Source organism: Lepidothrix coronata, unplaced genomic scaffold (genome assembly GCF_001604755.1).
Source record: "Lepidothrix coronata isolate B3197 unplaced genomic scaffold, Lepidothrix_coronata-1.0 Scaffold61, whole genome shotgun sequence".
Lineage (NCBI taxonomy): Eukaryota > Metazoa > Chordata > Aves > Passeriformes > Pipridae > Lepidothrix > Lepidothrix coronata.
Genome location: NW_016690241.1, coordinates 1,554,728 through 1,685,656, shown reverse-complemented (window position 1 = coordinate 1,685,656; position 130,929 = coordinate 1,554,728). Strand labels below are relative to the sequence as shown.

General features: G+C 42.2%; 6 protein-coding genes across 12 annotated transcripts; 4 read left to right on the top strand and 2 right to left on the bottom strand.

The window, feature by feature from the left end:
- Nucleotides 1-17,713: 17,713 nt before the first annotated feature.
- TRIM67 (tripartite motif containing 67) lies at nt 17,714-64,207 on the top strand. 5 transcript variants are annotated; one of them, XR_001875254.1, is made up of 11 exons: nt 17,714-18,652; nt 26,749-26,844; nt 32,102-32,224; nt 33,472-33,582; nt 35,775-35,934; nt 43,656-43,801; nt 46,722-46,860; nt 47,910-48,213; nt 56,492-56,654; nt 58,125-63,258; nt 63,311-64,207. XR_001875254.1 is itself a non-coding variant. In XM_017817608.1 (11 exons), the coding sequence occupies exons 1-11, from the start codon at nt 17,732-17,734 to the stop codon at nt 58,188-58,190; spliced, it is 2,157 nt and encodes a 718-aa protein (XP_017673097.1). In that variant the 5' UTR covers nt 17,714-17,731; the 3' UTR covers nt 58,191-64,206. The 5 variants fall into 5 exon arrangements, 4 of the variants coding, with proteins under 4 accessions (XP_017673097.1, XP_017673098.1, XP_017673096.1 ...); XM_017817608.1 differs by having other exon boundaries at nt 17,714-17,852; nt 17,925-18,652; nt 58,125-64,206; XM_017817609.1 differs by having other exon boundaries at nt 17,714-17,882; nt 17,979-18,652; nt 35,775-35,928; nt 43,644-43,801; nt 58,125-64,206.
- Nucleotides 64,208-67,125: 2,918 nt separating this feature from the next.
- On the bottom strand, nt 67,126-73,784 carry CUNH1orf131 (chromosome unknown C1orf131 homolog). The gene is made up of 7 exons (XM_017817559.1): nt 73,724-73,784; nt 73,290-73,576; nt 70,995-71,051; nt 69,876-69,971; nt 69,124-69,210; nt 68,099-68,148; nt 67,126-67,456 (listed from the first exon to the last, which is right to left on the bottom strand). Exons 1-7 carry the CDS (start codon nt 73,782-73,784, stop codon nt 67,327-67,329), a joined length of 768 nt encoding a protein of 255 aa, XP_017673048.1. The 3' UTR covers nt 67,126-67,326.
- A 61-nt stretch (nt 73,785-73,845) lies between these two features.
- GNPAT (glyceronephosphate O-acyltransferase) lies at nt 73,846-95,193 on the top strand. 2 transcript variants are annotated; one of them, XM_017817557.1, is made up of 16 exons: nt 73,846-74,079; nt 77,508-77,699; nt 80,103-80,279; nt 81,067-81,196; nt 83,373-83,500; nt 83,929-84,004; nt 84,597-84,748; nt 84,839-84,969; nt 85,654-85,877; nt 88,292-88,537; nt 89,216-89,295; nt 91,649-91,789; nt 92,693-92,792; nt 92,886-92,979; nt 94,148-94,209; nt 94,511-95,193. In XM_017817557.1, the coding sequence occupies exons 1-16, from the start codon at nt 73,846-73,848 to the stop codon at nt 94,552-94,554; spliced, it is 2,211 nt and encodes a 736-aa protein (XP_017673046.1). In that variant the 3' UTR covers nt 94,555-95,193. The 2 variants fall into 2 exon arrangements, with proteins under 2 accessions (XP_017673046.1, XP_017673047.1); XM_017817558.1 differs by having other exon boundaries at nt 74,009-74,079; nt 77,511-77,699.
- A 197-nt stretch (nt 95,194-95,390) lies between these two features.
- On the top strand, nt 95,391-100,215 carry PDCD2 (programmed cell death 2). Its single transcript, XM_017817538.1, has 6 exons — nt 95,391-95,699; nt 95,794-96,045; nt 96,593-96,778; nt 97,645-97,760; nt 98,997-99,113; nt 99,793-100,215. Exons 1-6 carry the CDS (start codon nt 95,399-95,401, stop codon nt 99,961-99,963), a joined length of 1,143 nt encoding a protein of 380 aa, XP_017673027.1. The 5' UTR covers nt 95,391-95,398; the 3' UTR covers nt 99,964-100,215.
- Nucleotides 100,216-101,584: 1,369 nt separating this feature from the next.
- Nucleotides 101,585-111,741, bottom strand: TBP (TATA-box binding protein). Of its 2 annotated transcripts, none has more exons than XM_017817539.1 (8): nt 111,686-111,741; nt 109,815-110,057; nt 108,848-109,179; nt 107,699-107,786; nt 105,797-105,888; nt 104,452-104,619; nt 104,080-104,174; nt 101,585-102,774 (listed from the first exon to the last, which is right to left on the bottom strand). In XM_017817539.1, exons 2-8 carry the CDS (start codon nt 109,866-109,868, stop codon nt 102,695-102,697), a joined length of 909 nt encoding a protein of 302 aa, XP_017673028.1. In that variant the 5' UTR covers nt 109,869-110,057; nt 111,686-111,741; the 3' UTR covers nt 101,585-102,694. The 2 variants fall into 2 exon arrangements, with proteins under 2 accessions (XP_017673028.1, XP_017673029.1); XM_017817540.1 differs by lacking the exon at nt 111,686-111,741 and adding an exon at nt 110,972-111,282.
- Nucleotides 111,742-113,731: 1,990 nt separating this feature from the next.
- PSMB1 (proteasome subunit beta 1) lies at nt 113,732-120,610 on the top strand. The gene is made up of 6 exons (XM_017817536.1): nt 113,732-113,897; nt 115,107-115,214; nt 116,621-116,702; nt 117,143-117,272; nt 118,810-118,916; nt 120,334-120,610. Exons 1-6 carry the CDS (start codon nt 113,794-113,796, stop codon nt 120,517-120,519), a joined length of 717 nt encoding a protein of 238 aa, XP_017673025.1. The 5' UTR covers nt 113,732-113,793; the 3' UTR covers nt 120,520-120,610.
- The last annotated feature ends 10,319 nt before the right edge of the window (nt 120,611-130,929 follow it).

The following is a 130,929-nucleotide window of genomic DNA, read 5'->3' as shown; positions in this document are numbered from 1 at the left end:
CATTCCTAAAATAAGCTACATGAAGCTTGATCCAAATCTCATGGAATTCGGTGTCGTTCTGTCCACTGACTTCAACTGTAAAGAGGATTGGGTTAGGTCTTAGGGCTGAAATAACAGAAGGCCTATGTATGTCATGCTAATTGGTACTCAACCTCAAGGACAACCTTATATCAGTTTTTAGTGGAGGCAGCAAACTGGTTGTCAAACTCATCCTGGGAGCAGCAATGACTTACAGCTGTTTGTGTTACAGGAACACACCACAGTGTAGAGCCAAATCAGTGCATATAGGTGATTTTTGGAGCCAGCACCACCAGATGCAACTCTTTTGTCAAGGGACATATGGCCTCTTTAGCTTTTCATACTGTCCACACCTTCCTGAACTACAGCTTGGGCTGTTGTTGGGGAAAATGGGCTTTTGGGGACTAGTGCAAACCTGTGACATAACAGCCTGACATATGATTGTAATCAGTACAGTGGTGATGTTTGAGGTTTCTTGTTTCACCTCTGGAAGATAAAAGGGCAGATTGAGCTGGAAACAGTTGGTCACACAGATCATTGTGACCAACTTTTTCTTTCTGCTCATAAAAAGCAGTTGGATGTCTGTGGTGTCTGAATGTTGGATGCTTCAGAGAAGAACTGGCGAACGAACTTGCTGTCAAGCTTTTTCTAGGGGATCTAGGTTCTCAGAGAAACACTGATTTACCAAATAGACCTGGGAGGTGCATAATAATCACATAAACAAGGATCAAGAAAAATGGTATCATTTGTAATACTGGCCTGTGTAAAGGATAAGTGGAAATGTAGGGAATTTGAAGAAGGATTTCATTAAGCAGTATTAATAGGAATGTTCTATCACATTTCACAAATAGACATTAAATGTATTGTTTTTTCTTACCTGAGGGCAAGCACTTAACGTGTGATTTACAAGTGCTACTTCTGATACTGACAGTGATACCAGACGATCTGAAGAACTGCAGGTGATCCTGGCCTGGATTGTAGGTGTATGATAACATCTCTGTTTCACTGCCAAACGCCCAGGCTGTGCAGATAATGTATTTTTACTCTTGTCCTTGTTGGTTTCACACTATTGCTCCATCTGGCTGATACAATTGAGTGTAGTTCAGCCTTACTCAGTTTTAATCTTCACCTTTCCTCAGGCATTTGTTATAGTTTGTTTTGGTTTTTTGTTTTGTGGGGGTTTCTTGCTTGGGTTTTGTTTATTTCTTTTAATAGCCATATAGCAATACCTTTACCATTGCAGACTGAAAGGCCTGGTTTGCTATAATCACTCCTTTTCCTCAAAACCTCTCCTAAAAGTGCACTGCCACATCCATTTGAACCTCAGCACAGCAGGACTACAGCAGAGCAGTTAGGTTGCATAATGCACTTCTCTAAAACAACTTGAGCAGATGGGAAGGAAAATAGCTTGAACTAGTACAGCACAAGTCCCCTTGGGCGCTTTTCAGATGGCAGTGAAAGTGCAGCCTGGCAATGCCCTACTGTCTTTTATTTTGTCCTTTTGAATGACAGAGGCAGCCTAGTCTGAACGAAGGATTATTCACCCTGGCTCTTCCTCTCCTCCCAGTTTACACTGGGAGCACTGTACAACTACATACTTTTGAACATTCTTGTATGGTAATTTTTCTCATTGCACATTGCTTCATTTCTACTGGTATTTAGGAAAAAAAAGAAGAAAAATAATAAGTTAAATACGCAAGTGAGATATAAACAACAACAGCATGGATTAAAAGGTAACTAAAAATAGAGGTATTAGTAAGTCTTTTTTTATGCTTATCAGGTAGGGAGCTCATGGCCTGTATGAAGAAACTAGACCTTGTCAGTTTATTAAAACTCTATGATCACAACTGGTTATTTATCAAAAACAGAAGGAAGGGAACACTACCAAGTGAGGCTAAAAACATCGCTTAATTCAACTTCACTGTAGTCACCAAAGTCATAAATTTGTGTTTGGCTGGCATCATCTGTTCTCTGGTGTAGTAGCAAATGGTTATATAAAAACAGCAAAGAAATCAAGTTAAAGCTGACTGTTGTAATGGATCTTTAGGGAAAACAAACTACATGGTAAAACAGTTGAAGCAGAATCCATTGGTTTTGAGCAAAAGCCTCACCCGAAAAATTTGTTACTGTGAAGTTAATTACACAGACGAATGTCAGTGGTGGTGTCACAGGCTATTAAGTCCTGGGTCAGCTAGTTGGTGAAGGAGGGACACATCCATGATCTGGCTGGAGGTGCTGCTTGTCCATGCTGACTTATGCTAAAAGGTCTGTTTAGTACTCTTGCCCCAGAGTGAGCCATGGCCGTACCTCAGAACCTGACCAAAGGGCCATGAGAAGATCAGACTTTTCTCCTGTCCTTGTTCTAATAAGACAGCAGAAGAGCCTGTCCTCTTTTTCTTCTTGTACTTCATCCAAAGATTCAGTTCATTTCCAACCCTGTTTCCTCATATAATTTATTAATGTCAGTGGCTGGGAAATTGCTAACTTCTTTAAGCTTTTACAATTTTCAAAAAGACTACAGCCTTGTATGCAAGGATATTCCCTTATGTATGTCCTCTGCAACTTAAATTGTTCTAGACCTAGTTTAGGATGACAGCAATATGGGCCAAAGAACTGATAAAGCTACAGAGGGTTTAGGTTGTGAAATACTTTATAGTCCAGGGACAAACACTGAATACTAGAGAACCTGGAGCAGCAAGGTGCTGAGACAGATTTAAGCCTTTCTAAGCCAACTTGCTCCTGATTTTCCATATATGCAACAGTTGAGTTAACTTAACTTTGAGTTTGAACAGGCTCTAATTCCTCCCGATCTCCTTCTTTTTCCTGTAAATCTCAAGTTTTATACCACTCTGCTCAGTATCAACCTCTCATCTTAACCCAGCGCTATCTATTTCTTTCACATTTCTGAAACTCTTTTAAATGAGTAATTCTCTAACATTTTTGCTGCACTTCCTTGTCTTGCAAAGGTTGAATGTATTTTTTCCTACATTTTTGAAGCTTCAGTGTAATGTAAAGCATCAGGGGAGCCCTTCTGGGTTTTATTTGCTCTGCAGGAATCTGTGCTTAGTTTACTGTCTTTGCAGGATACCAAGTGAACAGCAGAGTTCATAACTGACATTAGAAGCTTGAACAGGCTACCACTATCAGCACAGGTAGAGCCGATGCATATTTCATCACTTTGGCAGGGGTTTCTGTGGGCCTTGTGATCAATGCAGGGATTCTTATGGGAAATTCAATGAGGAGAGTCTCGAGAGATGTTGCAAGACAAGAAACATAGAGGCAGCTTTGAGGGGGTTGTGTTGGTGGTAGAAAAGAGAGATAACGACATTGAAAAAGAAGCAGTGAAATAAGAAAAAGGTAAAGAGAGAAGAAAAGCCTCTTTTGAGGTTAAGACCTCAGCAGGGAAGAAGGAGCTGAGTTCAAAGATCACTGGGGCTTTGGCTAGAGCAAAGATAATGGGGAGGAATTCACAAATTTGAAGTGTGTGTTTGGGGGATACTGCACCAGTGGTATGGTGAGGTGTGTAACAAGTGAGAAAATAAAGAAAGAAAAAAAAAGAAAGATGTGGCAAAAGGAAATAAAACTTTGCTGGAAACAGTGATTAGAAAAGTAGTACCCTGAAAACAGTTACTAAAATTGTCAGCAAGGTGGAAAGGGGAAGCCAAAAGAAGGGGGAGGAGAGAAAAACAAGAACATCTATGCTGAAGTGCATTCAGGGGAGAGGGGATTCTGATTCCCCTGTTTTTTCTTAAACTTCTATTAATACACATAGTGAAGAGCTCTTATTTTTCCATTCACATATTTCTTTGCACCTTTCCACATAGCTTTTCTATGTTCACAGATATATATGTGACTTATAGGTAGGGTGACCCCCATTTTGCATCAGCTCTGAGGGTTTCCAGAGAAGTTACAGCCTCAGCAGAACACAGCTGTCAAACCATCTCATGGTTTGCAGTGTGAGCAATCTGATGGGCAGTAGGTAATGGACATTTCCAACATTGATTCTCAGCTGTTGGAGGGTTTTCTTGTTTTCTTGAGAATATACTTCAGCATTATATTTTTGACTGCTACAGAGTCAAATCTGTCATTAAGAGCTGTTGGGGATTTACAAACCATGGCCTAGGTCTAATATGCTATGGCTATGCAACATTTCCAGTGAAAACCTCTGCTGTGCCATGTCCTAGTTGGGCAAGGACTGTTAGTAGCTTTCAGGGAAAGGTTACAATTTCATCTCTTTCCCTGGATCCTTTTTTTGCAGGAACATGGAAGGATTGGTTAGATGGGTAACATGTTTATTCAGGGACATACTGTCTCTTCTGTCTCTGAGAGGGAATGCATTTGGCGATGCATTATTTTCAAACTATATACATGCAGTCTGATGAGAGTCTTGTACACAGTGTACTGTATCTCTCTGTAAGAGGAATAAATGGGTACATACTGGTATAAAGCCAAGACCTGTAGCAAGAACTCAGCTCTTCATTGACAAGGAAAGTGCAAGTGACATTTGCACAGGACTTCGCAGCAGCTTCTCACAAAATATTACAAAGACTGAGAAAAAAACAGCCCCTGAAGAAACAGATGAAGTTGCATTCCTCAGGGATTACTGTCTGATGAGACTTCAAGAGCAGCGTGCAGCACTGATAGCCAGTGTCCCAAGAGCAATAATAGTTCTCTTGCCCAAGGCATTGCCATCATAAATGGGTAGCTCTGCCTGTGAAAAACTGGGGGGAGGGAGACAGTTAAAGGCAAACCTTGACATTTGGAAATTAGTCAGCCACCCTGTTTCAATCCTGCTTGCCTGCCTGTTTGGCAGTGGAGCAGGCTGGTGAAAATGTTTCTCTCATCACAGCTTGGAAGCAAGCTGGCAGATCTACAGCTGGAGCATGTGTCAGTGTTACCTTCAATCAAAATGTTTCACAAAGGATTCAGTTTAGTAGCATAAAAAATAAAGGCTTGGCTTAACATTTTGTCTCTCTTGTCTTTGTCTTGCTTCTTCCCCTAGATGAACCTCATGCAAATCCCCATGAAAGGAAGGTAGTTTCAAACAAGCTTCTCACATAAGAGCCACACTCCCACCCCAGGAATTGTACCTGCCTCCCTCAGTTCAGTCCCATCCTACATCCCATTCTCCAAGGAATCCAACTAATGTTCAGGATAAATCAATTCCAATCTCAAAATCTGGTCTATGCTCTTATATAGCCAAAATATGAACTTGAGGCTTGCTTTTCTCCAAGTTGTTGCCCACCTCTATGTCAAATGCTGCCTTTGCAGAAATTCTTACCCTAGTTAATCACCTTTCCCTTCTTCCTCTCTGTCTCACTGTTATCTCTCTGCCATGCCGCATGTGGCTCAGGCTGTTATCATTTCAGCCTCCTTCCCTGCAGAGATCACAAATCCTCAGGGTGGAGAAAGGTGCCACTGAGAGATGAGGAAGAGCTGAGAAGCAGTAAACCCCTTGCAAATGTGAGCTGGAGAGGGCTCTTCTCAGCTTTCTGCTCACTCTCAGACATGCTTCCTGTCAGTCTCACAGCTCTTAGAAGAAAGTGGCAGAAGAGCTCATTTTGTTTCAATTTGGCAGACAACAAGACAGTCAGGTAGGGCAGAGGGGTGCATAGCTGCAGATTAAGAAACAAATATCCGAAGTCACTGGAATAAAGTTGCACAAAGCCAGAGAGAGATTGTGAGAGACAGAGACTTCAGACAGCTTTGCTCTATGATAACTTGAATCATGTTGAAAAATAGTTTTTTTGCTATTGTTGTAATGGAAGTGTTGCGTTTTGACAAATGTCTTTCAAGTTCTTGTTTCTTCTTCCTCTGACAGAGCTCTTTTCAATAATTCAGATAAATTCTCCTTGGGAGCTGCGTTTCTGTACTGGAATAATTAAGGTATGAGATTATTCCCCTAAAGTGCTAGACAGTGTGGCATCAATCATATCTGCCAGCAAGACTTTCCTCTGCTGTAGCAGCAGGAGTATTGACTCAGCAGTGGTCTGTGGACAGAAGAGAAGCAGCGTTGGTAGGGAGATGGAACAGCTTTTATTAGATCAAATGCAGACCTGAAGAAAGGCCTTTTTATGAAAAGTTGCCTATTTTCTCCAATGGTGTGTGCTGGTCTAATGAAAGACAGGATTTCTTCCTGCTAGCCTTGTGTGCTTACGTTACCTGTGCTTTGATCAGGGCCTGCAGTTCTCTTCAAACATTTCCCTAGGACATTTATTTGTTTTAATCACCACTGGCTGTTTCTTTTGCTATCAAACAAGCTCCTTTTGCTAGCCTTTGATATGAGGAGTACATCACCCTGTAATCAAAGTGGTGTTTAACTCATCCCTGAACATCTGGAGAGAAACCTTGAACAGAAGTTACTAGCTAAATGTAAAATACATATGTATTGAAAGCTGGGCAGGCTCAAGGGTGTGTGTGTGTATATGTGTCTAGTTTGTCATGCTGTATTGCTGACATGTGAAGGCAGCTGCTTTTTTAAATTACAGATTCAAGGCATACTATCTTTACTTTTTAAACAGAGATCTAAAAGAAAAAATAATGCACAGGAAAAATATTTTCAATTTCTTATTACGTAATACCATTCAACTGAGTGTCTTAGAACATCACAAAACCATAGTTACATACTTACAGTGATCTTGTGATTATCATTGTAAATATTAGTAGTGGACTGACAAATGGCTTAGCAAAAATGTTTGCATTTTTAAATATTAAAAAGAAAGAGTCAGGCAGAGGGCAAGTGCCTTTCTAGTCTCACTGGGGTCACCTCAGAAGCCTCTTCCAGAATTCCTGCAGATTTCATTCACCCCTAGTTCCTGTATACCTCTTCTGGGTTGTGATGGAACTACAGAAAAGCAGGCTGAAATTACTTATAGTTGATCAACAGGTATGTCTTATGTATATATAGCCATAGAACAAGTTTACATGCATGAAAAAAATTCTACTGCTAGTTTGCAACCTCTGTTGTCTCAAATAATGACTTCATTGATGATGTCACTACACATAGGTAGTAATACAGGCCAATCTCTATATCACCCAAGGTTTAGTTTAGAATGTCCCATCTTTTGCCTAACCAGAGGCTTTTTGCCAGTGGCAGTTGCACCTTAGATTAGAATACTGTAATTACGGCTTCCGCTGAAGAAATGATTGAACACACTCCCCGCTCTCCAAGAAGCCACAAAGTGAGCCATGTGGTATTAGTAACAGTTCCTGAGAAGATAAGGAAGACCAGGGGAATGTTCTTTAGCATGCAGGAGGTAATAGTGAGGTCCAGTGCCCTCAATGGGGCCAGGGCTGGACCATCTCCAGGTGCTGGAGGAGGGCTGGACAGCCATGTGGCTGCTTCTGGCTGTGTGGCTGGGGCAGGCGACATGGAGAACCTACAGTCTCCTTGAACCCCTAGGCAAGACGGTGACAGGAGAGATGGCAGGCTCTCCAGACAAGGATGCATGGCCTGTTTCAGTGTATTTATAGCATAGTTTCCTTTTGTTCTGATCTGTGTCCTTGAGTTATGAGTCAATTAAGTCTGAATGTCAGAGCTAACATTGCTACCCACAGTCACTGTATGAACAGGAATGTCTGTCAGCAAGGCCAGAAATAACTTGTCACCCAAAAATGGACAGGGCAGTGGGTAGAGTGGGCATCTCTTGTACAACCTGGCCTTTTGCCAAAAGAGTGATGCCCTTGTCTCCTCCAGTGTTACCTCCCTCAGTACCTGTCCAGTCCCTTACTGTGGGTGCCGCAGTCACTTTAGCAGGCAAAGTTGCCAGAGACAGCATTTCCTGCACCCAGATTGACTCACCTGAAGAGTGGGTGTCAGGTGTAACCTTGCTGTCTGCCTGGAGTGGCACAGGCAGGGAGGTGGGCAGCTGGTCCCCAAAGCCAAAGACACCCATCCTGCAGAGGGATGAGCCACACCCTCCAGGTGGAATAAATCCCACCCTCCATCTCTTACTTGTGGACCTGTGCTGTGCGCAGATCACAAATGGAGGCTCAGTTTTACCAAATCAGAAAAACATAAACCCAACCCAGCAGTGTTCAAACTGGAGATATTCCAAATATTAGGAACAAATAGAAATCACTGCGCTCTTCTTGTGCAAAACATTTCTGGTATTGCTAAATGAGCCACTGCAAACGATGTAACAGTCCACTGATTTTTTGTAACTCAGCAGCTACTGTGGTGGTTGAGCAGTGAATAGGCTAAATTTCCTAGCAGAAAAATAATGAAAGAAAGTGGAAAGCTCAAGAGGTAGAAAGGGACTGATGAGACTGATGGTACAGAGGAAGGGAAATGAGGAGCAAATGGAAGTTTGGCACTCTGGAAAGGTTAGGTTTCAAACAGAGCTCCTAGAAAGGGATCAGGGGGTCATCATCCTATTAGGAGATCAAGGGATGGCAAGTAGTGAAGCCAAATGGAATAATTTAAAGAAGTGAGAAAGAGAGATGAGGACATCACAGCATACTACTAGGACAGAGATCTTCCTGGTTTGGGACAAAGGAATTTGGTAGGACTATTATAATCTTAATTTTCCCATTAACTGAACAATTACAGAAGATACCAACACATAGTTTGATGATACACAATTTGAACTTGCAGTTAAAACTGGTTGAATCTTAGAGACAACATCTCAAGTTAAAAGGAAAAGCAAATTAAAAATGAATGGCTTGCCAAATCCCTGCTGCTCTGCCTGTGTGTGCAGGCAGGAAAGCTGATCTCCATCACTGCCATCAGGTAAGGGAGCACTCATGCACAACCCAGAGCGCTGCCCCATCTGAGCACTGATCCTGCTTGGAGCTACCTCTCTAGAAATCCATGGGTGCTCATCCATGAGAGTAAAGCCTCACACAAATATACAGCTGTCTACAAAACTAAGGGAATTATTTTAGCTCCTCCACCTACCTTAATCTCTTTTTCATCTTCCTCAAATTCTCCTTAGCATCTTTTTCCTCATCTGCTTTGTTGCACTCCTATTTTGTAGTCTTCCCTCTGTATCCATTACTGACAGCTGTCAAATATAAGATAGACCAGATGTGGTATGGCCTTTTTTAATGTTCTTCCTCGAGTACTGGCTTGCTAAAAATTAAATCATTTAGTAAAAGGACAAATTAAATAATCAGCTAGGGTTCTTTTTTCTTCGGGTAACATAAGAGCATGTATGTTACATTTCATTTGAATTAAGGATATAATCATATCCACATTGCTGAAAGTGTTATGTTTCATAAAGTGGTCTTATTATTTTCTGCATATTTTCCTTTGTGTGTGAAGTTTTTTCTTTCTATTAAATTGCGTATCCATGGAGGATTTGGGGGCACTCAGCCAGTCAATCCAATTTGGAGTTGGATGGTGGTTGTAGTGGGCTAAGTCCCTTATCTGTCCCCTTCAGCTGTTTAACTCCTCTGCTATTGATGGAAATATAAAATTAAAAGTGAAATCAACTCAGAGGAGGCAAGAGCCCAGCAAGAGACTTAGGAGGGAAAAGTTGAGGAGGGAGATTCTGACTAATGTCTTTGCAGCTGGGGTAATGTGCTGACAGATTTGGCTTTAAATGTGCATGCAGTAGATTGGGTGCTTCACAAATATTGTCATTTTGTTTGTTTGTGTGGGTATCACAGCAAGCATAAGAAAAAAACTGAAATCAGACTGGTAATGGTTGGGGGTTTTTTTTGAGAAGTGGAATTTATGGAATTCTGGTTTCCCATGTGGTGTGTACTGGGAAATGACAAAGCTCAAGGAATGAACAAGAGGCCTGAAAGTGGATTAGCCATTCCTACAGGATGATAGCAGAAGCATAAAGAGGAACTAGCCAGAGTATATACTTGATTCTATGCATGCATCCTGTTACGTACAGGCTATGGTGAAAAACCAGCTGAAGCAATTGAAATCAGTGGTACAACGGTGCAAAATCTGGCACAGGTAAGAATTAGACTGTCTGGTGTGTCGTGTGGGATTCTCTTTGTACCTTCTGATTTTGGATCAGAGAGGGCCTTGCGTTTCTTCTACATTAGTATTTCTCAGTAGGCTAAATGGTGACAGCTTCCTACGTCCCGCAATGACCCAGAGTCACACTGGAGATACACAGGAGTCAAGCAATGTTGCTTTATGCAAACCTCTCTTCTGTGCTTCTGTTTTGGGCTGGCATTTGGCAATACACACTGCTGAATAACATCTTATGTAAGGGGTTCTCCCCAGGGAGGATCCTCTGCCTGTTGTATCCCAGTGACGTGAAAAAGAAAACATCATGGTCAGCATGGTACCCCATTGGCAGGCCAGTCCTTCTGCAGTGAGGGCAGGAAAAGGACAGTCCTTTGTGTCTGAGGGACAGACAGGAAAATCTTCCTTCTCTTGAATGAGGGTTTCTTGCCATAGCCAGTACAGAGGACTGATGGGATAAATCCCACCTCTTTGGTAGGATTCATGTTCTCCAGACCGCTTCCCTCTTGTCCATGTGGGAGACAAAGGTACACCTAGGGCTGGACTCAGTGTGAGGTGGGAAACAGAGTATTGGAAGGCAGAGGCCTCTATCTCTGAGAGAAGCTGGGGGAGAAGGGCAGAAAGGCTGTGATGAGTGTCAGGAGGAGAGGGTGAAGGAGAAAGGGAGTTTCTCTGCATCAAGGAGAGAGTGAAGAATAGTGAGGGGAAGCAACATAAGGAAGAAGGAAGCAGAATCTCACTACTTATGTAAGAATGTTAAGTGATGCTGTCATAGATGAAAAGAGAATGTAGCAAAGGGAAAGAGAGGACAAAAGCAGAACTAAGTTGTTTTTCAGATCAGAAAATGTAATGCTAAATGAAGCAATAGGATACATTGCTGGTGCGAGTGCGATTGATTTTGCTGACGTCTATTTTCTCCCTCCTACTGGGCAGCTCAACAAGCTGCTGAAGAGAAGGACACATAAATCTCGGGTAGGTAAGATGTGTTGATGAAAAAAGGTATATAAACTTGGCCTCTGGTGGACTTGCCTCCCCATTTGACTGATGCTGATGTCTCAGGCCACAGACATCACTTTTTGGGTCTTGTACAAATTCTCAGTGGTTCTACAAGGGACCATTCCTTCAAGCTTCTGTCCTTGTGTAGACATGGATACTTCTGAATCAAGACACTGATGCTGAAAGCTAATTGTCCTGGGCTGGATTCATGCCCGTAGCTGTGTGAAAGCTACTGTAAGTACAGAAGAGGCTATGAGAATGGGCAGCTGGGGGTGGTGTCAGAAAGAACCTTCTTTACAGGGGTGACACAGATTTATGCTGGATTACAGTGCTCATCTCATCACCAGTTGGCAGGACACAAGTCCCCATGCACATAAGAGGCCTCTCCTGTCTTGATTATCTGGTGCATATCAATGTGGGAGTTCTTGTTTACTTATCAGAAACCAATTTGAAAAGAGAAAGGGAAGCTCAAGGCAGCCTCTGTTTCTGCAACCTGTCAATCTGGCCCCACTCACAGTTATCATCTCCCACATTTCTCTTGGCTCCTACCCCTCATTTCTCCGTACGGCTTCCAAGTTTCTTTATTTTCAATGCTCCTGCGTGACATTCCAATACATAGAGGAGGCTTTGGTCAAACCCCCTAGAACTCTATGTAAATTTTGTCCCAGTACAGTCAAGGCAGGTTTCACAGGTCTCCTGGTCTTTCAAATACATACTCAGGGCATCATTTCTGGATGTGAGAGGTTCTGATCTTGAGATATTTGCAGAATAGAAAAGTAAAGTCCATCTGTTATGGTATTTATAGATCCTTCATGGCTCAGGGAAATTTCCTCTTGCTAAACAATAGCACTTCATGTCTTTTCTTATGTATAGTTAAGCTGTAGAAAAGCTACTTGGGCCTCCCTTCTTGATAAGAGGACTTTCTTAGTCACACATGGATCAGCTCTCTAGCCCTGTTCACAGAATACTGCCCACCCTTTCAGGGACAAAAATTCACTACCCCCTTTATGTAAGGATTTTCTTTACATGTGAAGAGATTGCCACATGGTGGCAAATTACCTCCACTTTACAGCTGTACATACAAGTGGCTAACCCAGTCTAGATTCTCTTCCAAATATGTTTTCTTTCAGCCCTTCCTGTGCTCTTAGGAAACACTGGCACTTCAATGTTAAGATTACATATTTCTTGTTTGGTTTTGTCGGGATGTTTGCCCCTCTTCTCTATTCCCTCCCACTTCACAATGCTTAGGATGCCATTACTTTTTCCTACTTCCTTCCAGCCTTCCTACCAAAAGAGAATATTTAGACCAGTATAATCCCTGACTAGTTTCTTAAAAAGCCATATAAACTTTTCTTTACAGGCATGAATGGTATGACCGTAGGGATAGCTGAGGGAGGAGGGAACCATGTCAGGACAAGTTCAGAGGGTTGAGACAGACTCTAAGTCCATGCTCTGAACAGCTTCCTACGACCCTCTCTCCTCAAGAGAGGGAACACAGGAGACAATTGAGGATCTGTAACCCACTCTCTGCCATAATGCCATTGAAACCAAATAATCTCTGTGAGAAGTTTACACGCTTACTTTAAAAAAAGGCAGCAAATGCGACACGAGCTCTCTATAACAATCATATGTGAAGATTTTAACTGTGTGGTGCTCTGAAATGGGTCCAAAATAGGGCACAATTTCCTACTGTCTCTCACATGCAGCTGCTCAGGGTCCAGTGCTCTTGTCCTCTCTCAAAAGAGCAAGCACCCTTTAGGATGCTGCTTGCAAGCTGAATTGTAGCATTGAAGGAAAAGTATCTCACTCCACTGCACAGAAACAACAAGAAAGAGAGGACTCCAGGCACAGCAGGAAAGCCAAGATGTCCCTGAAGTAATTCCAAAGGCTTGCAGGCTGAGGTATTTTTACAACACCACAGAAATATGAGATCTTATTTTTTGAGAGTCCAGATTGTAGGCTAGTGCCTTTTGTGCTTTCTTTTCAATACAAATTTGTTAAGAAGTGTTGAAACTGACCTCTTACTGAAATTTGTCTGTGCCAACATACCACTGTTTAAAGCAGTATTTTCCTTTGTAGCTAATTTCATTCTTAGATGGCTGAAATAGATTTAGAAGTGTGAGTATTTGTTAAGCAATGTTTAGGATCAAGCAGCATTTTTTGACGTTTAACCAAGCATATACCCAGCAGACATTCTGAATAAAATTCCATTGTATGGGATTGTCTTCTGTTTTGACTTATATTTTTATGGCAGATTTACTCCTCTGACAGAGAAAATTCATTATGTAGCTGCATTTCTATTACAGATAGAGTCTTCTGCTAGCCAACAGATAAGCTTTTTATCAGCAGCCATGCTTCTGTGGCAGACTTCTGGGCTGTTGCCAAGCTTTGCCGTCCCTCCTTTCATGAACAGATCAATGTGCAAACATTTCAAAACCCTAAATAATATAATAGCTACGTGAATGCATGCTCAAAAAAACCCAAACCAAACAAAAAAAAGCCCAAAACCAAAAAACCAACCAAACAAAAAAAAAACCAAAAACCAACCAAACAAAAAACCTCCCAAAACAAAACAAAACAAAAAAACCCAAAAAAACCCCAAACCAAACCCACAAAAATATTACACCTACATAATATACCTAATGCAAATCTACAAAACCAAGCAGATAAGGGAAAGAGGTAGCAGGTAGCTACCATTTCCAAAGCTTCCCTGATCCATGGACCATATACATCAACTTTTCCTCTAAGCCACAGTGGAAGCCTACCCTCCTATGCCTCTTTAACTCATCACCTCTCAAACAGAACATCCAATGACAGCATCAACCAGAGCTTCTAATGTTGAGAAGAGCCTGGGTAAAGAACATGACGAAGAATAAGTAGACAGGAGAGATTACAGTGAGCTGGGTTGTTTATTATTCATAAGAGCAATGACAAGGTATGTGGGGTGTGTGTACTACCACTGGTTAGTACTCCAGCCTAAAACTCAGAGATGACTACTAAGTGCAGCTGTGTTGTCCACAGTGGTTACTGAGGGCATCCTCTGCTGATAATTGAGCACCATGCACTTATAACAAGGCAGCAAGACTTTCCAGCTCATACTGCCACACAGGCTGCTGGCATTAGCACACATGCATTTTATCTTCTCTGCTCTCATGAACTATCTCTCTGTTCTCCTTTTTGCATTGGAATAAGAACCTGGAGATAAAATCCCTTTTTTTCCTCTTTTACTCTTCAAATGAGAGGATGTGTGCTTGGAGTGATGCCTGCTAGCGGAAGGGATGCTGGAATACTGGAATCAAAAGATTCCCCATGGATAAACAGCAGTGGTAAAAGAAGAAAACTGAACACAGTGAAGTGACCTTGGTGGACAATTTTGAAGGAAAAAAATGAGAAAAGAAAGAGGGAAAACTAACAGGAAAGGGGTTAATGTGTGAGGGCAACATAAAATATAAAACAAATATAAGTAAAGGAATGGGAAAACAACTGGAAAAGTAACAACAAGCAGAATGAGAAGGCATAAGCAATAAAGCAAGAGAGGCAAAAAGATAAATCAAATCTCTCCTTACTCAGGGGTTGTACCACAACCTGCCTTATCTTTCTTTTAAAATCCAAATTTACAAATAAAGCTCATTATTTTTTTTTCCCCATTGGGGGGATATAAAAGATGCTAATAAGTTCTTACAAAGGGCAAATAGTTTAAGGGGATGATACTAGTGATGCTGAAGTATAAAAATAAAGTTCAAAGCCAGGACTGCCAATATAGGGTTTCTAGGTTATCCATACACTGCTACAGCACTAACAGATTAAAGTCTCATTTTAATATAAAAAGATAAAAAATTATAGGGATTTTATAATGTAGCCATTATAAAAATGCCTTGATTACAAAACATAGTAAAGGCCCTATTCTATCAGGCTCAGAGTGAACAGTGCTTTATGAATAGTTCCATTAATATTAGTGGAATCAACTTAGTGGGATCTGCTCCTTGGCAAGAGTAAGGGTGTCCAAGGTCAATCTGCTCAACCTCAGTGACATTTTTCAACTCTTAGACCAATTTCCATTCTGGCCTCTGGAGTAGTAAGGATGACAGTGATGACTGTTCAATTCCATCAGCAGAGGCACTTAGGTTTACATAGATAAATATTTGTCATAAGGAGAAGGATCTGTACTCTGCAACCTAAACCTATCAGAGCATTGAATGTTACAGTTAGGTGCTAGTTCCAGCAGCAGTCTCCGATGCCATGGGGATGAAGGTTTCTGTGCTGAAACTCTGCAAATCCTTGGAAACAAGAGCTGTTCTGGGATCGGTAGGACAGGTAAACAGGGGTACCACACCATGCAGCTCTCCCTGCTCTCAAAGCCTCAGCTGTCCTGGGCATAAACTCACTCAATAGGTGAAAAAAGACCCTAACTGAAGTCAATGTCATACCACAGGACAGACAAGACCAGATCAGTTTTTTATTTCCATTTCAAATGTCATCTATTATAGAGACATGCTCTCAGGCCAAATCAAGTTTGTGGAGAGGAGAAGAAAACTTGAGTTTGAAAGAGAGTGGTTGCACTTCTGAAAAGGTCTCTTTCTTGCCATTTCCCATGTCAATTCCCAACAATTCTAGGATTTTACATGAGCTCTAGTGTAGCATTCAAAATGGAAATATTAAAAATTTAGTGTATTAGAACTCTGGAAGTTGCAAGCCCCAGCTAAAAAGCAGCTGTAAATTGGAGTTGGTTGAGTTGGTGTTCATACCTTTACATTTCCACAACTTACCTGTCTGATATGTCCACTTTTGCTCAGATGTCTCAAGCCTGATGCTACCATTGCACACTATGATCACTGTCTCCTTAACACACAGGACAGGTAAAGAAAGAAGGAAAAAGTCCATGAAAAAGCTATCATGCCTTCCTAATAAACTTTAGCATTATTGCTTCCAACATAAACTTGAAATTTGTGACTTGAATTCTCCTATAGGTCTGCAAGAAATCTTCAGAATGCATCTGCTTTCACTGCTGACAGATGGTAGAGCAGAGAACAGCAACTATGAAGACAACAGCATTTCACCCACGTATTTTTCTTACTATGTAGTAGCATAAGGTAGCTGTGAAATCAATGGTGTTTCAGAACATTTCTTGCACTGCTGACGTTTCTGGCTGGAGTTAGCCCAAACACACAGTCAGTCTATAAACTCTCAATCTCAGCACAGAGGTCACATAAAAGAAAAAGAAGCCAGAAGACAGGCAGGTTTATGTGGGTCAGGACTGTTTCTTTTATGTGCCAGAGGCCAAACCTGCTGCTTTTCACCTCAGAATGGGGAACTACAAAGCTTTAAACCCCTCAGACTCTTTGCCCCCTCAGCTTGTCATAAGAGCAGCAAGGCAAGATACAAAAAGGAACTGCAGAAAGGAAAGAAAGAAAAAAAATTGAAGCTTTAATATATTCCTACTCTTTGACCCCATTCCTCATTTTCTGTGCATCAACAGTTTTAATAATCTGGTGAAAGCAAAATCTGAAACTAGAATATCTTTTCCTAACCAGTGTCACAAAAAACCTTGTCATTTACTAAGAAACATTATGATGAGATTCAATGGCTTTAATAGGTTTTCTCTTTTCCTCTTTTTTTTTTCTTTTCATTTGACAGCAGTTAGTTCTGGATTTTTTTAAATAGCTGCTCTGTAATGACCAGTTTGCATTTTAAAACAAATGAAAAATTAGGATCTATTTATTGAACTGAAGTTAATACAATAGTGGCTTTTAAATAAGCTAGATGAATAACAACAATAATAGTAGTAAAGCAGTGAAATTATTCTTACATATAATCTCTTCACTATGAAAATAAACCACTGCTACATCCACGCTAAGCGTATCTAGAGTAAACAAAACAGATGGGGGATTTCCCACTGCTGGTTTCTTTCTTCTAAGGATGGTTATTTTCAGTTCATAAACTCTCAGCTGTCATCCCTGATTTATCTTCGCAGCAGATTCCTGTTGGGGTCACAGGGCTGGGCGCTGGGGCGATGCGGCACGTCCCCCGCTCGCTGCTCTCTGCCGCCCCAGCCAGCCACGGCGTTCGTACCCGGGGTTCGCGCTTCCCTTTTAACCCCTTTCTCATCCCTCCCTCTGTCAGTGCCTGACATTTTGTGCATCTTGGTTGTGCTCCAGCATGGTAAGTGCTCTACGAAGGAGAGGCACGCGTTTAGTTTGTTGGCGAGCGTCCTCCTTTTTCGGGGAGGAGAGAAAAGGCTACTAGGGACAACGAAACCCCGCCTGCGTTCAATCCGCTACCCAAACAATAGCTTTATTTAAAGATATGAAGACATCACTGTGTAGAGATCCTTTAAAAAATGTTTTCGCCGTCCCCAGCCGCAGAGAGCGCGACCACTTTATTTGCTGGAAAGGGCTCTTCCCGCCCCTTCCTACTCCTGCCCTCCCTCCACCCCCCGCCTCCCTTCCCCATATATTATTACTCTATGCCACCAACGTTAAAACAGTCCCACCGCGCTCCCTGCCCGAGCTACGGCCGGCGGGGAGGCTTTCCCTGGCCCCGAGCAGCCTCCGGCCGCCGGGCGGCTCCCCCGGCCCCATTCCCGCTCCCGGCTGGGCGGTGCGGAGCTGTCTCTGCCCGGAGGGTGCTGAACCGCGCGGCGCGGGAGCGGCGGCCGGAGCCCTCCCGGCCTCGCCCAGCGCCTGGAGTGGAGGTAGGAGGTGAAGGGGGCGCCGGGGGATGGGGGGAACCGGCGGCGACCCCGCGCCGCCCGCCTGAGGAGCCCGCGCACAAAGCCGCGCCGCGGCCATGGAAGAGGAGCTGAAGTGCCCGGTGTGCGGCTCGCTGTTCCGGGAGCCCATCATCCTGCCCTGCTCGCACAATGTCTGCCTGCCCTGCGCCCGCACCATCGCCGTGCAGACCCCGGAGAGCGAGCAGCACTTGCCGCCCCTGCTCCACCCGCGGGGCCCCGCGCCGCCGGCTGCCGCCGCCGCGCCGGGAGCGGGAGCGGGGCCGGGGGCGGCCGCGGGCTCCGCCGCCTGCCTGGACTCGGAGTGCGCGGCGGGCGGCGGCGGGGACCATGCGGACAAGCTGAGCTTGCACAGCGAGACCGACAGTGGCTACGGGTCCTACACCCCCAGCCTGAAGTCCCCCAACGGTGTGCGGGTGCTGCCGCTGGTGCCCGCGCCCCCGGGGGCCGCGGCGGCTCCGCGGGGCGCCGGCCCCGCCAGCTCCTCCCTCACCTGCCCACAGTGCCACCGGAGCGCATCCTTGGACCAGCGCGGGCTCCGCGGCTTCCAGCGCAACCGGCTGCTGGAGGCCATCGTGCAGCGCTACCAGCAGGGCCGCGCCGCTGCCGCCGCCGCCGCCAAGTGCCAGCTGTGCGACCGCAGCCCGCCCGAGCCGGCCGCCGTGCTGTGCGAGCAATGCGAGGTGCTGTACTGTGCAGCCTGCCAGCTCCGCTGCCACCCGGCCCGCGGGCCCTTCGCCAAGCACCGCCTGGCCCCGCCGCCCGCACACCCCGGCGCCCCCGGCGGCGGAGGGGACGGCGGCGGCGGGAAGGGAGCGGGCGGCGGCCGCAAGCTGCCGACGTGCGCCGAGCACGACCTGGAGAACTACAGCATGTACTGCGTGAGCTGCCGCAGCCCTGTCTGCTACCAGTGCCTGGAGGAGGGCAAGCACAGCAAGCACGACGTGAAGGCCCTGGGAGCCATGTGGAAGCAGCACAAGGTGAGTCCCCCCGGAGGGCCGGGAGGACCTGAGTGATGCCCAGAGCTGGGGTTTGCTCAGCACTGGGGTTTGTTCATCCCAGTGCCCCAACAACACACTGGGGTTTGTAGGACATGAGGTACTTCATGTCCATCATCCTCCCAGACTTTTCTCCCTTTGGCCTGGTGCTCTTAGGTCTCTGGTCCTTCCCGACTTCCCAGTGACCCTGCAGCCCCTGCTCAGATTTAGAAAACCCAGAGATTCCTTGCCCTGTTGGCCTCACCTTAGCCAGAAAATCTTAGGCTCAACCAGGCCTGGAATTAGCAAGGCCATCTCACTAACTTGTTTGCCTTCTGCAGGGTTCTTGGCCATCCTGTCCTCAGCCTTCCCATCCTCTCACAGCGGCAGCAGCTGCTTATGAGGAGATGGGATAGTTGTTCCTTCCTTTCACCACCCTCCTTTCACCCAGAACTCAGTGCAAGCTGCCACAACCACATGTCAATGAGGGAGAGTAGCCCAGAGCCACCCAAATATTTTAGACAAGAAAGTATGATACAGCGAATCATGGACATCATGTTTCCCCTGGGTCTCAAAGAGATCTCCTCCCACTCAGTTCCCAAAGAAGCCAGGAGTAATGGCTGGAGAGACTTTCATGACAAAAAGATGAATATGGAATTGTAGAATGGATGAAGATTGTGGACAAGTAAAACTTTCTCTAATTCCCTGCTCCTTACCCTTCCCTGGATCCCTCTGGGGAGGTGTCAGAGCTGTCCGCTTTTCCACACATGGCGTTGACTGAGGTCTGGTAGAGCTGCTGGGTCACTTGACCATGCTCTCCTTGCTAAAAATAAGACTTTTCAACCATTTGAATGAAGACCAAGACATGACTTTAGAAGTTGAAAGTGTGAAGTTAGCTCTTTCTTTCTAAGAACAGTGGACCCTGGAAAAATGATTACTTAATACATCTGAATGTACAGAGTGGACTTAAATACCTGAGAACTGGGAGCAGTCCTTTGAAACTTCCCTCTGTGCTGGGGGTAAGGCACTTCTACTACAGGTGTCCAAAGAGCTCCGATGGCTATAGGATTCCCTTCTTCTCACTCTCTGTTTGCAGTAAGCAGTAAAGGAAGCACAGAGACCCTTTCAGGCACTGTAGGAGAGGTCAAAATCATGACTGGTCTCATCATTCCTCAGCCATGGAGTGGTTGAGCACAAGCTAGACTAAGATATTTGCAAAGCAAAAAATTGACTTTCAATTTTAAGATTCAAAAAAGATGCCACTTGGGGTGATCTGCATTGTTTGTCCATCCAAGAAGACAAACTTCTGTAGTTGTTTCAGTTTGAATGCTCTGCCAAGGTCTCAGCCATCTGCTCCCTAACATGATGAGTACTTGTGCAGAGAAGTTATCTTGGCTCAGAAGGAGCAGATTAAAAATTCACAGTTGCTATTCATATGCCAATGGCAGAATCCACTTCTGAGCAGAATTGTTTTAATGAGTGAGGTCTGAGTTCGCTGTTCAAATGTGGCTGATGTTTTGGAGAGTGTGAGAGATCAGCTTGTGCTGTGTTATTTTCTACCTTGAGTTAAAACTGTTTGATGTCTTTTTGAACAGTGTGATAAACTCTTGTGTAATCAAAGTTCAGAATCAGTAATTTTCTTTCTTTCCTACTGCCAAATATTGTCTAAAGAATGAACAACAGCCTTGTGGCTTGTGTTTTTACTGCATTTTTTCTGCGACTAAGGTATCACAAATTATGATTTTTTTTCTTGATTTACAGACTCAATCAATGTCAAAATCCTAGCAAAAAAACCCCCACAAAACACCCCCCAAAAAACACCCCTAAAATTAATTATTCTGGGGACTCTAAAACTGTGCTCTTATGAGTATTATTTTTCCCAGAACAATGTGCTTGGCAGAAAATAAGTATAATGGAACCATATAGCTAGACAGCTTAAATCATCAGCTCACAATCATTCAGATAAATTGCTTTGGAATTAGATATTTCTGCTTAGAAAGAGTTCTCTGATACAGCAATTTCTACAAGTTTATTACCTTCAGTTACTTTGGCCAAACCATGAATTACTTACATTGAGTGGTACGCCAAATGTAATTTAAGTTTTATGTGTTCTCTCTAGATGCTCCAGGCATAGCTGTTAGAGGTAGCTGGAAGGCTTGTTGTTAGCCAAATAAGCTTTTCATGTATTATTAGCTCTTTGCTCAAACTGTTTGACTCCTCCTTTGTCTTGGCCTTATATAGCAATCTAGTGGCAAATTACAGAGTGTATAACCTTGTCCACAATGTGCTGTGGACTATGCAATGAAATGTGCATTTATCTTCAGCTGTACTGCTGACACAAAAGCTATACTAGACTGATTGGCCCCTGTTATTGGTGCAGGTTCCACGCTACAGTGCTGTATATAACTTCTCCTACAGAGAAAGTAAAATGGATGTAAAATAACAACAGGGCTCCAATGGCATAAATCTATGAAAATTCCCTGACTTAGCTGGACTTTATTATATTCACTTGCACAAAAAGTGCATCTGAACCAGCAGTTCAAGGTTATTAAGTAAAACTCTAAGTCTTCTGCTGCAGTTAAATCCTTTTATGTCTTTATAGCAAGAACAGTGACACCATTATAACATTTAGGTAGGACTTTTGGCCTATCAATATGAGGAACTATGAGGGACACATTTTAGCTCTGCCCATTCTAAATGGTTAAATATATGTATATACTGAAATGCTGAAACAGCCACAGCTGGGTAGCAGGGTAGCAGGCAGGTGTTGGAGTCCAAATGCTTGCTTTTATTTCCTGGCCTAAAGAGTTGTGTTCCCAAAATCATGTAAGCTTTATGAGAATTCAGCATCAGGACAAGCTTATCTAATCAATAGTTAATCTGCTGCTAAAGAGAGATGGAGGGAAAGCAAGTTAAATGAGCATGAACTGTTTGGTTGAAAAAGGACGTGGGCATTATCTGGTTTGTTTTTTGACATCAAAGGAAGCATCGGTCTTCTGCGCTCGTCTGGGTTTAATTACTTACCCTTGTGATCTCTGTGTTCCTGTAATTAACGGAAATAGAAACTTGATATCCGTCCCCAGCCCCCACACGATTGGTTGCAAGACCAGGTATTAAAGTAAAGATAACTCCAGGTAGAGTACCATTTGTCAGGAGTTATTAATTGTCACAGTCAATGGAGTTTGTAACATCTCAGTTTGGTTTCCAATAAATATTCCTGCAGTACGAAAGATTGCTCTGGCTGTACAGGGCATTTTTTATCACTTGGTTGGTTTACTGAGGGCTTAGTCATGTAGCTCCATTTGATTTTAATGGGAAGGCATGACTAAATTCCACTGCTTTGTAAGGTATCTTTTATAAATGCTTGGAAAAACAAGGCTATTATCTCTAAGTGGGTTTCACAAATGGAAATCTGGTCTTCTCGGCTTCATGCGGCAGTTGCGTTAATGCAACAACAGTTTTTAATGAACAGATCAATTCGCTTTTGAGCCCTTTGAACAATGACACGGCTCAGTTTCTGTTGCAGCTCTTTGCAATGGGAGTGTGCCTGGAGCCAGGAGTGCTTGTGCTAATTATCATGGGTACATATGCTGGTTACAATTGGTCTGTGGTGGTTTTCTATGGCTGCTGTGATGCCCACACACAGCTTTTAGCTCTTCTTGTCTGGTGAAATGGACTTTGAGATGATTTGAGAGCTAGGGCAGATGTTGGAAAAGTAGAAATTTTACTTTTGTCAGGACCAACCATTGGTTTTGATGTGAAAGAAAGGAGCCTTTGCCTTCCTGGGACAATTTGGTCAGGACAGTGATGCCTTAAGGTCCTTTTATTTTTTTGATTTTTCTAATTTTTATATGTAGTTATACAGCAGAAGTAGATTTTAGAAGCTGCAGCATTTATTCCTTTACCCTTACCCTTAGCATAGTAACTACACACATATCCCAGCCCTTTTACCCTGTTCCATATTCCCCATATCAATTACCCCTGAATTCCATTAGAATATTTAGACTTCTCTTTAAGATAGGCCTCTTCTGTTTGAGAACACTTGTACCCTAGCCTGAACCGCAGAGTACATTCAAGAACTGGGTAACCATGTACCCTTTGTGCTCTGAGGAAGACCAAATGATGAAGTAGGTGGTCTTGAAAAGACCCCAGCCCCAGTTCCTCAGGGGTGGATCGGGGGTGGGCCAGGGAAAAAGTCAGAGGGTGGAAAAACCTGGGATTGGTTAGACAGTATTATAAAATTGTAACATCCAAGGCAGAAGGGGTGCACGCATTCTGTAACCTATGTGCCTTGGAGGCAAGATTAAATCCTTTTCTTATCTCACCTCTAATTAAATTGCTGTGGAGTTTTTTTCCTCAGCTCCTTTAGGCATCAACAGTCCACGGCATAGCATAACATGCTTTTACCACCTATTTCTTTCTTGCTTCTACCCCAGCCACTTGGTCATATGCTGTTTTCACCTGGTTCTGTCTCAGGTTGACAAACCAAAGATTCAATGTGCCTTGTGGGTGAAGCAGAATGGGTGACGAAAAAGGCTAGGCTTCAAAGGCTGGGCAAACATGATCAGCCCATGGAGAGCTGACCTGAAGTCCTGATTGTCTGATCTAGCAGAAAATAGGGTCTCTTTCAAGGACCTGAAATTTGCTCCTTTGACCTCAAGTAGTGCCAATGTCAAACATTGTCATTTTAAATTTTTGTGCATTGACAAGAGTTTGTGCAGGAAAATAGTAAATATTCAAATATGGAGAAACATACACAGTAATATGTCTTCTCTTTACATTGTTACAAATTAATTCTATAAAGCATATTTTAGTTTAAAATTTATCACTAATGGAACACCTGCAACTGGGCTAAAAGGAAAAAGTTGTGTCAATATGAGGAAAAAAATCTCTAGGATGCCTTCTTTCTCTATAGCTCAGTCATAGCTCCCAATCAGGGTTTGTATCCACTTCCTGCAGAGGTGTATGGAGTTAGGCAGAGCTTCTGCCTGCTGAAGGCTGCCTGCCTTGGGGCTGGGCTGTGGAGTGCCCACAAGGAGTTGCCAGGTCTGCTCTTTGCTGTCCTGTGTGAATAAGCAAGCACAGGGAGAGAATGAGTAGGAGACATTCAGGTGACATTCAGGTGGGAGCTACACTCAAAATTTTGGCAGCCTGAAGAAGTGTGCTGTGCCCTTTTCAGGGATAGAGGAATTTACGTCCCTCCAAGAGCAAGAAGGAAGCAGAGAATGAGTGGTGACTTACTGACTTTCAACCAGGTTCAGCTTCTTGGAGGCTCATAACCTTTGTACTATCCTACATACAAGGCTCTGTCTCAAGGCACACTCTGGTTCCAAGAAACAAGAGATACCAACTTTCTGAAAGCCTCATGTTAGCAAGGATACTTTCCCTTCCATTTCCTGATGTTGGTTACCATATACATTTGGTAAGGATAATTAACTGGATGTTGGCAATCTGGTAGTTGCCAAGTCTGCCTGAAGGGTAAACCCACAGAGAGAGTGTCTAACCTACAGGACACTCATGATGGGATTTATTCAGTCCTGCATTGTAGAATCATAGAATATCCTGAGTTGGAAGGGACCCACAAGGATCATCAAGTCCAACTCCTGGCTCTGCACAGGACCATACCCAAGAGTCACACCATGTGCCCGAGAGCATTGTCTAAATGCTCCCTGAACTCTGTCAGGCTTGGTGCTTTGACCACTTCCCTTGGTAACCTGTTCCAGTGCCCAACCACCCTCTGCGTGAAGAACCTTTTTCTAGTATCTAACCTAAACCTCTTCTGACACAACTTTAGACCATTCCTTTTAGTCCTGTCACTGGTCACCACAGAGAAGAGATCAGAGTCTGCCCCTCCTCTTCCCCTTGTGAGGAGGTTGTAGACTGCAATGAGGTCTCCCCTCAGTCTCCTCTTTTTCAAGCTGAAACAAAACAAGTGACCACAACTGCTCCTCGTATGGCTTCCCCTCTAGATACTTCATCACCTTTGTAGTCTCCTTTAGATGCTGCTTTAGAAGCTTTATATCCTTCTCATATTGTGGCACCCAAAACTGCACACAGGACCCGATGTGAGGCCACACCAGCACAGAGAAGAGTGGGATAATCCCCTCCCTCGACCAGCTGGTGATGCTTTGCCTGGTGCCCCCCAGGACATGGTTGGCCCTCCTGGCTGCCAGGGCACTGCTGATTCAAGTTCATGTTGCCACCAACCAGGACCCCCAGGTCCCTTTCTGTGGGCCTGCTCTCCAGACTCTAGTTCCCCAGTCTTATGTACACCCAGGGTTGTCCCATCCCAGGTGCAGATCCAGCACTTGCCCCTGTTAAACTTCATGTTGTTGGTGTTTGCCCAGCCCTATAATTTGTCTAGGTCTCTGTTCAGCGCCTCTCTGCCTTCAAGGAAGTCAACAGCTCCTCCTAATTTAGTGTTGTTAGCAGACATAATTATAACTTATAATGATAAGTATAACTTTGAGTCCTGCATCCAGGTCATTTTTGAAGATATTGAAGAGCATTGGTCCTAGAATGGATAATCCCTTTTACCTTTGTGCCTGACCTGTGAGCCATTTGCTCACTCATCACATGACATGTTTATCTACCTGTTGCTGGACTGTTTATCCAGAAGGATCCTGTGAGAGGCAGTATTGAAAGCTTTACTGAAATCCAAAAAGATTACATCAACTAGCTTCCCCTGATCAGCTAGGTAGGTAACTTTGTCATAAAAAGAAATCAAGCTTGACAAGCAGAACTTTCCCCTTGTGAAGCCATGCTGCCTGTGACCAATGGCTGCCTTGTCCTTCAGGTGTTTTTCAATAACTCCTAGAATAATCTCTGGAATTTTACTAGGCACTGAAGTGAGACTGACAGGCCTGTAGTTTCCAGGTTCATCCTTCTTGCCCTTCTTGAAAACTGGGACAATGTTTGCCAGTTTTCAGTCAACTGGGACCTCTCCTGATTCCCAAGACTGTTCAAAAATAATTGAGAGGTCTCTCAATGACATCAGCCAGCTCTGAGTACACTTGGATGATCCTATCAGGCCTCATAGACTTACTGGGATCCAGCTGTTGCAGCAAATCCTGCACAAGCTTGGTGTTGACTGGGAGTTTATAATTTTCACGGTCATGGTCCTCCAACTTGGGTGACTGAGACCCCAGAACCCATCATCAGTGTTGAAGACAAAAGCAAAGAAAAATTAAACACCTCTGCCTTGTCTATGTCACTGTTTGTGAGGTGACCATCCTAATCAAGTAATGGGCCTATCTGCATGGAGAAGTAATGTTGGAGCACAAGCAGAGCAATATAGTTTCTGTAATACCATCCAGGCTTCCAGTGAAGCTGCTCCTGGGTCCAGTCAGACCATGTCGATTCTGTGTCTGCTGGGAGCAGAACTGTTGTTTCCTTCTCGTCCTCAAAGTCCATCAACAAGCCTCTGGTTCAGCTTAGAGATCTCAGGTGTCAACTGAGGAAAGGGAAGATTAGATCTTCAGTATGGACTTACAAAAGACATGTTTCGTGTATCTCACCAGTCAAAAGTTAGAGGAAGGGTTTTTTCCAACTTTTCCAGAAACATTTACTCATTTGTTGAGTTGGAGCATGGAAAACAGGAACCCCAAAGAGACTTTACTGCGAAGTCTGAGACAGCAGATTTGTCTTTGAAATCCTAGTGTATCTCAGGTTTGGCAAGGTCTACCACATTTGTAAAGATTGCAGACTTTGATGGAAAAAAAAGTGCCATTTTGGGAAGCACTCGGGGATTTTTCAGCATGACAGATGCTACTCTGTAAGTGTAAGACTATTATCTGCTTATACATGTGGGGAGCTGTTTTATAAAAAGGTATTTTGACTTACCTAGTCACTGCAATAAAGTGGAATGTGCAGACACAATACTTGACTGCCCCCACATGCATATTTCACCATTATTAAATCTTATTACAATAAAAATTTTAACTGTTCTTTCCTAGCACAAACACTTTGTGCATGAAGAATACATGCAACAACAAGTAAGACTTTTAGCACGTTATTAATCATCAAATCCAAGGATTACTAAGAAACACATTTGCATTTTACTGCTTTTTCTTCTTTCCCCTCCTTTTTTTTCTTTGCAGGCACAGCTCTCTCAGGCTTTAAATGGTGTTTCAGATAAAGCAAAGGAAGCTAAAGAATTTTTGGTTCAGCTGAAAAATTTATTGCAGCAGATCCAGGTAACTGTAGAATATTATCTGTTTTGATAATACAGTAATCAATAGAACTGAGTGAATAATTTATTTGATGACTTTGTCTCCTGTGCTATTCTTATCTTTCCTGGAATCATCTAACCTTTCTTGAATGGATTTGCTAGGCACAATTATTCATCAAATAATGCCTGCAAGCCCCTCTTAGCTTCTAGATTGTTGGCTGTTTATTGCAAGAAACTGATACTCAATACTGGACATCTGAGCTGTTGATTAGTATTTGAATCGATTGGTCATGCTTCTGGGCTCCTTCCTGACTGCAGTTGCTTGAATTAGGCATTTAGAATAAGTTTTCATTTTAACGCATTCAAAATTTACTACTAGATTTTCATCTTACATTTTCTAAAAATGTCCTCATTTCTGGAAAAAATCCAGTCAACTTGTTTATTAGAGTATTTGTAGAAATTCCCTATACACACTCAGAAATAGAGGAATATTCTACTCCAAAAAAAAAAAAAAAGAAAATGCTGCTCTAAATCAATGGGGTCATTTATTGAAGCATAAGACATTTTAACGCATTCAAAATTTACTACTAGATTTTCATCTTACATTTTCTAAAAATGTCCTCATTTCTGGAAAAAATCCAGTCAACTTGTTTATTNCCTATCTGCATGGAGAAGTAATGTTGGAGCACAAGCAGAGCAATATAGTTTTTGTAATACCATCCAGGCTTCCAGTGAAGCTGCTCCTGGGTCCAGTCAGACCATGTCGATTCTGTGTCTGCTGGGAGCAGAACTGTTGTTTCCTTCTCGTCCTCAAAGTCCATCAACAAGCCTCTGGTTCAGCTTAGAGATCTCAGGTGTCAGCTGAGGAACGGGAAGATTAGATCTTCAGTATGGACTTACAAAAGACATGTTTCGTGTATCTCACCAGTCAAAAGTTAGAGGAAGGGTTTTTTCCAACTTTTCCAGAAACATTTACTCATTTGTTGAGTTGGAGCATGGAAAACAGGAACCCCAAAGAGACTTTACTGCGAAGTCTGAGACAGCAGATTTGTCTTTGAAATCCTAGTGTATCTCAGGTTTGGCAAGGTCTACCACATTTGTAAAGATTGCAGACTTTGATGGAAAAAAAAGTGCCATTTTGGGAAGCACTCGGGGATTTTTCAGCATGACAGATGCTACTCTGTAAGTGTAAGACTATTATCTGCTTATACATGTGGGGAGCTGTTTTATAAAAAGGTATTTTGACTTACCTAGTCACTGCAATAAAGTGGAATGTGCAGACACAATACTTGACTGCCCCCACATGCATATTTCACCATTATTAAATCTTATTACAATAAAAATTTTAACTGTTCTTTCCTAGCACAAACACTTTGTGCATGAAGAATACATGCAACAACAAGTAAGACTTTTAGCACGTTATTAATCATCAAATCCAAGGATTACTAAGAAACACATTTGCATTTTACTGCTTTTTCTTCTTTCCCCTCCTTTTTTTTCTTTGCAGGCACAGCTCTCTCAGGCTTTAAATGGTGTTTCAGATAAAGCAAAGGAAGCTAAAGAATTTTTGGTTCAGCTGAAAAATTTATTGCAGCAGATCCAGGTAACTGTAGAATATTATCTGTTTTGATAATACAGTAATCAATAGAACTGAGTGAATAATTTATTTGATGACTTTGTCTCCTGTGCTATTCTTATCTTTCCTGGAATCATCTAACCTTTCTTGAATGGATTTGCTAGGCACAATTATTCATCAAATAATGCCTGCAAGCCCCTCTTAGCTTCTAGATTGTTGGCTGTTTATTGCAAGAAACTGATACTCAATACTGGACATCTGAGCTGTTGATTAGTATTTGAATCGATTGGTCATGCTTCTGGGCTCCTTCCTGACTGCAGTTGCTTGAATTAGGCATTTAGAATAAGTTTTCATTTTAACGCATTCAAAATTTACTACTAGATTTTCATCTTACATTTTCTAAAAATGTCCTCATTTCTGGAAAAAATCCAGTCAACTTGTTTATTAGAGTATTTGTAGAAATTCCCTATACACACTCAGAAATAGAGGAATATTCTACTCCAAAAAAAAAAAAAAAAAAGAAACTGCTGCTAAATCAATGGGGTCATTTATTGAAGCATAAGATATTTTCATGCCTGTAATGGTCCAAATTTAATAGTCAGAAAAGGGCTCATGGTGAGTGCAGTAATTGAGGTTACAAACCCAAAATGAAACAAGTGCCTACTTCAACCAAATTTAGACTCATCAGTGCTGGAGGTCAGGTGATCCTTAAGGTCTTTCTCACTCTGCAGACTCTGCCTGAAAATGTGCCACAGTAATTTGAGGACACACACAGCACCCAGGAGGGGATAATTGTTTTTTGCTGCAGCAGTGCTGTACAGTGATGGTATATATGTCATTTGCTCTTTGATAGCCCACTCTGCTGCTTGCTCATCTTTCATCAACAAGTCCTGTGCTTGTTAGCAGCAGAAAACCATAAAAGCAGTAGTTCAAAAATCTGTATTTCATTTATAATTTAATTATAAAAATATTTTACTTAAAACTCTAGATGATGACTTTGTACCACAAATGCTGTCTAAGCTCTCTGGTTGCCTCAGGGCAGCATAACTACCCACCCTCATAGTCTTCCATGCCCTCGTGGGGCAGGGAACAAACCAAGACTGAGAAACTGGCAAAAAATAAGGACAACTAACTGAAAGAAACCAGTGCAAAGCCACTGAGTGGCACATGTAACATTCTATGTTTTGGCTACAGTGCGAGGTTTCTCTCAGCTGACTTACCTATTTAAAGGTTAGGTAGGTCAGCTAGTCTAATTATTTAGATTTCTGTCACTGTCCAAGAAGAAAGACAGGCACCTCTAGAGAGCAGTTCTTCCTATAGATATGAACAGCCATTTTAGGATGGCACAACTCATCCAAAACAGTAGTCTCTAGAAATCTTTTCTTGAGTCACCTAGCTCCATTAAAAATGTATTTTTCCCCTCTTGAAACCTAAAAGTGGCCTATTATGACTATTTACAACTATGCTGTAAAATCCTTTAATGTGTTTCAATAAAATCACTGCCAAATTGCTCTGCATAAGGGAGCTGCTACAATGGGATCAAAAAGCAAGCCATTTATTTGATGCTGCTCATTGCTTAAAATGCTAGAGGAGAGCTCAGAAGAGGAAATTGTATCCAGCAGTCACCCTGTCAAGTCTGGGCACAAAGCCGAATCTGACCCTCACATGCTGAGCCAATCTCCATCCTGAGTCTGAGTGAGGACATCAAATTTCGGCAAACCAAAACAGCAAGACTAATCAGCTGCATATGTATTCCTAAGTAAAACAAGGCCAGGGCACAGGTCCAAGATGATCACCCAGACACTTTAACCCTGAAGGAGGTCCCTGAAACGGTTTTCTCCCGTGACAAATTGCACTTTTCTCATGCGATGTTCAAGCATCATTCGAGGATAGCACATACTAGGGAATGTTCCTGGTAGGCAGGTTTGGTACAGACACACTCTTTGAGGGGAAAGGGCTTAGAGTATGTCATGAGCTGATCTGTGCCTTTTGATTTGGACCAAAAAAACAGATTATTTGGGGGGCAAGAGATGTAGCATTTGTGCATAGATTTATATTCAGAATCATGTATTCTAGTAGAAGGCTTATAATGATTGCCACACACACATACAGACATTTACCCCTCAGCAAAATGTCTTTAAAAAGTATGTTTACACAAAGGAGCAAGCAATATGTACATTTTATTATCCTGTCTCAATGCACAGCAGGCCAGACAGCCATCCACACACTTTATCTCCTCTCTGAGTTTGCCAGAGCTACCGGGAGCTGTGCTTTTATTATTGCTATATTACTTGGGGCAGTTCGCAAATTCATAATCTCCTTTTCTTTCCCCTGCTTTGCAAATCTGTTGTTTTCCCCTCTTTTTTTCTTCATTTCTCTTTTCTGAGGTCATTTTTATATCTCTTGGTCTCTTCTTGTCAGATACTGCCTGATCCTCATTGCTCCCGTTGCTTCCTTGCTCCTCCTTGCTGCTGTCATGATCTGATTTTCTCATTTTCCCATCTGCTATAACAATTTCATACTTTCTCACTTGAAGGAGGCATATCGCCAAACACCCCCTTTGATGCGTGAACTGAAAACGAGGAAAGAAATGATGCACTACAGCCACTGACTGATTCAGGCTCTGTACACAAAACAGCACTTCAAGAGTAGCTGGATGGAAATGGGCTTAAGGGGGAGTCTGGTGTGATATAAGCCGAGGAGGGAGAGAGGCAAACAGGAAGAGTCTGAGACAAACCTGTGAGCAATCACTGAGCCGTCTGGTGTCTCTCCACCAACATGCCCCATCTTGCTGGCAGTCTTAGACCTGCAGAAAAGAGAAATGAGTTAGGGGAGTATGATGATTTACCAAAGAGGTGCCTCTCCTTCAGGACACTTAAAATCTTCTCACATTTAGTGATGCTTTTTTCTTTTTTAATTTGTGTATTTGGGAGGGAAGCTAATAGTACAGCTAAACATCTCCTCGGAAGAGGAGCTTGAAAGCTTTCTCCTTCTAGTCTCGTGAACAGAGGACATGAGGGAGAGCCTTCTTTTGAATGGGTACTACAGCAGTTCCAGGGATTTATGTAAAACTAAGTTGTACCCAGCCCCTACTAAAAGCTCAGTGCTGGCTACCTCACATGCTGGCCTCTGCCTAGCGAAGTATTTTACCACAATGTGAATAAAAACCTGTCTTTATTATTTTTTTTTTTTAAAATCAAATACAGGGCTCCACTGCTGAGTCCTAGCTATTTTTAAAAACAGTGCATGAGGCAATATACGAACCTCAGGGCTTTGTATCTCGTTAACTTCCTTGTCATAAGCCAGATTCTGGTCCGTAATTCTGTTCTAATTGGTGTGGTGTAGAGCCAGTGATTTCAAAGTTGCTACAGTGGGATAATTAAAACAAAATGGAGCAGAATCCTCTTATGCATATGTATGCACTGTGTATGTTACATTTAGCTCTTACATTATGTTGTACTACATCTGTTGTCCAGAAAGTGCCAGCAAATCAAGGTTATAAATAAGCCCATTTGTGGCATAGTATCTTACTGTTTCATTTTAGAGCATGCAGCTATTACTGGTACAGCTGTAATGAAATCAGAAAGGCAACAAAAATTCTGATCGTCTTGAAAGGAAATATTTTCTGAATTGAAAAACAGGTAAGAATGAGCAATAGCTTAAGCTTATGCTTTCTTTGATAAGTATGACTTTCACCTTCTTCTAGGAAAACGGGTTGGATTACGAAGCCTGTCTTGTTGCTCAGTGTGATGCCTTGGTTGATGCATTAACACGACAAAAGGCAAAATTGCTCACTAAGGTGACCAAAGAACGTGAGCACAAGCTGAAGGTGAGCACTCCTCTCATCAGCTCAGCACAGCTGATGACACCTGGTGCAATTTGTCAAGTCCCCAACTCTTTACGTCATGAAATTTCCTAGTGACCAAATCCTAAAGTCTTTAAACAGGTTGCAGTTCAGCAGTTTAGTAGAACTGTGCTTACATGTTTAAAACAAAGCATATACTTCTGCAGTTTATTGAATCAGGCCATCAGTCTTTATTTATCTGATGGTTTTGGGTTATCTTTTGAGAGGTGCTTATCAGTGAGGTGCTTATCAGTGAAACTTGTGTGTTGTTTGGATTCTGGGACTTTCTGCCCAAGTAAAATGTGATTTTGATGGCTCTTCAAATCTTTAAATTCAGGCAAACCTCCTCCAGAAATCCATGAACCATTCAAAAGATATTAAAAAATATAGTAAAGGGACGTGGGGAAAAGAAATCTAAAATGGTTGAACAAAATGGCAGTCAAGAAATATTTAAATAGACTTGAAATGTTGAACTGTGTATGTGATTTTGAGGTACTGTAGTGCCAGTCACATTAAAAGTATCTAAGACAAAAGGAAAAATTGAAGTGAAATATCTAACATAGCAACTACTAAAATCTACTGAGATCAGCATTTAAGTTGCTTGACAAGAACCAACACTTAGGACATGCTACTGACAGCACAGCAAATCCTGCAGTTTATTGCCGTCACAAGTTGTCCAACAGAACACAGTGCTATTAGGCCTAGTCTACAGCCATGTGGCAGCAGAATCAAGTCCAGAATCTGGAAAAATTAAATGCAGCTTTTTTTATTTCTTAATTCCAGGAAGGCATTCTTAAGCAGAGCAGGAACAAAGGTGAATTGTGAAGAGAATAGTAGAGTATAATCTGCAAGAAACCACTCACGAAGTTCGCCTTTTAAGTGAAAGATTTTTTAAAAGCTTAGATTTTATTGAAAGTGTGATTGGAAATGTGAACACTGAAGATGCAGAAACATGTTCTGTGCTCTTTCTGCCCTGAGCAAGGCTGATCTTTGAGCAATTAATCTGCTCTGAAAATTGAGATTCCCCATGCACAACATTTTGCCAAGCTAATTATCGGTATTTACCATACAGAGCGAGTGAAGCTGATGAAGATAAGGCAATGGCCATATGGCAGCTAAATTAAGCATAGCTTTAACACACTCTTCCATTCGTTGTCTATTCTGAAATAATTTTATACAATTCACTGCAAGCTGAGGCACTCATCAGAACTGTACTGATGTTTGTTTTCCAGGTTGTTTGGGACCAGATAAATCACTGTACACTGAAGCTACGCCAGTCAACAGGGCTTATGGAGTACTGCCTAGAAGTTATCAAAGAAAATGATCCCTCTGGGTTTTTACAGGTATTTTTCTTTCCAATGTCCCGAGGAAAAAAAAAGAAAAGGAAAATACATTAAAACTAAATCTAAAAATGTGTGGCTTTGCTTATTAGCCTCTTCCACCTCCAAGGCAGGTTCACCTTAACTCCTGATAGTACTGTTTAAATGCTCAGGGATCTTGGTGACTGCATGAATGTCCCAGCAAAGAGATGGCTTTAACAGCTGCACTCTGACCGAGGCAGGGAGTCAGCAGTCACAGCACTTCCCTGACTGCTGATGTCTTTCCTCTTGCCAGTCCTTCCTTCTGGGCTGCAATAAAGGTACTACGTAGTCAATGATAGCTTTCTGCAGAATATTATTTTATTCTCATGCAAGAAATGCAACACAGAGCTCCCTGATCAATTCAGAGAGGTCTATGACTCAGCAGAGTAGTATTTGCCCTTTGTGCTTCTCCCTTTTACCTTCCCATGTGAGAGTCCTTTCAACACCTCCTGTGTGAGGAAATCCAGCCTGAAGGGTTTGCATGTAGCTGTGCTTTACTGGGATTGTTGTACCTTGCAGGGCTGCAAGGCCTCTCTTGAAGCTGGAGGATCCAGGTAAACCCTTCTTTGCAAAATATGGCCTAGTGAAAATTGCCTTAGCTTACAGGATATTGTTTCTTAGGTGCAAGCAGTGAAAGTGCCTGTTGATGCGGCAAAACATAACAGTTTTATTATCCATAAATTATTTTTCTTATTAATTCTATTATTTTTCATTACTTATTTTATTTTGCTATATTAGTTTTGTTGCCTTATTAGTTGGCTACAAAGAAAGGCACATCAAACAAAATGACCTGTGCATGGCTGTCAGCTGAACAAGACACCCTGTAAATGTGAATGCATGACTGTCAGGGGACTGTCAGAGCATTCCTAAAAAACAGGATGAGAATAAGCCAACTTAAACCTATTAGCACTCCAGATTGATTGTTACTGTCATGTCTGGTCTCAAGCAAGAGAGGGGAATGTGTGGTGTATATTAATCTCAAGGTTACACAGATTTTAGCAGGCTGCTGGTTGGATACTACAGGACAAATGAAACCTTTAGGTTTTACCTATGTGCTGGCTAGATACATGCTTCGTTTTCATTTCAGCTTACTTTTTCTGTAACCTTTGTGGCTTCATTCTTTGCAGTCCCCTTTTATAAAATACTTTTGGTTTTACCTTTTCCTGGTTTATCTAATGATGTTTTCAAGACAACCAGCAAACACAGATGGGCTGCATTACTTTGAACAACTGCTCCTGCAGTCAGGACATTGAGATAGCCAAGGGATTCAGCATCCCAGTGACTCCAAGGTTCTAGGAAGGCTATGGGATGCTCCTCCACTTACTGCACAGACTGATTAGGAGTTGTGGATGCAGAGGCTCAGACAGGAGCGTCTTCCAATAAGAGTAATGAGAAAAAGTGTCTGAACTCCTGCAATAAAGAAAAACTCTCTCTGACAAATCCAAAGGAAAATTCTACACCCTGTAACTTACAGGAAGCTCACTGGTGGGGTCTCCAGATATCCAAATGGCAGCTTCAATGAACTCAAGGACAGTTGAATTCATTGATTTCCACAGAGCCAGGATTTCACTTCCAGAAGAATTTGTTGTGATAATTTTAGTCTGACTTTTGGCCTAATTGTCTGTGGGCTGGGCTAGAGCAAAGCTTTAAAAATGAAGTTTGCTTTTGATGTAATGGCAGAAAATCCATACTATTCTTCAAAACCCCATCTGACAATTTAGAACTCCCACTGCGAGTAATATACACAGTTCTTACCATTTGATTTTTTTATTCCTTTAGGTTTCCTCCACTGAATCATCTGTGCTGAATGGAGAAACTCTAACATTTAAGTCTCTCTTTGTGCAAATTCTTTTTAAACAGGAGAGCATAAGTAGACTGCAGATCAGAGAAAAGAGTGAAGAAGTATATGTGGCATTCAAAGGCATGGCACACAACGTAATCTTTCCAGGCTTTATAAATACAGTTTTTAGTTTCCTACCCTAAGATGAGATTTGTTTTGAAAAGACAAGATGAAAGGATGCAATATAAATGGACCTCACCCCAAAACAATCAGATCCCATCTCATCTGTTGTGCTGTCTCCTTCCTGTGTCCTTTGTGCTGTATCTCACAGGCATTCTGTCACTTTTAATGTGTGCATCTGCCATTTCACTATAAACGTGATACTTTCTTTCAGATTTCGGATGCTTTAATCAAGCGTGTTCAGGTATCTCAGGAACAGTGGGTCAAAGGAGCCTTGGAGCCAAAAGTGTCTGCTGAGTTTGACTTGACTCTGGATAGCGAACCTTTACTGCAGTCAATTCACCAGCTGGATTTTATTCAGATGAAATGTAGGGGTGAGCTTTTATGATTTTCCTTTTTCTGTTTTTCATGCATGTGTTGAAACAGTGCTGGGAGGGGTGAGGACACTGAGGGAGGAAAAAGAACTTGAAATTGCTGGATAGTTTTAAAAGGCATTGAAGCAAATTCAGATTGCTGGGTGTTTCCTTGTAAGGTGTGCTCCACGCACATATAGTGAGCTGAACAAGCTCAGATAGAGATACGAGATGCAATTAAAGATTTGAAAAGATACATTCTTCAGATAAAGCCTTTGAAGATTATTAACACAGGAGCTGCATAAACTTTATGCAATTTTGTAGCATTCCTAAGTTTAACATGGTTAACTCAAAATACCAATTGCCCCTATCTTGTCAGGAACAGCCGAAGTAGTAAATAAATATTACTGACACACACACATGTGCTTGAAAAGGGGAAAAAAAAAACCCAACCAGCCTTTGACTTTTGACTTATATCTGAACTGTGCTGTGAATAGTGCCCAGCTTAATAAAAAAAAAAAAAATCACAAGGAAAAGATTCACAAAGGGAAAGTAGCTCCATGGCTGTATTTTACCATGGTTTCAGGTGTCTGAATAATACTGAGGAACATGCTAAAAGGAAATGAGGTTTAAAAAAGTATTTAAAAGGACAAGCTAATGAACAATAGATACCATTGCCAAAAAAAAAAAAAAAAAGAAAATAACATCATGAGCTTGTAATGAGGTTTGTTTATATGGAGCAGGATGAGAACTGCATCAGAATTAGATAGATCCATAGAATGGCTGAATTTGAAAGCCACTGTGGTCCCTGGGAATGATGCCATTAGCTTCCCTCATTGGTGATTCAAGTCTTAATTATAGATGTGGATGACAGGATAAAGGCTGCCAGAAATCAGTGACTGAGTTAAGGACATTCACGTTGTGATGTCTGATGTGCTTTTTTTTTTAATCTGAGCAAGCATAAAGATTTCTGTTCAGTTTATGTGGGCCTAATTCTGCATCTGAGAGACCCAAGATGAAGTAATTAGGATGGATACTTTGACAGCTAAATATGTGGAGAAACAATGGACAAACAGTTAAAGGCCTGAGTTTGCTCACCAAGAATGTTTTGCATCTTGATATAAGTGAGCTGTGTTAAAGTTACTCAAAAAACATCTGAGAACTGCTCCCTTGAAATGTTGTCAGATAGGCAAGTGGAGTCAAGAGAGAAAGAATAGTACTGATAAAACTCCTCTGAATACTGTCTGCACTTTTAAAATCAGTTGATATTTAATGCTGGCCATATTTATTTTAAAATGTATTTAATATTAATCTTCCACCACTCTCCTTTACAAACACACGTAATATTTAGTTAAACTAGTCACATAGATTGCTAATTAACCACAGGTCATCTGAGGTGAGGGCAACTTCAGTGTTTGGCTTTTGGACGTTCATCTGGCTTTAAGCTTGAAGACTTATAAGACTTTAACTGAGCCAAATTCACTAGGGCTTTTCAAAAGATAGTGTTGTCTGCTGTGCTCTCATTTATCATACAAATCACTGTGAAGCTCTAGTATCGAGCTAGACACAGTTTGAGGATCAGAGAAGAGGACAAGACTGCTTCTGCCCAAACCTGTGCAGAGCTTCCCAACACCCTTGGGCTTTGCTCCCCAGAGGCATCTCAGGAAGGGATTTTGCTTGAGCTGTCTTGGCCTTGATCAGGGACTACCTGTTGCATGTCCCATCAGGTTGGTCAGCACAACCAGTATGACCTGTACACACCATGCAAAAATTGTGAAAAGGGTGCTAACCTGGCCACCACTCCTGAAAGTGCATGAGGGATGGCGTTACTTCCCCTCATGCCCCCGCCTGCCCAAGCAGAATAAACCAGTGACTGGTTCCAACCTAACATTCATAGATATTGAGGATTTTTTAGTATATAGAAGTGTATTTATATTTCTCCATTTATGACAGGAAGTCTGTTTCCATTTGAATTGCTCAGTCTGACACTTTGGCCTTTTGTTTTCCTGAAATTTTACCTCTGTGACTTCTCAACCAGCTCTGCATTATCTTAGAATCAGATTGGTTTGGGTTGGAATGGGACATTGAAGATCACTTAGTTCCAGCCCTTCTGCCATGGGTAGGGATACTTTCCACCAGGCTGCTCAAAGCCCTATCCAGCCTGGTCTTGAACAATGCCAGGGATGGGGCATCCGGAACTTCTCTGGGCAGCCTGTTCCAGTGCCTCACCACCTCACAGTAAAGACTTTCTTCCTAATATCTAATCTAAACCTACTCTCTTTCAGTTTAAAGCCATTCTCCCTTGTCCTATCACTAGATGCCCCTGTAAAATGTCCCTTTCCAGCTCTCTTGTAGGTCCCCTTTAGGTACTGGAAGACCACAGTAAGGTCTCCCTGGAGCCTTCTCCTCTCCAGGCAGAGCAACCCCAACTCTCTCAACCTGTCTTCATAGGAGGGGTGGTCCAGCCCTCTGATCATCTTCATGTCCCTCTTCTGGACCTACTCTAACAATTCTACTTCTTTCTTGTGCTGGGGCCCCAAAGCTGTATGCAGTATTCCAGGTGGTGTCCCAGGAGAGCAGAGTAGAGGGGCAGAATCACCTCCATCACACCTCTTTTGGGCTTCAGTCCAGGATATGTTTGGCCTTCTGGACTGCAAATGCACCTTGATGGATCATGTCCAACATCTCACCCACCAACACTCCCAAGTCCCTCTCCCCAGGGTCGCTCTTGCTCCATTCTCTGCCCAGCCTATATTTGTACCTGGGGTTGCCCCAATGCAGGTGCAGGACCTTTCACTTGGCGTTGTTGAACTTCATGAGCTTCGCACAAGCCCACCTCTCAAGCCTGTCCAGGTTCCTCTGAATAGCATCCCTTCCCTCCAGCGTGTCAACCACCCAACATAGCTTGGCACTGACAAGGATGTTAAACAGTGCCAGTACCAGTTCTGACCCCTGAGGAACACCAATTGTCATTGGTCTCCACTTGGACATTGAGCCATTGACTGCAACTCTTTGAGTGTGACCATCCAGCCAATTCCTTATCTACAGAGAGGTCTATCCATCAAATCCATGTCTCTCCAGTTGAGAGACAAGGATGTTGTGCGGAATAGTGTCAAATGCTTTGGGACAACTTCAAGTAGGTATCATCAGTCACTCTTCCTTCATCCACCACTGCTGTAACCCTGTCATAGAAGGCTACCAAGTTTTCCAGGCATGATTTGTCCTTCTTCAGATGCATGATTTGCATCTTCTCACATGTAGTAGTCTTGCATTTTAGGAGTGAACATCCAGACTTACTTGGAATATCACTTCTCCGACTGTGAGGAGAACCTAGGATAGCAGGGTGATATTTTGCTATTTATCACCATGAGAACTTGCGTATTTCTGAAAACTGCAGTTTCACAAAGAAAAAATGTATGTGTTTCTTCACATCGGCTTCTCTTTCTTCAATCCTACCTGCCCCAGCACACCAACAAGTCATTAATATTTGCCAAATGTTGGTGTTGGAGTGAATTTTAATAAGTCACTGATCTGAGAAGAGCAGATGCACTAAAGACATCAGAGATAATCTGTAAAGGAAGTTTTGGGGAGATCTAGGGGAATAGGGCCAGTGTGACTTTTCCAAGTGAAAATTGCTTTGTTCCAAAAGCTTTGCAATATAAGGTCTGTACTATTGTTGTCAATGCTTAGTGCATGACTGAATTTCTATATTTTTTTTCAAACTCTGGCCTCATTCAACCTCAGTGAGCTTGCATGGGTCATTTAGAGTGAAAGCATGCTTGTAAGTAAACATTGATTCACTGTGGTAGACAAAGAAGAATGAAAATGAGAACAAATCACATTACATTTGCTTTGATGACATGTTCATGTACCTTACCGATGGACTCTCTGTAAGCACATATCTAAAGCTCATCTCAAAAGATAAAAATCAGAAAGAAAAAGCAATTTGGTAACAAATTAGATGTGCAGAGATGTGATAGGTGCAGAAGTAATGCTTAAGCAATCATGTTGACCAAAGGGTCTCACCGATAACCCTCTGACAAGAGTCCCACTCTTCCCAGGCCAGCTGGCCTGCTGAGACACACACACAGCTCTAGTAATTGCTGGCCTTTTGAGCTTTTCCAGATCCTTTTCTCTGCCCATGTTTTCTTCTCTCTATTGCTTTTACTGAGTGCCTTGGCACAAATTTCCTGTCCTCTGATGACTGGCTTAATGCATACATCACATTTCCTAAATTAAAGCTATGGGAACAGGCAAATACATATTCCAGGTTTGTTTTGTTCACATAGCTGAACTGTCATGCAGTCATGGTTTGTGGTAAAACAGAGACTAGGTACAAAATAGAATACTTTTCTGTACCGCCTCTGAATATTCATTCATATGCCCCTTCTCCTTCTCAGGAGTGATTCCTTCCCTCTTCTGTAGACCAGTCCACGAAGACTGCCCAGACACATCACATGCCACAAAGCTCTGCTTCTCCAGCCATGAGCTGTACAGCTCTGACAACTAAAGGGCAGCTGTTTCATTGTAGGCTTTGCCCTTGATTCTTTCTGCTCTGTGTCATGGACTCAGGTCTCTTTGACCGTCGTCTTTCCTTCTCTCTTGGTAACACTGTTTGTAGGGCACTTGCTACATCAGTGACTCAGGCTGTTCCAGGGCTGTACTGCAGTTTTGGAGAAGATCCAAGTTTTCATGTTTCTGAGGGTCCTGTTCTTTCACTGCACTTAGTACTTTAAAAATTAATCTGGGAAGGTAGAGGGCATCACTGCACCACTTGCTTGTCAAGAAGACAACAGACAACACCTTAGAGCAGCCGTATTGTTCCCTGTGAGAGGACTACCCTCATCAGCTGTGAGATACATTGAGCAATGTGTTTTGGGGACTGCTGAGTTGACATGAGACATCAGTATCACATTTTTTATCTAAGAGTAACCTGCATGAAGCACTTTAAAAATAGAAGGACATCATTCAGACTCATTAACAGGCCTTGCTGTGCCAATGCGGTATCATTTTTCCCTTTATATTTTTAATCTTTTCCTTCAAAAAGTCTCTAGAGGACTTTAAATTGAACAAGAAGTGGGACAGCACTGTAATTTAACATCTGAGTCTTTTTTTCCTGGCACTTAGCCTATATTTTTCTTTTCTTGGTCCTATCCCATTGCTCTTCCCTGTATATAACTGTGTCCCAATTATGCAACTCACTTTGTGCTTTCCTATGACTTTTACAAGTGTTCATCTTTTCTCTTCCCAAAGGTAATCTGAGACCAAGGCAAATCTCTGCCCATCTGCATCCAGTGGAGCAGGCAGGAGGACAGGCACAGAAAGCATCATCCAGCAAAGCTCCACAGCTCCTTGGCATGAACATCTTACCTCTCCTTTAGGAGAGTTGTGCAGTTCAGGCCACTGGCTGGCTCAAAAAGAGTAGGAGGCTGATATGAATTACACACAAAAACTTGAATGTCCAGCAACATGGTAAAGGAGACGAGGAACTTCCCCACAGTATGTGTAACTATTGCACACAGTGTCAAATTCATGCTTCCACTGGGAAATGGGAACAAGAGCACTTTGCTGGATGAAAGCATATTCTGTTCCTAAATGATGTTCCTGATTCTCTAATTAAAAAGGACTCATAAAACAGTTCCTCTCTTCCAAAAATTCTGCTCTTTCCGCCCCCCCCCCCCCGGCATTGTGCATTACATGAAGAGTCCCTGGAAGCCTCACATCAGTGTTCCTAGGAGTTTTTTTCCAGGGCTGGAAAGGTTAGTGGTTTATTTAGAGGTGAGGCAGCATTGTCTATTTGGCATCTTAAAGACTTCAGGAATTAGGTTTTCATCCAGTCTTGCCAGGAGGAGTCTTAGAAATGGGGAGGACCTGGGGAATGCCTCCTGAGAGGCATTTGCTAGCAAAAATGGCAGGAGTGTGGATGGCTGACACAGCCCTAGCTTCTCCCAGGCTCATCAGTCACTAGGAATGCATGGGCTAACAATCACAGAAAAACTCTAAAGTTGAAATGGTTCACTTAAAAAATCCCATTATCTCTGAATTGCTCATTTTCAGGTTTTTGCCTCTTGTAATGTCATGTTTCCGTTACTTCTCCAGACATAGTGTCTCTTAGAGAAGAGTCTGAACTTCCCATGTGAGAAAACAACCAGGTTTTTATTTATGACACCCTCTGAATCACCCTTAAATATCAAGGAATAGGAACAAGGCTTTCTTTTCACAGAAAAACCTTCAAGAGCTAATTTATAAAGCTCTTTTGTTTCATTCTTCTAGGCTACCAACCATCTACATTCACTGTGGTGATGGATAATGCCAGCAGAAAGCCATGGTATCTTCTGCACTGTTTATCACAAGTCCGATGTCGACTTCCGTGTCACTTCCAAAGTGGGGGTGAAGCCTTAGCCCTGTCACACAGTATCGTCCTTTTTCCCACAGTCTGCTTGGTACACAAAATGTGAGCAGACCTGTTTGATCCAGAGATACAAAATAGGGTGAAAGGAACAGCACAAGGGCTTATGTCTCATGCAGACAGAATGGGAAAAAACAAACTAGAGCGTCAAAGCAGACTAGATGAAAGAAGAGCAAACTGATATTGCTAAGAACTAAGTCAATGAATGCTCATACCACTCAGTTCTTTGTAAGATATGATTGAGCTCTGCAGAAATGATACTGAATGGTGAAATACAGTCTTGGGCAGAAGACCAGACAGGGTCTGTGCATCCCTTGCATCCTACTTAACCTGTATGGTCTCAGCAGTGCAAAAGATACATGCCTGGTCTATCCAGAAGACTAAATTTTCACTTTATAATTTTCAGCAAAGAGTGAACAGTGAGAGTTTAATTGTGTTTAGGAGAGATGGGATAGGGGCCTCTTTCCCACAGAAGCACAGCTGAATCTTTTACTCTGTTTCTTTTTGTTTTTAAGATGCTGCTCTTGATGTTTCTCCGAGCAAGTCACTAAAAAGGCACATTGGTAGATAACTTCACACTTGTCATTTCCAAGAGGAGTCTCCTGTGGTGCAGGAGTCCATTTTTCTCACCAAACCAAGGGATTTAGCTAAAGTTTGCAATTGGAACAGTTTTCTTCAACAGTTTCTTTTAAGTATGGCTTCCATAAAGATAACATATCTGAGGTGGTTTTAATGAAAAGTTGGGGGGAATGGGAGTGGTCCATTAGATTAGATTTTAAAAATTAGATTAGGTTTTTTCAAAAAAACCCACAATTAAAGTGATGAATTATCTTCCTACTGTTGTTAAAGTTCAGGTTCTGTCTTGCTGCCGTGCTGGGAGGAAGGACTTGTCTGCTGATTCATAAACCAATTCTTTGGTAATGCACTGAACTTCCTGGCAGCACTGCATCTTCCATGCTACCTGAGACACTCCCTGCCCCTCCTCTTGGGGACAGCAGGTGCTCTAGTGTGAGCAAAAACTCTTCCAGACAGTGACTCCTTGGAAGGAAACCAAACATGAGGTCCCCACACTGTAGTTCTTATGAAGCACCAGAAGCAAGTCCAGATATGTTTCTGTTTACGTATTTCAGCCAAATTATTTGTCTAACTGGCTAACAACAGCTTGTTATATCATTTTTACTGCCTTTTGTTTCAAGAAGGGAATGGACCCTCTTCCTAACAAATACTGGCTCCCCTGTGAGGGGAGGGAAATGAGCCATTGCCATACTACTCATGGCACAGACTAATGGGGTAGGGCAGAGTTACACTAATCTGTACCCAGTTCCTGTTTCAGTGCCACCCGTCCCGTTACTGCAGCTGGAGAAGTGTTGCACCAGAAACAACAGTGTGACATTGGCCTGGAGGATGCCACCTTTGAGCCACAACCCAGTGGAGGGTTATATCTTGGAACTTGATGATGGAGATGGTGGCCAATTCCGAGTGAGAATTTCATTCAGCATTTATTTGTGTTTCTTCGTATGTGAGTTTCCTCTGGATATGGATTTGTTTCTGTCTGAGGGTGGGGAGAGGGGTTAGGTAAGACACAAGCTGTCAAAACATCCCTGCTTTTCCATTGTGTTGATGTAGAAAGCAGTGCAGATGCTGCTTATTAGAAGGACCACTGGCTTAGGTAGAAACTTGGCTAAGGTTATTCTTAAGCCTCTCGCAAAGCCGGCCTTGAGGCATCCCTGAAGTGTACCAAAGCAGAAAATCCCATACTGGCCTGCAGGAGCTGGAAGCGGTTCATGCACACAACATCAATTTCTTTGAAGCCCTTATTCTCATCTGTCTGTAGCACCCCACTTCAACAGCTGACATTCTTGCTCCAGAAATGCAACTCAGTTTTTCTTGATTTTCTGAGTGAAAATGAAATCCTGCATAAAAATACAGGATTTGTAACTTTTCCCTGGGAGTGGATGAGACCAGGCTGGTGGAAGCTTTCCACAGACAAGCTGTGATGGAGTTGGTAAGTATGGAAAGGCATCCCGAGTGCTGTACTTCAAGAACCTCAGGGTGAATGTCACAACTAATTGTTCCTGGTTGCTGGTGCAAGGTACTTATAGGCTCCCATCCTTTTCTGACATATCCTAAAAAACAAACTACAGAAGTAATGCAATCAGCTTTCTGCCAGCCATGTCTTGCTAGAAGCTGTGGCTCTTCCTTGGCAGGCAGGCTTCAGGCTCCTGTTGCTCCAGGACCAGGCTGGCCCAGTGCTTTCCCTAGGAGCTAGTGCCTTGAAAGCATTTGGAGATCATTTTGGGGTACAACTGCTCTCTTCACAAATGGGAAATTTTGCTAAAACCATGCAATGGCATTCCTTTGGGAGCTGCAAACTGGCTTCTCACTGGAACCTTAAAGATTTCTCAAGCTGAAAATATCCTGGCATGGATCCACCTAAGGAACTGCCTCCCTGTGCCAAACCACTACACTCACAGCCAGTAAAGGTACCTGATTTGGACACCCCTCATTAGAAGAGGAAGCAATATTGGCAGGACATTTTGAAGTGCGCTGTGGTTTTGTAAGGTCTCCTCAGCTCCTTGGTCCAAGTAACATTTTACAGGGATTTAGTCTCCATTACTGAGAGTGTAAAAAGATACTTTTGTGAATGGCTGCTGGGAGCTGCCAATAGAGTTAATATTACTAGACAAGAGTGTTGTCAGTGTGCAATGAATGAAGAGTTAGGGACGAGGTGTTAGAATTCCAATGTCTTTGATAGATGTTTTCAAATAGTATGCACATCTAAATAAATACTTGTGAATAACAAGACTTCAGGCTAGTATGCACCCAAGCTCATTTGTGCGGATGGGTTTTGTAACTGCCAACAGTTTTAGGACTGTTGGCATTGCCATGTCAAGATTTTGGATCGAAAAGGTTACAGAACCATCTCAATCCTTAAAAATATAGAGTGACAAGTTCTGAGGGGAATGCTCTGCTTGCTGTAGTAGAAACATCCTCAGCTTCACCCATTAAAAGATAAAAGGCAGGTTTCTCAGCAGTGCCATTTCCACAAGGGTTTGCTAACTCTTTTAATGAAGAATTATATATCTGAAAGCAACTACATTGACCAATGTTTATCAGTATTTGGTGGGTGGATTTAAAGAACAGTTTTTGTCTCTCATTGGAGCAGAATCTGAATAAACAGAAACAGTGAACAGCGGTAAAAATGAAGCAGATTAGAATATGTGAGAGTTTTCCTACAAATACAACTTTTTTGCACAGACAATTGCACGGACATGGAGACAAATTAAGTTATTCTAAGAAAACTCTTCTTTGTCTCCATGAAAGATCACCAGCTAACTCAGGACCCAAGAGATTTTGTTGTTTGTAGCAGCCACCATGGTAGCAAAGCGGCCAAACACATGGCCTGCTGTAAACTTAAGTAATCCCTTTCCTATTCATCACATACTTAATTCACTATAGGTACACAGCAAAGAGCCCTAATCATCAGAACTACTCCTAGGTATGTACTTAAGTGTCTTAACTGAACTGGGGCCTGAGTGGTCTGCTTAGTGACAGGCTTAAGCACTTCAGGGCCTTTGCTACCATAAACCTATGGACTTCACAGAGTCAGAGAAATCAGAGGGGGAAAGGAATTGTGTCTTTCAACCTGCTGCCAAGACAGCATTTGTTTCCTTTTCTGTCAATTTCTATTCAGATTTCAAAAAACCATAAGTTTCTAGGCTTCATTCAGTTCATAATAACCTTTATAATCTGACTGGTCCTCTTCATTGGTCTGCCTAGATGTTCCTCTTCCTGAAATATTTCACATTACACAAGTGCTTGCTGTTTTATAAATCTTTGCAGACTTTTTTGATGTCTCTGTTGTCTAGTTACTGTTTAGTCATGTGATGTGTGTGATCCTAATTCTTAGGAGATCGTTTTCTTCTGTCTCTGTGTTTTAAAGTTTCAAAATTATATTTTAATTCAGGCATGAGGTAACCTTTCCAACAGAATAAAAGTGCACTTACTTGGCTTTTTTATTTTTATATGTTCCCCTCTTTCTGTCTTACATAAATATAATAATGGCCACAATGTGTCAGACACTGGGACTACTATCCAAAATAGTGGTTTGGAGTAGATATTTAGGAAAAGGGGATAAAAATCAATATTTGTCCGTTGCCCTATATTGCTTTACCCTTCCAGTTTTGTCTTCACTTTAGTGTCTCCACTGCTAACAATCCTTGATGTCTCCACTGCTGTGGCTGCTTGTGATATAACAGTATAATTGCCACATCCTGGGAAAAAATGAGAAGCTGTTCACTTTTGGCTTGTATTTATGGAAGTCCTAACATGTGACCATGAGGCACAGAGAAACAGTTACACTATGTCCCTCTTTCTCCCTTTTTTTTTTTTTTTTTAGGAAGTATATGTTGGCAAGGAGACCCTCTGCACCATTGATGGCCTTCATTTCAACAGCACTTATAATGCAAGAGTCAAAGCTTTCAACTCCTCAGGAGTTGGTCCTTACAGCAAGACAGTTATTTTACAGACGTCGGATGGTGAGTTGGGTTTTTGCCAGTTTTTAAGTGAAAACCTGCAGGTCTAAGTGGCACGACACTTGCATACCTTTACACCCACTAATGTGTTTGACACTTAGGGCATGGAGATTTTGGATCATCTGAGAGAAGAGGTGAGGAACTGAGTGTGCACAGGGACTGAACTCTCTTCCTACCACTTTTGGTGATTTTCCATTATCAGTAACACACTTCAGGTTTCAAATCTTGTGATTTTTAGTTGACTGTAAACGTCTAGGATTTAACTAAGATGCTTGCTTTAGCATACAGAAGTAGTTATGCAACTCATGTGGTACTTTTTGTTCCACTCTGTCTCCCCTTCTCCATATATCTTTGGGATTTGCCTTTTTCTTCACTACTGCTTCAATTTCCCAGCAAAGTTTGATAATACAGAGATGGGAATTCATGCTTGTTCCTCCGTAATTATACTTGACATCCATAACGACATTACAGGAAGTTCATCTTCATTAATGATATTGTAATGAATCAAGAAGTGCATGCTGTTACCACTTCCACTTCTATGCTGTGTTGCCAAAATAGACCAGTATAAAATATTTATACTTTAAGAGCTTTTTCATTTTTTTTTAACTTTTTTTAAAAGAACTTCACTTTGATAAAATAGTGAAGTCAGTCCTAACCAGCACCGGCACAGTGGATCTCTATTTCCATTAAAAGTGAGGTTGAACCAATTCACCTGTGTGAGCAGTTTCCACATCATGAAGAAGTTTTTGTCTCCTCAGTGACTCTCTTGTTACTGTGTGTGAACAGAAAGTCACTGTCCTTAGTAACTTAACTTCAGGGGAACAATCATAGATAATAAAAGGCATTTCTGAGGTGAAGAACAGCTGTGTACCAGCTCAGATCAATCTTGTGTAGCTGCCTACACTACCAAGGAAAGATTGCCTTTATTATCTTGAAGTGCGGTGGGGTTTTTAGGAAAGCAGAATCCCATCCTTCTTATTGAAGTAAAGGAGTCACCACTTGGACACAGCCCCTCCTAATATAATCCTGCCTTTCCTTTTTCCCTTCCACAGTGGCGTGGTTCACCTTTGACCCCTCCTCAGCTCACAGAGACATAGTGCTGTCGAATGACAACCAGACTGCCACCTGCAACAGCTACGATGACCGGGTTGTTCTTGGCACAGCAGCCTTCTCCAAGGGTGTGCATTACTGGGAACTGCATGTGGACCGGTATGACAACCATCCAGATCCAGCCTTTGGCATTGCCAGGATTAACGTTGTCAAAGATATGATGCTGGGCAAGGATGACAAGGCATGGGCCATGTACGTTGACAACAACCGCAGCTGGTTCATGCACTGCAATTCTCACACCAATCGGTAAGTGCTGCTTGCAAGCTTTTCTCATTACTGAATTTTTCATTTTTCTGCTGTACATCAGAGGCAAGTGCCTCAGAGAGCCATCTAGTCTAACTACTGGCTAAATGTAGTTATTTTATTACTTCTTAAAATCACTAGTGACAGTGATTGCACCTTAACAATCTGTGTTGGTGTTTGTTATCCTCACTGTTAGCAGTTTTTATCTCAGGTCTAGCCTAAATCCCCCCTGCTGTGATTTAATCCCATTACTGTGTGTCCCATCCACATCAGCAGATGGGAGCACAGCACAATGGTATGTAGGGTTTGTCTCTCATTGCTGGAGGAGCATAGGGAGAAAGGTGGTTGATTCTCTTTCGTAGGAGGAATCTTGGCTGTGGGTTTGCACAACAATTAGGCAAAGCACTGGTGATCACCTATTCCAAATGCAAGTGTTTATTTCTAGTCCTGAAAGCTGATTAAAGGTAATGCTATAGGTCACACCTAGGCAAATCTGGACACAAGGGATTCTCTGACAGTGAGGGCTAAGTGACAGCTTTCGTTCAACTGAGCCATTGAACCGAAGAGCTTTGAGAAGCGTCTCAACTAGAACAAGCAACTTAGACAAAGGAGGATTTCAGAAAGCCCCCAAACCACTCTTAACTCTTTCTCTCATCTCTCAGAGGCTCTGTGTTCTCTATGCAACAGAGCAGTGGGGAGACATGTTCTAGCTGAAGCTATGTCCAGGGACGGATCAGGTAGAGAAAATGACTGTCAGCACAGATCCTGTGTTGTGCCGACATGGCTGCATGACTTTCAGTGCTCAGGATAGTTCCTTCTGCCTAGTGCTGGCTTTGTTTCATTGAAGTGATGCCAGACTGTGTAGGGGAGACATGGCCAACTTTGCGTGAAGCTCCTGAGGTATCACCAGAGCAGAACTGCACTGCTCTCTCTCTGTGTCCCATGAGAGGGGAGGCCTCAGCCAAAGGTCATATGAGTACTACAGTAACTGAGATCCTTGAGAAGATCTTCTCTGAAGAGAAAAAGAAAAATGGTGTATTTGTATACCTATTCTGTCACAATGATTGATGTAGGAATAAAGTGACTGATCAAGGATGTGTAGCAGGTCTGTGGCAGAGCAGGAATCAATTTTGGTTTAGTTTTCTACTGACTGTCCCAGTAGGTCTTCCACACTCATTATCTCAGGTGTTGTTTCTGTTACACCAAATGATTAAAAGAAAGTTTTGCAGTGATTTTTAAAACATTCAAATGCAGGTATCTTCTTAAAGGGATAAGTTCATGTCAACATCACTGTATCCTAAGGCTGGTTGTAATGTCTCCTGTTGAAGTTATTTATACTCTGCAGCTTATCTGTATTTTAAGCAAATATATTGCAATTGCTGGGAATTTTTGTTTGAAATATGGTTTGACTTTGCAGTTCATTACAGACAGGTGGAAGAATCTTTTAGCTAGATCAAAAGCCATCTGAAAGTCAACTGGGTTGTTTTCCACGACTCTAAAGACCTTAGATCATGTCCTACGACAAAATAGAGTAAAATAACCTCAGTAAGACAAAACAGAATAAAATAACATCAGTATAATAAATATATCAAAAAGTTCTCTGTCCCTTTAACATCTTGATTCGATTTAGGGCGGAAGTAATGTTAAGCTGTATTAATTTTAATGCTCTGTAGAACAGCTTATGTTTTCTGGAAAAAGGCTGCCAACCATTCTGTGTACTACTGTCCCAGAAACCTATTTTATGGATTTGGTCCTCAGCATGCTCCTCCCGGCAAGCCACACGCAACCTAAGCAAAAGCTTTTTTTCTGGGAAGCACAAACAATGGAAACACTTAGGATTTCCAATCATCCTTCTTAATCACGAGAAAAAAGTGCTTTCTGTTAATGATAATTTCCCAGTTTTTACCTGAAAAAAGACAAAGGCACATCCAAAGCATAGATAGACCCATGGAATATCTGTTCAAGTGAAGTACACTTGCAAAGGGCATGTAGTCTTATGAAATCATATGCGCTTCAATGAAATTAGGTCTAGGCATTATATTTTTAACTGTGACAGTCAACTAGGTCAGTTTTTTAACTCATTAGCTGTAATAGTCTTGTGGAAAGAGTTATTGCTGCCTAGTTGTTTTTCCCCACTGGATGCAAGTGCATGACAGCACTGTGTCACGGTCCAAAGGATATTCATTGTCGACTTCTAGCCTCTTGGATGTTAGTGTGATGAAAGTTACACCTTAGTAATAATTTCATGCTTCCTAAGCTTCATGAGAATAAATTAGGGCAATAAATAAATGACCATCCTCAAGAGTAACCTGAGGTAGAGCTTGAAAGACTGATTCATGCAACATGTCACATTTAGAGGACTTTTCTGTTCCTTTCACTCACAGCATGCAAAATTGGATCTCTTTACATTCTTAAAAACTAGCATGGCTTCTGTAAAGCTGGAAGAGGCATGAACAGAAGACTCTAATGCTAACAAAAAGCATTACTATAGGTCTACTATAAACCTCCTAGCCAGGATAATGACACTGATTAATTATTCTTTGAGGAACTAAGGGACTTAGTTCCCAGTCAACTGCCCTTGTCCTTATGGGGGACTTCAACTTGCCAGAAATTAACTGGGAGCATCATGCAGCTGCTACAATCTGAGCCAGAAGATTCCTAAAAAACTTGGATGACAACTTTAAGGAACAGGTCCTAGGGGAGCCAGCTTGGAAAGATGATCTCCTTGGTCTGCTGCTTGTCAACAGAGGGGATCTTGTGAGTGAAGTGGAGGTTGGTGGCTGTCTTGGCCACAGCAACCACAAAGTGGTCAAGTTTAGAATCTCTGTTGACAGGAGGAAAAGTACCAGGAAAACCTCAGCTCTGGGCATGAGGAGAGCAGACTTCAGGCTGCTTAGGAATTAGTAATTAAGGTCCCCTGGGAAAACGTTTTTTGCAGGTGGTGGGGTCCATCAGTGCTGGTCACTTCTTAAACATCATCTCCTAAGGGCACAGGAGGAGGTAATTCCCAAATGCTGGAAGTCAAGCAGGCAAAGCAGAAGGCTGAGCAGGGATCTTCTCTTGGAAATAAGGCAAAAAAGTAAGGTGTATGCACAGTGGAAGCAAGGTCAAGTGACACGGGAAGGATACAGAGAGGCCGTTTGCTGTTGTAGGGAGAAAATTTGTGCAGCCAAAGCTCAGCTGGAGTTGAAGCTGCCAGAAATCTGGATGACAACAAAAAGAGATTTTTCAAATATATTAATGACAATAGGCAGTATAGAAATGTCATTGTCCTGTTACAGGATGAGGATGGTCACCTCACAAACAGGGACAGAGACAAGGTAGGAGTGTTTAACGCTTTCTTTGCCTTTGTCTTCAACACAGATGACAGACCAAGGGGGTCTTAGTGCCCTGGGCTAGAGCACCATGGCTGTGAGAATTATCAACTCCCAGTCAATCCCGAAATTGTTCAGGATGTGCTGCTCAAACTGGATCCTTATAAATCTATGGGGCCTGATGGGATTCATCCCAGAATCCTCAAAGAGATGACTCATGTCATCGTAAAACCTCTCTCAATGATTTTTGACCAGTCTTGGGAATCCAGAGAGGTTCCAGATGACTGGAAGCTGGTGAACATTGTCCCGATTTTCAAGAAGGGCAAAAAGGAGGACCTTGGAAACTACAGGCCTGTAAGTCTCACTTCAGTGCCTGGTAAAGTTATGGAGAAGATTATTCTGGAAGGTATCGAAGAACACCTGAAAGACAATGCAGTCATTGGTCACAGCCAGCACAGCTCCACGAGATGAAAGTCCTGCTTATCAAACCTGGTTTCCTTTTATGACCAGGTAACGTACCTATCTGATCAAGAGGAACCAGCTGATGCAACCTCTTTGGATTTTGGTAAACTTTTGATACTGTTTCTCACAGGATCCTTCTGGATAAACAGTCCAGCACACAGCTGGATAAACATACCTTGTGGTGGGTGAGCAATTGGTTCATGGGTCGAGCACAGAGGGTAATAGTGAATGGGGTGACATCAGACTGGCAACCTGTCACTAGTGGGGTTCTACAGGGCTCCATCTTGGGCCTTATGCTCTTCAGCATCTTCATAAATGTCTTGAATGCAGGACTGGAAGGGATACTAAGCAAGTTTGCAGATGATACAGAACTGGGAGGAGCTGTTGACTCCCTGGAAGGCAGAGAAATCCTGCAGAGAGATTTCGACAAATTGAAAGACTGGGCAATCACCAACTAGAGGAAGTTCAACAAGGAAAAGTGCTGGATTCTGCACCTGGAATGGGGTAACCCTGGATGTTTGTACAGGATGGGGAGTGAGATGCTGGAAAGCAGTGCCATGGAAAGGGACCTGGGGGTCCTGGTTGATGGCAACATGAACATGAGTCAGCAGTGCCCTGGCAGCCAGGAGGGCCAACCATGTCCTGGGGGGCATCAGGCACAGCATCGCCAGCTGGTCGAGGGAGGGGATTGTCCCGCTCTGCTCTGCCCTGGTGTGGCCTCATCTTGAATATTGTGTGCAGTTTTGGTTTGAGAAGTGGGAACCCTACGGGAACCTCGTGAGTTTCAACAAAGCCAAGTGCAGAATCCTACATCTGAGTCACAACAGTATGGAGGATGAAGGGATTGAGAGCAGCCCTGCCAAGAAGGACTTGAAGGTGCTGGTGGATGAGAGGCTGGACATGACCTGTCAGTGTGCAGTTGAAACCCAGAAGGCTAGCTGTATCCTGGGCTGCATCAAAAACTGGCTAGAAGGTTAAGGGAGGTGATTCTCCCCTTCTAGTCTGCTCTTGTGAGACCTTACCTGGAGAACTGCATCCAGCTTTGTGGTCTTCAGCACAGGAAAAACATGGATCTCTTGGAACGGGTCCACAAAAATTTTCAGACAGATGAACACCTCTTCTCTGAAGAAATATGGGGTAGGTGCCTCATTCCTGAAAACATTCAAGGTCAGATTGGATGAGGCTCAGAGCAGCCTGATCTAGTTGAAGATGTCCCTGTTCAGTGCAGGGGGGTTGGACTAGATGACCTTTATAGGTCCCTTCCAAAACAAACTATTCGATGAGAGGTGATGTATGCCTGCTAACAAGAGGCACTGGCATGCATTGCAATAGATCCATTCCTTGGCAAAGTTCCCAAGAGCAGGAATACCAGGTGCTACATGTGATACTCCAGCTACTACGTGTTTATGTAAAGAAAGATGTGGAATTCATACTGAAATGTTTTACACTGAAAGACAACAGGAAGCCAAAATCTAGAGTATTTGTATTTTAGTGTTAAAGCCCCCTGCAATCAGGAGAGTCTCCTCACTGATTTCAGAGATCTAAATACAAGTTTTTTTCATCACACAAAAATGTTGCAATCGACTGAAAAATACTGTCATTGACAATAGACAAGGTAAAATTGTTAAGTTGCTGTAAAGCTAGAGATTAAAGTATTGTTAATGGAGAGTTAAACTAATTATTCAGTTTATTAAAGTGTTCATAAATTGTCAAAACTTATTTTTCAATAATAGTGAAACTACCCTTCCTAATTCCTCAAGCCAATTCATGCAGTCCTATTCAGCACATTGTCCAAGCTGTTACTGAACGCATCTTGGAGTAACAGGCTTCACTGCCACAAGCAATGGCATTTTTCATGGTAGCCAAATTCCCTTTTCTGCACTCCAGCCTTCCAGACTTCTGCACTCAGGACGTATTGTTGCACACAGAAATCAAAATGCGCAGGACAAGCGGGATTTACTTGAAATAATGGAAGAGTGGGGCATATTTCCAGAATGGGATTATCATTTAATGATTGCTAAGTATTTATTGAGGAAGTGTTGTAACAAAAAAGTTGTATTTTCCTTTTCATGGCCTGCAGATTACTGGGGGTCTATGGTCTAACTGTCATTAAGTGTCTTAAAAATGCATTACAGTAAAGCAGCAGCTTTTATACATGCTGCCACGGAAGTGTACCAGGAGAGAGCAACATCAGTTTGTCTCTTGAGCTAGCTGGCTTCTTTTATCACAACAAAGGCATTTTTAGAAAAATTATCCATAATCCTGTCTAAATGGTGTACAGAAGTGAGGAAATGCCTTGCATAATTTTACTCGTGAACCTTGACTCTCCCTCCTCTCCCCCTAAAGAAAGTGACCACGAAAGTAGTCCAAAAAGCACTGGAGTCCTCAAAGCCCTCTTCCCAAGGAAAGCGTGGGGTGCTCAGTAAGAGCAGCTGTTCAGCCTCAGAAAAGATCTATCCTCCCTCACAGCAGCACGGTGAGGAGTTCCTGCTTGCCTCTGTCCCTGCTTAGTCCTGCCAGAGTCAGACTCACTGTGGGGAGATGGTAGCCAAGGAAAGAGGCAATTTACCTGCTGAATTCCTGAAAGATTTGGAGCAGCAAGGAAGGGAGAAGGTCCCCATCCCTCTGCTCTGCCCTTGCCCCTGTGGCTCCTGGAGGGGCTTCAGCTGGGTACTGCCCTTTCCTAGGCTGGAATCTGCAGGCAGCATCTATCTTCTCTTCAGTGGGGCTGTCCCCAGGGGCTGCAGAGGAGTCACTCAATGTCATTGTGCAGCATGCAGCTAATTAGCTCACAAGAAACAAATTAGCCTATCATATAGGAAAGAACATAATATCAAAAAGGCAAGTTTGCTGTTTCTGTTTCCCTAAGAGAATCAATGTCATTTAAAAGGATGTCATAAAATCTATATCAAGTAGGATATAAAATGTGGGGTCCTACAATCAAAGCGGATCCTAAACAGAGAAAAAAATAATGTAATCTATTTGTAAATAGCTCCAGATCATAGTATTTTTGCTTCCCACAGTCTTGTAATGAGGTTTATAATTGAGTTCTTTTAATAAAAACAGTCTAGATACTGAGATACTGAGGAGAGGTAAGCATCTTAACTTTTGATGGAAAATTTACTTAGTGGTTTTGGAGAAGAGCTTAAAGAGAAATCTACTAATGCTCATAGGAACAAAAAGCAAATCAAAAGAACCTCAAAATGGTGAAGTTTGAAATCCAACACATCTCAAAGCCAATCGACGATTCATAGCTATATTATTACTGTTTGAAGAGCTTTAAATGGAGAAATCAGAATAGTATTACCTTCAGAGGAAATGCCACGTGCCACATTTAGTCTAAGGGAATACAGTTTATGACACCTAGTGGACAAGAGGAAAATTTCTTACCCTGCACTATATTCTTCCTAATCACATTCTGATCCCTACCCCCACTATTTTTTTAATGTTTTGCCTACCTATTGTGATAAATTTTATGTTAAAATCACATTAATCTTGTGAACGTTGCGTGCCTGAGGCAAGTGCATGGGACAAAAGACAGCTGCTTCCTTTCCCCCTGCAAATTACTTGAAATCTGATTTACCCTGAACAAATTGTGTCAGGCTGTAAATCCATTGCAGAGCCACATGATATTAGCAGAGTAGCAGTGCCTGTGGCCAATCTGCATATCTAGTAGATATTTTTGCTCTGTGTTCTTTAAAGTAATACTGGGTTTGACTAACCCCCAAGTCAAAGTGCATTAATGTCAAATCACTCAAGCATGTAATGGCTGGCTGAGTCTGTCCTGGCAAGCTCTGATACTACAGTAGATCTCAGCAGCTGCTCCTGACACAACCAATTATCACTGGCATTAATAACCATGCCTGCACACTTGAAACAGCTCTCAACTTTCCCACTTGAAACAGTCTGATAGCTGAGCACCTTGTCTCTCTGGGAACTACACTTATTTGTAACCATCCCCACCTTCCCTTCCTCCACAAAACCACTGTCTGTTACAACTGTGCTGGCTCCCTGGACTCTGAAAATCTGGATCCCCTGGGAGCACGCCAAGGTGAGTAGTTGAAGTCTGGGTCTTGAGCTGTTAGCAGGCATAAAGATTAGAAATTAACACCTAGGAAACCAGCTTCCTACTTTTCATTTCCTGCTGTGCATCACTCCACTATAGTAGGGATATCTCTGACGTGCTGTCTCCAGGACTACTGTCCCCACTTCCCCATATCTCAGCTGAGTGGACCAGTTAGCTCTAGACCTCATTTTCAGCTCTTAAATTGCAGTTGCAGGAGAGATGGATCTAATTTCTCTTTAGGATCCACCCATTAAGCTCCCATGAATGTGGTGCATATGTTTCAGGTGAAGGTATGGATCAGTCATTGCCAAATGCCATAGGGATAATCATTTCACTGTGCTGGCCCACTCTCCCTTTGCTTAGTAAGACTTGTCCTAGGGAGAGCAACAGCAATGGGGACCTCTGCCTTCACCAACAGTGTGGTCCCTTTGTACCTTAGGACTGAAGGAGGAGTTTCTAAAGGTGCCACTGTTGGTGTTCTCCTGGATCTGAACAAGCACAACCTAACCTTTTACATAAATGGGCAGCAGCAAGGACCTCCAGCATTTGAAAACATCGAGGGCGTCTTCATGCCTGCATTGAGCCTCAATCGAAATGTCCAGGTAAGTCCTCTGCAGTCCAGTCCCACTTACCCTTTTCACCTAAAGAAGAATGTATGCTGCCAGCATATCAGCTGCTGGAGCTGACAACAGCATTTGTAGGTAGTCAGTATGGATAGGGGCTCTTTCCTTCTCAGTCTTACACCTAGGCTACTACTACTTTTTGGACTGCATTTGACCTTCTGCCTTGCCTGACCAATGCGAGGAGTAGTGCTATAAAACCAAGTAAAAGTATCTGCACATCACCCCACTAATTCCTGCTCTTATTTTCCTGCAACACTCTGCTTGGAAAGTAGCATCACTAACATTTCCTCTGCCAGTTTGACTAAAAAACATGTGTATCCCAATTCCTCTTAGATCTTATCTCTAGAGATAATTAACGTTGGCAAAGGACTGAAACAGGAGCAGCAGAGCAGTAAGGAGAGCAAAGGCAACATAGATCAGAGAATTAGTGCAGAGAAGAACCAGTCTGCCATCATTCCTGCTCTCTGTTCACAGGAGGTTTTCCTCTTAGAGGAACTATCTTTAAATATAATGCATTTTTACTTCAAGACCACTGCATATGGCTAGAAACGGGGTGTGGTATAAGGAAGAACCTATGGAAACATCCAGGAGCCTGAAGACTGAAGGAGATCAGCTTAGGTCAGGCAGGACCAATGCAGCCAGGGTGGAACACTCATCATTTAAAGCACTCAAACTGAAATCAGAAACCTCACATGACCTTATTAGTACATGAACTTCCAGCATTTTTTATTGGTGGCATCCAAATCTTTCAAGAAACTTTCTCGGCTTTATTTAATTTGATGCACCAACGTGGATGACAGGGGTACTTCCCTAGGCACCTCACCTCACAGAGTTTTACTCATAGCCTATCTTCAGTTTTAGCTACTACATCCTTTAAGTACCTGGCTTACATTTCTTACCACAACTGAATTAAGGCAGAGCATGGCTGACGAGGGGGCAGGGGAAAACTCTGAAACTAAGCTTGTGTTTGCTGTTGAATGGTGCTCTGGTCCATCTGTGTGGAAACTCTGACCTTGTAGATATGTCGAGTAATAGAAGGAGCACTAAAATGTCCTGTGCTCCGTTCTGCCAGGACAGAAAAGATAAAAAGATTTTCTTATATTTAGTACATGAGCTCCACTGTGTGATATCTGTCCTGAAGTACTTGAGGTCCCTTTCACACCCTGTGTCTAGCAAGCAGCACTGCTGGAGACCTACAACAGGTGGCTAGATTTGGGAAAAGACAGACACCTGGCTTCTAGGTCCCAAAGTGTTTAGGAGGGAAGGGTGAAGGAGATTTGTTTATTTCAGGGGCTGGATATCATCTGCATTAATATTCTTGACTTAAACTTGGCCCTGAAGTCCCACAGCCTTTCCCCTGTCATTTGTCTGCACTTTGCCTTCATGAATGCTCTCTGCTGAGGATGTCCCACTTTGAATCTACATTCTTCTTATTTCTTCTTTGTGCAGGTGACTCTGCACACAGGATTGGAGGTGCCACAATGTGTAAAACAGACCAAGCTGCCCAACAACTAATGAAGCCCCTGCCTGACACTGTGTTGGACTCTCTAAGCTTTCTCAGTGTGTTTTGGCACTTCTCAGTAAGTCAGCAAAAAAGCATTCTTTTCCTTGACTTAAAACACTGTGCGGCATGTTGCTCACCAAATAATCAGCTGGTTACAACTAGACCACTCCCTTTTTTAATTTAACAGCCATAGCAAGCACATCCGCTGAACTGGCACTCAACTGAAGATGTGTACCTGAACATATCTCCAATGCATTGCACACATATGTATACTCGTGCACACACACGCAAACACACTTACGAAAAAAAGTTAAATGACTGTATTTTCCCTCTCATGGCTGGATTTATGCTTAAATATTAGTGATGCTGGAAAAAATGGGTAAGACTGAGGGGCAATGGATGTTGGAGCAATTTACCAGTAGGTGAACTGGATTCCCTTGCCACCTGAAGTCCTTAAACCAAGAAAGCATATATTTTGACAGCTGAAGTGGAGGCTGTATGCTCAAGAATTCCTGGTTGTCAATTATATTCAGGGGCTCAAACGACCATTAATTATTCCTTCTGGCTCTAGACTGCAGTAAGCTATGGGATAATGTCCCTCTAGAAGTCTGTGGCAGAACTTACCTCATTATCTGTGACAAGAATAGGATTGGTTTCCAAACAAATAGTTGTGCTCATTTTAGCTAACACCATGATACACGCAGAAATCAGACACAAAAAGTAGAGAGAAAAACATCCTTGATAACATTTTAGTGTTGGTTATTTAGGCGTGACTGTGGAGACTATCATATCCAGCAGATTTGATTGTGGTTATCAGCACAACTCATGAAAAACAATGCAGGGGAGATTCCTTTCAACTGAATTGATAAGAAATTTATTTAAATATGGCACACGCAAAGTCTCCCATGTTGAAAAATGCTGCTTTCCAGCCTTGATCCTGATAAGCCCTAGGCAGCTGTAGTTCCAATGTAGCTTTGAGATCAGAAGCCTTAATTTTCTATTAGATTACTGTGAGCTATTTAATGTCTTGATCCTAATAAAGCACTTGAGAGAGATTCCTAGCATTAATGCAAAACCTGTCCCTAAGAATTTTTCTGGATTGGGACATAAATCTTTTGCAAGACTTACCTGTGCCTGGCATCTCCCATGAAAACAAGCAGTCATTTCAGGTGCTGCCCATGACAACTGGAGTCTGTGACAACTAGAGATAGTGAACTTTTCCCACAGCCATGGCACTGTCACCTGCCTGCAGTTGTCAGAAAATACACTGACTTGCCTGTGTGCTTTTTCTGAACCCAGTTAACTTATGCAAGTGTGTGTGTGTATAATGGCAATGCGTGAGGACAAGATGCAGCAGACTGGGTGAGCTCATGATATCTTGGACTCTGTCATTGTATCCTATGTTAAGTGTGGTGCTATCAAACGAGAGAAACATAAACTCTTAAATCCCGTCAATGTTCTATTTCAGTTTTTTAAATCCTGCTGCTTATACAAATTTTCCTCTTGAAGCATACATGTACGCACACACACGTTATCAGGCATGTAATTATCAAACCTGAAAACAAATATTCTAACCAAAATCCAGCTTACTGCCTTGCATTAAAGCACAGCCACAGGACAAATGGCCCAGGCCTGCCCTCGGGCAGCCTGCCAGCCCCCAGGCATCCTGCTGCAGGTCCCTGTATGGAGCACATCACTCAGGTAGTGCTGAGCGATGGCAACGCTTCCCTGTGGCAGAGCACTTCAAAGCCATTGTGGGAAGGGAAAGGTAGCCCAGAACAGAACAGTCCTGGGCTATTGCACAGACAAAAAACAGTCTGCCATCCTGTTGCCTGTAACCAAGCACCCTGTAGCCCACCTCTCCTGCAGAACAGCAGGGCACCTTCAGCAACGTCAAGACTGAAATAGTAAAACCAACTATGGAAAAGAATAACATATGCTTTTAAGTGAGAAAGCAACAGTACTTTCTTCAAAGTCTGGAATGGATTGTATTAGTAAACTTGTAGAGAATAGAATAACTGTGCTATGCTGGTCTTGGTTTTGTAAAGAATATCAGAGACCAACTGTGTTATAATCTTCGGTTTCATTCAATACCATACGAACTCACGCAAGATTTTCTAATTAGCAGGTCTGTTTTAACCTACCTCAGCTAGAACACTACCAGACCCCAAATTTCCTCTTGAGTGTGCTCTTCTATGAACGTAACAGTTGTAATCATAGTGTTGGCTTTGAGTATTGCCAGTCAGAGTAGTGTATGGGAATATTGTACATAAATTGCACATAGTTTTTTATATTGGGAAACATCCTGTGATAATCTGAATATGGAAGGCACTCTACCTTCACATGTATTAAAAGCAAGAAGGCATTGTTTGTTTTGGGACTGAACCTTTGTCTTTACTCCCAACTTCTGTAAAGGAAACTCACATGAATTTACATCTTTCCAATCTTCAACCACTGCTAGATATATAAAATTAATTCTGAATGGGTTTTAGAAGTGTTTGCAGTACTCGGTTTTGGTTTTCATAGTTGCTTTGATATCAGTTCCTGGTGTATTATACCTCGGGGAGAACACACTGAGTGACACGTTATTAATTTCTAATTAAAATACGAACAAAAGGTAGGATGTGCTTCAGAGCAGTAGAGAAGCTTTTTTTTAACCTCTATGCATTCGAACATCGTAAAAGTAGGGAACAGATTAGCTACCATTATAGTCTCCTTTTAACCTAGCAGAAATGCAAATAAAATAAAAGGAATACAGTTACAGTAGGCTACCTGCATTAGTAAGACTAATTTACCCTAGGCCAAAAAGTAAACAACGTGTTTGTGCGTGTTGGTTGTGTACACATTCAAGGACTTACCTTTGGCATGGCCCGTAGCAATAAACCAATTACCCTCATAGAGCGTACGTTTGTGACTTCAGCTGCATAAATTTTCATAGTTTAACAGAAATAATGCTTAAGTAATTAAAATTACTGCAGGAAACTAATTATTCCACACATGAATATTTACGCAGAGTATCTGAACGGCAGTGGTCATTTGATAATAGGTAGAACAGAATTTTCCCTTTGCAGAACAGCATCAGTTGGGGAGAATGGGACAGTCCTATTGCTCTGCTCAGGCTAGTTGGTTTCTTTCTTTGCAGGTAACTTCCCCAAAGTCCATCTCATTATAAACCCAGCAAGTTTGCATGTTCCTCATCTACAGTATCTCTTATACCAGTTTTTGTTTCCTCCAAATCCTTTCTTTAGGAGGGAGTCAGCTTTTAGTCCTTGCAGAAACTGTGTTGCTGACTGTCCAGGGAGAACCCAGAGGGCTGAAGGTCAGCATAGATTTCCAAGGGGACCAATTGGGATGCTCTTGCTTCCTTTTCATTCCTCAGAGTATTTCTGCATCTCTCTGGGACTCCAAGCTCTTCTGGCACCTAGATATACACAAAGCTGCCTCTCATGGGACTCTTTGGCTCCCAGAGGCCAGGCGGCTGCTCCTTACAAGCAGGAGAGCAAAGTCTTTTGCACTGGGATGAATCCCATCCACTACAGTACAGAGCCTGCACAGGGTAGCTGTAAACTGACTTAATGTTTTAAAAAACCCACCAAAACACAAACAAGCCCTCCCCTAATAAATATAACAAAGCTTGTCTTCTGCATACACAAATTTGGAAGCTCTGAACAGCTACAAAATAAATAGAGCAGGTAAACTTTCTGTTCTGCAGAGCAACAAAGGACTCAGTTTTCACCTGTCCCTGTGAACCCCAACCTTAGCCTTTGTGAGCTTGCTTCCTGGCTCTTTCCTCTGCAAATTTCCATCAACTTCAGTGGGAACAAACAGAAGTAGTGTGCCAGCACTCTCAGACTTCCCAAGGCATGCAATGCTACAAAATTTCCACTCCCTTCTTTTCCCTCATCAACTCAAAAAGAGCTCACAAGAAGTTCTCTTACTAAGACTTAATGTCAATATAAGCACAGATGTAGCTGACAATCCCTTGTTCCTTCTGCTGTGGAAAGGTATGTGCTATAAATAAATTTGTATGTCAGTGAGGACAGTAGCATACTGTGATGTATCATGAATTTGGAAAGCAATTTGGCTTCTAAAAACGCAAAAAGATAGGCAGATAGCACTGTCACCTCCTATGTTGCCTATGCACTTCAGATACATAGAAGAAAATATATTGGACTGAACAAAATAAATAAAATAAGCATGAGCTTACATATATCAGAGTTTAAGAGGAAAAGTATTAAATGTAATTTATTATATGCATAATGTTCCATCGTGTTGTAAATATTGCCATAATAGTGTATTGCTGTAGTTTGTTCTTGGCTGGTGATAGAGTTCTGTGGTAGTGCTGTGCAAGTTGGGTTTTGGGTTTTTTTTTCTCAAAGTATAGTTAGCAAAGGTAGCAGAGAGCACCTAATACTCTGGCTTCTGAGTTGTTCTGGAGCAAGATGCAGCTTTTTTTTCTTTCTTTCTTACATGATAATATTTTTTAAACAAGGTAAGAGAGATGAGATCAAGGCTAAGCTGCCACTACCACTGTATGAAAAATACCATGTTTGCAACTGCCAACAAGAGGTAGTGCATTTTTGGACCATAATTCGGATTACCTGAAGGGATGAGAAGGGATGCAAAATTCCACAACCTGGTGACAGCAGCTTTCTAGTGCCATCTAGTATGTCCTTTGCTCACAAACAGAAAGATGAGTTAGGAGAGTTGTTATACCTTATCTCAGGCCTTACCAGCTTCACAGCATCCTGCTTAAATAGCAAAATCAAGAATTCAACTTTGAACCATGGAAGACAATACGAAAACATCAAGCATCTTGGCTAGATCAACTTTGTAAGGGAGATTACAGTATCAGATCAACCATGTAGCAAATGTAAAGGGCACATGTCACTGAAAATTACCAGGCAAAGATGGAGTCTTTTTTTTTTGTTGTTTTTTAATAAAAAAGTGAGATGCTTCTAGTTTTTACTGACAACATTTCTGGTGATTCCTCTGCCCAGCTCTACTGAATGCTGCACACACACAGCCAGGTGGAGCAGCAGCCTGAAGCACAAATTTGCCATAAATCAGATGCACTTGGTCTTCTGAGGTGCAGGAGCCCATATACAAACCTCAGAGACTGAATGTGTAGGGCTCCTGCATCTTTGCACAATACAGGAGATAAGACTTGTGTTCCACTGACAGAGACACTCAGCAGCATCTTCCCTTTCTGTTAAATGACCTTTTTGTTACATTTGTTATTGCAAACAGTTCCAAGCAGAATTAATTACAAAATTATTTTTTATGCTAATTGGAGGGCTTCTAACATATTCTTATGAAGCAGTAGGTAGAAATATTCCCAGATCCTGATTGCATTCCATCATCCTCCACCTCCCTTAAATGTTGTCAATAAAAACACTAACCTTTCCAGGTAGCATGGTGAGAAGACATTATGTGATGAATATTAAAAATAAATGCATGAGGTAAACCTGCTGTTATTTCTGATTGTCATATGAAGCATGAATAACACTAATTTAAATGTTGGCAACCAAAAAAGTGCAAAGGAATAAGATAATGGTGTTCACTTCTGGTTAAATGAAAGACAAGAAGTTGTTTCTGTGTTTTCTTCTTAACTACAACACTTTTTTTTGTTACTGTCATTTCCCATAGCTTATCTTAATTTGGAGCTGGTGAAATATACATCTCTGCTATATGTGTCTATCGCCAGATCAAAAGGAAAATACAAACTTTTTATAATTTTGTACCTGTAGCAAATGTTTGTATTTTTTGAATTAGAAACAAACTGCTTTTTGTCTTTTGGTCCAACTAAAACTTTGTGTATTATTATTATTCCCCTTTTGGAAAACCTGATGTATAAGTTTATGCTGTTTTACAGTTTCTAAATAAATTCTTATAACATTGCCAACAAATTCAGCATTAGTACTGTATTTATTATTCCTGATTATTATAAAAAAATATTATGCCATAATGTAAATGAGGCACTCATGCAGAATGCATGCCTAACTCTAACTGTCCGTACCTGCTTTGTTACCACAATCAAGAATAATCCAGTAGCTGGAGAAACCCAAGAGTCCTCCCTCAGAGCAACCACCTGTGCCTTAACTTCAGACATACCCTGGATTCAGTGGCATGAAACACCTCTCTTTCCCAGTACCACTCCATTAGCTCTGGCTCACATTGGTTATAGGGGATCTATTATTTAGTTGCATCCCACCTAAGACACTTTGGGTGATTTCCCAGACTCCAGAAATTTCTGACACTGGAGTAAGCAGAGCCTGAAAGAACTGTGACACCACTAGGATCTGACTGGAAAGCCCTTTGGGTAAAAGTCAAAATGGGCAGAAAGCTTGTCAGAGCAGGGGAGACAAAAACTTTGTGAGATGGTTTAAAATGACCTGTCATCTTGGAGCTGCACACCTCTATCAAGCTGACAGCTCGTGAGAGACTGAGCAATGCTACAGAGGCAGCACACAGTCCCTGCAAAAAAACAGTCATTGAGGCCACACAACCTTTACAGATGTCTGCTAAAAAAGCAGAATAAAGCATGGTGATAACAGTGACAGCAGCACCAGGGTAAGAAACAGGAACCCAGTCAAAACAATCAGGAGCAACTACAGATGACAGTGTGAAGACACCATCTATCACACCTTTTCTTTTTTTCTCCCGCAAGAGACAACCACCTGGCATCAACACCTTTATGGAAAGGGGTTTGACTGGGAGAAAAGATAATCACAATGGCTTTAGCATATAGGGAAACAGGGAATAAGGATAACGGTTGTAGGAAAAGGCATGCAAGAGAAAGCAGATAAGGAAAAATCCTTCTGTTCTTCCTTTGTACTTCATTCCTGTATGCAACTCCAAGTAGAGGGCAAAATAAGATGGGCCCTGCTCCCCCGTTCCCATAATCAGTTATTCAGTCAACATTGGCATTTGTGTATAAGCATGTGCTTAGAAACCAACAGAGCTTACTGCCTGAACATAAACTTACATACTCTGCTAACTACCAGCACATGCCAGCCCAGGAAAATGCTGGTGCATAACAGGCTCTAAACAGTTTTATTTGCCAGATGTGATTGATGCATCTAGTAACAAAACAGGACTAGAAGTACCATGCTTACCTGACAACAGCATCCTACAAGAATGTAGCATGGCCAGCTCAAATCACCTTGGAGACTTGATATAAATAAGCAACCTATCGCCATGTAACAAAGCTTTCATAATGCATACACACCAACACCATAAACGAGTGTGAAGATGCAACACTTTGAATAAACTTTTTGTTTTCTTCCCTCGAAAACCTTAATGTTCCGCTATCTACTCAGCATTTCAGTTTTCAGCCTTTTAAGAACTGATTTTTTTTATCTCTTTTTTACAGAGCTTACAAGCTTGAGAGCAGGACTGCAAAATTAGACACCCCATTCTGACCAAGTTTCACTCCCAAACAGCTTTTGGGAGCTGTAGAGGTGGAAAGTAAACCCTTTAACTTACCTAAGCTGACTGAGAACATAAAGTCCCACAACACATTATACGCAAACAGCTGAACAAAACTTCATCAAGAAGTGAGCAGTGAAAACTAAGCTCAAGGATTAAAAAGGAATTAAAAAATACAGGTTATCCCACAACATCGAAGGCCCATCTGTTGCCTCAACAAGTCTTGATGCTCTGTACTCAATTCTTCTTAGTGACTACACCTTCACACGCCATGGTGATTTGACATTTCTATAATGTGAAATAAGACATTAAGTCTGTAACCAGATATGATTGTTAATTCCAGTTTGAATCTGCAAGCAATACTGAATAACAAGAAATCAAATTGTGCAATTATGAAATGTGATAACAGCATTTAGCAACCCAACTCTGCACAACCCTCCTCTTCCCACACGGCTTCAGAAACACTCCCTTCCACTTTTTACCTGCCTCTTGATCCTTACAGGCTCTCCTCTCCCTCCTTTTAGTCCTCTCTGTGGTGGCAGAGCACTTTTCCAGGACCTTCAGTAAGGTGGAAGATGTGAGGGAAGGAGCATGCCAGAAAGCATCCCTTTCTGTGGTGTGGCCCTCCCTACCCCAGAACACTTTCCCATCCTGTGACAGGGACAGCCTCTGATGCTGCTGTTCTATTTGCTGGCTGCAAGCTGACACAGACCTCACTGCTCACTCAGGGTTAGAGATCACCTAGCTCAGGCTCCCAGCCCACAGGGGTACTGGTACACCCAGAAGTTTCTTTCAGTTTGGAAGGTCACTAACCATTGCCAGTTCTAAAGGATACACCACCTTAAAAACAAAAATACCCTAAAAAATATTTAGCTACAGAAGACAAAAACTGTTCTTCCAGAAACACCAAACTGCTGAAATCCAAATAGCATCAAAACTTCAGTTTCGACAAAGATTTCATAGAAAAGCCTTAGAGGCACAGGGACACTCAACAAAACAAACACGAGTTACTAGGAACAACCAGCAGCTATAAAGTGTCTATGCCTCTTTTGGCTTAGTCTTACATGGTTTTGTTTTTAAAAACAAACCATCCAAGCCACCAAAACACTATTTGAAACTGCTTATTTGGAGATCTCTGCAGATGTTGAGTGTGTAACTCCTACTGTGACAAAACTTCAGAAAAATATTATTTTCATTCCAAAGCAGGTAATTTTGAAATCTTGAGGTTTTGCTGGACAAGAAAACTCTTGTGCAGTTCCACTAGCCCCTAACAATCCATAAAAATATAGAAACAAATTTATGTTCGATAAATGTTTGGAGACCACCTACTTCAGGTTCAGAGTGAGTAAGGTATTGCTTTTTCCATATTCCTTCCATATGAAAGAGATATATATTTTAATCCATTAGTTAATGGATTAAATGAATATTTTACTTACAGCCAATAAGCTGATTCTAGAAAGTGAAATGTTTTGTTTTGACATGTATTGACTAATAAAAATAGGCTGTGTGACCTTCTTAATAAAAACTCTCATTTTTATTTATAAAATGGTAAATTCTCATATTCTTCCCAAGGCAGAATGGAACATAGAAAATGCTGCAACAACAAAATTTAAAAAATTAGGGCATGGTGGGAAGGTGAGAGGCTCTGTAAGTCTGTGTTGGTAGCAACATGAATTCTACCTTATGCATATTGTCCATTTCACTCTATCATTAAGTTCATTTCCTAACTTTGGATGATTTGATTTTCCTTATATCATGGCTTTGCAGAATCAAGGTCCCATCTCTGAATTTTCCAACTTGTCCTGCAGGCCAAATGCTAGGCACTGATTTCTTCCTTTTGGCCTTCCTGAAATAGGAAGAGGAAAAACAATAATAAAGAGAAAAGCAGAAACACATGAAAATGCTTAATGTGGTGAAAAATGTCACCTATTTATGCAGTCAGTGTTTGGTATTAAGGAGTATCAGATCATAGCAAGTAATGATCCCAGAACATTTTACCTTCGTAGACATTCAAAATTTGCAGCACATTACAGCATGATTTACATTTCTAAATGTTTAGAAATACAAAGATTTTTGGATAGAGAAGGAACATTAAGAGCACAGAGTGAACCTGCTACACTACGATTAAGAATGTCAGCTCACTTTCAAACCCCTGTATACTGTAGCTTGTGTTTTGCAGAAATTATTTCTTAGGGCAAATGCTCCGAGTAAGTGTTGCATTGGCACACAGGGATTTTCATCCATCTCACCTCCAGCTGCAGTCTTAGACATGTTGGGACAGAACTGACATATTTTCAGTTAAGCTGTGTAACTAAAGCCTCTGAAACTGCTAGACAAAGAGCAATGTCACCATTTTTTGAGGAGTTCTGCATTTGGAGAAGTTCATTCCACTATGATGTGCATGACTTCTGGCACAGTTACATAGGGGATATGCACTGGGGAGACTATACAAAAGCAAGTTAATTTCATCTCCTTAAAAACAGCTCACCTCTCCTTCTGTTCTTTCTTCTTCTTCTTAAGAGAATCACCCTTATGTTCCTGTTTTTAAAGATACATATTTTAATGAACAAATAACAAACAGAACATGTTCATTAAACAAACACCTGCACATAAAACACGCTGTAGCCTTTGCTTCACAGAGCAGCAGGCACTTAAAGCCAGCTGGGAGACCTGACAGAACAAGTGATGCAACGCATTGTGGAGTCACTGCTAGGAGTGCCGAGAGCCTTTCCTGTCACCTTACAGCCCACTCATGCCCAACAAGCTGTCCTTGCCATGTGCAGAAGAAGAGGCTTGCTCCTTGGGCATATGACAGATCCTAGGGTCAAAAGATGGACTTGCCACCAGGCAGGTGTGCCCTGTCCCCCAGCTGAGTGTATCTGTCAAATAACAGGGTTCAACATGCCTGGTCATGCAGTGGATGTGCTTCGAGCCACATGACAGAGGAGGAGAAGTAGGTCCCTGGAAAAGAGGGTGGCAGGAAACAGGATGCCAGAGCAATTACCCATGCCACAGCCTGCTCCCACCTACATGAGAAGGCTGGGAGTAGGCTCAGAGCCAGATGGGCTGTGCTAGAGGATGGATGCAACAGAAACCTCACCCTTGCTTTAAATAATGAGCAAGATCCTAGATGGAATTGTGCTGATATAAAAGCAGTTGAAGATCCGGCTCTCTGTGGTTAGACAACATGCAACAAACTTTAATTGAGGGCCATTTTTTTTATCTTAAAAAGATAAAAAAACCCAAACGCTGCTGATGTTGTGTCATCAGTCTATAAGCTTCAAAGGATGAGGCAATGAAACCCACCATAACACAAGATTAACTCTGTGCCCTTCATACTGCACACAACTAGCTTTCACCAATAAGGTTAGTACTGTGGGAGCCAGGAACCCAATCCATGGGGAGCAGCAGGTGTCAATCTCAGGCACTCCTCCTGTGCCTGAGGCATTATATGTCAGACTCTTGGGCTAGCTCTTACATGCTGCCTTTTTATACACAAGATTTCACACAAACCTTTTCCTTATCAGCATCTTTCACTGCTTTTTTCTCTTTCATTTTCTCTTGGTAAGTCCTGTAGTTCACATGTTCCTTTTTGGGGGGCTGCAACAAAGATTGGGAGGGATACCACTGATTAAGTTTTAAAATAGTTTCAAAAATTATTGACACATTTGCATGGACAGTATTTTTCAGGTGGTAAAGGTGAAACATTAGAAATGCTTATTTCCTTTTGGGTGAGAGAAAGGGACTTAGAGGATGTAAGGTAGACACCTAGAAACCCCATTTTTCTTGGTGAAGACAGTAGAGAAAAATGATAATGCTCTGTATCAGTCCTACAAACTTTCCACGTACATACCTCTCCCCACTCCATAAAAAATATCTAAAACATAGTTTTTCTTTTACACTAGTGATGATAAAATGAAAAGTCCTCTCCATCTTTAACTCACTGAGAGAGTGAAGCTTTAAAAAGCAAGCCTCTCTCTCCAACAATTTAGTTTTGAATGGCTTGATTAAAAATTAGTACATGTTATTTTTCAGCCTAACCAGTCACTACTTCTCTGATAACACAACTATACTAGTTTTCCATTCATCTTCAGAAAATAAACAAGACAGAATAGAAGATGTAAAAGTAAGGATGAAGTGGGAGAAGGGCCAGGGCAGGGGACCTTGTGTTTTAAAAAAGTAGTACCAAAGCCCCCCATGTTCTTTACCACATTCACACACTGTAATAGTGGGTGACCTCTCAGCACAAACCAAGTGACAATTACCTTGGCTCCCAGCATGATAGCACGCTCCTGTTCCCATATGCGTTGTTCATGCTTCTTGTAGCCAGTGATTCCAAACTTGTGCACTTCCAGACGAGCCTAGCACAGAAAATTGCAAGCGTTTCATAATTTGTCCAACCTGTCGTACAGTAATGCTTGGCAGACCACAACAAAGTCATACTCCCAAAGAAATCCTGGCTAATGCTGGAAATCAGCACGCTATAAAATAAACTAGCTGAGTTTGGAGCTATACCGCAGAACAGTTAACCACTGTCCAACTAATCTCTAGACAGTGAGGACTGCCAGGGGGACAATTTTCAATTCTCCTCATTTCACATAAAACAACACACAGAATGGATCTCCTCCATATAAAAAAAAAGAGAACCAGTGAGAAACATGAATGGGCAGATGGTGAAGCGGTTTGACTACACACATACATATGTGTGTATACAAGAATACTCCGGCAAAACCAGTGCTGAATTCATAATCTTTTTAACATCAGTGATTAAATCCTCACTCTTCTTAGCAGTACAGAGCTCCATGCAGAATCTCCAGTGAGATATTTCACAGGATCATAGCACATCCCCAAGCAAAGATTAGGCACATGAACAACTTGCACACATCTGTAAATGAATTAGTATCTAAGGTGGCCAATGCTAGTTATGCTCATATAAGAACAGAAGAGAATAAAAAGACAAATGGAAAAAAGCCATCTATTGTTTCAATAGATGCCAATACACCTTTTTTTCCCCTCCCACATGAGATCAGAAATCCAACATTTAACATCATGGGCCTGAAAGAGTTATGCTAAACATTATGGGTACTCCAGTAGCTTTACACAGGTAACATACAGTGTTCCTCCTCAAATTTGCATTGAAAGACCAGAAGAAAGGCTACAGAATTGTAATAAGCCTCTCTTCACACAGAGCAGTTGATTACAGTCAGCATGTTTCTCCTTTGGCATGGCATGCAGACAGAATTACCTATTAGGAAAGCCTCACCGATAAGAGATACCCATTTCTGGAAGTGCTTCCCATTGGTCCCACCATAGCCTTTCCAAGGATATAAATACACACATCTGCACACTAAAACAAAGAGATTGGACAGGTGCTGCAGACTTACTTTTTCAAAGTTAAATTCTTGTTTGTTCACATTTGTCTCTTCATTCACTATTTGGGTCTATAAATAAAATAAAACATTTCAAATTAATATAACAAATAAAACCAATCTAAATGTTGATCGTAATAGTTTTTTTGAAAAGCAGTGAAATGTAAACTGAGTTGTAGGTACAGCTTTCCAGCAGTACCTTTTCCTAGCTTTATTACCTTGATCTATTAAAAGAGAGAGTCTCAATGGCATTTTTAATGTGTAGATATTATAGTGTCTTACTGGAATGATCTTGCACATTTTATAGGGTACCATTACAGCACAGTGCATATAGCTTTGTCCTGCACTTCCTTGCCTAGATCATCTATCTGCTAACATTTACAAAGAGTTTCATAATTCAGAAACTTATTAATAGATGCAATTAATTTATACACTTTCAATAATAATTACATCTTATAAGAGAAAAGTCATTTTGTTTGAGACAGGCAGCGCAGTGGTAATAGGTACCGACCGCTGGGGCAACATGCAGAACAAGCTTAATTCCCAAATGCATGTATATATATTAGTGCCCATATCCAGCTCCACTAATGCAAGACAAACTGCTCCAAAGGGTGCACTGTCAGCAAATGGCAGAACCCACTTAGTGGTGTTTAAAGAAAGTACTCGCTCAAAAGGAGCTCAATGAAAACCACATCTTTTCTAGTCCACGATTTACACAGAGACCTTCCATCAGCAGTTCTCAGTTTGGAGGGGAACTCTCCAGGGGGAACAGGCTGTATCCTAGGAAGAAAAAGAAGCGTAAAATCCCAAGGAAAAGAGCTCCATGCTTGCTTGTTACAGGAGTGTCCCACACAGGACACTCTGGAGCACTAACAAATCTCCCAAGGTTATTTTAGACTGTGTCTGCTTCCTGATTTAAGGGAGGATATGCCGAACCACCTCTCTGAGTGGAAGCTCTGACCGCTCCCAGGCCCAATGATGTGGGCAGGCAGCACGAGCAAGGAAACTGCCATCTGCTCATCTTTCCGCATTTGCTCTCAAGGCTACTATCCCCCCTAAGGATGCATAACACATAAGTATTTAATACATAATTTAATACATAAGTATTAAAGCTTTTCCTTTGCACTCTCCAGGACCTTAAGCCACACTGAGTCATGGGTTCAGGCCTGAGGGTTACACCCGGGCTTCCCTCTGCATCCACTGCAGCCAAACTTCTCTCAGCTCTGCAAAAGTTTCTATATAAAAATGTCCCTCTCAACCACAAATAAAGCCGGTTATCTTCAGAGCATTTTGCTAACAAGCCTAACAGCAGTCTTCTCAGGTATAAAAATTTAAGCTGTAAAAAGCATAAGAAAATAAATACTTAGGGCAATTTTTAGAGGAAAACATGCAGGAAGAAGCACAAAAGTTTATGGATTCAGCCAACTGCTTGGTCAGTCTCTTGAACTTCCCAGTTCCAAGCAGTTCAACCCTAGATATCAGTAAGTCTCCCTGAATTCAAGACAGCCATACGTTGGCCCATCAGAGTTTATTTTAGAGTTGGGCTTCTGATGTTATGGTCATAAAGGCAACTCAAGGAAAACAACCAGAGAAGCAATAAAATCTGGAGACCAATGAATCAGCAAGGGATCCCTCTGCTCAGCTTCCAGCCAAGCCTATCCAGGCCTTCCCACTGAAGCAACTCAGTTATAGTTTTTGGTAGTGTGAGGTAATTTAGCACCAACAAACCAAACCAGAAGACTGAGATCTAATGCTGTCATGCCTTCCCCCATCAACTACCCAATACTGATCCTCGAAGACACATGTTTCTTGTCAACAGCCCAGTGTTGCTGTGATGCCAGAGAAGAGAAGAAAGATTTGGCACCTCACATCCACACCTATTGACAGGAACAGAGCAGCAAACAAAACACTCGGGCACTGAAGTAACCAAGAGGCTTTGCTTTCCATTTCATTCCCTTCTTGACGTATCCTCAGTCCTGTCTGCAGATCAATTTATTTTGCTGGAATACGCCTATTTCAAATATAGGATACTTAACCAGAGATCTTCTGAAACCGGAAAAAAGTAGTTTTCAAGTCCTAACCCCACCCCTGCTTCATCCAGTAGTCCTGCAGGATGAAGCAGGACTGGATGCCATCGAGCTGAGCACGCGGATCGCCAAAAGATCCCGGATTTCCAGGCAGCTGTATCAGCAAGCGGGACAAACACAAGCACGGGAGGGGGCCGGTGCCGTGCCCAGGGAGCGCACCTCGTCCCACGGCTCCCGCCCTGTGGGAGGGCGGAGTGGAGTACCCCTACCCTCCCGGCCCTACCTGGGCTCCGCCGGCCGGCGCTGCCGCGGGGCTGTGCCGCTCCTTCCTCTTCCTCCCGTGGAACACCACGACCTCCACGGCCGGCGGCGCGGCCGGGGCCGGCGGGGCGGCGGCGGCGGCGGCGCTCAGCTCGGCCCGCAGCTCCCCGAAGAAATCGCGGGCCCCGCGCCGCCCACCCGCCGCCGGCTGCAGCCCCCGGCTCTCCTCCTCCTCTCCTTCCTCCGCCGCCGCCCCTGCGCTCCTCTCGCCGTCCTGCGCAGCGCCGAGGGCGCCGCCGGGCTCCTCACCTGCGAGCCGAGCACATGCCGCGGGTCAGCCCCGCGCGGCCGCCGTCGCCCCGCTCAGGAGCGAACACGCCCGGCCCCCTCCCGTCCCCGGCCCCCAGGCAGGACCGCGGTGCCGGCGCAGCGCCCGGCCCGGCCCCGCGCACCCACCCAGGTCGTAGAGGGCTGCGAGCACCGCCTCCAGCCGGCGGCGGGGCTCCCGCGGCCCCATGGCTGCCGCGGCCAGCGGGCGCTCCGGCGTGTGATCCCCGGCGGCTCCCGTCGGCCCCGAGATGGCACCGCCCATGGCGCGGTGCCCCCGCCCTCCGCCGCCGCACCGCGCTTGGCAGCCGGGTCGGGGCGGCTCGGGGCCATGGGCGCCGCGGGAGGCTGCGGCGGGCGGGAGGGCACCGCGGCGGGGTAGGGCAGGCGATCGGGGCGCGGGGCGGCGCGGTGGAGCTCGCAGGACCATGGCGACAGCGGCGGCGGCGCCCGGGCGGGCGCGGCGAGGGGCGCCCATGTACTCGGTAGGCAGCGCCGGCGGCGGGAGCGGTGCCGGGGGGAAGGGGCTGCCAGCCTCAGCCACTGTGAGGTGCCGGTCACTCCGAAGCAGAATGGTGCAATCCCCCTCCGCTCTTCTGCCCCGAGTTGGGTCCTGAGGAAGCGGGGGCCGCGCTCCGGCGGGAGGGGCGAGGCCTCTCCCGGGCTCAGCGGGGTCGGGTGGCGGCCGAGCGGCAGCCGGACTTCTCCCCTCACCAGTTCACCTTCCTGGGCCCGCTTCTTTGCCCCAGCTGCACCTCCCGGACCTGTCGTGTCAGTCGCGACAGCCGGGGCTCCCCATTCCGAGCGCCGCGTCTCCCCTCAGAGCGGCTGTGCAAGGCCAGCCGGTTTGGGTAAGATGGGACGTGGCTCTTCCCTGGCGGGGGCTGTGTCCCGGAGGAGCTGTCTGGGGCGGCAGGTGTCCGGGCGCTCCGCAGGGTTTCAGCCCCGCAGAAAACTGACGTGCCAGCGGCGGTGAATGCAGCGCTGGGAGATTGTCATGAGCATGGAGTGGCAGAAACGGGTTTTCCCGTGTTACATGGTCGAAATTACTTTATTGACCTTGTTTGTTCCCTACAGTTCCTTTGCCAGCTTCAGACAAGGAGGTTTGAGTGTGGGGTGCTAAAGCCCCCCACCGCCGCCCAAGCATTTGGAGGAGGGGACTAGGGATAGAGGGAAATCGCTCCTTGTTTCGGCAGAGATTCCCAAACTTCTCTGTCGTCTGGTATACCAAATGCAACGCAAGCACCATCGTTACATTGCATATCCTAGTTACATGGAAGTGGAGAAGCTCCAGGCTCCCGCTCTTTTGATTCTGTACTTTGTCACTGTCACAGTAACTGTGCCTGTCACTGAATTTTCTCATGTCCAAGTTTCCAACAGTGTTTTTTAAGTGTGCTCTCTACCAGTTGGCAATTGAAGCTGAACAGCGGCTCGGCTGTAACATGTAAAAGCAATGTTATAAATCTTAAGTCGTTGGCAAAGTATGTGGTTTGGCTCCCTCAGTGCTCTTTCAGAACAGGGTGTAAAAACAACTATTGCCATGGAGAGAAATTAGTTGCATATCAAGTCTGAAAACATGAATGAGGAGCAGAGGCAGAGAGGTGATTTTTCACTGGGCTGTGGCCTTTGCAAAGCTCTGCTCACCAGAGCAGTGTTGGGGAATGGCTGTAGCAGTGCAGCGACTGCTGATGTGGCTGATGATGCCCTCGCTGAGTGCTGCTTTTCTTTGTCTGGGTTTCCTGTAGTTGCAAATTGCAGGATTTAAACTTTTGTAATTGACATAAATGTTGCTTATATTTTCTGAGAACTGACTCGTCACACACTGGTCTAAGAAGGTGTATACTTAGAGCCAAATAATATTTCTGCTGCTATTCTGAGCTATCCTTTTTTTTTTGCCATTACAGAGCATAAGGGATTTATTTCTGATTTATTTTTAATCAAGAGGGTTGATATAAGGTGTCAACAGCAACAGATGGCTAATACAAACTCTTTCCAGTCATCTTAACAGTTCTTAGCTTACTTAGCTCTTGCAAAATACCAACCAGTTTAAAGCTGTGGAAGAAGAAAGGTTGAAAACTGTAATGCTATAAACTGTACAGGGGGAAAAAAAGCCCAAAAAGTTTTACATGAATATGGGCCTGGATTAAATACCCTCTATAGGATTGTTTTGAAAGTCTTTGGAGAGTTTGTTACTGTGAGGCAATTCTTTAAAATGCAGTAGTGGAAAGAAAAGTTATACAATCTACTAAATGCGATTATAGTAGGATTGTCTCATTGGAGGACTCAAATCCCACTATAATGTTTGACCTTCTCATGTTCTTTTCTCCACACAGTATAGGCAGATTTGGAGACCATCCTTTTGCCTATACTGTGTGGTGAAAAGAACATGAGAAGGTCAAACATTATAGTAGGATTTGTGTCCTCCAGTAAAATGAAATTGGCTTTTGATGCAGTTAAAGCTTTGAAGGAATTTTTGTCATTCTTCAGTGGAGATATTCCTGATTTGAGTTTTTTTGTTTTGTTTTGCCAAATTATTTTGTGTTGATAAATGGACAGTGATTAAAGGTTTGCTTTCTACTTTAAATGTCAACTACTCTGTTAGTGTTGCTGATGTGGCCTGTGGGCAGCTGGCAGTGGAACCTGACTCCTTCTCCCAGGGTTGAAAACCCAGCTGCCACTGCAGGGCATTTTGCTTATCTGTTCCTGGTGTTCTCCTGCATGTTTGCTGGCCAGACTTTCTGCTCAGCACCAGAAAAGGTCACTGTAAGAGCCCATGAAGCAAAGTGGTTTATTTCCTCATTATCAGATTGGTTCTGCACTGGTCGTATATAGGAAGAAGAAGTGGAATGAATGAAAAGGATGCCTCTGCTACCCTTCAAGTGGTACTGTGGAGGAAGACATAAGCATTTTTATTTTTAGCATCTTCTTCTAATAGATATACTTGATCATAAGTGATACTTTTATATTTGCGTTTCACAGAGACTTACTCCAGTAGTCTTACTTCTCTGGTGGCTAGTGCTGCTGTTTTTAAGTTTAGAGAAGTACAATTTCAGTCTTGGAAAGACCAAGGGGTCATTCATACAAACTGTGGTGTTATAGGACATAATAGGAGACATCTCTCTCCAGCACAGAGGTCTACTGACTCAAGGGGAAGAATTTTTTCTCTGAGATTTTTGCAGTAGGATGGATATACAATTAGTTCTTGATGTGCCATTTGTTTTCCTGCTTAGCAATGGTATTGGTAACTCAGAGGCTGTGCTCTCTGAGTTACTGTGCTGTGTGCACCATACAGCATTTTGATCTTCATATGGCTGACGGCGTTGGGTTTTTTGTTTGTTCCTGCTTGGCTATGTTTCATGTACCTTATGTCCAAGCTTTGTGAAAACTACCACGAGTCACCAAGGTCTCAGATGCAGCTTTAAGTAGCAGGGATCATTTTTTGTCTGTTGATGATTGTGTTTTTATAATGTCAGTCATGGCATTGTCTTCATCAAGCTGTGAGAGTTGGAATCAAAGGTGTTTTAGTTAATACCTATTAATCATGGAGAGCCTGGAGGCAAGGGACTTTAGCTTTAATAGCCCAGCTGTTCTCTCAGCTTCTTCCTGTTGGGCGGAATTAAGTAACGTGGCATAGGGTGATTTGGGGATCTTTGCAGTTGAAAAGGGTTTGGGTGGGGTTTTGGGGGGTTTTGTTTGGTTGGTTGGTTTTTTGTTTGTTTTTCTTTTTAATTTCTTTCTGAATCACTGTTTCAAGCAGGTAATATTAGTTCCTGCACTCAGAGAGTGTGGAATACAGATGTTATTGAAAGCTAAAAAGAAACCCCAAAATGTTGCAGACATATTGCAACATGTAGCCAAGCAGATCACCAAATGGTTCAAGACAGTGTCTCATTCTTCATTTGTATGTTCCTAGCAGAAAGAGCTCACATCAAAGAAAAGAGATGAGTTTGAAGATATCTTGGAGGAAAGACGGTTGTCCAGTGACTTGAGATATGCAATGAAATGTTATACTCCTGTGATCTACAAGGGACTTTCACCTTGCAAGCCAAACGCTATTAAAAGTGCTGTTCTCCAGTCAGAGCAAGTTCAATATGTTATCAAGCAGGTGAGTCTGGACACTGAACTGTAAGATGAGGTAGGGTGGACACAGCCAAGCTTTGTGTGGCAGCAGGGAAAAAGAGCTTGTCAAAATGGTAGCTGTAGTTTGGAAGATAGCTCAGTAAATGAGTAACTTAAGAGCTATACTCTTTTGGCAGGAAAAACAAATACTGATTTATCATAGAGCTACCACGTCAGATAGCTCATTCATGAAACAGTGTCTTGATTTTGCATATACAACACTTTACCATTAACTTATCCAATGTGCCTGACTTTTTTTTTTTTAAATTTCTACTCCTACTCCACTGTCCTTGCCACAAAGCAGCATTGTGAAAGACAGAAGCACTCTCCTTCTTTGTAGACATTTTTGTGCTTTGGGGATGTCTTATTGTAATTTTACAGGCTAGTGATGTATTTATGAGCCAGTCCTAAATGCTACTTTCATTCAAATGAGAGTTACATTTCAGAGATAATTCTTTGAAGCACTGTCTAACATGTAACCATATTTTTGTTTTAAGATGAAGGGCAGCTGCTATTTTGTAATTAATAAAGTATTTTATGGTCAGACTGGCTGATATTTTATATTGTATTGAAATGCCTGAAATAAGAGTGTGTGCTAGTTAGCAGAGTAACTATTTTCAGTATTCATAAAAAATACTTCCAAGTGAATAGAAGTATATAAGATGTTTTGGTTAGTCCTGAGTGGTCAGTGGCTGCTGTAAAATTTTTCTGTTTGTTTATTTTAATGGTCAGTGTTACAAATGATGTATCAGTGTCTGTTATGATGTGACAAAGTAAACAATGTCCTGCAAAGTAGTCCTGTTGCACATCATGGATTGCTAAGTAGTATGAAATCCAAAAAAGTCTTTCAACTTCAGAGACACTAAAAGATTTACTGAAAGAAAATACTTTACAGAGGACTTGACAGAAAGACATTTGTATGATGTTTTCTTCTGAAGTGCTGCATTTTTGATGGAAAATTATTTTGATGGATATTTTCTGGGCTAGCATCACATGGTTGAAGGGGGTTAGCAGACCTCCCATTGCAGCCTAGTTACCAGCCTTGCACAGAGATTACTGAAACTATCTGAGACTGTCTTGGGCAATGAGCCCAACAGTCTACGATTAGTGACCCTCCTTCCTGAGCAAGGTTTACATGGCTTTACACAGGCATACTAGAATTTGTCCTCATGACAAATTGTTGAGGTTACTAAAGTTCAGTATTCAAAATGAAGGTCATTTGTTTGTTTTAGCTTACTATATGTCACTGATCTGGTTTTTTGATTCCTGATTTTGGGGAATAAGTGCTTAGTTCTATAGTGGATGTTCACTTAAATCACACAGGATGATCTGTGTGGTAATCCTTTTGCTGGTGAGTAAGAACAGTATCTCTCCCAAAAAGAAGAATTTTTTGGCTTCCTAAGAGAAATTGATTTTCTTAGGCTGAAGTGAAAGCAGCTTTTGACTTCTTTGAGCATTTAAAGTAATCAGTTAAAACTGCATGTGGAAATACTTAGGATGAAGGATAACGCATTTAAGAAAACACAACTGAAACAGTAGATATGATGGAGGAGATGGATTTTCACATATGTCGCAAAACAGAAATAATAGATAAACAGTGCTGGCTTCTAAACAGAGCTGTGCTTTTTTTGGTGGCTTTTTCTTCTTCCATTCCTTCTGTTTCCTCCTCCCTGTTCAGTAGAAGTCATATTCCCTATTCCATAATAGTAAAAGGCTTAACTTTTCAATTAAATATTTCCAGATTCAAAGTATCAAATAGGAGGGATGACCATTATTTAAATCTGTTTTAAGAAACTTCAAAAGGGAATGTGCATGGCAACAGAAAAAAAGTCATTAATATGCACAGTTGGTAGAGACAGTGCTTTGTATGCAATTCAGCTATCCATTGCCAAAGTAATACATTATTAAGAAATTGAAGTGTGACAGGGCTGAGGTTCTCTATAAACTCTAGCCCAAATGCACTTAAAATATTTCCGTTGTGATTATCTCTGCAAATGTAGGTTAAATTTTACTAGTCAAAGAAAAATGCACACAGCCTTCTTTAGACGGATAATATAGGAAATATTCTTTGAACTTAAATCTCCTCTGCACATGCTACAAGTTAAAACATTCAGATGGTGTGTTTGGTGTGGGGGGGAAATCATTGCACACCCTTCCCCCTACCATTGACATCTAAGCCCATTCTTGATTTTTGGACAGCTTTCACTTGGCTTTCTCGTGTTGACAGACACCAAACAGATTCTGTCTAATTAGATGAATACCTATCATATAAAATAAAGTCTTGTGGACTATTGCAGTAGTTCTGCCATAGTAGTTGTGGCACATTGGAATGGTGTGCATGCGCAAGGGGAAGGGAACAACTTCTCACCGCTATTTTGTTTCTCTTTAGTTAGCCAAAGAGATGGGAGAATCACCTGATATTATTCAAGAAGAAGCCACGGAAATCCTGGATGAGATGGGCCACCGTATGCAGTTAGGAGCTGTCAGATTTTTTGCCTTTACTCTGAGCAAAATATTTAAACAGCTTTTCCAGAGAGTTTGTGTGAATGAAGAAGGAATGCAGAGAGTGAGTACCGGTGGGGGAGAAAAAGTTATAATATTTTCATACCAGTCACTTAGACAAGAACTCTAATCTTTTAAGTAAAAAATATGAAAAATACCCTTTGGTATTTTTTAACAAATGTGGGAGGAAAGAGACATGATATGTAAGTATTTTAGAGGCAAACAGCAATTAGGACTTTTTGTACATTTTCCAAATACTTTCTATGGTAAGGAATACCATGTGCCCATGATTCTGTTAGATCAGCCACTGAAAGAGTCTTTTCTATATCATACTATAAAATAATAACACTTTTAGCTGAATTGGTTGTGAAAACAATGTTACGTGGCTGAGTGGACTGGCTGTTCTGCAAAACCTTCATACGACTAATGGTAGTGAAACACAGCACCTCTGAGGCAGAAGATGCTTTAGGTTTGCTTCAGTTTCCTGGGAGCCATTGTCTCCCTCTTTCATTTCAGGATGCTGCTGTTTTGGAGGGTGTACTGTATTCCCTGGAAGTCAGCAATGCCAGTCCTGATAGCCCCTATTTGGTTTTTCATCCCCATTAAGAGGGATTTTAATTAGACTATCACATAATGAGATGGCCCTAGTTTTTGAGTCCTGTGATACCTGTGAACCACAGGTTGCTAGTCTGGAAACAATGGCTCCAAATTTCCTATGGATTCCGTGCTGAGAAACCACCCAAACAAATCAGTTTCTGTTTGTCTTAAGCCCAGTGGAAGTTTACATTTGCAAATTTCAACAGTCAGTTGGTAAATACTGGAACAATATTGTTTGCACTGTTCTTTTTTAGTTGCAACACGCCATTCAGGAGCATCCAGTTGTACTGCTGCCCAGTCACCGAAGCTATGTAGACTTTTTGATGCTGTCTTATTTGCTATATACGTATGACTTGGCTTTGCCTGTCATTGCTGCAGGAATAGGCAAGTATGTTCTTTTAACAATGTTTTCAGGATTTGGAGAATCGGTAGCAAGGGGTATGGTAGCTGCACAAGTATTTGTGTTTAACATCTGTTCCAAATACGTCTTGTTAAAGCCTCCTTGGGGGAGAGGCTTACAATGTCTGAAAGCTTCTCACTGGTGCTGAGTTTTTTTTCGTAGCAAGTTCACCCAGGAGTACCCCATCTGCCCAAGGCTGGGGCAAATATAAGAGTTGCAAAGGCAACTTCTCTATTGCTTTTATGGCCTGGGAACAGGCAAAAACTTGCCCAAGAGCTACTGTGGATGCAGAACTTCTTTATACTTCATTATACAGTTTTAAGTGCAATCATAGTAGCCAGATATGAAGTGCCAACCACCTTGTGCTTGTTGCCACTGTGACTGATTCCCTTGAAGCATTGGCATAACTCTGTTATGTGAAATGCTGAGAGCAGAGCTGGCTGGGAAGCAAAATTTCATGTCAGAGGTCAGGATTTTGGACATACTTAGTTCTAAAGCAGACAAATCCAGTATATTTGTGGGAAACAATTCTTGAAGACTTGAACAGTAAATGTGTTCTGAGTTAATATGTGTTTTGAAAACCTGGACTCTGTAAGCACTTAACTGGGAAGCCTGATCTTGGAAGTCTCGGGTATCAACCAGATCTAAGCAGGCAGAAAACCACCTTAAGGTCTGGTGCAGCACTGTAATATGTACAGGTAAGCTAGCAAAGATCTGGGAACCTACTGCTTTACTGTAGTCTACTTTTCCAGTCAAGAGGTTGGAAAGACTTAATTCCCAGCAGAAGCTGGGAGAATGTGCTTGCTGTGGAAGATGAGATTCCCGTGTTCTTTGAGTTTGTATCTGGGTGATGCAGGTTAGATTCTGGTGAATTCAGAAGTCAATGTCTCATAGCTGCCTTGATCAAGGTGTTACATTATTATGTTAAAAATCTGCTCACATGCTCTCATAGGTATTGGTGTAATCCTTTGCTGACTTGGATTAGAGTCTTTTTGAGTTTTGGACCTCAAAATGGTATCTTATGATACTATTAGTTTAGCTTACAGGGATTTTTTAACGATTAACATTTTTTTAAGTGTTTTGGGTGCTTCAGGGTCAAAGTTCTCCTAAAGAATTAGGGGCTTGCAGCTTGATGTTGCATGTGTGTATTATTTTAAATTCCTCTGGAGCAAATACAGTTCTCTGTGGTTGTAGTTGTATTTACTGCATGTCGTGTTAGAGGTTCACAAGATGTGGTTTACAAACTCACTCTCAAAGTGATACTTGTGCTGAGTGGAAAGACACTCTCCTGATATAGATGGTAAGTGCCTTTGCTTTGTTAATTATCTCTTGGCTTCAAGTAGCATATAGATAGATCTGTGGGGATTAGCTAAGAGAAGGTAAACAGTTGTCAGTAACACTGGTAAATCCTCATGCAATACATTAGCAGGAATCTAACTGGTGCTAGGATCACGTTTCTGGCATCTATGATGTCTTCAAGGCAGTAATTGTCAGCAATGCAGCTAGAAATGTGAATTTATCTTAGTGAATAACTTCTCAAGTATTTCATGGATTGAAGTGGCAAGGAGGTTGAAGTGGCACATGGCCAGCTGCTGTTTAGACTTGTTTTAAATGCTTCCTTAAGAAATTTTTTAAAGTTAAGTGTTTCCTGGTTTTGACAAGTTAAGCATTGACCATCGTTCCTTAAAACTAAAAAATTTACAGAAAATTTTAGCTGGTTTGATGTACATCCCTCAAAGTGATGATTCAGGATCATAAATGATCTAATGTAGTTTAACTAGCCAGGTAATTTCTGTGTCTTCTAGGATACATTCAATAGTAACTGCTTTTTTCTACAAAAGAGTGAGACAATGTGCTTCAAAAATTTAGTCTTTATTATGGTTGAACTCTGGCCATCTAAATTATGAAAATAAATTGCTCTAAGTGAATGCAGCTTACCACAAAAAATTGAAAGGATATTATAATATGCCATTCATGTCTACATAAGTCTTGCTAGGCAATCTGAAGACAAATAAGCCTATTGGCAACAATGGAGTCCTTGTAAGAGATTTTCTGTATTCTGGTAATTGGGGTATTAGAGAACATGGTTGATTCTTCTGGCTGATATTAATCAATAAATTTTGTATGTGTGGTTTTGTTTTCTGTTTGATTGTTTTTCAGATTTCCTAGGAATGAAAATAGTTGGTGAGCTGCTACGAAGGGCAGGTGCCTTTTTTATGCGCCGTTCCTTTGGTGGGAACAGACTCTACTGGGCAGTGTTTGCTGAATATGTAAAAACAATGTTGCGGGTAAATAAATTACTAAACTCTCAAAATGTATGCTTAAGAAAGACTGTTGGAATGATTCATGTGAGATATGCAGGATGCTGTTATGGGTATGTGATTGAACGTCTTCATGGTGATCTGATTATGTCAGAATTGCTGTAGGTGAAGACCATTATTCTGTTATTACAGTTCAGCAGTAAGTGATAAACAAATTACTGCTTATCACTTGCTTTGGATTGTGTGCCCATATCTCATGACAGATACAATATTTTCATTAATTTAACTATATGGTGTGGCAAATAAAATAGGCATAGAGATGAATGAAGTTAGACATGCATATCTTCCATTAAAAAAAATAACTTACTTACACTTTAAGTACTTAAAACTATTTGTGGACAATAACGAATAAATGTTTTTTCTGACCAGCTTGTTTGTTTGTTTTACTTTTGAAGAGTGGCTATGCCCCAATTGAATTTTTTCTTGAAGGGACTAGAAGCCGCACTGCCAAGACTCTGACTCCAAAATTTGGTAGGTTTATTGAAAATGTGGAACTTTTTATTATTATTATTAGTGTTTTAATTACTGGCTATGTGCTTTGTAAGCTCTGAAGATAGGAAAGGATGTTAAAGTACAGGAAACTGGGGAAATCTGTCAGAGTACTGGAAAATATTATGGTTGGAGTTCCAAGGCCATACAAAGAGCACCAATACATGTCACTTGCACTCCACTGCTTTTGCTCCCTTTTATCCATTTTGTACTTAATTCAATTACTCTTTACCCTTTGCTTCCTAGAAAATAGGCATCTCCTGACCAGCAGAGAAATATTGTAATCTAACTGTAAAAGTAATGGAGAATCTTTAAAAGGAAGATACTGTGTGACCACAGAGCAGTCTGCTGAAAAGAGCACAAATAGCTATCTAAAAGCATTGCTCCCATTTACCTTCTGTTTTAAAGCTTGGGCAATATCTTGTGCTTCTGCTTGCTTGAAGAGAGAACAGGCACAGTGCACACCTGCTAGCAGTTTCTAAAATGCAGAGATACGCTTTTCAAAGTTAAATTGCAGTTCTTTTCCCTCTTTGAAAACGGCAGGTGATTCACTTCTTCTTTTTCCAATTTGCAGGTCTTCTCAGCATTGTGATGGAACCCTTTTTTAAACGTGAAGTCTTTGACACATACCTTGTTCCCATCAGCATCAGTTATGAGAGGATATTAGAAGAATCTCTCTATGCATATGAACTCCTAGGAGTCCCAAAGCCCAAAGAATCTACATCTGTATGTAAATTCCTTAAGAACAGGACATAAGTGGATCTATACACACCCTGTAGCATCAAAATTTGAGTTTTGCTCTTCCCATTTTCATAGGGGTTGTTAAAAGCCAGGAGAATCCTCAGTGACAATTTTGGTACCATACATATCTACGTTGGCCAGCCGGTGTCCCTTAGAACCTTGGCATCTGGGAGAATCAGTCGGTGCCCATACAATTTGGTTCCCAGGTACCTCATCTTTCCATGGTGTATGCACAGCAAAAACACTTGTTTAGTCCTCACCTATGTAAATAATTAAGGTGTTCTCTTGTACTTTGTTTTCAAGTTCTCTTGCCTCCCTTCATCTGACTGTTGAGACCACTGAACCTGTTTTGCCTTAGCAGAGGCTTGTCATGCTTGTGAATGAGTTTCTGAAATGGGTTGTTACTTGTGTGACTTTGCCCTGTGTTGAGAAGATGCCATTTTAACGTTTAATGATGATGTGTGAGCCAGGCAGAGCTCTATGTTCTGAGAATTCAGTGCTTTTGCCACTTGAAAATTTCCACCTTTCCCTCCCTTCCTGCTTTATTCCTGCAAACTGTTAAGTGACCACGTTTCAGGGAGCTGTAGCTGTGACTGAATTGGGTGGCTTTTGCAATTTGTTATGTAAAACATAATGCTTTTGAATTTTATTTGAAGATACCAAATGTACAGCATCAATACAGAGTTCTGTGCTTCAAGTACTGTCATGAAGCTACTGATGTTTCGCTCTATACTTCTGTTCTACATAGCACAGAGATAGAATCACCCTCTAGATGTTAGGTGCTGTAAAGTAGTTATGAGTCTAGGAGCAATATGGAAGAAATGAAGGGGGGTGTGATTTATATTCCAGTTTTTGGAGCTCTTTACTTTGAACTGCATTGTTCTTTTCAGGCATCTTCCCCAAAAGCCATCGGAGGATATCCAGGAATTTGTCAGTGACGTAGCTTATAAAATGGAGCTCCTGCAAATAGAAAACATGGTTTTGAGCCCATGGGTGCTAGTTGCTGCTCTCCTACTCCAAAATTTGCCAGCCATGGAATTTGAACTTCTATTAGAAAAGACCCTGTGGCTTAAAGGCTTAACACGGACTTTTGGAGGATTCATTGAATGGCCTGGTATGCACAAAAAGTGATTTCTGTTCCTCTTGTTGCTTATGAAGGAGAAATTAGATTTCCGTGGAAGCAGTGTATGATGACAGCTTTATAGAATGTTTTCTCAGAGTTGTAAATGGATTTTAGGGTATGCTAAAAATTATGCTAAAACCTGACAGGTTTTGACTTAACCTTTAGAAGATACTACTTGGAAAATTCTTAGGTGGAAGGAGAACAGATATTTTACTATTATATCCTAAATGAGGGGGAGATGGTAAGGTACTTGTATTAGAGTACTGACATTAGTCTAGTGTCTGTCTTTCTGAACCCTATGGAGGTCACAGGCAATTTTCTGATCTGCAACAGTTAACTTGGTGTAATGGTACATTTACGACTGTAATGTAAGTTGTTACTGTGGCAAAGAACTAGCAGAAACAAATGGGGGAGAAAAAATCAAAACTCTTCAGTTGTCTGTTAATTTTTAAATTTCACTTTATCTCCAGAAACAGTGATGACTTTTTGGAAAGAAGGCTTCTTTTGTGGTTTTATTTATATACTTATACACAAACACACTCTTTTTTTTAATATATATATGCAGGCTGCTGAAAGATTGATTGTCCTTTCAGATTTTCTGTTTTAAACTTCCCTCTGTGAGCCAGGGTGACACAAGTAATTAATTCTAGAGCCTCAGGATGTAAGTAGTAAAGCTAGCAAAGAAAAATATTGTGTAATGCACCATTTACCTTTTCACTGTAGGTAGACTTAAACCATGGATCTTTGCTTTTGTAGTCCTGTATATAAACAAGGATCCCTTTCACTACTGCAACAAAGAAATAGGAGCTGGCTACTGGTAGAACTCTGTCATTTCTGGAAAAAAAACACTTCTTTCAGGGATCCACACTGCAGGGGAAGCAGGCAAGTTCTGCTTCTGCCAGACTGGTAAAATCAAGAATTTCATGACAGTATTTGAACAATGTTTAGAATCTTACTGCACAGTAAACTGAACAACATACCACATTCAGGTTAGCTTATTTATTTTGTTTATTTTCTTAGCAACAGTGAATAAGCATTTGCTTTAGTAGGGTTGTGATATAGTTGGGGAATTGTTGGAGTGTGCTGGCTGTGCTCAAGGCATCAGTTGCATAGAAACAAGGTTTGTTGTTTTGGTTTAGATTGTCAATAGTTTGAAAGAATAAATACATTTTAAAGGCTAATTTGGTGGTGTCAGCAATTATGTGTACCCTGTCCATTCTTCTGTCTCCAAACAGCTAGTTGTTTCTTCCTTTGTGATGCAGATTGGTTGTTACAGGCAGAACATTTGCTTGACTGTTAGAAATTTTATATTCAAAACAGGAACTGCAGAATTACTTGCTCAGTCTTCTGCTTCCTATTGCATTGAGAAACTTGGGAGCTTTAGCAAAACTGGAATAGAGTAGGCTGAAGGAATAAATAAGATGCAAGGAGACTCTGCATGAAATCTGTATTAAAGGAAAAGAATAGGCGTTTTTTTCTGTCAGAGGCTATTTTGATGTGATACGCTTGTGGTGCTGTGAACATGCAAAATGTATTAAAATATTCAGTAAAAAGTATTTATTGCTTCTTTCCTTGAATGCCAAATTGATTCCAATTTTGATGCAGGGAATCTTTTGGTAGTATTTAAAGTCTAAGGTATTCTAAAAGGGTGAGTATATTTTCAAGAGCAGAGATACCGCTCTTTATCTGAATAAGGTTTGTGGTGTGTCACACTGACAAAAAAACTTTACCAAAGCTCACAGGTTTATGATACTCATGCCTGCCTTGGGAGAATTCTTTTTTTAAAAAACGCTGCAACCCGCACACTTCCTTACTTTAGACATTTTGAAAGGATTATCTTACATAACAGGAAGAGATTTAGGTACAGTCCAGTTTCTCATTAAGCAGGTATGTTACGTTACAATACTTATGTTAGGGTTTCCATAAATTTAATTTGGCATGAGGCTTTCCTTGTGTATGAGAGTTGATGAAAAGGGCTATAAGGACCTGTACGTCTGATTTAAAACTTGTAATGTCAGAAATGCCTAAGCAGAATTATGGTCTCCATTTCCTTGGTGATGAACGTATCCATCAAACCGATATCTCCTCTTTTTATGTGAAGGCTCAGAATACTCGTTCCAGAGACAAAGGAAGCATTTGTCATTGTTAGCCAGTGGAAGGAATTAAAGTGTTTGAATTTAAAGTGTTTTAATTAGAGAAATGTCTGGAATTAGTTCTCTCCATGTCATACTATTAGGCTGCCAGTTCCTGGTATGGATTGTTTTGGAACATCTCTCCAACTGAATGTTTGGTGTAATAATTGGTCTTCAGTGATAAAACTTAATGAAAGAGTGGTGCATTTTAGGCTGTTTCAGTAGAGTTATTCTCCCTTTTGCATCTTCCCGAGTGTTGTGTTTTCCTGTTAGATAACCTGTGTGCCAAAAAAGCAGTCCTATCTGGCCTCACCCTGCATTCCAACATTGCTCAACTTGTCGATGGCCACGTGGTCCTGAATGACAAAGGAGTGGAGGATGGAGCTACAGGGGAGATTGTCTTCAAGCGTGCCCTGGCCATCCTCATGTGTGCCACATACAGAAACCAGCTGCTGAACGTGTTTGTGCGTCCATCTCTGGTGGCACTTGCCTTGCAGATGACACCCAGCTTTAGAAAAGGTACATTTGGATTCTTGAGAATCTGCTGGCTTTGCTCCTTGTGCCATCAGCTGTGAGAGGAGCTTGAGGTTCCTGTGACTGCTAGAGGGAGCTATTTGAGACCATTATACTTGGGATAAGGCCCATGGCTTAAGGTGGATGTGTTGGGGGGGGCATGCGGGTAATTTGCTTGTCTTTTTTTTGTTTGTTTACCTTTTGATGCCTTTGGAAGTAGGTATATTGTGCTGAGAGGGCAGGGGCAAGGTGAGCTGATCTCAGTTCCTGGGTTCCAAATTGCACGCACCTCGTGCATTTATACAGTGCAGTCAGGTCTCAATCTTTCTTCCCGCTATTGCTTCTGAAGTAGTTAAGTGTTTTCCAATACTTGGTACTTAAAGAAACTTCGCAGAATTCATACCTTAGTTTTTTTGCAGCATCTGATTGTGTGGCATTTAAAGCATGTTCTGAGAAGCTACAACTCCTTGCTCTTTCCTTTTGTTAACAGTTGAATCAAGTTCTTTGAGTCCTTGCTGTTCTGTTGTGGTGGTTTCTGCTGTATGTGTATGTATGTATGCTTTTAATGTCAAGTCCATACTTTATTTGAAGTAGGTACTCTCTCAGATAAGGGATAAATGGCTTTTCACTTGCATGTCTTAAATTATGTTTTTAAACAACAGTACTTCACAATGTTTTTTCCAGAGGAAGTCTATAGCTGCTTCAGCTTCTTGAGAGATGTTTTTTCTGATGAGTTTATCTTCTTTCCTGGCATTTCATTGAAGGTAAAAACATGCTTTATACAAAAATACTGATTTACTTGCAGCCAACTAAAATAGCATCTGATTCCAGGGCTCTGCCAAACAAGTGCTTTGTGATAAACTCCTACGGTGATATCACCTTGATCTGTAAGTGGAAGGGAGAATTTTAAAGGGGGTCATTTTGTTAGTTGCAAAATGCAGTCTGAATCCACAAGGTTGTATATGCAATCTTTTTTTCCCTGAAATTGCCCAATTCTGAACTATTAAAATGAACTATAGCAGAAGTCTGGCTTTTTTGCATAAAGCTACCAGTTTTCTAGCACAGGAATAAAAATATATGTAAAGCAGTCTTTTAAATGAAGTGTAAATACTGTCCTCTTGCTCTGCAGTTATGAAAGAGACCTTGGGCAGTGAAGAAAAAAGTGCTAATGTAGATTTAATTGAATTCTGTCACAGAGTATGTTCTGTCAGCACAGAAACAAAACTGGAATTCTTGTTGAGGTTACACTAGGATAATTTTTTCTGAAAGCTCTTGCAGACTCTGTAGCAGAGGGGCACTGCTGCTCTTTGAGAAAGTGAAACTATAGGTATTATACCAACTAATGACCAACCGGTTTATGCCATTATCTTTGACAAATAGAGTATGCAATTCTAAATTTAAGTACCTATTGTCCTCTGGGTGATTATACCCCTTCTCCTGCTGCTGTGATTAGTTGTTTTGTACAGCTCCACGTGTGTGATCTGTGATGGCTGGGCTATCAGAGGCCGATAACACCCAGTGCCTCAGCTGTTCGAGTGTGCCTCTGTACCCACCTCTCCTTGACTGCACAGCATGGCAGTATCTGCTCCTGTAGTGTCTATACAATGGGTAGTGTTCCTCTTAGACCTTGAACTCTGAAGGTTTCTATGTTCCAGTGTATTACTAAACTTTTTTTTTTCAATATTTTGGTGGTTTACAGTTGAGCCCTTTTAGCTTTTTATTACTGGCATTTATCTCATGGAGAGTCAGGTAGTACATTGTGAACATAATGAGGGATGCAGCCTGTGAAGTCTTTTGAAGTGAGAACTTTCCTATGGCATAGCAGTGTCCCTCTTAAGAGTCTTACGGAAGCTTTAGTTGCATCCTGTTTTCTTGAAAAGAGTTTCCCCTCATTCTACCTCCTGCCCCATGCAACCATCAGCTCAAAGGCAGTACTGTTCCTGTGTACTGCCTTACTGCCGGGCTCAGTGTGCCTGTGTGCACCCCTAACACAGCTGGACACAGGCAAAGCGGGAACACTGCGGGCAGCACTTGCTCTCTGCAGGACTTGCTCTGTTAGTTTGTACACGAACCTGCTGAGTTGGAGCTGGCTCTGGTCCAGCCAGCTTGAAATGCAGGTGAGAACGGGCTTATCAGTAAAAAAACTGGTTCAAAATCATACCCAATATATATTGTTAAGTCCATGTGGAATTTTTTGTCTGGATTTTAAACCTATTACATGGGATTTTTGTCAATGCTAAGGCCAAATATCTGATGGTGATAGTTGTGATCTTTCCTGCATTAGAAAAGAGAGAAGCATAGTTTTTCTAAGAATATTCAAGGCTTGTGGCTATATTAAAATCTCATAGATTTTTATATAGAAGAGAATTGGGCTTTTTTAAAAGGCTGATTGGCACAGTTATGTTTAGTTTTATTTGTAGCTTTTTTTATTTTGTAGCTTTTTTGAAGTGGCTGAACATAGCAGGGAGCAGGAAGGTGGCTGACTATGACTGACTTTACTGGAGTCAGATGAAAGAGTTGCTGTAATGTTAAGCAATCTCTTACCCACCCCTCTATTTGTTCATGTGTCTGTCGTGTCTATGTGCCATGCCCTTGTGTTATCTGTGTGTGTCCCCTCCCCCTTATGCCCATATTGGCAGTTAAATGGTATTGTCATTGACATTTCCATAATTTGTAAACTTTTTGGCCGTTTTATTGCCTCTTTGGTAGAGGGCAGGTCAGTGAACTGTATTATCATTTATTGCAAACAGTGGACATGAGGTAAAGGCAAACCCTTACCTTAATAATAGATAAACAAAAAAGAAATACTCACAGAAAAAAATCAGACAACCTGACCCTATTTTGACAAAATCCTGAGGGAGGATTTTGCAATAGCAGCCACAACCACTTTCTTTGTGCCAAGGCCTGCTGTGCATCGAGATACTGCTGTGTTTAAGAACATGTTCCCACTGCCTTTTCGTAAGGTTATTTCTGGTAGATAGGAAAATATTGATTCAAGTCTCTTGAGAACTGAGTTCAGAAATGAAAGTCATGCCCTGTTGTGGTTTCTGTTGTTGATTTTGTGGGAAAAGGACTTCCTGTAAATATTGAAATGTCAGTTGTGCATCTCTCGCCCAGGATTTTGAGGAAGGATGTTTTCTGCTCACAAAATGTGATGCCATTCAAACGAGTCAACAGGAGATCTACCCTACTGACAAAGGAAGTGTAACGGTGTCTTTCTTGTCAGCTATGTTCAGACCTTTTGTGGAAGGTTACCAGGTATGATGTCCTTCAGAAAATTATCTTTTTTTTTCCTGTGTTTTATAGGGAAAGTAGGAGAGCTGTGATACTTCTGCAGCATAAATAGTGACTGTTTTCATGGTAGGCTAGTGCAAGAGTTACAAAATAGCAGTAAAACACCACCCTCTCTCCGGGATCCTGCTTTTAGCTTTTGACTCAGCCTTTTCCAGTTACTAAAGCAGTAACTATCTTGTAGTGTGATGGCTCATTGTAGGTTTTTAGGCTTCATGGGGAGTGTGCTGCTACCGGGTTCATTGTTCTTTTTTACGAGGAGCTCTTGCTTAATTCATTTTATGTGGCTGTCCTCCCAGGTGTGGAAATGAGTTTACATCTCCTATCTAATAGCTTTTATGGGAGTCATTAATTACATCTGTATCTCTTTAAATTCTTCTGGTTTTCCAAGGTTTTAAAGAGATTAAACACTTACATTCCTGTAGTAAGCAATGTATACAAATCCAGGAGGCTAAAATCTCAAGTATGTCAGCACAGGATTAGTGGGACTGTAGATGTTTAACATAGTGGAATCTGTTAATGATCTGATGTATGACTTGGGCCGAACTGTACTGATTTGCCCAGTTTTCCCATCTGTGAAACACATATTGCTTTACAGAAATTAAACTGTTTTTTATTGTTAGAACAGGAATGTTAAATTAATGTCTAAGATAACTATTATAGAAATACTGAACCTTATTTTAATATTGGGATTCTTATGCCTGTAAAACAGTAATAAAACTTTCAGATGCCCTGTGTAGTGACCTTTTGAGTTCCTCTCCTACACTTTTCAAAGTGGAATAGTAATACTCACAAGGACATGTCTGTTTGTAATTCATAACAAGCTGACAATCAAAAAGAAAGGAATGCTAATTTTCTTTAAAATGTTAGTTAATTTTCAGATACCTCTCAAAGGAAACGAAAGAAGCATTTACTGAGAAGCAGTTTATACCTGGCGTCCGCAACTTTGTTTTTCAACTTCTTGAGAAGGGTGTGTACAACTGTTATGCAATATGATTTTACAAGAGTAGCCTGTTAATAGAAAATTATAAAAATTTTAATTGTGTTTCTGCTCTCTCCATAGGGGTTACGCAGTGTTATGAAGCCCTGTCTTCTGACATGCAGAAAAATGCCTTAGCAGCTCTTGTGCAACTAGGTGCTGTGAAGAAAAAGAAAATGTAAGCAATGTTGGCTTTTTGATCTGTAGAAGTCAGTGTGTAGTCTTAGTGGCAATTCTTAATGTCTGAGCTCTTAGTATGAAACAAAACAGCAGAACCCCAACTGCCTGAGCACCAGTCAGATAGTGGATTTCTGGAATCATAGTGAAGACCTGGTAGTTCCTTTCTGTACAAGCAGAATGGCACATCCTCATAGTGAAAAGACTTCTGTAGGACCTAGCAACAAAATTCATTAACTTACTAGTAGGCTGCTTCTGAGTCCCTTTACCTTTTGGTTTTCAAATTTTCTCCCAAGGCTCTGATAAGCAGAAAGAACAGAACTGCTTATTTGTAATATGAGAGTTACTCTGTGTGTTACAATAAGCCTTGTCAGGCAATGTAAGCAAAAGTCAGGAATACTACCGCTTTGGGGGAGTTCAGCACTGACATCTCAAAGCAATTTAACTGAAAGCTTAATCATTAAAGTCTTTTAACAGTTCATAGTTTTTAGGCCTAAGATTAAAATTCACCATTGTTATACAAAAGTATGGTGATACACATTATTGTGTTATCAAATTAATTTGTGTTGTGGTGCTTCTTACTATATTTAAAAGTATGACCAAGGAAGTCCCTGCAGTGTCTTGAGTGTTTCACAGAACATAGTTGTCAGGTGATGACCCTGAGGTATTTCCTTATGCCTCCGTTCAGGAAATGAATAGGTTAAGGTTTGTAATGCTCTTGAAAAGTGCACAAAATACTGTAGTTGTTATGTCCCCTGCCACGCCACTGTGCTAGATAGATGTGTATACCTAAATTTCACTTTCAAGTAAAAGGAATAAATTGCGTGCAACAAAATTTGACACCAGATGAATATTTGGTTCAGTTTCAGAGAGTCTTGAAAAATACAAGATTGAAAACAAATAATTGTTCTCTTCCTGCAGTTGTCCCCTGTTAAAATTGAGGGAAGAGGGAGGCATGGGGACTGTGAACAAGAGAAAGGATAAAGAAAGCGTAACTCTTCTTGAGTAGAAGTCTGATGTCCTTAAATTTAATATTAATATATAAATACTATGTAATTGTGAAAATGTTTTAAGTCAAGTTTTAATTCAGGTTTAATTCATATTTGTGTGGAAATTACTGGAATAAGAAATATTCATTGAAAAAACTTTTTTTTTTCTTGTAACTATAGGTCGAATGGATTCACTTACAATGTAAATCAAGAGGCTGTTAGTAAAATCCTGGACATGTTTGGTAAGTGTTCTCTAATTAATTTGAAGAGAGCTTATCCAGTTATAAATTACTTTTGGACAATGCACGTACATTCGGTGTAGTGCTTTTTCCCTAGTAATTCCATAGATTTAACTGTGTAAAAATCCTAGTAATATTTTTTTTACAATACTTTCTCTGGTGTCATTGGCTGCAGCTTTGAATCTCCCTTCTTTATTTCGCATACTGTGCAAACCAATGACCAAGAGAAATGAAGTAACAAGTAGTTAAATGGCATGGTGTTTGTAGCAGGTTGATCAGAAGTGTTTACCCTTTTTTTTGTTAGATGCTCGGATACCTGTACAGAAACCTGTGGCTGCACGACTCTAAGTGGTTCCTGATACTGTGAGTGGATGTAAGTGCCTGCTGAGAACACGGACCACTGCCCCACTGGAGCAGGGATGGGAGCGGGCAAGGTTCCCCTCTTGCCCAGCCAGCCTGCAAGCTGAGAGGCAGAGAGGTGTTTTACAGCTGGGCAGCTCTCCATGACCGCTTAGGAGTTGCTGCTGTGAGGGTTAGAGTTGTATTTGTATCCTCACTATCTTTTGTTTTTTAAAACAAATTAAACATTGTCTTTTTTTTTAATGATAAGTATTTAAAGAGACGTGAACAGTAATCGCTACCTAAATACGTTTTTCTAGACTTATAACAAGGAATGTGATTGGTTTCAAATATTTCATGGATATGAAAATGTAACAGGGAGTTGAAAGACTTGCTATTAATATTTAGAAAAAAAAACCATTGCGGGCTGGCTAAATGCAAGGCAAGGCATTCATAAGGAATGAAGAGCACAAATCAAACCTTGGGCAATAACCAGGACTGCTAATTGTGTTGCGTTTTGTGTTTTGGTATTTTTTTGTTTGGGTTGGGTGTGGGTTTTTTTTTTTTTTTTGAGGCAACTTGGCATTATTTTAATTACTTCATGAATGTTATATTTAAACACTGAATTAAAGCAGCGCCGTTAACGTGTCTGTCTGTCATCTCTTCCCCCCCTTCCCATCGCTGACTGCGGTGCCCGTTACAGACCCAAAGCGGGGACAGGCGCGGGGGGAAGGGGAGCGAGCGGGCGGATCCCGGGAACGCCGGGGGCGGGGCTGGGGCGGGGCCTGGGGCGGGGCGGGCTGTTCCGGGGAGCGGCCGCCGCTGTGCGCGGGGCCCGGCCGGCGGAGGCAGCATGGCTCCGGGAGTGGAGCTGGGTTTCGCGGCGGCGGCGGCTGGGCCGGGCGGGGTGTGGCGACTGCGCAGCGCCTACTTCCCCAGCAAGGTCGGGGGGCGGCCGGCGTGGCTGGGCGAGGCCGGGCTGCCGGGCCCCGCCGCCCTGCGCTGCGGCCGCTGCCAGCGGCCCTGCGCCTTCCTGCTGCAGCTGTACGCGCCGCTGCCCGGCCGCTCCGACGCCTTCCACCGCACCCTCTTCGTGTTCGCCTGCCGCGGCCCCGCCTGCTACCGCGGGTCGGGACCGCGGGGGCCCTTCCGCGGTGAGGCAAAGGGAGGGACGGAGGGAGGGAGGGAGAGGTGGAGGGGCGAGGGCGGCCGGCCGCCTCCGGGCTGACCAGCGCCTGTCTCCCGCAGTGTTCCGGAACCAGCTGCCGCGGCGGAACGACACGTACCCCGAGGAGCCGCCCCCCGAGGAGCCGCCCCCGGGCCCGGCCCCCGCGCCGCCGGAGCGGCTGAGCGGCGGCGCCGCGCTGTGCCGCGTGTGCGGCTGCCCCGGGCCGCGCTGCTGCGGCCGCTGCCGCCGCGCCGCCTACTGCGGACCCGAGCACCAGGCGCTGGACTGGCGCCGCGGGCATCGCCGCTCCTGCGGGCAGCACCCGGCCGGAGGTGGGTCCGGGGCAGCAGAGACCTCCGAGGCGGGGGAAACCACGTGCTGCTGGGTGGTTAAATGCTGGAGATGTGCTTGATGCGCTCGTGGAAACTTTGGCTACTCACAGCATGCCATAGAAAAGTATGAGAAGTGTTAATGGCCATCAGGGCACCTGATGCACGCTTCACTTGTCTGCGTGTGCTAGTTAGAAGGAGATGTGCACCGAGCTGCCAAGCTGCAGGTTTTGAGTTTTAAAAATGCACCGAGCTGTGAAACTGCAGGGTTTGGGGTTGTAAAATGCTGCTGCTAGCACTGTTTAGTCTGCCTTCCATATCGCTTAGGTTTACAGTATGTTCAAAGCAACATACCTGTTGTAGTTTTCCACTGTCCCTAATATAGTGTGTTTCTTACCTTCTAGTCACATCTAGCAGTGATGTAAATCGTTCTTGCTCATACCATGTTTGTACTGTATTGTTGCTACGTACTTTGCTGTGTGGCTTTTGGGCGGAAGGACGTGAAATACGAGATGACGTTGCGAAGTGGTACCTGTTTTCTGTTTTGTAGATGACTCGGTGGATGCAATTCCAGAGCATAATGAATTCCTTTTTCCAGAATATGAAATTTTGATAGAACCTGAGGAACCAGAATTTCCTGATGACAGCACTATAGATCCTGGTGATGAACAAGTAGCTGTAGAGACATCAAAGGACCTGAAAGAACAAGAGGAACTTGGAGCTACAGGCAGTGCAGGTCAGAAATAAGATGCTGCCTGTAATTCTTCACAGCTGTTGCTGCAGGTAGCTTGTAGTTACACTGTGTCCCTGCATACTTCCAATAGGTAAGGAACAACTCAAGTGAGAAGGACAGGACCTTGAGCTGCTGGATGCTTTTGGAATTGGGAGATTAAATTAGACTGTCTTGGCTTGACTTGGTTCCACTTGTCTTAATTTATAGAAAATACTTGAAATCTCCTTGTCTGTGCTAGAAAAAAAATGTTTTGAGGCTATTTTAATTGACCTTGAATTAAGCAATTGAAGTGCAGGCCCCTTCTTCCCTGCTCCCCCCAAATTCATGATGTGTTTGCAGCAACTTAGCTTTGCAACACTAGCTTTGAACACACCCAGGCTGGAGAGTTGTGGTAGTGCAGGGGAAGGATGCTGGGTTCCCAGCTGTGCCTTGCTGTGGTCCAAAGCTGTCTCAAGACTGTTTAGCGCCCTGACTTGACGTGAATGTTGTTGTGTGACAGATACACTGCTCAGTACTAGAAACTGAAGTCTGGCACATGCACGGCACTGTTGCACTTTTTTCAGATGCCATACCCTGAAGGTTCTGCAGTCTCAGTGATACCCACTGGGAGCCATAAACTGTAATCAGTTAACTCCTTCCCTTTTCCAATGTTCCAGTACTGACATCTATGTTTAAAATGCATCTAAAACTAGTAAATGAACCTGTGTGTGACCAAATTTTAACATGCCACAAAAAGAAAGAAATCTTTGAGTGATTTATGCAACCAATGATTTGTGAAGCAAAATGCATTTACAGGTGCTAATACAGTTTTTAATTTTTTACTGTCTTGTATTAGCCTGTAACTTTTGTTGTTCTTTTTTCTTGTTTAGATGAAGCACTTCAGTCCTTAGATGAAGAGACACTGGAAGCATTGGCAAAACGTGAGACTGAAGAAGACAAGATCTTCCAAATGTTTAAAGAAAAAGTAGCTGCTGAACCAGAGCAGGTGAGAAGATGGGGTGGCCTTAGAACTTTGTGGTTCTGGCATGGCATCCTGCTGCCCCTGCAATGTTTCACTGCCTTTTGTACCTAGTTAGAAATGAGGATGCCTCCTCACCCTCCACACACCTAACCAACACACCCTCATTTCCTTATGTGCACAACAGAAGTCATGCTGAAGTAAGAATTCAGCACCTGCTCATCTATCTTAAACAGAAGTTGGTCAGGATGAGATGGCACAGGGGTGCTGAACCCCCCAGAGCGTGGGAAGACCTGCCATCCTGTGACCTGCCATCCTTTCGTTTTAACCAAAGGACATGGTGAACCACTGCATTATTCCCTAGCCTGTGGTCCTGCTGGCTTTCCTTCTCAGTAGAAAGAAAACTGCAGAGAAGAGCTCTATCATTGTCACCAGCTGCACTGGGAGGTGGTTTGGCTTTTTTAAGGTTGAAGAAATTAGTGATGGCTTTAAAATTTTTACTATTTCAAGCAGAAATTCCCCCCTCATACTATTTCTTGCTATTACAAGAGGCTGAGTCACATTGTCAAACAAAAGCATGGTCCCTGGTTCCATTCAGAGGAAACACAGGCCTAAATCCATGAAAGTGGTAGAGGAAGAAGAAATTCTCTCAATTTTTTGCCTGGTACCCGAGGGGTTAAGGTACATATACAAAAAGTAGGAGACTTGAGTGTCTCCTTCTCTGCTTTAGGTATGTGCATCACCTTTCTCTGATCATCCCTGTACTGACTGATCTGCCCAATGTCCTCTTGTTGATAATGCCTGATTTGCTATGAACAGAAAAACTAAGGATATGTCTGAAAATGCCTCCTTCTTGGGCATTAGGACAATCCAGTTGCATTTAGATGCAGTAATGCATAACAAGAAGAACTGGGTTGCATTCTTGACTTTGTGTGCAGTTCTGTGTGCTAATTATCAAGCTGCTCTTTCCCCATCTCAAGACTGTAACATACATTTCTGGGTCCCTTAATTAGGGAAATGCAAATAATTGGAATTTGTCATTGCAGTTTATCCCTGGATCATTGAAAAAGTGTTGCATAGTTAAGAAAATGCATATAAAACAACCCATCTTATTTAGAATACCATGTTTGCAAATGATATTTTGCCATGGTTATTACTTAAAGGATCTGACCTTATTCTGCGCCGTCTACAACTTTGTCTAGCTGTAAATACCAATTTTATACCAAAACCAAAAGATAGTAATAAACTTCTGCTCTATTCCAGATTATTAGATACTGCAGAGGAGGAGAAGGCCCAATCTGGGTGTCAGGTGAAAACAGGCCTGAAGAAAAAGATATCCCAAATTGTTTATGTGGTGCCAAAAGGATTTTTGAATTCCAGGTACGTAAACTCATTTAAAAATAATACAGGTAATGTATTTCAGACTTAACAGGATCTGATTGTATAGGTGTTGGCTTGTAGTCAGAGCAAGAAAGTTGGAAGTTGCTACATACTAACTATGCTAAATGATTGCACAGAGCCTTTATTTACTATTGTAACTGCTTTTTCCACCAGATAATTTGCACTATCCATAAAATGGTGCTCTTGTGAATATGGAACCGTCTCTTAAGTAACAGGAGTCCAGTGTGATATATTTCAAAAAATTCACAACGTGAATTGTAAATATGTCTGGCTGGAAGTATTCAGCTGTGAAATTTTGAATGCTAGTGATGTATGCATGGTGAATACACTTAATGTCATGTGAGGGTAAAACATAGTCATGAAGGTAATTTCAAATGAGTGAGGCTCAGAATTGGGGCAAGGCTTATAAGGTCAAATAAAACTTCTATAGATGAAGTAAGTAGGGCCATGCCTTTGATTCTCGAGGCATCTACTACACTGCTTTGGGAATTTCAAATTTATTTTGTTTGAGCTGATGCATGCAGTCGCTTCAACTGGGATTTGGTGTAAGAGGACATAAATTCTCTTACACCAAATGCAGGATCCTTCTTCAGAAAGACAAGCAGGGAGAACGGAGAAAGCTGTGGCCTGCCTCTAAACCTTTTGGTTTTCTTTGAAGATTATGCCACAGCTCCTGAACTACCTTCAAGTTGACAGCCTTGGAGAGAGCATTGACTGGGGAACACTGGCGGTGTACACTTGTGCTAACAACTGCGGTGGGGCACACGAATACCTGGAAGAGTTCATATGGAAACAAGACTATTCTGTGGGCCATGTTTTACCAAGTTGAGTCATCTAAATGGAATACTTGCTTTATTTCATTGCATCTCTGCACTGTGTAAACAGGTAGTTGAACTAGAAGTCACTGTTAACAGCAGATCTGGTAACAGTGATAAAACTGCTATAACTAGACCTCGCCAGCCTCTCTCTTGTGCTCCGGGGAAGCTTTTACTTCAACCTGGTAATGAAGCCAGATGTGTTTGTTCTGTGAGTTTCATTTCAAATCTCATTTCTCAATGTTTAAATAAAGATGAAAAGCTTTGGATTGGTGAAATTATCTTTTGTTGGTGATAGAACTTCAAAAACCTAAAGACTGGTGTTTGTCAGGACTTTGTGCTACTCAAAAATTAACATTCATTCAGAGAAAAGCAGACTACTGTAAACTCACTTGAGTGCTTATGCTGTACAGGAGTCATAGTTAAGACAAAGCTGCATAGCTTTTTGATGTGGAACTTAAGTCCGCTTCTCTTTCTGAACAGGTGCACTCAGTCTAATTTGACAGTTCTTACATGTTCTGAGTGGTTTGTGGAGATAAAATGCACAAAATTAAGTGTTTTATCTGACTTAAACTATTTCTGCATGGGGCTAATAGTTTTAACCCAGTTATCTGGTGCAGAAGCAGTTTTAATAAAGTGAGCCATACCAGAACACATTTGTCTTGTTACACACTGCCTGTAGCAGCAGATTTTCAAGCTGAATTGTACCTTAAGTCTGCCAGCTTTGGTAAAGTTTAAAAATAAGTGCCCTCTGCAGGGATCCTTCTGGTATTTGACAGCCTTATAGCTGAGGCAAGAGAAAAGTGAAACCATAATGCTGAGGTTACTGTGGTAGCTGCTTAACTACTCCTGTGGTTATAGCTACATTTGCAGAAAATGCTTTTTTGTGTGTCAGTATAGAACTGACTTCATTTACATACTCCCTAAACCTGCTCCAACCATTCATGGCTGCTTACCAGTGACTCTGAAAGTGATTTTATGAAAGTCCTAGGCTCACTGTGGGGTTTTTGAAATCATTTAGATGTTGAAAATACTCAAGTGAGCAGGCAGAGAATGCTGTACCTGTAAGTGGTTTTGTTGATGCAGGACTTAATTTCTAGAAAGGTAGTTTTAAGCCTTGGTACTTGTCACGAAACAGCAAACAGCATCTTAAGTCACTGTAGTACAGCTCAACTGATTTTACTGAAAACCGTCCCACAGTTACTTAGGGCTCCAGGCCTTCCTAAAGAGTTGAAGAGTTTTTCAGGTAAGTTGGTAATAGTTCAGGGTCCTGCAAAAGCAGGGACAGTCCTACAATTATAGTTAAGAGCTCTCAGAGTGGTGTGGCACTAAAGGCAGTGTTTGAGTATCACGAACTTATCCTGGCACAGCTACATTATTAGACAGCATCTTTCTGATAAGAATCATGAAATGAATTAATAAACACCTAGTGAAACACCGGTGTAGAGAGAAGACTGGAGATTAACGTCACTCAGGATTTGCAAATGGAGCAATATCAAAGGCAGTCAAAACTTCATTTTGTCTGGAATGAAACACTAACTTAGTAAAGAGACCATGGTTTACATTTGGGTTAGGTTTAAATAAAAGTTGTTTGGAATAATGTGCAAGTCAGAGAGAGTTTACTATTACTGAAAATTTACTGAAGAAAAAAAGTTTATTTTTAGTTCTCAGCCCGTTAAGCTTCAAGCATGGTTCAGAAGGAAGATTATGTACATACTGACTAGTCGGGAGGGCTTTGACATTTTACAGGAACACTAATATAGTGAGACTGTCATAGCTGGTAAAATACAAAAGTAGTAATTTAAAGAAATTCTAGGAGCTAAGCAGGGATCTTTTGTTCCAATTCAGTCAAGTGTAGCTATTTAAGACTTGCCTAAATCCCATTTGTTGAACATAAGGCAACACATATTTGAACACAAACTTCTTTAACCAGTCATCTCTTTTGTTTTAACATATTGGAAGTATTCAAGGTAGAAGTTTCCAAGGATGTGACTGCTGGTAAGTAAGCCAGAACATTGGTAAGATTCTCTTAAAATGACAAGTCACTTACAGTAGTGCATGTGCTATTAAAAAATCCAGATTAAATTAAAAAAAAATCAATGTATTTCACTCTACCAGCTGGGTAATTTTAAAATTTATTAAGACAGTTCCCATAGTTGTATAAACAGGGTTTATTGTACATGTGGAGTTGAAGAAGGAAAGAGAAGAAAGGTATATATTATATATATATGTACAGTGAGCCATTTTCATTAATAAATTTATCCTATCTTGCTTAATACTGGAAAGAGGAAATGTGACTGGCACCAAAGAAATTTAAAGTTGAAAAAATTTAAAAGCTCAAGTTCTGAAAATTATAAAACCATGGTCTTATGGAAGGAACTTAAAACATATATACATGGCAATTTAAGTGGTTTATACACTGAGTGACACAGTTGCATTTGTCTTTAAACCAACTTACAGATTTCCTATTAATAGAACTGGCATTAAAACTATTTAAAAGCTAGGATATAAATAAAAATTGGAGGGACTGCTCTAGGAACAGCCCAGTAAAGCAACTCACAGTAACTCAGTAGACATATTCAAGAATACAGTTCCCCTTGACCATCAGGGAAGTAGGCACTAACTGGGAAATAGTCCAAGTCCTGGTGTTGCAGTTGCACTGGAAGTCCGTCTCTTGTTACTGCTGTGCCATACACAATACCTTTTAAAATACACCCCTGATTTCTCTGAAACATGTAGAAACTATTACGTTGTCTTTCTGAATCCCTTTAAAATAGGATAGATGTTTTCAAATGCTTCATAGATTTCTGCTCGTACTTTAGCACCTGAAAAATGATAGGGAATTAAGTTAGTTTGTACCTTTCACCTAATACACTGTTTTAGCTTTTAGAATGTTTATTTTAATATGGCTGTATATAAAACCTACGCATATCCATAAATCCTTATTTTTACAATCTTTTTAAAAACATATTTCATAGAGAGCATACATTACCAGCCTTCTGTTTATTTTGTCAAGAGTTACAACCTTCATTAGCATCTCTGTGCAGATGCTATACTTGCAAATGGGATTATCCTATAGATAATTTCCACAGAAGACCCAACTACAAAGCACAGGCCCACAGGATGTTTCTGCAGAAAGGCCTAACTGATGGAGATTTTCTGAGCGTGAACATCTGTGGGAGGAAGGTCTGGCAGTGGAGACTGCTGCAGAGGCCTGCCCATTCCCCACACTGCAGGGACATGATTCTTTTGTCTGCCTGTCTTGTGGTTTTTTCTCCATAGCAAGACACAGTATGAAGGGAAAAGGAAGGGTGTAGGTAGAGTGCCTGAGGTTGAAGAGGTCCTAGATCTCCCCTTCTTTGTCTGCTGTATCATGGGAGAATGGCAGCATCCTGCAGCCAACCTGCCAAAGAACAGCTGGCTCAGTCACACATACTCAGCCCACAAAAACAGTCTGTCAGATTTTGCCAGAAAGATCACCTGCAGTCTTACAGCTTTTTGGGCACCTGCATACTACATTAAGATTCATGATCATTGTTCAAATGGATCTAGCCAAAGGTGGTGTTGCTTCATGCACTCTCATCTGTTAAGGAATACACATAGTGCAGGTAACACATAGTGCAGGTAGCTCGGTATGCAGCTGCAGCGCTGAGCTGCAGGTTGGGATGCAGACTGAGCTGTGTGTGGCAGGACCTCCAGGCAAGAGGCCCCGTGAACTGCGGACCATTTGGGGTCCCTCCTCGGAGGCACCCAGCTCGAGCTGTTATTTTGTTATTGCACCAAGATTAGACTGTACTATGGGAAACCTGGGGTGGAGCTGGTAAGGAAACCTTGTCTGACTGTGTGAGTGTGGTGTGTGTAGGAAGTCAAGTGGGGCACCTGTCAGCTCACTGGAGACGATCCGCTGCAAACAGGCTTTGGTGCTGGTGCAGGTGGTGCTGGTGTGAGTGGCTCCTGGATGGTTGGACAGGGAAGTTTCCTTAACATCATCCACAGAACATTCTATTAACTCTTCTTTCTCAGTACTGTCATCTCTAAAGGAAAGTACCTGGCAGCTTATGTATCCCTGTGTGTTCTCTGTAATACAGTCTAAATCTCACCTACTGGAGTAAGATACTGTCTTGACCTACCAGTTAAAACCACTTTTCCAGAAACAAAAATAAGAAGTACAATTCTTGGCTTGATCATTCTGTAGATTAATCCAGGAAACAATTCTGGCTCGTAGCTGTAAGAGAAGAGAGTGACAGTGTTTAAACTTATAAGCCTGTAAACACATGTTCCACTCTAACTTCTGCAGGACTGGGCAGAGCAGATGTAGACTTCACTGAAACTTGGAGAGGGTAGTAGGGAAGATCATTTTGATGGTTTCATAATGGGCAGCCTCAGCTGCACCTAAGGCAGCGCAGAGATGGGAGCAGTGCAAGGGAATAATCTAAAGAGATGTCACTCTCTAAGCTAGCTAGTACGCAACAGGAATGAAACACAAGCAAGCCTTTTTTTACCTGCTGAACTGCTGGTGTGTGAGTACCAATCCTTCCAGTCTGATGGGAAATTTCACATCGCAGCTGCCCACCATGTTCTGAATTTTAAAATCCAAAAATTTTGCTGGAAAGCCCAGTTTCTGAACAACTCTTGCATACTTCCTTGCTGCCAGTCTGGATTGCTCCTCACTGAAGTGAGAAAAGGATATCTCTATTATTGCCTCAGTTTTATATTACTTGAAGCAAACAGCGTTAAACCACAAATATCTAACTGGGAGAAAAATGGCTGTGTGGAGGAAAAGGGAAGGTCACATGCAAAATTTTGGTATCTAAAATTAACAAGTAGCACTGGTTTTCATGCTAATTTTGGTAGTAATATTCTGGACACCACTAGTGTTGCACTCACTGTTTATGAGGCACAAAACAGTAAATTATAAATCCATATATTTCACGCTTTTAAAATATTGACCAGAGTCCCTCTAATGGGACATGAAAACTGTTATGTAAGTTATCACCATAGAACAACTTTGAACTACTACTGCTAGAAATACATGTTTCTATAAAAATCTCTCAACTGCCAAAATCCTCTGCTTGATTGAGCCCAGGAATTCGAATAGGTTTAACACAACTGCACAGCCTTACATGGTGTTACAGAATTCAGTTTGTTTCAGTTTTGTAAACAGCTGTGGATCTGGTTGTTCCTGATGCAGAGTAGGACAACTTGAACTTCAAGTGCCACCAGGCAGAGAAAATGTTTCCCTGTACAGCTCTATTCATTCATCTCTGCTCATTAGCTTATTCCTTCTGGGTTCCTAGCAGAGTTCTTCAGAGCAGAATTTCTCTTCTGGCCACCAGAGTTAAACTTTTGTTTAGTTTTCAATTCTTGTGCTTCAATGATCATGTTAAGAGCTAACTAACTAAGATCAGACGACAGGGACCAGAGACTTGGAGCTCTTATCCTGTGATGAATGAAACTATTCAAATATAAAAACCGTCTGCCACCGCCCCTACAGTCTAAGCAGTTCCAGTGCATAGTCACTGAATTTTTAAATTATTAGAAAAAAGCACAGATAACTGCAAAGCCAAAAAACTGAATATAATAACCTCTGCAACCCAGTCTATTAGACTGGATGAAAGAGCTTCAGAAATAGAACTACCATTTCCCCTCTAGTTGGGAAGTCCCTTTAGTCATGAAAAGACAGTTTGCATAGAAATGTGTATTACACAAACAACTGTAAAAGCAACATTAGTTCTACCTGTATGACTTTGATGTATATATATATATATAAAAATAATATTACTTCTAAAGCATCATGGTACATGAGAAGAGACAGCCTGAATTAGTTTGCTTGTAGCCTAAACATACCTTTTTGCTCCTGTGCACACCATTTTTCCAGAGCTGAATATCAGTGCAGTAGTACGTGGTTCTCTTATTCTCATAATAACAGCAGCAAAACGCTGAAATGTGAGCATTGAGACTATTAGTGATATATTGCTGTAATCATTACATTAAAACCAAAACTGCATCATCTAAGGAGCAAGTTACACTGTAGTGTAAAGAAATACTAAGTTCAAACATACTTACTCATCACTCAAAGTTTTCTTGAAATGCTTAGATCATAAGTAGCTTCAAACACACACAATGAGAGGTAGAGCCAGGCAGGAAGGATATTTACCATTGTATTGCTATTTTACTAATGTAATCTCTCATTACTGTATATGCAACATATAAATAATGCTAACATTTGCATCAGAGCAATAGAGACAATTTAAAAAATAAATTTAAAAGATTTCCTCCAAACGTCTTGAAATTTGATCTGTTATAAGCACGATGGAAGACTATCTGCAAAAATTTTATGATCTGTTTTGTTTCTGTGTCTTAAAAAAATTGGACAGTGTTACAATAGCAGCAAACAGATCAGCTGGACATAAAAGTTCTGTGTAAACAGAAGTCACTGGCTACCACAGTAGGACACAGCAGCCCGATTAGCTCTACCTTTTTATTCTAAGTAAGCATTTCCAAATTCTTAAAACTCCTTGAAGCTAGAGATATTGGAAACTGATATGGGCATACACACACACACACACAAGTAAACCCTTCTTTGTTGTATTTAACTTGGACTAGCTCACCATGCAGTCCCATGAATTGTTCTGCTGACATAACCAAGGCGGTAGCGTGGGTTACCCAACAGCACACTGTCAAAATATGTCTTAAATAGTACAGGCAAGCAACATCTTTCTGTGATAGATGAGTGTACTGACTAAACGTCAGGAGTGTGTTACATAACCCTCCTTTCTCTCTGACATGGAAAACAGTATTTCGTATTGATTATTCTAGCCTACGAGTTTTACACAGCCACCTACCCTCCTACCTTAGGAGTCACCAGGCATGCTCAAATTTTTGCTGCATTAGTATCTTACTCACAATTATGTAACAGCATCACTGATATAAGCTTACGGTAACAGTTGTTTATGACATATGCCTGCTTTAACCTTTGAGAACAGAGTGCGGGTAAACTGCAGCAAAGTCCTAAATACTAAAAGAAAAACCCCTACGCCCCAGGAAAACTGAAGCCTTCCCAAGGTTAACCAATTCAACTACACAACACCTAAACTTTTATAAGTGTCCAGCTACTGTGGTTGCAAAGATAACATTTCCAAGAGGAGCCACCCAAAAGAAAACTGAAGCGACATAATTTTCTTGATTTCACACTCCAGGTGCTCTGCTGTTGTTCAAGGTTTCCGAAGCTAAAAACCCCCACAGTTTAACAGACTACCACTTAGGAGTAGCAGGCAACTTAAAAGTCAATGTGCAAAAAAATCAATTTCACTTTGCTGTTTCACCAAACTTAGCCATCAGAAGCAATGAGATGGCAGGAGTACTGGGGGAGAACACAAGGGAACAGAGGGGAATTGAGACTCTGAAAAATGAGCAACTGTGCTGTGACCACAAGAATTCCAAGGGAGCAGCTAGGTGGAGGAAGTCACAGAGTATATAGAACAACCATGCCCATATGAACAGTAGCAAAGCTACCACAGAAAGCTTGGCCAGTGTACTACACTGTTGGTTGGGTTCTTCTACCAAATTACAACCTGGTGCAAATCACAGCTACCTCAGTATAAAAATGCTTTTTACTAATTTGACAGAATGTTCTAAGTTTATTAAAGATTTCTTTTTAAACTATAGTATAAAACTGCATCTCTAGCAGGTTTTTTTGGTCTATTGCAGAAACCTGCAGCCACAACTTTTGATATACATTTCTCTTACCTTGGGATTATATTCAGCATTTCGGGCACGAAGTGCAATAGTTTTTAGGTCAAGTTTGCAACCAAGATTCACTGTGGACACAATATTCCTGAAGACAGGTGAGAGAAATATATTAAAAAGACAATAAGGAATTTGCGTGTCTTCCTCATTTTTAACAAAGCTTAATTAATTTTACTTTTTCATTATTTTGTTTCTCCAAGTGAGTTTGAATGACATCTTTCCTACTAACAGGAGCACCAAGCAGTGTTTTGACTCAGGAACCTCCTTTTGTAGGGCACTAGTTCCTAAGGCATGATTGCTGATTCCTCCTTTTCTACCAGCAATTATGAAAAGTGTCCCATGAGAAGAATCTCTATTTCAGTTTGGCTGGAAAAATTCTTGATTTTGAGAGCCCTCACCACAATCGGAGAAGCTGCTGGAAACGGGAGAAAATGAGGTAGTACCATCTGAAATTTTCCTTGCTATGCCCTTCAAGGGGGAAGGTGCAGAATTAAGTGGGAATAGCACAGGAGGTAAATCCATTGCCAGGAGATGGGATAGCAGGTCTCTAGAAAGTTTAAAAGAAGTTCCTAGATATAAAATTTTGTTTTCTGGGAAAATCCTGAAATTTAAAGGTCCTCAATGGTGGGGGGAGGAAAAGAGGAGTATGAGAAACTACTCTTTCGATTCACCTTATCCATTTCACTTTGTCCCTTCCATAAATTTCTGAAAAACTCTCTTAAGAACTAAAGTTCAATAAAAATAATTCCATACCTAAACTTAGAACTAGTTCTAGGGTTTTCTTCCCTTCTTACAAACTCAGTGTTACCCATGCACTAGAAAAGGGAACATGATGAACTCCTAAACTGCATAGAGTTAAATTTACAATGGTGTTAAATGAAGACATATCTAACACCCTCCACTGTTATACTTAAAAGATGTATGGTTGACAAATCACAAAGAAACTGTTTACATTATTAAGTGGTTTAGTAATGAAGCTAAGCTAAAAATAAAAGCAAAAATTACTCATATTGCTACAGGAGACCCATAAATTCTGAATCCTCCCTTTCCACCAAAATGCAGTACCCAATTCCTGATGTGCCTTTGGTCCTAAGTCTTTAAAAGGCTATCTGAGAAAGGACACAATGCACTAAGACATGGGGCACTCACTGTAGTTGTGGCACTATCCCAGAACTCTCTGACGCTGGTGTTGCAGGAGTTATTGGTGTCATTGGAGTCATTGGAGAGGGGTACAGAGGTGTGGTTCCTGGTAAAGGGGCTGTGGTAAGAGTCTGTGAATGGAAGAGCTGGGGAGTTTGACCAGATGTTCCCTGTGTCGCTTGCTGTGACGTAGATTGTTGCGCTGCTTGTTGCTGCTGCTGCTGCCGCTGCTGTTCCTCTAATATAGACAGACTGTTGGTGCTCTGGACAGGCTGTGGTGTCAGTCCTGTGCCATATGGCATCATTGGGCTAAAAATGGGAATTCCTGGAGTCATTGCACCCTAGAGAAGCAAACATGAAAGAGAAACCACAGATCATGTTGATTCCATTTTGTTTTTAAGAGACAAAGTTTTCAGGGGGGGTCTAAAAATAAATCTATGTAAATTGAGTTGATAATCTCAAACCTGGAGCACACAGTAGTAACTTGTTAAAAACAGAAAGTCCTTGGAAATGCTTTACAGAATAAAGCATAAACGTTTTATAGAATAAAACACTACCCCTAGGGATCTGACACGTTTCTCACACTACCTTGCAAGCACGTCTCAACTTTGACTCACAATTTAATTTGCAATTGTTTGAACACAGACTGTGCCCATTTCACCAAACACATTCTTAGCCCAGCAACAATCTATTTGCACGTAGTTTAAAGGGCAACCACCAAAATTAAATTAATCTTTCCAACTTGTCAGTCATGTTTCTACTAAGAGGAACCCCATGTATCTGCATGTTTCTTATACCTCTGGATATCTACATTGATGGTTTTACAATTCTGCTTTATACTAGTATTATTTGATACCTAGCAGAATTTTTCACATCTGCAAACAAAAAAACCTGAAGTTACATGCAAGAAATGGAAAATGCTTTCACACAAAAAAAAAATCAGATAATAGTTGCATTTTAGATCATTTGCTTTTACCTGAGGGGAGGCTAAGCCTTGAGCGTAGGGTGGCAAACTGTTGTTCTGATCCATGATTCCAGTTATTTCTTTGGTGAGGCCAGAAGTATTTCCTTCAATTAATTTAAATAAACTCCAAATCCTAGAGGATTTTTAACTGTTTAAAACATTCCAGCAAAGTAGCTTTTAAAGCCAAGCTGAAAGGTGCTAGGAAAACATCAGCTCCAGAGAAATATGTTATGAGTCTAAAACACCAAGAAAAATCTGAAAAAAAAAAGAGTAATATCTTGAGAATAATATCTAAAAATAAAATGAAAAGCAAACCTATGAGCTGCTGACTCAGATAAAAGACACACACCCACGTATAAATACATATAAGAAAATTCACGCATATGCACACACACATGCACAATCCATAAAAATAACCTTTTTCAGGCACACTCCATAGAAACTTTGCAGCGTGATTCTGCTGAAGTTCCTCGCAGGTTACCTGACCCACATGGGCAGGCTTCTGTCTAACCAAACCTCCCTGCACAAACAATTCAAGCTATCAATGCTCATTCTACTCTAAGCTTTGCTTTAGCTAGAAAAGCACAGATTTTTTTAGAATTTAATTCCCTTGACTACTAACCAAAAAGCTTACTGACACATTGCTTGTAAGTCTCTTCCTGACAATTTTAAGGCTTGGGCTTTCAGAAGTTATTTTTTTTTTCTATGAGAAAAGCATCACTGGTCAAATCAGAACTAGGAAAACCTCTTATCCACTTCCAATAGACTTCAAACAACAGTGACATGTGCTTTATCAGAAAAAAAATAAATATGTGAAAACTTATTTCAGATGTACAAGTGAAACATCCATATGATTTGATTTTTTCAACTATACCTCTGTTGCTGTCTTACATAAATAAACAAGTTAGGTGAAGAATTTAAATTTTATGCTATCAACGATATAAAATATTTTCCCATTAATTTGTAAGTTTCTTAACTATCGCCTAGAAATACTCAAGGTCATTTTCAGGCCGGAGGTTGGCCACCTCAAAGTCTGAAGAAAGCTTATTCAGCCTTTTTTTTTTTTTAAAAAAATATGAGAGCTTAGAATTACAATATTTACACTGCAGCTAAAAAGGTCTGCTTTTTTTTCCCCCGTGACCATAAGATATTATGATCTTTACCCTCACCGAAGGTATCAAGCAGAGCATCCAGGTTTTATGACCTGGAGACAGGAGTACATTAGAAGCCTAGACATCATCCTGGAAGAAATAAAGCCAACTCCTCGACAGCCCAGCTGTTTGGTAAGAAGACAGGTTATCAGGCATGCCAGAGCCTGCGGCGAGGACACCGGCTACGCAGAGGCCCATCTTGTAACCACCTAACGAGGCTTGCCTGGATCGTCACTACAAACGCTGGGTAACGTTTTGGTCGAGGGAACAGAGTCCAAAAGCAGGAGACACCACGGAAGAGGCCCCGACCCACCACCGAGGCCCCGTTCGGGCTCCTTCCCCAACCACTTCCCGGTGGCCACCGCTTCCCGGTGCCCTCCAACCCCTCCCGCTCCCCATCCAGCACCGGCCCCGGTGGCGCGCAGGGTCCCGCCGCTGCCCGCGCCCAGCCCGCCCCCGCCGCCACGGTCGCCGCTCGCCCCTGAGCCACGCCGGAGCCCCGCGGCGGGGCAGAGCAAGGCGGCTGGGAAAGAGGAGTCCCTCCCCACTTTCCCCGCCGCGGCTCAGGCCGCCGCGGAGGCGCGGTGAGAGCCCGGCTCCGCGCACCGTCCCCGCCCTCCAGGCCCGGCCCGGCCCGGCCCGGCCCGCACCATCGCAGCCCCGCCGGCAGCCACCGCCCTCTCCGCGGGCAGCGGGCGTGCGGCGGCCGCGGCGCCCGGCGGGGCTCGGTACCTGCTGCCCCGCTCCGCTCCCGCCGCGCTCAGCGCCCGCCGGACCACGGTCCGACCCGCCCCCGCCCCGCCGGCGCGCCCATCGCGTCACTTCCTGCCGCCGCCGGGAGAGGAACCTTCGCTGGGAAGAACCTTCTGAAATTCAGCAAGGGCAAAGGCGGGATCCTGCACCTGGGGAGTGATAACCCCCGGCTCGGGGCCGACCTGCTGGAAAGTAGCTCTGCGGAGAAGGACCTGGGGGGTCCTGGTGGACAAGGAGCTGTCCGTGAGCCAGCAGTGTGGTCTTGTGTCCAAGAAGGCCAATGGTGTCCTGGGTGCATTAGGAAGAGCATTTCCAGCAGATCGAGGGAGGTTATCCTGCCCCTCTACTCCACATCTGGAGTACTGTTTCCAGTTCTGGGCTCCTCACTACAAGAGAAACATGGAGCTCCTGGAGCGGGTCCAGGGATTAAGGCGCTGGAATATCTCTCTTATGAGGAATGGCTGAGGGAGCTGGACCTGTCCAGCCTAGAAAAGAGATGACTGTGTATAAATATCTAAAGGGTGGGTGTCAAGAGGGTGGAGCCAGGCTCTTCTCGGTGATGCCAAGTCATAGGATGAGGCAATGGGCAGAAACTGATGGACAGGAAGCTCCACCTGAATGTGAAGAACTTTCTGTACTGTGTGGGTGACTGCGCACTAGAATAAATTGACCAGAGAGGTTGTGGAGTCTCCCTCATTGGAGATATTCAAGAACCATCTGGAGACAGTCCTGTACCATGTACTCTTGGATGATCTTGCTTGAGCAGGGAGGTGGCCCACTGTGGTCCCTTCCAGCCTGACCAATCCTGCAGTGCACGAGACCTGGTCGCAGGGGCTGTGCTGGAGGTTGTTCCCCACATTATAGCTGTACAGACTTACACACTGCAGTGCTGCACCAGTGGCTCTTGCTGCTGTCTATGTGCAGCACCCATGGAGGCTGCAGCCATTGCAGCTGTGCTTCCCAAGCAGAGTGACACACTTCTCCTCCAGAACACCACGTGTCCCCTGCATCTCCCTGTCCCCCTGGCCTTCTCCCCTAGCACCACTTTAAGCTTCTACCCCAGCTCTTCTCTCATTTCTACTCATGCCATGGCACCTGGCACCGCAGCTCATAGCCCACCTCAAGGACCTGGTGAGACCCCATCTGGAGTACTGTGTCCAGCTCTGAGGTCCTCAGCACAAGAAAGACCTGGACCTGTTGGAGTGAGTCCAGAGGAAGGCCACCAAGATGCTTAGAGGGATGAAGCACCTTTCGTACAAGAAAAAGGTGAGATAGTTTGGATTGTTCAACCTGGACAAGAGGAGGCTTTGGGGTGACCTAATTGCAGCCTTCCAGTACCTGAAGTGAGCCTACAATAAAGACAGGGACTTTTTACAAGAGCATGTAGTGACAGGACAAGGAGGAAGGGCTTTAAACTGAGAGAATCAGTTTAGATTAGCTATTAGGAGGACGTTCTTCGCTGTGAGGATGGTGAGGCACTGGCACACGTTGTCCAGAGAAGTTGTGGATGTCCCATCCCTGGCAGTGTTCAAGGCCAGATTGGATGGAGCTCTGAGCAACCTGGTCTAGTGAAAGATGTCCCTGTCCATGGCAGCAGGGTTGGGACTACATGATCTTTAAGGTCCCTTCCAACCCAAGCCACTCTGTGATTCCCGACCCTTGGTCTTCACAGCAGTTCTCAAGGTGCTCCCTCTTACAGAGCCAGAGCCACCCTGGTCCCCACCTACCCAAATACTAGATGCTCTTTGATAACTCCACCACAGCTGCTTATCAACCTGCGCGTTTCCAAGAGCGGGCACGCAGATGTCAGGGGCTGGCAGCGCTTGGACAGGACAAGAACCGGTGCCTGTGCTGCCAGGAGGGCCCAGGCGCACACCGAGCTGCTGGCGGGGGCGGCGGAAGGACGGGGCGGGTGATAGCGGGGCACGGGCGAGCACCGCCCCCCACCGCGGCCCCGCAGGCCGCCCGCCGGGGCACGGCGCTCTCCGCCCGGCAGAGCAGCCGAGAGGAGGCGGTGCTGCCGTCCCAGAGCGGCTCCGCTTCCGCCTCCGGTGCCGCCATTTCGCCGTGAGACAGCACCGCTGGCGATGTTGTCCGCAGCGGGATACGGGCCCTCCCGGCCTGAGATGGGCTATGAGCTGGACGGGCCCGTACAGCATTACCGCTTCTCGCCCTACACCTTCAACGGAGGGTGAGCAGCCGCGGGCAGCGAGCGGGCCGGGACGAGGCGTCCGGGGGAGGGCGGCGATGGGGCTGGGGCTGCCCACCTTACTCCTGCTTCCCCCGGTTGCTCAGGGCGGGTTTGTCTCCCCTCCGGAGCTCCTCCTTGCAGAGAAAGAAGGGCAGCACGAGGGGTAGCAGGGCTCGGCCTTGCCCTGGGTCCGTGCAGCCCTTCAGGTTGTTCGTGCGTGGCTTTTGGCACGCTCGGGCTCCCTAAACAGTTACTGCTCGTAAAATAAGCACCTTTTGTTCCCCGGGGAACGTTTTTCCGTGCCTCAGGAAACGTAGGAATTGGTCATATTGCAGAGTCATAGAATTGCTAGAGTTAGAAGGGACGTCTGGAGATCATTCGGTCCAACCTCCTGCCAAGGCAGGATCACCTAGAGCAGATGACAGAGGAACCCACCCATCCAGGTGGGTTTTGGATGTTTCCAGGCAGGGAGACTCCACAGCGTACTTGGGCAGCCGGTTCCAGTGCTCTGCCACCCTCAGTGTAAACAAGTTCTTCCTGTTGAAGTGGAACTTCTTGTGTTTTAGTTTATGGCCGTTGCTCCTCGTCCTGTAGCTAGTAAACATGTAACTGTGTTGAACGCTGCCTTGCTGTACCTGTTTAAGGCGGGCGATGTTTTACGCATCTGAGGTGGTGGCAGGATCTGGCGAGGATAGTGTTATTTGGTTTTTTTCTTATAGTGCCTAACTACTTTTTAAAGGGCATCTGTTACTTAATGGTAGTACACCTGTGGGAATCACAAAGCTAGTTGTTTGGAAGTCAATACAATAACATCAGATTTAAAAAGTGGTGATAATTTAAGTGTCCTCATACTGTTACTTAGTACTTTGCTTGTTTCAGAAGGGTGAATCATTATCAGGTATCTAAAAGACTTAAGTCTATTGAGTCTGTTTCTTGCCTGGTGTAGGGACTCTGTTTTACCAAGTTTCCATACGATTTTTAGTCAAAGTAGAGGGTCACGTACATATATTTTCCTCACTGAGTCTGTTACCTTCTTATGTTGGTCTTGGGTTATGTGTAGGGATGTGCATAGAGGGGAACATAGCAAGGAATATAACATGCTTGACAAAATGTGAGTCTGGATATAGAATTCCTATCTAGTCTGTTTCTGTGTTGCCTAAGAAAATATTTGTGCTGAAACTCATGATTATATCAATACTCTTCCTTAAGGACTGTGCTGGCGATTGCTGGGGAAGACTTTTCTATTGTTGCCTCTGACACGCGGCTCAGTGAAGGCTATGCAATTCACTGCCGGGACAGCCCAAAATGCTACAAGCTGTAAGTCCAGATCTTGCAAAAATTGAAACAGATGAAAGATGTTTTGTATTGCTGACCATGTCACCTGCCTCCTGCTTTAAGTAGAATTCTTACACAAAAAGCACAGTAACAAAGTAGATTTTGGAGTAATGTCGAACATTGCTGTAATTCAAGATGTGATGTGATGTTGTAAAGATAGCTAGTGTTTCATGCTCTTGAAGTTAGCTGATAACAGAACTATTTTAGCATGACACAAGGCTTAATGTAAGCTAGGTGGTAGGTTTTTTTGGCCGGATAATCAGAAGAACTTTGGCGTTTACTGTAGCCAAACTTAATCCTGTGGTAACTCATTCTGCTTCATCAGGGCACCTAGTGTTAGTACGCAGGTGTGCCCCCTGCAGTCAGTTGTACAGTTTCTCTCTAGTTAAACACCCGGCACTTTGGAGAAGCGTTTGTTTTAGGAAAGGTAAACCTGTCAGTAGTTCCATTATTGAACTTTTTATGCTCATTTTATGCTTTTCTTGACTCACCCAGATAGCATCTCCTTGGTCTAAAACTACCTGTTGTTTACATTCATTCAACTGCAGCAGGTATTTACTTAGTAGGCTGCCATCATTTTTTGATTCCTTTTTTCTTTGTGTTTTTTTCTTTTCTAAATTGTTGACACGGCATCAAAGGAACTTACATTTCTCCTGGCTAACTCCTTACTATATCTTTGACTCTCTGATACTGCCCAAATGGAAATTGCATACTGCACACGATTGCTTTGTGCAATTCTAGTGACAGGCTGAGAGAAGATTGCATTTTGAGGTGTTTTCTGAAGGACTGCTTTGTGTTAGTCTGTATGTGTTAATGTTTGTAGACTCCTCTTTACTAGAATTTAAATTTCAAGGGTGTGTCGCTGTGGCTAGTTCATGAAGCATTTTGAAACTGAGCAGAGAGCTAAGCTTTTGTAATGCATCTACAGCCAGATAACTTCTGTTGCACTGATTCCATAAATGTCCTGTAACCATTGTACAAGCTTAATGCAGCCCTCAGGTCTGATGGAGTAAAATTTGGACCGAGTGATAGGATCTGTGGCTCCCCAGTGTAAAACACATCCTTTAGCAAGACCAAATTGTAATAGATAGAGTGAGGAGTGCATGCAGAAATTAAGAATTTCTTCTTATTGGTCTTACTGACAGTTGAAGAAAGGTGGTTTGAAGACAGGCTTTGCATGGTCCTGTGCTTGATGAGTCATCTCCAAGATGTAGGTTGCAGTTACCTTTCATACACCACAGATCTGTTACTACATTTTAGACAACTGTTTTTGATAACATTAGAAGAACTGAAAATACATTTTGGTGTTCTCAAAATAACCTACTGTGTAAGAAAATGCTCTAGTTCATACTAAATCTAAAATTGCAACAAAATGTTACGTTTTTCAGAACAGAACAAACAGTCATTGGAAGCACTGGTTTCCATGGTGATTGCCTTACCCTTACTAAAATTATTGAAGCGAGATTAAAGGTAACTACCTATATTATTGTATTTAGAAACTTACCTTCTTAATATTATGCTTGAATCATAATATTATGTGTTTTAAATACAGTTTTTGCTGTTCTTCTTCAAATGTCTGTATCTTAACTGTATGGCTAGTGAAAGATCAGGCAGGGGAAGTTGATGCTGTGTTCTTACTAACTGTGACATCACAAACTTAAAGAATGGAGAAGCTGGAGAGGAGAGTGTTAATGAGGTAACATCTATTAATTGTAAAACTTTAAAGACATTTAATTTTTGGCTTGTAAGAAGGCTTTAACTTTTAGACAAGTGTGTTGTCAGTAATCATGCTAGTTAAAAATCTTGCTTAACATCAGATTCTTCTGTAATGAGGTTACAGAAAATGAATTTTGGTTGAATGTCAGATTTAGTGTTTGACTTTCTTCTTCGATGTGCTCTACCACTGGCAGATGTACAAGCATTCCAATAACAAGACCATGACTACTGGGGCTATTGCAGCAATGCTGTCTACAATCCTGTATTCTCGACGCTTCTTTCCATACTATGTTTATAACATAATTGGTGGACTTGATGAAGAAGGTAAGAATTTACACAAAAAAAGCTAAAAAGGAGAGGCTGAATTTCTGTGAGTGGAAAGCTATCCCTTTGCATCTCAGGTGTATTGATGGAATAACAAATTTTGTGTTCCTATTCATAACACCTACCTTTAGGCATTATGATACTTACACAGATCAAATACATATTATACATCTGACTTGTTTCCTAGTTTTTGCTGCTAATTTGGTCTTCTGTTTCTGAAGGTGTGAAAGTCTAAAAACTGTTATAAATATTTGATTACAAATAAAATCTCTACAAGTGAAATCTTTCATACTTTAGACTGGAAAACTTTTTAACAGCTTTGCTGGATTTCTTAATTGCACCTTTAAAGGAGATGTTACCAGTAAAATTGTGTATATTTTACCCAGACCTGTGAGTGTGGTAGAGATTATTATATATGAAGATTTACTCCAGAGACAGGTTTCTACAAAGTCATTTTTAACTGTTAACTGACGTCTGATGAAAATTATGATTTCTACACGGAAGCTGTAGTTTAATGTACAGCCCTTCCAGGACTTACTGGGCTCTTGTCCAGTGATTTGGTTGAGTTGATGAAATACTGTGTTCTCTGGCTTTGAGAAGGAGCTCCGAGGTGGTCTTGTTTGGATAATTTCAGCCATTCCTTGCAGTTTGTTGTTACCATTAAGTTATATTGCTTTCCCAGTCTTGCTAAGACATGTCTGCGGTATGTGGAGTCTGGAAGGGGATTAGTCTGCCTTGCATAATGGTAAATTTCAGATTATGAGGGTGCTGTAACAGTTGCTCAATGTAGGTTTGCATGCATGGACTTAGCTTGGGTCCAGTAAGATTGATTTTTGATTTGGCTAGCTTTCTCAGGGCTCTTCAGCTCCTGTGCCGTGCTTCCAAGTGCTCTGGCCAGTTCATTGGATCTGGTGCAGCCTGTCTGAACAGAAAGGCGGGGCTTGGCCAGGTCCTGCCTTTTGACTGGCATGTCCTCATCAAACCCCTATGCTTCAGTGCTGCAGTGTGTCTGCACCTCTGATGTTAGTGCAAGCCAGTCAACTTTGCTCTGGTCTAAGAGACCAGAACATCATCCCTGGTTCTGGGAGTGCAATGCAGAGGAATAAAAGTATGCTTTCTGGATGTAATTCAAGAACTATGGTGTTAAGAACGATGCCTAAACTGCTTCTTGGTGTTAGCCTTAGAACCTCCAGGGTTCCTTCTGCAGCACTATGCTCTGGCATATTTTTCTGCTTTGATTGCACATCAACACTTTTTCTGTGGTAAGTAGTGTAGAAAACATCTGTTGGAGCATGGTTGTAGCTTAAATAGAGAAAATAACCTTGGAAATCATACCAGGCCACAACCATAGTGAGCCTACTGTACAAAGCATTGTCTGAACATACTGCAGTAAATATTGTTTGGTAAAGGTTTTCTGGGATCTGTGGTGTTCCTGACACTGCTTACTGAGAGTGCTAGTTCTTGTTGTATATGGTTATCAGTGTTGAGAATCTTTCTGAATTGTTACTAGATGCTAATGTTTTTGTTTGATTTCCAGGAAAGGGAGCAGTATATAGCTTTGATCCAGTGGGCTCATACCAGAGGGATTCTTTCAAAGCAGGTGGATCAGCAAGTGCCATGCTGCAACCTTTACTGGATAACCAGGTAAAGTAGTTTATTGGGTTTTGGTTTTTTCCCTTCGTTATCTCAGTAAACATTTGTGACATTCAAATGTAGCTTTACTTCTGAGAAGTACTGCTTTTGAGAGACGTTTTAAATCTATTACAGGTATGACCTGTTAATCCATGCATTTATAAATTATGTGGCATTACTTTCTCAGGAGAGATCAAAGTTTTGCTTTGGGATCTGTTCAGGTTTTTAATATGTAACTAACAGTGCAGCACCTGTTTAAAAGACAGATACATATTTTAATTAGGGAGTTAGGTTTCTCATAGAAGTTGTTTAGGGGTTTTTTTCTGGGTTTTGTTTTTTAGGGTTTTTTCTTAGCTGATAACATAAATGTGCCTGTTACTTAGCATGAAATAATACCAAAATAAGAAGGTATAATTAGTACATACATTTTATCACTTAATATACACTTCTTTGAGTCTTCAGTTTTGTACAACTCAGATACCATTTTCTAAGAATGTTCTTACATAAAATTAATGGAAGGTTATTCAGTTGACTCTGTCTAAAAATACTCTAAGAATATTTTCGTATTTAGTTGCTGCTGTTAGTGGTTGAATGGGAGAAATACCAAAGCATGTTTTACTCATTTTATTCGCTGACATCGGTGTTGGTATTTAGTCAGTTGAGCCTGATATCAACACAAATTTTGTGCTTAAAAAAGTAATAAAGGAATAAGCACTCTTGACTCTTATCAGCTGAGAAAGGAATAGAATCTTTCCTTTTTTTTAAAATTTAAATAACAGCATGTTCTCAGCTTTGACTTAGTTTTGAACTTTATTAACTGAAGGAAATAAAATATCTTCTGCACAAACAAAGTTTTCGTAAGTAGTTTTTTACTGCTTATGAGTTTCAGGCAAAGTGCACTACTCTTCTCGTTTACCTGTTCTGATGCTTAAGTTGACGCTTAGATTTATCAGGTAAAATGCACTATTTAGTATGATCAGATGTGCTCCAGTATAGACTTATTTTTGAGTTCTAGGTACGCTGAGGAGTATTTGCTTTTAAGAAATGTTCCTTGCCACAAGTGACTAGAGAGAAAAGGCTTGTGTGCAGTTATGATGCTGCTAACCTGGTGAAAAGTTTTTGAAGGATTAGATCAGTTCAGATCTGAATGTTCTTTGTGATCTTGTATATGCTGAATGAGCACGAGCAGCTGTGCTAGCTGTATACTGGATCTGCTTCTTGTTACTGTTCTAAGAGTATCAGCATTGGCAAAGTTTTCAACTGTAAACTGTGTGGAGGAACGCCTTTGTCAGCTTTGGGTTTTTAAAACAGACAAGCCTTTTCTTCTTTTTAATTTGTCTAAATCTGTTAATTCTAGTGCAGAGACTGAAACAGCTTTCATGCTAGATGGATCATACTTCCTTTAAAATGCATTTTCATCTTTTCTTAGATTGGCTTCAAGAACATGCAAAATGTGGAACACGTACCTCTGACCCTGGAAAAGGCTTTGCAGCTGGTTAAGGATGTCTTTATTTCTGCTGCTGAGAGAGATGTGTACACTGGGGATGCACTTAAGATTTGCATTGTCACAAAAGATGGAATTAAAGAGCAAAGTATCCAATTGCGAAAAGACTAATTCAGTTCCCTTATAAACAAGTATTCTATAATGTACAATTTACCTGTGTTATGAAGACATTGGTCTTATTAAATTTTTTCAAGAAGTTCAACTACTGTAATGCTGAGTATTTTCTTTGTTAGAAATGGTGGTGTTTTTTAGAAACCAGAGCAGTTCCTGGTAAGGAAGCAGCTAAAAGTTACAAGTCAGTTTTGTGCATCTCAATCTGTTGATCATTCTAAGTCCAATGAGAGTTTAACCCCCCTTCTCACAATCTCTTATGCTGCAATATGGGAGAGTTTAAACCTAATAAAATTTAGGTTCACAGACTATTCTGGTAATGCTTCCCGTTCGGCCTTGGTTTAGCGAGAAAAGCATCTGTTTTGTTCGTGCTGCCTTCTCTGCACTTCATAGCTTGCTTTTCCTGTCTTCTCCTTTCTCTCTCTGATGTGCTATCCTGACATTTGACTTCCGTGTACTTATTTAGAGAGACTGCATGGGTCACCTGCAACCAATTTCACTGTGTAAGAGGGAAGAATGTTAAATGGAATTTTTCAGAGTTTAGTCCTGGACTCTGCATCCGTGCTCACTTCTACATGTTTCTGTTTGGTTAATGCCCCAAATTTGAAGCATCGTTGTTTTCTGGCTACTGATGGAAAATAACGTAGTATGGAGATTCCTGAATGCTTTTTAATGTTTGGGAGCTTTGTTAGCCCTAGTACTGCTTTTGATTCTTGGGAAATTGCATTAAGTGTAGTTTGTTTGATGTGCTGTATCGCACTTCTGGAAATTGGCTTGAGTACTAGGACCTTTAGAAAAAGAGAGCTGCATCACCAAGGGCAAAATAGTTTTCTCTTGCCTAGGAGTCCTTTCACAGTCTGTAGCTATTTAAAAAAGGACATATAAAATATCTCATTGCTTGAGGTGGCATACTTGTTCTTTAAAAGAATAATTTTGCTGATGTGCTTGACCCTATGGTAACCTTGTCTCCTGTTAGGGTGTGACTGGCTGCCTTCAGTGCAGCATTTTGGGTGCTGTGCATTATTCCTAGCTCTGGCTAGTCTTCACTAGCGATGGTAGTCTCAGGCTTTCTAAACCATTTAGATAATGGGTACTATTTTGAACCTCAATAATTGAACAGCTAGTGCATTTAAACAGACTAGCTGTGTTCAAGAAATCCACTGAGTAGGAATTGAACAACTGCCGATTCCCAAAGTGTTTGTGAAAGCACTTGACCACTGGGTGCCAGTGTTGGACAGAGTAAGAAGGGAATTGCTGCTCATCCGTGGGGAACTGGGCAATGAGAAAGGCACATAGGATCTTAGTCTGAGAACACTGGGGCTGAAGTGACTTGGTCACACAAGTCAGAACTTCTAAACATGTTCAGGTAACTTAAGAAGATGTTTAATGTTTTTTGCAAAAGTCGGATTAGGTTGATTGTATAAATGACTGTGTAGCTATATGCTGTCTATACTGAGAAAGCATATGATGCAATAATTCTAAGAACAGAAACCTTATGCCTATTTAAAGTACAAATCAGTAATACCAAATTAAATACATGCTCTGTTACTTCTGTAAAAGCAAATTAAAGCACCTTAAGGTTGACTGTCTTTGATGCCAGATTTGTGTTGAATTGCCCAAGTGTTTCACAATAGATTGGTAGAGCTTTATGCAAGGTTGGTGAAGTTTAGTGAAACTAAATAGCATTTCTGTTGCAACGAAAAGCAGCTGAGGGTAACAAGTTGACATGCCTGCCTTTGGGACAGGTCTGGTTGCAATATTTAAAGGTAAAACAGTAAAAGGATAGGGCAACAAACAAGAGGAACTGTTTTAATTTTTACATTAATTAATTTAATGTTCTTGCAGGATGCCAAATGTGTAGGAGAGTTGCAGTGATACAGTTGAAAAGTTTTGATAAATTTGGATGCTTTTGTATTTAAGGGTAAATTTTACATCCAAAAGAAAAGCATATCGACAGATTTTAGGAATTACTGGTTTTAATTTGAGTTGTCTAGGCTTATCTCTGTAAGTTCTTTCAGGAGAAACTGTGATTAGAGTGTTCAGATCTCATTTGCAGTCTCACAAGAGGTACAACAGCAGATACCTGTTTTCCTGCCACTGTGTGTCAGTGCTATCATGTTGGTGCACTTGTGCAGATCTGAGATGGCCATTTCGTGTCCTTTTCAGTTTTCCCTGTGAAGTACCTGTGGCTGAAAAACGCATCAGGGACAGGAAGCTTTTCCCCAGGTCCATTGGACTGAAAATACCAAATTTCTTTTACAGAAGAATGTAGCACTGCATTCACTCCCTCTGTGGGTGGGTTTGGAACCAATGATGTGGGAAGGCTTGTCTTCCACATTTCTAACTTTCCCTGTACCCTGCCCTGATGTCATCACTGCTCCTGCTCAGAGAGAGGAATTGCGGGAATGACAGAATATGTGTGACCACAGAAGTAGTCACAGGCTGCTCAGCTAGAAGCTACTTGCTTGTTGGTATTAAAATATCCCAAAATTTCAGATGTGTCTTACAGATAAAAGACACCATGTTCCTTAGCTCTGTGAGATTGTCATCCTCGGCCTGGAAGGTAGGAATCCCCTGACTGCAGCTCTTCTTAGTTCTGTGCCTGTACTTCCTATGTGTAAATCAGCTCAATACTCATCTTGCACCATATCTACAACGTAAATGAAGCACTTTGAGCCTTACATGGTTACGGAACTGTCTAGGCAGGTAGGCTGTAGAGGTACACAGCTAGGCAAAGCAAACATGACAGTAGCACTTAGGGTTGCTAGAAGCAGAGGTCTGGATTGGGCAGACCTACTTGGCCAGGGGTTAGATGTCTTTATTACAGTTTTGTGTAAGAGAAAGGAAGGAGAGGGAAAATGTTTATCTTGCAATCCTTTCCTTAATTTTAAACATATTCTGTGTATCTTTCAAAAGAGAGCTGTACTGCAGGATTGCAATAACCTTGGAGCGAGCACTTGTAACCACCTCGTTCAAGAGCTTGCAAGTGGCAGGGGGTACAAGAGCAGTGCACAGCAGCAGGAACAGCTAGCTCGACTTCACCTGCAACAGTACTAAGGGCTACCTTAAGATGGCAATAGTTAGTTGCTGTCGCAGGCTTCTACACGATTACACGCAGGGCCGGTAAAAATAGTCACACATACTTTAGCAGTTTCCCACTATAATGTGCTTTGTGGTACCGTGTGTTGAGGAGATGGGAGGCTTTATTTTGATCTTGGCCAAATGGCTGCATACACTTGCTTATATAAGGGACTGTTCAAGGTCAGAATCAGCCTTAAAAACTAAATTTTTAAAGCAAAGTCTACTTTATTATTTTTGGACATGTTTTCAGCAATATTGTTTATGGATCAAATCCTTTTTATGTATGGAGGAGGGGGTTTGTTACTATGGAAAGTGAAAGTGCTTGACAAGACATAAATATTGCATATATGCTTCTAAAAGCTTAGTTCACTATATCATTCAAGGATAAGTTTAATTTGCCTTTAACTAAAACCAAGAATTTCTTGAGGTTGAATTGTAAAATGTTGTATAAGCCAAATATCAAGCTTTCTCACTCTAGGTTGACATATGCCTTTTATACTACATATGCCTTAGTGTGATGGGGGTCAGGAGCAGGCTGCTGACTAGAGAAAACCACTTAAATTGAAATTATAAAACACTGTATGAAGTACAGAAGTTTGAAGTTGCCCTACAGCAACTTACTCCTTACTCCTTTACATTATTTATTTATCTACTTAGGGGACATAGTTGTAATTTCTCACACTTGATAAACTTTTCTGGATACCCTGTAATCATCCATCCTGGAAAGTAAGAGAAAGCTGCTTTGGCAAGTGATCTCAGTTTAGCAATTTGGGATTTTACAAACCTAAGCCTGGGGAGAAGTGGCAGGGACAAATGGGGACTGATTAAAGCAACATTAAATGAATCTGAGCAAAATAAAGTAATTCTGTTTCTTTTCAATCTAGTAGAAGATAGATTTTAGGAGCATGAACTAACTGCTGCCTTATTCAGGGTTCCTGGTCCCAACTCAAGAAATAACTTTTGAGTAGAAGGGATTTGGAAATGACAGCTTTCAAATTCCTCTTTTCTCTTTCTTTCAGCCAATGCTTTTGTTCAGCGTGAATGTCCTTTGCTTTTACGCCATTTGGGGCAGTCATAAACCAAACAATAAGGCACACGGGCCTGAAGTTAACTAAGGTTTGTCTCCCGATCAGTCTTCTCAAGCCAAATTCCTTCTGAGAAGGGGTTTTGTCTGTGTGAGTGCAACAGAGTGAGACCAGCCTTATATTCTTTCGACAGTAATATGTAGTTAGTTTAATTGTATGGACCATTTTCTGTGTACTTCCTTTTCCACGCAATTTCAACAAAGTATTCATAATTACAAAACCGTGGTTTAGCAGAAGAAAAACAAACAAAAAATCCTGAGTATCTTTCCTGTTAGGCTGTTCTTGGCCCTTTTCCTAACAGTTGCTGGCAAAGTTCAACTTCTGTTCATTTCGGAGGCTCAAGTGGGGGTAGGGATGGACTTTATTGCAGCCTACAGTAATTAATATTCTTTGGCACAAGACACACATTAAAGAGGTACTGGCAAGAGAGTAGTCACGGTACCAGAAATTCAACCAGTTCTTTGCACTTCAGCTCAAAGAACCAGAAAAGGAAAGTTAAAAAGCAAGATTCCCCTTTTTGCCGAAGAAGAGGAACAAGATGTGGAAGTTTGCAGTGTTACATAGGTATTTTTCACAGTTGAGGTAAAGTGCTTTTGTCTTTCCTGAGACCTGACTTCTCTGAAACTCAGGTATTTCCATTCCTTAGCTTACTACAGCCACACAAGTTTTGTGATCTCCTTGATGGTTCTACAAGAAGTCACCGATGTGCTGATCCACACAGGTGCCCACCCAGGTGTGGGTATGTGACACCTACAGTACCTGGCCCACTGAGGTGGCTTAGGTGAACAGGACCAATTCTCTGTTTAACCAGGCTTTGTGAAAACTGGCTGTAATCAGCTTGGCAGTCAGGCCTGATGGGTGATTGAGCTGTTTATTTGTCTTTCAACACCGCTCTCATACTGGAGACCCTGGGTGGCTCAGCTGAGCACCTCTTCTCCACAACCAACCTGGAGCCATGAGTATGGGTGGAGCCATACCCAGCTGGAGGTACCTGGGAGGTGAGAGATGCTATAGAATGCCTTGAAAGTTGGTCCCCTACAAGGAGCCCCTCCTCAAACATCCCAGTAGAAAACATACTTCTGTTTGTAGCTTGCTTATGCAGCAATGCAGAGAACCTCATGCACTGAGTTACCAGAAAGTTAAGAAGCCTGTTTTTTTGGGGGGAAAAAAAAACAACAAAAAAGAGGAGGGGAGGCTTTTTTTCAGGGTTTATATAAGTGACCGTTTTGGAGAAAGCTGCATTCCAGTGTCACTGCCTTGTGCTTGATCTGAACTTATGTACCCTTGAATGCAGAATGGTTAACACAATCTCCATTAAGTCCTACGGCAAACAAACATTTTGGTGCGGCTGGTATGTGTTTGCTAGTTGCAGACAAGCCGATCTCATTAGAACTGCATTTACAACTTCTGCCAAGCGTTTTGAAACTGGTTGACATGCATAACAGCTGCCTGAGCTGGAATGGCATTCCATTCCCTGCCTCCATCTTATTAGTGCAGGGGATGGCTTGATTAATGACAATTAGATGCGATTTTTAAAAATTAAAGAAAATTTGTCTCTGGATGAGCCATGCAGTGTGTTTTCATTCTCTGATTTACAGTAAGTCACAAAGTCTGGGGTTTTATGGCTTTTCACAAAATCCAAGAGAAGTGCTCACCCTTAGCTAACTCACAAAATTTGAAGTGAAAATATTTTAAAGAGTGATGCAAAGTGTTTTCAGCTTCTACTTAGGGGGGCTTTTTACATTAAACTGCTTTTAAAAAACACTATCAAACAAGATTTCAATGGTGACAGATTTTTCTCATACAACTCCAGCATGGGGATTACTGTGCAAGGTAGGGGAAGGAAAACCTTGCTGTCCACACTCTGTGGCATGTTAAGTGATGCTGAGCAGAATTCACATAAGCTCCTGTGAAGGTCCCTGTGATATATGGCTCAGCTTGGGCTACACGTTTGCTAGACCACTGTATGACAGAGTTTATCTGCAATCCTCAACTCTTTGAAGCTATTACCCTGGTGGCCAGTGTCTCTTGGCCAGCTGTCCTGTTTCAGCTAGAGCACGCACTCGATCACAGAGGAAAGCATTTCCGCAGGAACGTGAGGACCTGATTCCCCCTCATTTCTCCAGGCCCTCAGTGCAGAACTGTTGAGCTTACAGCCTTGAATAGACAGGCTCTTGATTTGGTGCCGGATATTGCATCTAAACCATCCGATGTATTTTGTTTGGCTCTACAGCCTTTAAAGTCAGTGACTGTGGTGCCCTTCACCTCTGTTAAAATGCTTCTCTGTCAAAGGGACACCCTCTGTCAAACACAGTGAAGCACCAAACAGCCAAGATGCTCTTCTCTGAGCAGCTGGGGAGTCACAGTGGCCAAAAGAGTATCTATATGCAGGCATTCACATGCCTAGTTTAACCCATAAAATTCCTGCACAAACATTTAAGAGAGGTTTCTGGCAGTTCAGTTTAAATCCTGCATTTAGTTTAAACCTGGTGTTGGCAGAAAAGCTGCACTCGTATTCACTCTGCACAAACCTAGAGCTCTGAGCTCCAATTCGTGCTCCCAGATAAATTTAACTATGGTGCTAGAAGTCACCATTGCAGTTAAAATAAAAAAAACAACAATGAATCAGACTCCTAAGTAAGTGAGGTCCTTTTGCCTGGTTGGCTCAGACTAAAATAAAATAAAGAATAGACTTCTCATAAGAGAATGCACTTACAGTGATTTAACTAGTATTTTGACCTGCACAGGTAGAGTGCTTTTTCATAAGTTGTTTCCATTCAAAGCCAAAATGCATTTTGGAGCTACTCCAATAATTTTGTTTCTATTAGAGGCTACACAAATCTGCCCTTTCCTTGCACCATTTCCTTCTCGTGGTCTTGCTAACAAAAAGAACATTGAGTCCAAGCTATCCAACAACAACCAGTGGATGGTCCTCGAGTGTCCAGTTTGAGATCCCAGAAGTAGTCTTGGCTCTGAACTGGAGACTAAAAGCCATCTGTTTGTTGATTTGAACTGAATAGCTCCAGTTAGTCTCACTACAGAGAAGGTAGATTCAGAGGTGGTCTGATACATTCAAGCTTCATCTCAGAAGCTGTGGGAATGAGTTCACGAGAGATACAATTTTCCATCCACATCCCAATCCACATGCAGGCACTTGGTCAGCCGGTGTGGCTGTAGCTAGTGTTGGACTACAGGATCGCTGCCTTGTAAATGCCAATTGTAAGTTTTAATGAGACAACCCAATTAGATGGCTTGACAGACCATCACAACAGTGACGCAACTGCACTCAACCCCCATTACAGAAGCAGCAGAATTTCAAAGAACTGCTATTAAAGTCACAGAATAGCTCGCACACAGCCCTGCAAACAACAACATCACCCACAGGCTGTGTGGAGCAAAGGGAAGGGCAGTGAGATTAAAGGCAGAAACAAGTCAGAGGAATTAATCCAAATACTGATTTTTCCCTTTCTAGCACTCAGCATGGGCATAGCTTGGGTTTCAGGTATCATCTGTGTTCTCTACATAGCTCCCATTGTATTGGTCTAACAGTGCTTACAGAGTTACAGCGTGGCCTTTGCAAAAATGCACGTGTACAGAATCACTTGTGGCAGGCAGTGCGTTATGTTGTCCTACAGATACCAACTGATGCACACAACCGTATTCATTGACCCTCCCACACCCACAAGGCGTTTCATTCCCGAAAGCCAGAGAAGATTTTTATCACCCTACCCCCTGACTGCAGAGGATCAATCAATCTGGATTTTAAAATTTTGTCTCGTCCCCCTCCAGTGGGGAATCACCTGCTATCCCTCATGGTTTGAACTTGGAGTCTGGCCATGCCATCCCCACAGCTTGCTACAGGCAAACTTTCTGAATGCTTAGCCTCAAACCACTTGTTTTTAGCATGTTGAGCCCAACACCATAAATGTCATCAAGACACAATCCAACTAATGGAGCGTTTTAGTAACACTCTCAAGACAAAATTGCCTTTGCAGAGTGTGCATTGATTCCCAGTTACGGTCCTCTCCTGTTGACACTGAAAGACACACAAAGTAGAAGGTCCTGCAGGCTTGGCAAGGCCCTGCTTGTCAAACCAAAGAGCATTTTACAAAGTTCATCTCCTTTCCAAATGAGCCACTTTACCTCATTTTTACATTTATGTCAAGGAGGATCCAAAACTAACAAAAAATTTAATGAAAGTTGCTGGCTACTGAATCCTCTGTGGCTTGTCAATGTTATTTTCTCTAAATTAAAGACCCATACACACACCCTGCTTGAACCTCATGACACAGGCATCATAGAAGAAAATCTCAAGAACTGAGCTGATTCTGAGAGAACAATTTGTTTGTCTTACTCATGAGAGGGAAGGAGACCCCTGTGGTGCTGCTGTAGTACACTGAGAGAGATGCAGGCAGCAGGGGCTCATGTGGCTGCGTGGAACATCTGTTCTGCCCTACAGATGCTGTCCAAGTATGTCTTCCGAGCCTAGTGCCAGCCATTATTCAAAGAAGTGTTACACAGAGACAGCTCCTTTGCCATCAGCTCTGACTGAGCCCTGTCCCAGTAAGCTGTTGGTGGGAAGCATCCACCAAGGACTGGGAGGCACTGTACTGTGGTTTCAGAGTCAGATCCAGTAACCATGACATAGCTGGAGCTGCAGCACAGGCCACCACAGATTGCAAATTTTCTGCTTGCTTTTCATGTTAGTATAAATCACTTGACACCATATGAAGTATTGCTGCCAGCTCTTGACAGCCTCTCGGGAAGATTCAACAAACCACAACTTGTCAGTGGGAGTTTTGCCTTTACAAGTTCAAACCGAACTACCCCAACCCTTGTGAACAAAGAGCAACACTTCAGGAGGAGAATAGATGAACTCTGTAGCACTAGAAACATGTCTGTATTTGTTTCTGCGGGGTAAAATATTCCCTCAAGCAGCAGGTCATTAACACATAGCTAGGTAGTTTTCAATAAACTGGTGCCCAACCACTGTGGCAGTAAACGATAACCTAGTGCCTGGTAGCATCACTGAAACCAAAGGACACCCCATTCCTAGCCACCACGTCTAGTCATTGCTCCAGAGGCTGTGACATGCACAGCAATAAGTGATATGCTTTAAGAAGAGGAAAGACAAGGCAGGGCAACATGGCATGAAGTAGAAAAGCTGCTCTGCAGACAGCAAGATCACTGTAGGTGCAAAAGGTTGGCAAGGTGGGAGATACACACCTCAGAGCTGCCCTATAGCCTTTATCCAACCCCAGAGAAAGGGATGTTTCCTTGGAGAGCATCCTCTATGCACATGCATTATAGACACCAGTGAAGAGCCGCTGTCACAGGGATGTGGTGGGCAGCACACACAATGACTGCTTTCTAGGGGCGTGAGCTTAACGAGGGGAAACAGCTGCCTTATTTTCCACACTCCATCCAGAGCACTAGAGCCAGTGGCAGGTCATATCTCTGTAGACTTATGTCAAGGATTAAATAAAAGCCAAACTGCTGTAAACAGCAAAGTGAGCCTGCAACTGTATGCCAAAATGTGCATGCAGGTCTGCAACCTGCCTCTCTTGCAGAGTACCCTGACACTCTACTCAAGAGGCAGAAGATCAAACCAAACCAAACAAATAAAAAAGGGAAGATGGAAGGAAATAATTACATGTGGCTTACAAGGCTGTTAATTACAAGAAGAAAGTCTTGCATGCAGTGACTGCGTGGTTAAGCCAGTCAGTGAAACTCGGAGCAGTGGACAGCAATACCATTTAGGAGAAGCAGAGCAATAACAAGTACTGAGGTTTTCAGTGTTTTCCCTGGTGACAGCTTTGATCCTTAGTTCCTCAGTCAAGTAACTGAAATATGCATGAGATGACACACAAGCACAGTACAGAGCTCTCAGGCCTTTCTGCCCCCAGCCGCTTCCTTCCTGTTTACTCAGGCACCTGTGTAGCAATGTGTCACAACATGTCAAAGTGCAGCACTTTGGCTTGGTGCTTCACACGTATCTCCCCTCTGCCCCCCAAAACCCACCCGAATTTGTCACAATGGCTCAAGAGAGAGTGAAACTGGCTCTCCTCCGCTGGCCCCCTCACAATAGAGGATTGCCCTATTTGTGTGTGAAGGAGAGGGGCTGCCGCCTGGGCCGCAGCCCTCGCATCTGTAAGGGCTGGAGACAAGCCGCACAGATAGGCAGAAATCAATAAGCTGGCGGATCAGAGGGCCTGGCGGAGGAGCCGCTCTGTGCACATGCACA

Bases quoted from the DNA above. Each gene is read 5' to 3' on its own strand.
- TRIM67 (XM_017817606.1), top strand. From the start codon at position 17,732: ATGGAAGAGGAGCTGAAGTGCCCGGTGTGCGGCTCGCTGTTCCGGGAG. The intron at 33,583-35,774 runs GTATTTTTCTTT...ACTTTCTTTCAG, and splicing joins ATCCCTCTGGGTTTTTACAG to ATTTCGGATGCTTTAATCAA. The intron at 48,214-56,491 runs GTAAGTGCTGCT...TTTGTACCTTAG, and splicing joins TGCAATTCTCACACCAATCG to GACTGAAGGAGGAGTTTCTA.
- CUNH1orf131 (XM_017817559.1), bottom strand. From the start codon at position 73,784: ATGGGGCCGCGGGAGCCCCGCCGCCGGCTGGAGGCGGTGCTCGCAGCC. The intron at 71,052-73,289 runs GTAGGGCCGGGA...TTTTATTTATAG, and splicing joins CGCCGGCCGGCGGAGCCCAG to ACCCAAATAGTGAATGAAGA. The intron at 68,149-69,123 runs GTTTGTGTGAAA...CTTTAAAAACAG, and splicing joins AAGATGCTGATAAGGAAAAG to GAACATAAGGGTGATTCTCT.
- GNPAT (XM_017817557.1), top strand. From the start codon at position 73,846: ATGGCACCGCCCATGGCGCGGTGCCCCCGCCCTCCGCCGCCGCACCGC. The intron at 83,501-83,928 runs GTAAATAAATTA...TTACTTTTGAAG, and splicing joins ATGTAAAAACAATGTTGCGG to AGTGGCTATGCCCCAATTGA. The intron at 84,749-84,838 runs GTATGTAAATTC...CCATTTTCATAG, and splicing joins AGCCCAAAGAATCTACATCT to GGGTTGTTAAAAGCCAGGAG.
- PDCD2 (XM_017817538.1), top strand. From the start codon at position 95,399: ATGGCTCCGGGAGTGGAGCTGGGTTTCGCGGCGGCGGCGGCTGGGCCG. The intron at 95,700-95,793 runs GTGAGGCAAAGG...TGTCTCCCGCAG, and splicing joins ACCGCGGGGGCCCTTCCGCG to TGTTCCGGAACCAGCTGCCG. The intron at 97,761-98,996 runs GTGAGAAGATGG...GCTCTATTCCAG, and splicing joins TAGCTGCTGAACCAGAGCAG to ATTATTAGATACTGCAGAGG.
- TBP (XM_017817539.1), bottom strand. From the start codon at position 109,868: ATGGATCAGAACAACAGTTTGCCACCCTACGCTCAAGGCTTAGCCTCC. The intron at 109,180-109,814 runs GTAAAAGCAAAT...TTGCTTCTCTAG, and splicing joins AAGGCTTAGCCTCCCCTCAG to GGTGCAATGACTCCAGGAAT. The intron at 107,787-108,847 runs GTGAGTGCCCCA...ACCTGTCTTCAG, and splicing joins GGGATAGTGCCACAACTACA to GAATATTGTGTCCACAGTGA.
- PSMB1 (XM_017817536.1), top strand. From the start codon at position 113,794: ATGTTGTCCGCAGCGGGATACGGGCCCTCCCGGCCTGAGATGGGCTAT. The intron at 115,215-116,620 runs GTAAGTCCAGAT...TACGTTTTTCAG, and splicing joins AGCCCAAAATGCTACAAGCT to AACAGAACAAACAGTCATTG. The intron at 117,273-118,809 runs GTAAGAATTTAC...TTTGATTTCCAG, and splicing joins TGGTGGACTTGATGAAGAAG to GAAAGGGAGCAGTATATAGC.